At 45.3% G+C, this 144,179-nt stretch overlaps 2 protein-coding genes across 4 annotated transcripts; one reads left to right on the top strand and one right to left on the bottom strand.

The window, feature by feature from the left end:
- The first annotated feature begins 25,792 nt into the window (after positions 1–25,792).
- On the top strand, positions 25,793–50,088 carry FNTB (farnesyltransferase, CAAX box, subunit beta). The gene is made up of 11 exons (XM_069949662.1): positions 25,793–25,884; positions 27,683–27,755; positions 28,416–28,507; positions 29,300–29,446; positions 38,031–38,114; positions 39,261–39,347; positions 40,229–40,358; positions 41,603–41,735; positions 47,043–47,154; positions 47,944–48,058; positions 49,722–50,088. Exons 1-11 carry the CDS (start codon positions 25,793–25,795, stop codon positions 49,827–49,829), a joined length of 1,173 nt encoding a protein of 390 aa, XP_069805763.1. The 3' UTR covers positions 49,830–50,088.
- A 2,709-nt stretch (positions 50,089–52,797) lies between these two features.
- EIF2AK4 (eukaryotic translation initiation factor 2 alpha kinase 4) lies at positions 52,798–122,682 on the bottom strand. Of its 3 annotated transcripts, XR_011359466.1 has the most exons (41): positions 122,396–122,682; positions 118,575–118,607; positions 118,389–118,493; positions 117,539–117,641; positions 115,639–115,812; positions 112,450–112,530; positions 111,814–111,947; positions 111,515–111,627; positions 111,252–111,409; positions 109,312–109,847; positions 108,467–108,576; positions 107,641–107,798; positions 105,671–106,101; positions 101,883–101,946; positions 100,630–100,704; positions 100,324–100,446; positions 97,146–97,250; positions 96,375–96,435; positions 90,542–90,621; positions 90,243–90,344; positions 89,177–89,227; positions 88,823–89,059; positions 88,620–88,695; positions 83,468–83,589; positions 81,512–81,561; positions 80,934–81,102; positions 79,749–79,865; positions 78,993–79,058; positions 76,796–76,972; positions 75,436–75,570; positions 69,321–69,431; positions 68,488–68,610; positions 67,970–68,056; positions 60,910–61,022; positions 60,477–60,535; positions 59,094–59,191; positions 57,421–57,489; positions 56,576–56,620; positions 54,091–54,206; positions 53,581–53,702; positions 52,798–53,438 (listed from the first exon to the last, which is right to left on the bottom strand). XR_011359466.1 is itself a non-coding variant. In XM_069949435.1 (40 exons), exons 1-40 carry the CDS (start codon positions 122,575–122,577, stop codon positions 53,645–53,647), a joined length of 5,007 nt encoding a protein of 1,668 aa, XP_069805536.1. In that variant the 5' UTR covers positions 122,578–122,682; the 3' UTR covers positions 53,457–53,644. The 3 variants fall into 3 exon arrangements, 2 of the variants coding, with proteins under 2 accessions (XP_069805536.1, XP_069805538.1); XM_069949435.1 differs by lacking the exon at positions 52,798–53,438 and having other exon boundaries at positions 53,457–53,702; XM_069949437.1 differs by lacking the exons at positions 52,798–53,438; positions 118,575–118,607 and having other exon boundaries at positions 53,457–53,702; positions 118,389–118,492.
- Positions 122,683–144,179: the final 21,497 nt, after the last annotated feature.

Below are 144,179 nucleotides of genomic sequence, written 5' to 3'. Positions count from 1 at the left end.
GGATCATCCACATTTATTATTTATTTACTCTTCCTTTTTTTGCTCTTTCCTACCTCTGTGGGTCAATGGATATACCATCAATGGTTTAATATATAGCTAGTACAGTATTTATTATCTTTTTTTCTGCCCTGTATACCATCTGATGTATGTATTGTATGGGGTTCTGCTCCCTTTTTAACATATGTTTTTAAATAAGACGAAATTTTTGTTGTTTGTATTTAATAAAGTATCTTTTTGATATATGTAGAATACTGTCCAGCATTGTTTATTTATAGGTAGTATGCATTATTCTTGATGCTTATGGGCATAGAACTATTGGTAGTTCAAACTTGTCGGTTAATTCATTCTGAATAAGCGCAGTGCAGCAGGAGAAGAAGCTGCTGTACTACGCCTGCGCAGCGTAGTACAGCAGTGGCTTCCCCCGCTGTATTGCGCTTATGCAGCTTAGTAAAGATGTAGGCTTGGTTGACGTGCAATGTCGGCCCTCGGGTGACGTCAGCATGCAGTGCTTTCCAACACACCCAGAGGGGCGTGATTACAGTGCCGGAACCCGCCCAGAACCGGGACTAGCTGACCAGCCACACGCCCAGATGACTACTTAGCTGGTAATTGAAATACAGCGCGGGAGATTGTTTGCGGTTTATATGTACATGGGAACCAGGCTACAAGGGTGTGTTTGGGAAGCGTGCTGGGTGATGTACCGGCACATTTCCTTAGCTTTATGGCCGTTTTAGAGTGATTGGTTCCCTTTAAAAGACTGATCCTAGAAACCATTTCTCTAGTCTTCATACTCAGAACTTTCTTTTTTTGTCTCAAGATAGATATGAAATAGTCTCTGTATAGGAGATGACACATAGCCAGTCGCTGTCTTGGGTGGGTCACGGCTGTGATTAGTGATTGACAGAACTGCCTCAATTCTTCGTGGCATAGATACAACAAGGTGCTGGAAGCTTCCTCAGAGATTTTGGTCCATATTGACATGATGGCATCACACAGTTGAGCAGATTTGTCGGCTGCACATCCATGATGCGAATCTCCCGTTTCACCACATCCCAAAGATGCTCTATTGGATTGAGATCTGGTGACTGTGGAGGCCATTTGAGTACAGTGAACTCATTGTCATGTTCAAGAAACCAGTCTGAGATGATTGTAGCTTTATGATATGGCGCATTATCCTGCTGAAAGTAGCCATCAGATGTTGGGTACATTGTGGTCATAAAGGGATGGACATGGTCAGCAACAATACTCAGGTAGGCTGTGGCGTTGCAACGATGCTCAATTGGTACCAAGGGGCCCAAAGAGTGCCAAGAAAATATTCCCCACACCATGACACCACCACCACCAGCCTGAACCGTTGATACAAGGCAGGATGGATCCATGCTTTCATGTTGTTGACGCCAAATTCTGACCCTACTATCCGAATGTCGCAGCAGAAATCGAGACTCATCAGACCAGGCAACGTTTTTCCAATCTTCTACTGTCCAATTTCGATGAGCTTGTGCAAATTGTAGCCTCAGTTTCCTGTTCTAAGCTGAAAGGAGTGGCACCCGGTGTGGTCTTCTGCTGCTGTAGCCCATCTGCCTCAAAGTTGGACGTACTGTGCGTTCAGAGATGCTCTTCTGCCTACCTTGGTTGTAACGGTTGGCTATTTGAGTCACTGTTTCTATCAGCTCGAACCAGTCTGCCCATTCTCCTCTGGCATCAACAAGGCATTTCCGCCCACAGAACTGCCGCTCACTGGATGTTTTTTCTTTTTCGGACCATTCTCTGTAAACCCTAGAGATGGTTGTGCGTGAAAATCCCAGTAGATCAGCAGTTTCTGAAATACTCAGACCAGCCCTTCTGGCACCAACAACCATGCCACGTTCAAAGGCACTCAAATCACCTTTCTTCCCCATACTGATGCTCGGTTTGAACTGCAGGAGATTGTCTTGACCATGTCTACATGCCTAAATGCACTGAGTTGCCGCCATGTGATTGGCTGATTAGAAATTAAGTGGTAACGTGCAGTTGGACAGGTGTACCTAATAAAGTGGCCGGTGAGTGTATATACTGTGTGTCAGGATGGAGAACAGGAGTCTATACGGCCACTTTCTGCTATCACTCGGATCGGGTACAGTCGCAGTAGAGTCTTTTTCTACTCTTTGTACTGTTTGGCTGCTTTAAACATGCTCTCATTTGATCATTATTATAGTGCTTGAAAAGAACTATATTGTAATCCGTATTTTTCTTCTTCTTCTTCCGTTTCTTCTTCCAGCCATTTTTCTGCGCGTAATACAGCCCGAACCGCTTTGCGCACAGACTCAGTTCAAACTGCATTTCGAAGCCCTCGGCGGTGTGTGGTGTGCTATCTATTTTTCGTTTCGATCGGATTTGTCGTTTTTAAGAAATTTACGGGTCCCTTTAAAAAGCGACCCGGGTCCCTTTAAAGAGGGACCCGGGTCGCTCTTTAAAGGGACCCGGGTCGCTCTTTAAAGGGACCCGGGTCGCTCTTTAAAGGGACCCGGGTCGCTCTTTAACCTCTTAAGGACATAGGACGTACCGGTACGTCCTATGTCCTCACTTGCACTTCAAAGCGGGGCCGCGTGGCGGCCCCGCTTTGAAGTGCCGCGATCCCGGGTGCCGCGTGTAGCCCGGGACCGCCGCTATTAGCGGGCACGGTCTGATCGCCGTGCCCGCTAATTAGCTAATCGGAGGCAGCTGTCAAAGTTGACAGCTGCCTCCGATTACCGGAGGCAACGTTTCCCTGGTGTCTAGTGGGGGAGATCGCTCCTCCGGGACCTTGTCCCGGAGGAGCGATCTCCGTTACTGATGCCGGCCGGGGACGCGTCCAAGATGGCGCCGTCCTCGGCTCGGCACTCGTTTACTTCCGGCTGCAGCAGCCGAAAGTAAACGAGTGCCGATCTCATGGATCTCTGCAGCATATCTATGCTGCAGAGATCTCAATGAGAGATCCAAGTGTATATACTAGAAGTCCCCCAGGGGGGCTTCTAGTATATGTGTAAAAAAAAAAAAAAAAGTGTTGTTAATAGTAAAAAGCCCCCTCCCCTAATAAAAGTCTGAATCACCCCCCTTTTCCCAGGTTTTAAATAAAAGTAAACAAATAAATAAATAAATAAACATGTTTGCTATCGCCGCGTGCGTAATCGCCCGAACTATTAATTAATCACATTCCTGATCTCGTACGGTAAACGGCGTCAGCGCAAAAAAATCCCAAAGTGCAAAATTGTGCATTTTTGGTCGCATCAAATCCAGAAAAAATGTAATAAAAAACGATCAAAAAGACGTATATGGGCAATCAAGGTACCGATAGAAAGATCACATCATGGCGCAAAAAATGACACCTCGCACAGCCCCATAGACCAAAGGATAAAAGCGCTATAAGCCTGGGAATGGAGCGATTTTAAGGAACGTATATTGGTTAACAACGGTTTGAATTTTTTACAGGCCATCAGATACAATATAAGTTATACATGTTATATATCGTTTTAATCGTAACGACTTGAGGAACATGCATAACAAGTCAGTTTTACCCCAGGGTGAATGGCGTAAAAACACATTTCCCCCAAATAAAAGAAATGCGTTTTTTTTTTTCAATTTCACCACACTTCGAATTTTTTTCTGGTTTCGCAGTGTACTTTATGCAAAAATTCAGCCTGTAATTGCAAAGTACAATTAGTGACGCAAAAAATAAGGGGTCATGTGGGTTTCTAGGTGGAAAAATGCAAGTGCTATAACCTTTTAAACACAAGGAGGAAAAACCGAAAACGTAAAAACGAAAATGGACCATGTCCTTAAAGGGTTAAAGGGACCCGGGTCGCTCTTTAAAGGGACCCGGGTCGCTCTTTAAAGGGACCCGGGTCGCTCTTTAAAGGGACCCGGGTCGCTCTTTAAAGGGACCCAAGTCGCTCTTTAAAGGGACCCAGGTCGCTCTTTAAAGGGACCCAGGTCGCTCTTAAAGGGACCCAGGTCGCTCTTAAAGGGACCCAAGTCGCTCTTAAAGGGACCCAAGTCGCTCTGGAAGTCACTGGTAAAGGGGCGCTCTGGAAGTCACTGGTAAAGGGGCGCTCTGGAAGTCACTGGTAAAGGGGCGCTCTGGAAGTCACTGGTAAAGGGGCGCTCTGGAAGTCACTGGTAAAGGGGCGCTCTGGAAGTCACTGGTAAAGGGGCGCTCTGGAAGTCACTGGTAAAGGGGCGCTCTGGAAGTCACTGGTAAAGGGGCGCTCTGGAAGTCACTGGTAAAGGGGCGCTCTGGAAGTCACTGGTAAAGGGGCGCTCTGGAAGTCACTGGTAAAGGGGCGCTCTGGAAGTCACTGGTAAAGGGGCGCTCTGGAAGTCACTGGTAAAGGGGCGCTCTGGAAGTCACTGGTAAAGGGGCGCTCTGGAAGTCACTGGTAAAGGGGCGCTCTGGAAGTCACTGGTAAAGGGGCGCTCTGGAAGTCACTGGTAAAGGGGCGCTCTGGAAGTCACTGGTAAAGGGGCGCTCTGGAAGTCACTGGTAAAGGGGCGCTCTGGAAGTCACTGGTAAAGGGGCGCTCTGGAAGTCACTGGTAAAGGGGCGCTCTGGAAGTCACTGGTAAAGGGGCGCTCTGGAAGTCACTGGTAAAGGGGCGCTCTGGAAGTCACTGGTAAAGGGGCGCTCTGGAAGTCACTGGTAAAGGGGCGCTCTGGAAGTCACTGGTAAAGGGGCGCTCTGGAAGTCACTGGTAAAGGGGCGCTCTGGAAGTCACTGGTAAAGGGGCGCTCTGGAAGTCACTGGTAAAGGGGCGCTCTGGAAGTCACTGGTAAAGGGGCGCTCTGGAAGTCACTGGTAAAGGGGCGCTCTGGAAGTCACTGGTAAAGGGGCGCTCTGGAAGTCACTGGTAAAGGGGCGCTCTGGAAGTCACTGGTAAAGGGGCGCTCTGGAAGTCACTGGTAAAGGGGCGCTCTGGAAGTCACTGGTAAAGGGGCGCTCTGGAAGTCACTGGTAAAGGGGCGCTCTGGAAGTCACTGGTAAAGGGGCGCTCTGGAAGTCACTGGTAAAGGGGCGCTCTGGAAGTCACTGGTAAAGGGGCGCTCTGGAAGTCACTGGTAAAGGGGCGCTCTGGAAGTCACTGGTAAAGGGGCGCTCTGGAAGTCACTGGTAAAGGGGCGCTCTGGAAGTCACTGGTAAAGGGGCGCTCTGGAAGTCACTGGTAAAGGGGCGCTCTGGAAGTCACTGGTAAAGGGGCGCTCTGGAAGTCACTGGTAAAGGGGCGCTCTGGAAGTCACTGGTAAAGGGGCGCTCTGGAAGTCACTGGTAAAGGGGCGCTCTGGAAGTCACTGGTAAAGGGGCGCTCTGGAAGTCACTGGTAAAGGGGCGCTCTGGAAGTCACTGGTAAAGGGGCGCTCTGGAAGTCACTGGTAAAGGGGCGCTCTGGAAGTCACTGGTAAAGGGGCGCTCTGGAAGTCACTGGTAAAGGGGCGCTCTGGAAGTCACTGGTAAAGGGGCGCTCTGGAAGTCACTGGTAAAGGGGCGCTCTGGAAGTCACTGGTAAAGGGGCGCTCTGGAAGTCACTGGTAAAGGGGCGCTCTGGAAGTCACTGGTAAAGGGGCGCTCTGGAAGTCACTGGTAAAGGGGCGCTCTGGAAGTCACTGGTAAAGGGGCGCTCTGGAAGTCACTGGTAAAGGGGCGCTCTGGAAGTCACTGGTAAAGGGGCGCTCTGGAAGTCACTGGTAAAGGGGCGCTCTGGAAGTCACTGGTAAAGGGGCGCTCTGGAAGTCACTGGTAAAGGGGCGCTCTGGAAGTCACTGGTAAAGGGGCGCTCTGGAAGTCACTGGTAAAGGGGCGCTCTGGAAGTCACTGGTAAAGGGGCGCTCTGGAAGTCACTGGTAAAGGGGCGCTCTGGAAGTCACTGGTAAAGGGGCGCTCTGGAAGTCACTGGTAAAGGGGCGCTCTGGAAGTCACTGGTAAAGGGGCGCTCTGGAAGTCACTGGTAAAGGGGCGCTCTGGAAGTCACTGGTAAAGGGGCGCTCTGGAAGTCACTGGTAAAGGGGCGCTCTGGAAGTCACTGGTAAAGGGGCGCTCTGGAAGTCACTGGTAAAGGGGCGCTCTGGAAGTCACTGGTAAAGGGGCGCTCTGGAAGTCACTGGTAAAGGGGCGCTCTGGAAGTCACTGGTAAAGGGGCGCTCTGGAAGTCACTGGTAAAGGGGCGCTCTGGAAGTCACTGGTAAAGGGGCGCTCTGGAAGTCACTGGTAAAGGGGCGCTCTGGAAGTCACTGGTAAAGGGGCGCTCTGGAAGTCACTGGTAAAGGGGCGCTCTGGAAGTCACTGGTAAAGGGGCGCTCTGGAAGTCACTGGTAAAGGGGCGCTCTGGAAGTCACTGGTAAAGGGGCGCTCTGGAAGTCACTGGTAAAGGGGCGCTCTGGAAGTCACTGGTAAAGGGGCGCTCTGGAAGTCACTGGTAAAGGGGCGCTCTGGAAGTCACTGGTAAAGGGGCGCTCTGGAAGTCACTGGTAAAGGGGCGCTCTGGAAGTCACTGGTAAAGGGGCGCTCTGGAAGTCACTGGTAAAGGGGCGCTCTGGAAGTCACTGGTAAAGGGGCGCTCTGGAAGTCACTGGTAAAGGGGCGCTCTGGAAGTCACTGGTAAAGGGGCGCTCTGGAAGTCACTGGTAAAGGGGCGCTCTGGAAGTCACTGGTAAAGGGGCGCTCTGGAAGTCACTATGTATATGGGCGCTCTGGAAGTCACTATGTATATGGGCGCTCTGGAAGTCACTATGTATATGGGGGTTTTGTGCCTGCCCTAGATGATGGGGGTTTTGTGCCTGCCCTAGATGATGGGGGTTTTGTGCCTGCCCTAGATGATGGGGGTTTTGTGCCTGCCCTAGATGATGGGGGTTTTGTGCCTGCCCTAGATGATGGGGGTTTTGTGCCTGCCCTAGATGATGGGGGTTTTGTGCCTGCCCTAGATGATGGGGGTTTTGTGCCTGCCCTAGATGATGGGGGTTTTGTGCCTGCCCTAGATGATGGGGGTTTTGTGCCTGCCCTAGATGATGGGGGTTCTGTGCCTGCCCTAGATGATGGGGGTTCTGTGCCTGCCCTAGATGATGGGGGTTTTGTGCCTGCCCTAGATGATGGGGGTTTTGTGCCTGCCCTAGATGATGGGGGTTTTGTGCCTGCCCTAGATGATGGGGGGGGGGTTCTGTGCCTGCCCTAGATGATGGGGGTTCTGTGCCTGCCCTAGATGATGGGGGTTCTGTGCCTGCCCTAGATGATGGGGGAGCAGAGATGGCTGCACGCATACTAGAGAAGCTGAGGGTTCCAGACACAGAGGCGCTGTCTATAGCAGTAATCCTTATTAGCACTTTCTTGAATTGGAGACTGTATTTAGCCGTTCTGTAACCTTGGTTTTTCTCAGCGTTCCCACCCCACTTCTTTTCTCTCTGTAACACTGAGTGTGGGTGTAGGTATTTCTGTGGCAGGCATTCCCTGCATTCAGCTCATACATTGGCTTCTGTTTGGTGCGTTTATTAATCTATAGTTTTCTATAGAGATGAGCCAATCAGATTTGTTTTGGTTCGTACGAAGCAAAACTGATCTGCGCTCATGTCGCAGTTAGGCTGCCGTCTCTATGCAGAGGGGGGGGTTCTGCAGTATCCTCCCTCTGCACGGAGCCGGCAGCCTGAGGGAGATGAGCGCAGATCAGTTTTGCTTTGTACGAACCAACTATTAAAAATTATTTACTACTATTTAAAATCTCAAGTCTTCAAGTACTTATCAGCTGCTGTATGTCCTGTGGGAAATGGTGATTTCTTTTCAGTCTGACACAGTGCTCTGTGCTGCCACCTCTGTCCAAGACAGGAACTGTCCATAGCAGGAGAGGTTTTCTATGGGGATTTGCTGCTGCTCTGCACAGTTCCTGTCTCTGACAGAGATGTCAGCAGAGAGCACTGTGTCATACTTGAAAGAAAACAACATTTCCTGCAAGACATACAGCAGCTGATAAGTATGAGAAGACTTGAGGTTTTTTTTTTTAAATATAAGTAAATTACTAATCTATATAATTTTCTGACACCAGTTGATTTGAAAGAATGATATTTTTGCTGGATAACCCCTTTCAAAGTGAGTTTGGTTACTTTACTAGAGGATTCTACCGCTGCAGTTTGCTGTATGTCCTTGAAACACGTCTGGATTCTGTGGGGTCACCGCACTAAGGTGTTTTTGTATTTACCGCATACTTGCAAATAAAGCATTCTTCTTTGCAAGTGGCGGATTACCAGTTTTTCTTGTGCAGTTTATGTATGTCTGTACTTGGCAGGTTATGAGGGTTGTGCAATAATTCTTTACATCTTATAAAGTGATAGTTTCTCTCTATTGTACAGTCATGGCCAAAAGTTTTGAGAATTACACAAATATATTTTTACATGATCTGCCGCCCTCTGGTTTTTATGTGTGTTTGTCAGATGTTTTATCACATACAGAAATATAATTGCAATCATATTATGAGTAACAAAAGATTATATTGACAGTTAGAATGAGTTAATGCAGCAAGTCAATATTTGCAGTGTTGTCCCTTCTTCTTCAGGACCTCTGCAATTCTCCCTGGCTGCTCTCAATCAACTTCTGGATCAAATCCTGACGGATAGCCGTCCATTCTTGCACAATCAATGCTTGCATTTTGTCAGAATTTGTTGGTTTTTGTTTGTCCATCCGTCTCTCGATGATTGACCACAAGTTCTCAATGGGATTAAGATCTGGGGAGTTTCCAGGCCATTGACCCAAAATCTCTGTTTTGTTCCCTGAGCCATTTACTTATCACCTTTGCTTTATGGCAAGGTGCTTCATCATGTTGGAAAAGGCATTGTTGATCGCCAAACTGCTCTTGGACGGTTAGTAAAGTTGCTCTTGGAGGACATTCTGGTACCATTCTTTATCCATGGCTGTGTTTTTAGGCAAGACTGTGAGAGAGCCGATTCCCTTGGCTGAGAAGCAACCCCACACATGAATGGTTTTAGGATGCTTTACAGTTGGCATGAGACAAGACTGGTGGTAGCGCTCACCTCGTCTTCTCCGAATAAGCTGTTTTCCAGATGTCCCAAACAATCAGAAAGGGGATTCATCAGAGAAAATGACTTTATCCCAGTCCTCAGCAGTCCACTCCCTGTACCTTTTGCAGAATATCAGTCTGTCCCTGATGTTTTTTCTGGAGAGAAGCGGCTTCTTTGCTGCCCTCCTTGAGACCAGGCCTTGCTCCAAGAGTCTCCGCCTCACAGTGCATAGAGATGCACTCACACCTGCCTGCTGCCATTCCTGAGCAAGCTCTGCACTGCTGGTAGCCCGATCCCGCAGCTGAAACACTTTTAAGAGACGGTCCTGGCGCTTGCTGGTCTTTCTTGGGCGCCCTGGAGTCTTTTTGGCAACAATGGAACCTCTCTTCTTGAAGTTCTTGATGATGCGATGGATTGTTGACTGAGGTGGTATCTTTCTAGCTGCAATACTCTTCCCTGTTAGGCCATTTTTGTGCAGTGCAATGATGACTGCGCGTGTTTCTTTAGAGATAACCATGGTTAACAGAAGAGAAACAATGATGCCAAGCACCAGCCTCCTTTTAAAGTGTCCAGTAGTGTCATTCTTTCTTAATCATGACAGATTGATCTCCAGCCCTTCTCCATCACCCACACCTGTGTTAATGGAGCAATCACTGAAACGATGTTAGCTGGTCCTTTTATGGCAGGGCTGCAATGATGTTGAAATGTGATTTGGCGGCTAAGTTAATTTTCTAGGCAAATATTGACTTGGCAAGTAATTGCTGTTAAGCTGATTACTCTCTATAACATTCTGGAGTATATGCAAATTGCCATTTTAAAAACTGAAGCAGTAGACTTTGTAAAAATTTATATTTGTATCATTCTCAAAACTTTTGGCCATGACTGTATGCCAGGGCAGTTTCTAGGTAATTTTAACTACAGGGCGAATCTTTCTAAAGGCGCCCCCCCCCCCCCCAGGTGGTGCCGGGGGGCGTTTGTTACTAGGGAGAAGCAGTGTGTGTATTATGGCATAGAGCAGTGTTATTCAACCCTTTTCAATTTGAAGGAAAAAAGGCATTCAGTAGCTGACAGGTGACGTCTTCTATGGTCTGAGGCGTCACTTTCCTTTTCATCCTCCATCCGACCCGGACCACCATGATTTCTTGCAGCTACGATCCATCTCCTCTGAACCTGCGAGACAAATATCTTAGGCTCCGCACTTTTTCAACAACTTCCACTTTTTTTGTGTCATCTGCAGTAAAGTCAGTAGGTATGTGGGTTTCCCCCTGTATGTAGGATCCCCTGCTGTGCCCCCATATAGTAATAGTGTCCACAGGCCCCCCTGTGTGCATCTGTATAGAAGTTAGACCTCCCTGTGCAGGTTGCCCCCCCCCTCCCCCAATAGATGGTGTCCGCAGTGTAGCAAATCTCCACAGCACGTAGCAGGTAGAGATCCCCCCAATAGTAAGGCCACCAGTATGTAGTATTCCCTCTTTAGGTAATCCCCCGTTAGTTAGCCCCCACCCCCTTACGCATTTAGCCATAACCCCTGTAAGTAATCTCTCTGATAGTTAAACATCCCCCCTATATATAGTAGCCCCCAATGTGGGAGACATGGCAGTTTAGGTAGTTAGTTAGCCCCCCAGCAGATAGCATCCCCATGGTAGGCACTCTCCCTGGTAGTTAGCCCCCTGCCTCTTTTAGACATCTTCTCTGTTAGTTAGCCCTACTCACCTGCTATGTAGGCATCCCCCATCTACCCTATGTAGGACCCCCCCCCCCCTTACCCCCTCTCATGCAGCCATCTCCCCTGTTATTCAGATCCCCCCATGCAGCCATATCCCCTATTATTTCGATCCCCCCCTATGCAGCCATCTCCCTGTTAGATCCCCCCAATATGCAGCCATCTCCCCTGTTAGATTCCCCCCCCATATGCAGCCCTCTCCCTGTTAGATTCCCCCCCCCCATATGCAGCCCTCTCCCTGTTAGATCCCCCCCCATATGCAGCCATCTCCCTGGTAGATTCCCCCCCAATATGCAGCCATCTCCCTGTTAGATTCCCCCCCCCATATGCAGCCCTCTCCCTGTTAGATCCCCCCCCCCATATGCAGCCCTCTCCCTGTTAGATCCCCCCCCATATGCAGCCATCTCCGTTAGATTCCCCCCCCCCATATGCAGCCATCTCCCTGTTAGATTCCCCCCCCATATGAAACCATCTCCCCTGTTAGATCCCCCCATATGAAGCCATCTCCCCTGTGAGATCCCCCCATATGCAGCCATATCCCCTGTTAGATGCCCCCCCCAATATGCAGCCATCTCCCGTTAGATCCCCCCTATTCAGCCACCTCCCTGTTAGATGCCCCCCCCAATATGCAGCCATCTCTCGTTATATCCCCCCCAATATGCAGCCATCTCTCGTTATATCCCCCCCAATATGCAGCCATCTCTCGTTATATCCCCCCCAATATGCAGCCATCTCCCCTGTTAGATCCCCCCAATATGCAGCCATCTCCCATGTTAGATCCCCCCAATATGCAGCCATCTCCCCTGTTGGATCCCCCCCCCCCCATCCCATGTAGGCATCTCCCCAGGCTCTCTGTATAAAACAACAAACCGTTATACTCACCTTAATGCAGCACAGCAGGTCCTGTGTCCCGCGTCCTCTCTCCCGACTCTGAGCACAAGCACAGGAGTGACGTCACTCCTGTGCTGGAGCTCTGGGGGGAGAGAGCGGCCTGTTGTGGCCGGAGGCAGAATGCAGCCGCCGGCCACAAGCTGAGCAGAGCTGCGGGCGGGAGGCGCCTCGGCAGCTGCAGAGCAGATGATGGGGTAGGCGGAGGGGCGACCAGAGGGGTAGATGATGGGGCGGGCGGGGGTGACAGCAGCGCCCCCTAGCTGTTGGCGCCCCGTGCGGTCGCCCGGCCCGCCCGCCTATAGAAACGGCCCTGCTGTATGCCATCTCTTTATAATTGGTAGGGGTCTGACCTCTTGAACCTGTGCCCATTGTGAAAGCCCATGTATTCTCAGGATGGTGTGGACCCCATAGGTCAGACCAGGGCTGGACTGGGACTGAAAATCAGCCCTGGCATTTTAGAGCACACAGGCCCACTCGCCGCGCGGTGATAAGTCATGAGACAATGTTGTTGGTTATGGACAGCGGATGTCACTTACCTCCCCGATTCCAGCGTCGGTGCCTGGATCGCTCCGCACCGCCCTGCGGCCGCTTCCTGGTATAAGATGCGGCATGAGACGTGACATCTCAAGGCATCTCAGCCATTCAGCAACATAGCGGAGTCCCGCTTAAAGGCCGAGCTGCCTTAAGACGTCACGTCTCATGCCGCAGCTCAGACCAGGAAGCAATCCGGGCATCGGCGCTGGAACCGGGGAGGTAAGTGACCTCCGCCGTCCATAACCACCCCCTCCACGGCCATAGCTTAAAAATACCCCAGGGCCAGAGTACCCCTTTTAACAATGCCACCACATACGGACTAATGCCACCACATACGGACTAATGCCACCACATACGGACTAATGCCACCACATACGGACTAATGCCACCGCAAACGGACTAATGTCGCTGCTGCTACTCAATAAAATCCACTTTAAATAGACCAATATCCCCTTATACAGTCACCATATAGAGGTGGACACAGCTCCACACAGGCTCTGTACACCATATACATTACAGTGCATTTACATCAGGTGACTCACAGGGGACGTCTTCTCTGATCAGAGTTTTTCCCTTTTCATTTTCTTCTCCATCTGTCCTGGGTCATTATGAGAACTTCTCCGAGCCACGATCCACAGAATCTGCCAGACAAACATATTAGGCTGTCACCATCCTCCTCCTTTCTCTACAAACTGCACATCTGTACACCCTCATTTAGTGGGTAGGCTTACTCTATGTGACCCCGTTATAGTATATGCCCCCGCCCTCTATGTAGCTTCCTTATAGATGGTCCCGCTTTGTGTATCCCCTATGATATATGCCCCACATCTATGTAGCGACCTTATAGGTGGCTCCTTATTTAGTCTTCCATATAGATGGCCCCATGTGCATCTACATAAGAGCCCCCCCCCTCCTCTGTGTAGTCCCCCTTATAGATGACCCCCTTATGTTGTCCCTCTTATGGATGGCTCCCTCTGTATTGCCCCCCCGTATTGTTCCCCTTATAGATGGCCACCCTGTGTTGTCACCCTTATAGATGGCTTATGCTATGTTGTCGCCCTTATAGATGGCTCATCCTATGTTGTCCCCTTATATATATCCCCCCCCCTCTCCCCCTATGTTGTTCCCCTCTCCCCCTATAGGCCCACTCTCGCCCTATATTGTCCCCTTATAGATGGCCCCCCTCTCCCCTCTGTGAAAAGCAGATTTTTTTAAAAACACAACTCCCGTCCAGCCTCTCTCCACCTGCAGGCTCCGTCTGGCCCCCGAATGATGCACGGCTGCCTGGAGTGTCCTGTCCTATGCCCAAGCAGCGCATCAGAGAACTCCTTGTGCGTCGGGCTGGGACTTCTGGCAGAGGGAGTGGCTCTAACGCGTGCTCCCTGTTCCGGAAGTCACGGCCACAGGCGCACAGAGAGTTTTCTGATGCGCGTGCTGCCCGGGGATAGGATGGGACACCCCAGGCAGCTGCACAGTCTTTCTCCTGGCCCAGTGACTCCTTTTCCCTACATTAGGGGAAAGGAGTCGCCGGGTCAGGAGGAGCACAGGACCGGAGGCCCCCATGTACCACATTTTTATTTGTGACTTTTTTTTTTAACCCTTTTTTTTTGTTACGTTTTATAGTTTGCACAGTTACGCATGCAATAATGCCAAATGTTTATTTATTTTTTACTTTTTATGCTTTTTGAACAAAAGGAAAAGGCGGGGATTATTAGAACTTGTATTGTGATTTTTTTTTTTTTATATAAATTTTTAACCTCTTAAGGACGGAGCCAATTTTTGTTTTTGCGTTTTTGTTTTTTCTACCTTGTGTTTAAAAGGCCCACATGAGCCCTTATTTTTTGTGTCACTAATTGTATTTGCAATGATAGGCTGAATTTTTGCATAAAGTATACTACGAAACCAGAAAAAAAATTGTGTGGTAAAATTGAACAAAAATATTTTTTTTTAATTTAGGTTTTTTTTGTTTGTACGCCATTCGCCCTGGGGTAAAACTGACTTGTTGTGCATGTTCCTCAAGTCCTCAAGATTAAAACGATATATAACATGTATAACTTATATTTGTTAACAATGGTTTGAATTTTTTACAGGCCATCAGATACAATATATGTTCCTTAAAATCGCTCCATTCCCAGGCTTATAGCGCTTTTATCCTTTGGACTATGGGGCTGTGTCAGGTGTAATTTTTTGCGCCATGATGTGCACTTTCTATCGGTACCTTGATTGCGCATATACGACTTTTTGATCACTTTTATTACATTTTTTCTGGATTTGATTTGACCAAAAATTAGCAATTTAGCACTTTGGGATTTTTTTTGCGCTTACGCCGTTTACCATGCGAGATCAGGAATGTGATTAATTAATAGTTCGGGCGATTACACATGCGGCAATACCAAACATGTTTGTTTATTTACTTTTATTTAAAGCCTGGGAAAAGGGGGGTGATTCAGACTTTTATTAGAGGAGGGGGCTTTTTACTAATACTTTTTTTTTTTTTTTTTTATACACTTATACTAGAAGCTCCCCCCCCCTAGGGTTAGGGTTCTTCCCCCTAGGGGACTTCTAGTATAAGTATACTGATCTCTCATTGAGATCTTTGCTGTATAGTTATACAGCAAAGATCAATGAGATCGGCACTCGGATGCTTTCGGCTGCTGCAGCCGAAAGCATCCGAGTGCCGAGACGGGATCAGCGCCATTTTGGCGGAGACCCCGGCTGTCACCAGTAACTGAGATCGCTTCTCCGGGACAACGTCCCGGAGAAGCGATCTCCGCCACTAGACACCAGGGAAGCGCTGCTTTCGGTAATCTGATGCAGCTGTCATCTTTGACAGCTGCATCTGATTACTGTATTAGCGGGCACGGCGATCAGACCGTGATCAGCGATCAGCGATGTTTACTTTCTATCGGTACCTTGATTGCGCATATACGACTTTTTGATTACTTTTATTAAATTTTTTCTGGATTTGATGCAACCAAAAATGAGCAATTTAGTCCCTAGGGGACTTCAAGTATATGCACACTGATCTCTCATTGAGATCTTTGCTGTATAGTTAGACAGCATAGATCAATGAGATCGGCACTCGGATGCTTTCGGCTGCTGCAGCCGAAAGCATTTGAGTGCCGAGCCGGGATCAGCGCCATTTTGGCGGAGACCCCGGCTGTCACCAGTAATGGAGATCTCTTCTCCGGGACAACGTCCCGGCGGAGTGATCTCCGCCACTAGACACCAGGGAAGCGCTGCTTTCGGTAATCTGATGCAGCTGTCATCTTTAACAGCTGCATCTGATTACTGTACGCACGGGCTACAAGCGGCACCCAGACCGAGGCGGCGACCCCGCTCTGAACACCTCTACCGTACACCCGCATACGTCATGCGTCCTTAAGAGGTTGAACACTTTTTTTTTTTTTTTTTTACCGTTTTTAATTCCCCTGTACCTCCTTGTGCACTACAACTCTCAGCATACCTCCTTGTGCACTACAACTCCCAGAATACCTCCTTGTGCACAAGGAAGTATGCTTAGAGTTGTAGTGCACAAGAAAATATGCTGGGAGTTGCAGTTGTGCAGTAGCAGCCTCCCGACACACTAAATAAAAAAATAAAAAAAAAATATGTATGTATGTATATATGTATGTGTGTGTGTAATATAGAGTGGGCTACAGTGTAGGGGCATACTGTGTGGACAATAACACCTGTCTCCAAAAAAAAAAAGCCCTAGCCTTTTTTTTTTTTTACAGAAAAAAAACTATATAAGACCTGTAGAAGAAACAAAGTTTAAAAAAAGAAAACTTGGTATAAAAATATATATTTATTAATAATTGAATAAATTGCAAAAGTTTTGTGAGGATGAGTGGTCAGCTACTGATGGTCTGCTAAACTGGGGTCTTCTCTCTGGATGAGTCTTCATGAGAGTCTCAGCAGTTTGACACCTGTGTTATAGATGGTCTCCTCTCTGGGTGAGTCTTCAGCAGCCTCAGATATTATAGATGGTCTCCTCTCTGGAGTCTTCAGGAGCCTCAGATATTATAGATGGTCTCCTCTCTGTTGGAGTCTTCAGGAGCCTCAGATAATATAGATGGTCTCCTCTCTGGAATCTTCAGGAGCCTCAGATATTATAGATGGTCTCCTCTCTGTTGGAGTCTTCAGGAGCCTCAGATGTTATAGAGGTTATTGGGAAACTGCAAAGAAATAAGAGAAATAAATGAGTGAGAAAATGAACATTTTGTCTTTTCACAGTCGTAGAACAGTCAGAGATGAGAGGGTTGTCACTGTCAGGCTCTTACCTCTAGATGAGTCCCAATAGATGTTGCATGTAGGCAGATCCTCAATCTGCAGCCTTCAGTCCACCTCCATGTCCTCCACCGCCGGCAAGCGAGATGTGGAAATCTTCCTCCTCTTCTTCTTTGATACATCCACCATCTCCACATCATCGGGAAATTGGCGTCCGCCAACCTCCATGGGCTCGCAGATACTCTTGTATGCCCTCTTGAGCATGCGAGCCGGTCTTGCTGGTGGGGCAGGGTAGGATGGGGCGGGGCGGGGTGGTGGGGCAGGGTAGGATGGGGTGGGGCGGGGTGGTGGGGCAGGGTAGGATGGGGCGGGGCGGGGTGGTGGGGCAGGGTAGGATGGGGCGGGGCGGGGTGGTGGGGCAGGGTTGGATGGGGCGGGGCGGGGTGGTGGGGCAGGGTGGGATGGGGCGGGGCGTGGTGGTGGGGCAGGGTTTGGTGGCTGGGCCACAGTCGAAATCTTTCTCTTCCTGATAGTCATCCTGAGAGACTCTCCAACACTCCAACTCCAACAAAAGTTAGCCTGGACTAACACTGCTGTCAGGGTGCAGCTTGGTTTTATTGCCACAATCAGGTTCTATTGTGACATCATACTCATACGTGTCATGATGACATCACAAGCAGTGGGTGTGGCCAGAGCACTCAGAGATGAATACTATGGGGGAGATTTATCAGACATGGTGTAAAGTATAACTGGCTCAGTTGCCCCTAGCAACCAATCAGATTCCACCTTTCATTTTCCATAGAGTCTGTGAGCAATGAAACCTGTAATCTGATTGGTTGCTAGGGGCAACTGAGCCAGTTTCACTTTACACCATGTTTGATAAATCTCCCCCTATATGTACCTGCACTGGACTTCTACATTATAAGATTACAGGATTTGTTCTCTGCTCCACTTTTAGTCCCATTAGTAAATAAAAGTAATAACCAGTGTTTTCTCTGCCTGGTAGTGCAGGACGGGGTCTATAGAGGGGCTTTATTTATGGTGATAATCAGGAATACACCCCCTCCCAGGCTGACATGATGCTTTATGGTAGATGCTGAGGGTTGTACAACCTGACGGCTCCATCATGAATGAGCTCCCAATATATCTGTTAGATGGCTCCTATGTTCTGGATGGTAGATGCCGCTGTTAGGCGTCTCACAACCTCCCCATCATAATTTATATGGAAGCTATAACATAGTGTTATAGTGTAACTGTCATTTATAACCTATGGAGGGGGGGGGGGGCAGCTTTATGAGGACAGAAAGAGACTTTTTTGCCTCCCAAAACCAGTCAGTTTCCTATCACTTATACTATTTGCTTTCTGTACAGTTGTGTGACATGACAGTTACACCTAAACCCGTCATTACTCTGCTTCCTGCTCTGAGGCCACGTTCACACAGGGTATTTTTTCATTAAAGGGGTTATCCAGCGCTACAAAAGCATGGCCACTTTCCCCCCCACTGTTGTCTCCATAATGGGTGGGCTTTTGAAACTCCGTTCTATTGAGATAAATGGAGCTTAATTGCAAACCGCACCTGAACTGGAGACAACAGTTGGGGGGAAAGTGGCCATGTTTTTGTAGCTCTGGATAACCCCCTTTTATGGTTCAAAATATTTGTATGAAGAAACATACAGTCATATTGGCAATGAACAAAGGATGGAGCCATACAGCGATGTGTGCACATCATCAAGTGCAGTAAGAACGCGATCCATAGTGTTAAACAATATTACCAATGAAAGCACGATGAAAACAGAACGCGCAACACTCTGATGTAGGCCGTACCCAGTGCACTCCCCCCAATCTGAGGAGTTCATCACACATTAAAGATAGAATTAAAAGGAGAAAGCAAGGAAAATGGGAGGCCGCGCTTATATTCTGCAACACATCATTGTGCCTAAATGTTATGAATAATAATACCTTTGCCCTAACCAAAAGGCAAGAGAAATAGTAAAAACCAATAACTCAAAAAAAAGGGAGGGGAAAACCCCAACCAACCACATATAACAAGACAAACATATATACAAGGGGGAAGGGGGAGAGGGAAACACAAAGGGGATAAGAAAGGGAAGGAAAGGAGGGGTGAGGGAAATGCTCTCACCGTACCCGGTCAGTCAGGTCCCAGGTATCCATAGGAAGTCACAGCCTACCCCCTCAGAGCGTAGACCCCGCCAGCCATGTGGCAAGCTCCGGAGAGGCTTTAAAGAGAATCCATGATCTCCATTTACTATTAAATTTGGCCCCTGTATTGTGTTCTTCTGATCTCAACTCCTCCACACGCATGATCAGGTTAAAGGCCTCCACCCAGTTGCTTCGGGAGGGGGGAGCCTGTGACTTCCACAATCTCGGTATAATCTGCCTGGTCGCCACCAAGAAATACCCCAGAAGGTCCCTCTTGATTTTGGAGAGAGGGCCAGGCAGCACCGAGAGAAGAGCCATTTCTGGGGTAAAGGTTATGGATGCCCCTGTGACCTTGTTGTATAGGTCCTGAACCCCTTTCCACAATGAGGCTACCGGTGCGCAGGACCACCATATATGCTTCATGGAACCCACCGCCGAGGCACATCTCCAGCACTGGTGTGATACTGAGGGATACATTTTATGTGATTTTTCTGGTGTCCTATACCATTGGGTCAGGATTTTATAGTTAAGTTCCTAAAGTCTACTGGACACTGATGATTTATGTGTCAAGATAAAAGATTTTGACCATTCTTCTTCGGTAAGCTCTCTACCAAGTTCTCCGTGCCAGGCGGTCTGGAACCCCAAGGGCAGGTCCCCTGTCCCTTCAGAAATAAGAATGCCATATATCAATGAAATGGTATGCGTAGGGGCCTTAGTGGCCACACAGAGATGTTCGAATGATGTCAAGGAAGCCGTCAACACCGCCCAGGAAGCCAAGGACCTAGTTTTCCCCTTCAGCTGGAGATAATGGAGCCACATGTCCCCCCGCATGGGTCCGTCGCCCATGATATCATTCAAGGGTCGAACCCCCGTCTGACACATCACATCTCGTATCCTCGGCGTGACAGATTCACCTCCGGGGAATAGGGGAGAGCCACTTAAAAACTGAGAGAAGTGTGGGTTCCCTAGCAGTGGGGTGAGTGGGCCAGGGATAGTGGCAAAGCCATTTTTAACTGCAAAGCGTCTCCAGGCCCTAAGAAGGGTGGACAGCATAGGCGACAGCCCCAAGTCCCCCACCGCCACCGTACCAGGGATCCAAAAAACTCCCCTAGCTTTATGTGCATTGAGCGAGTGTTCAATCTCCACCCATAGTTTAGAATGACCATGATGTTGGAGATCCAATACACAAGTGGCTATAGCCGCTCTATGATAGAGAGTGAAATCCGGTATGGCAGCTCCACCCCTAAGTTTTGTTCTAACCAGTAGGGCATGGCCAAGTCTAGCCCTGGAGTTCCCCCATATAAATTTAGAAGCGAGTCGTCGGAGCCTCCTCAGGAAGGATCCTGGGACACTCAGAGGAACCGTCTGGAAGACGTATAAAAACTTAGGTAGCGAGTCCATTTTCAGTACACTCATTTTACCAAACCATGATAATGGGAGGGAGCCCCAGTTGTGAAGATCCTTCTCCAGTTGGGCTAATAAAGGTTTGTAATTTAATTCAAAGAGAAGGTTCGGATCGGCCGGTATTGTCACCCCCAAGTATTTTATATGATCAGACTTCCACCTGAATGGGAAGCTATCCCGCAAGGACTCAACCTCCTCGGCTGGGACTGTGATGTTTAGGATATCCGACTTCTGCAGATTTACTGTAAAATTACTTAGCACCCCGAAGGTCTCAAACTCCTTCAATACACTAGGGAGACTGAGTCGCGGTGAGGACAGGTAGAGCAGTAAGTCATCAGCGAACAGGGAAAGCTTATGCTCCCGCTGTCCCACCTGCACTCCCCGCACCGAGCCATTCCCCCTGAGAGCATTGGCCAATGATTCCATTACCAGTATGTACAAGGAAGGAGATAAAGGACATCCCTGTCTGGTGCCATTCGAAACCCCAAATGGACCAGACAGGGAGCGGTTAACTCTGACCTGTGCAGAGGGACCCTTGTATAAGGCCATGATACGTTCAATGAATTTAGGGCCCAACCCTATAGCTCGCATTGTCGCTTCCAGGAAGCCCCAGTGGACTCTATCAAATGCCTTCTCGGCGTCAATGGACAAGAGGCACAAGGGGCCTCCTGAAAGGCGAGCTCTGGAGATCAGGGAGATTGTTTTGATGGTATTCTCTTGCCTCCCGGCAAGGAACAAAACCCACTTGTTCCAAGTGAATCATGCCCGGAATATGGGGTTGTAAGCGTAAGGCTAGCATTTTAGAGTAAATCTTCAGATCGATATTGATCAAGGATATGGGTCGGAAGTTCCCACACAGCGTGGGATCCTTGCCAGGTTTTGGCAGCACTGTTATGTGTGCCCTAAGGGCCTGAGCAGGGAAAGGACAGTCCCCCGAAATAGCGTTGAAGGCAGACAACATCAAGGGAGCTAAGGACTCCCCAAGAACTTTATAAAATCTAGGAGAAAGCCCGTCAGGGCCCGGGCTCTTGCCCGCCTTCAACGCCTTCAGAACAACCGCCATCTCCTCTGCTGTGAAGTCCCCCTCCATGGTGGAGGCCTCAGGTGCAGCAATCTGCACAGGCGCGTGTTCCGCTAAGTAAGCATCTCTGTCCGCAATCATGTCTGGAGACTTGCAACTCCCTGTCTGCAGGTTATATAGGGAAGAATAATACTTCCGGAATTCCTCCAAGATATCAGAGGTGGAGTGCACTAAACCCTTAGAGGGGGAGTTAATAGAGAACAGGTATGATTGGGATGCTCTGAGATGTAATGTTCGTGCTAGAAGCCTGCCACTCTTATCCCCATATTCGAAGTAATTGCATCTCATTTTATCTCGAAAGCATAGGGATCTCTTATCTAAGATGGATAAAATGGCTTGTCGAAGAGAAAGGATCTCTGCAATTAGTGCAGGTGTAGGTGCAGACTTATTTGACACCTCTCTGTGGTCCAGATCCGCCAGCAGTTTCTTTAGCTTGGCAGCATTCTCCCTCTTGAGACGTGCGCCATGGGAGATAAATATGCCCCAGAGGACACATTTAAGTGCTTCCCATTTGATGGGCGGACTAGTAGGATCCTCTGCATGAACTCTCTCAAATTCGGCTATGGCCTTTTTGAGGTCAGAGAGGCACAAAATGTCATTTAGGAGATTATCATTAAGGCGCCAATTATAACCTCTCGAGCGGGGGCATGCCTGTCCAAAAGATCCCAGAACTGGGGCGTGATCAGACCACAGAAAGATGTCAATGGAGACCTTAGGACCATAATCCAGAAGGACATGGGAAATAAAAAGGTGATCCAGCCTACAGTAGCTGTTATGAGCCTGGGAATGATGACTAAAATCCTTGACTCCCGGGTGCAACAACCTCCAAAGGTCAACCAGGTGCATGCGGGACAGCTCCTTTTTAAGTCTACGGATGGCATTCTTAGGGACAGAGGACCTACCTGTCGAGGAATCCAGGGCCGGGTCAAAACAGAGGTTGAAGTCCCCACCTAGGGCAATGTTGGAACCATCCGCAAAGTTTGCCAGCTCCTGCAAAACTTTGAGGCCAAAGGCCACTTGTCCCTGGTTTGGGAAATAAACATTGGCAAGTGTCAACACAGTAGAAGATAACTTAATTTTAGCAAATAAAAACCTGCCCTCATCATCCCGTTTCGTATCTATGATCTCGTGCTGCAACGCCTTATGCAAGGCAATGGAGACACCACAGACCTTCCTGTCAGGGTGAGTCCCATGAAGCCAAGTGGTGTAGTATTTAGAGGAGCATTTCGGGGTACCCTGGGCTGTAAAATGTGTCTCCTGAAACATGGCCACCATTACCCTTTTCTTGTGCATGCGGTATAAGACTTGTCCTCGTTTGGAGGGATTGTTGAGGCCCCTGACATTATATGTACAAATCGTCACACTAGCCATAAGGATGAGCTAAGGAGCAACATAGCATGAGACCTCCTTCTGATATGGCAATAAGGGGAAAGGAAAAAAGGAATGGAAGGAGTGGAGGGAGAAAGAGGGGGGAGGAGGGGGAGGGGGGGAGGGGGGGACGTGGAGACGGACCATACATAGACAGAACAACACAAGACAGACATAACAAACACACGAACATTACAATACACCGAATACGAATGAACAAACAAGCAAAGTTGAGACTGAGACGTCTCTAAGGCGCACTAGTAGACTAATGTCTCCGACAGCCTACACTGTCTACCCTACGTGGGGAAGAGGAAGGTCAGACGGGAAGCAACGTATCCCCCTCCACCACAATATAGTAACATGACATAAACCATAAATTCAGCAGAATATGAACTCAAGACTAATTTCGCAACACCCTGTAAAATAGGTATAGAAATGCAAACAAATACACAGCAGAAAATGCTCATGGCGTCTTCTCCCTTTGACGGCGTGCCTTCCGCTGGGATCTAGATTCCACCCGTTGCCAACTCTCTCCTGGTGGTGGGATTGGCAAACTGCAGACCGATGGCCAATCAGGGAGTGACAACATAGGGATTTCAAACGTTCCTAGAAAGTGAGGAAGGTCCCCCAGGGACCGGAACACCGCCGATTTTCCATCCTTCTTAGCATGCAATTGGAACGGGTAACCCCATCTATAAGAGATATCTTTCTCGCGGAGGGCCGTCAGGGTAGGCCGTACTGCCTTGCGCAATAACAAAGTACGTCTCGCCAAATCCGGTTGCAGAATCACCGGGCAACCCTTAAAAGTCAGATCCTTGATCTCTCGCGCCCTGTTAAGGATAGCCTCCTTTTCTTTATAGAAGTGGATCCTGCATATTATATCACGTGGGCGCTGTGGATCCGTAGGTTTAGGGCCCAGGGTGCGATGTATGCGGTCAATCTCTATCTTGTGTTCTGGGGGACTGCGCAACAGATCAGAGAAGAACTCCATAGCCCATTCCTCTAATTGAGCTGGGCCTATCTCCTCAGTCAGGCCTCTGATGTGGCGATTCTCCAAATCATCAAGATGGAGCTGTATCTCCGCTATCTGAGTGGCATTATGGAGAATCGCTTGTCTGTGCTGGTCAAGAACAGTATATGTCTGTCCCTGGGCCTCTTCGGCCTCCACAAGCCTGTGCCCCAGTGAATGCAAATCTTTATGAATGGCGGCCAAGTCCTGTTTATGGGAAGCTTCCAAATTGGCAAAAAGAGAGTTCATCTCAGATCTGGTGGGCATAGCCTTAAGATGCGCCTTCCAGTCCCAGGCGTCGTCCTCTATCTCTCCCCTCTGCCTTCCCGGACTGACCTGTGCTGGTGTAGTCTCCTGTGAGGCCGCAACATGTGCCCAAGATGGCGCCCGTGGCGCAGCTGAATATGGCGGGCCGCGCGGTGAGACGGCCGTGTCTGAGGGTCCAGCCGCTGGCGGAGAGCGGGCCCCCTCCGCTCCCCCAGGGTGGTCATCTGCCAGGCTAGATACGTCTGTCCCCGCTGGGGACGATGCTGAGCAGGAAGGAGAAGATGGCGCCCTCCCCGCCTGCGGGCCCGCCATCTCGTCCGGCTCAGGGTTCGTGCGGGTGCTGCGGAGATAACGCTCCATAGAGCCCAAACTGTCAGCTGGATTGAGGCTGCGGGTGTTCCTACGCCTCCTCCGTTGCATTCGGGTGTTGCTGCGGGAGATAGTTATTGCTGAAAGCAGGTATTTTAGTGGAGAGGGACCGGAGCTCAAGCTCTGTGCTGCCTACTCTGCCATGTCCAAGCCACGCCCCCCAATAACCCCCTTTTAAACAACGTCCGTTTTTGCAGTTTGCAGACACAGCAGTAGTTTATTGCCACTGCGGCATTACATTAGATTGCATAGAATCACAGCCATAGTGTATACACTGGGAACTGGGTGCTGGTTAAAAAAAAAGGGCCACGGCATCGGCATTCCCTCGCTGGTCTGTTAATATAAAAAACAAAGCGATGTACCTAGTGATACATTCGCTTTAAGTATATCCTGTCTCGTTATGTGATACACCCAGAAAGATGACATTAGGCAGGGGCAATTTTATCTTTTCAGTTGATTTAAAGGGGATGTTCACCCAAAATATTTTTTTTTTATTTCAAATCAACTGGTGCCAGAGATTGGTAATTTACTTCTATAAAAAAAAAAAAAAAATCAAGTCCTCCAGTACTTATCAGCTGCTGTATGTCCTGCAGGAAGTGCTGTATTCTTTCTAGTCTGGAGGGCAGGAGAGGATTTGCTGCTGCTCTGGACCGTTCCTGTCATGGACAGAGGTGGCAGCAGAGAGCACTTATATACCTTTATGATCTACAACTTGGTTACTGGTTAGCTGTGGTTATTTAGTCTTAACATGTCTGGTATGCCTCTAAAGTTACATGGATCTGCCGATTCAGCAGATCATTGCTCCATGTAATAAAGACAATGATTGGCTGGTCATGTCTTCCGATGCTGACCTAAAATCATTGGCTGCCGGATGCGCATCGCTACATGTAATAGTGATGCGCGATCGACGGCTGATGAATCTGTAAAGAAAATAATAAACTCTGTACGTTACCTCTCCACGCTCCTCTGTGTTCTCTTCGCTTCTCCATGCTTCCCCGCAGCCGCCGGTACAAGTTCAGAGCCGGTCTCTGAAGTGATAGGCTGCTCACCGTAACAGTACCACCGCAGCCAGTGATTGGCTGAGCAGCCTGAGGCTTCAGAGACCGGCTCTGAACTTGTACCGATGGCTGGTGAGAAGCCAGGAAGATACCAGGGAGCACGAGAGGTAATGTATACAGCTTATTATTTACTATATACAGCAAGGGCTGCAAGGACATTGCTAACTATATATATATATATATATAATATACACACAGCCCTTGCTGTGTGATAATTGAGATGTGTAATAGGCTCAGTAGATGAGCGGCAACCCAGCAGATCAGCGTTCCTTTACTAAAGTGATCAGGCCGTGTGATACGGACATGTCAGTTCTTTGGGCGGAGTGCGTGTGAGACGTCTTATTGGATCAATGAGACAGGTGGAACTTCAAGCGGAGTCTGCAGGGATATTCTGCCCAAACTCCGTAGTGTGGATGGACCCTTAGGGTCCATTTACACAGAAAGAGATTATCTGCCAAAGATTTGAAGCCAAAGCCAGAAACCGACTATAAACAGAAATCAGATCATAAAGGAAAGCCTGAGATTTTTGCTCTTTTCAAATCCATTCCTCGCTTTGGCTTCAAATCTTTGGCAGATAATCTTTCTGTGTAAATGGACCCATAAGCTGCTTAACAACATAGCATGTTCTTCAGGAGGAAATAAGCACTGATAATATGTAAGCTGTTATTGTTTATGTATTTATATATTGTTTATGCTTTATTTACTTATTGTTTTACAGAAAAAAGTGGAGAGTTCGGTGGGCGCCATATTCACTGCTGTCCGAAGCAGTCAAGGAGCCATCCAGTGAGTAATGAAGTTTTACTTTACATTTGTAATCTTTTTTTATTTTTTTTCTGTACTGGTCATGTATGCATGGGGTCCAGGACGGTGCAGAGTGTTGCAGTGGAGGGAGTTTATGGCTTTTTTTGTCATATGCCCCTCCATCTACAGTCATTTTTGAGACAGTAGATATTTTTTTGCAACACTCTGGTATAAAGTTTGCTGAACTGTAACTGGCACAACTAAAACATAGGCCTGACATGGTGCCCTCTGCTGCCACCTCTGTCTGTATCAGGAGCTTTTCAGATCCGTTGCAAATCCCCATAGAAAACCTCTCCTGCTTTAGACAGTTCCTGACATGGACAGAGGTGGCAGCATGGAGCATTGTGTTAGGCCCGTATTAGACGGCCCGATCAGTAATGTAAATGAACATGGATCTGTTAGATCAGCACTTACTAAAGCCCCTATTACACAGGCTACCGCTCGTTTGCTCCTCGTTCCCTGCTCTCTGCCGCCGCTATTACAAACGGCGGCAGCAAGCGGCTGAGTGCGGGAGGGGCCGCGGGGGCTGCCAGGGTGATCGTTAGATCGTCCGTGCAGCCCGTAGAGCATAGTGGCGGTCTGCTGCCACCACTCCTATTCCACGGAGCGATGGCAGCAGATTGCTGCTATCACAGTCGCAAACAACTGCAACGATCAGCCGACATGAATGATGTCGGCTGACAGTTTCCTTCTATTCCACGGGACGATCGTTCCATGGAATAGGGCCTTTACTGAGCCTATTACACAACTCAATAATCGTGCAGTCCTTGCTTTAAAAGTGTAAAATAATACAGTTTATGCATACCTCTCTGTGCTCCTGGTGTTCTCCTCACTTCTGCCTGCTGTCTGCAGCCACCACTGCAACTTCAGAGTCTGTTTCTGAAGTGACAGGCCTCTTAGCCAATCACTGTCCGTGCTGGTCCCATTTTGGCCAGTGATTGGCTGAGCGGTTTGTCACTACAGAGACCAGCTCTGAAGTTTCAGCGGCGGCTGCGAGGAGCACGCAGGGAGCGTGGGCAGGTATGTATAAAGTTTACAATTTTTTTTTTTTACACTATCATCAGCTGTTGGCCACACATCGCTATTACACTTAGCCATGCGTGTCCGGCAGCCGATAATTTTTAGATCGTTGTCTTTAATACACTGGGTGATAATCTGCCGAATCTGCCTGATTTGGCAGAGTATCACTCCATGTAATAGGAACGCCAATTCCTGTAGGACATACAGCAGCAGATAAGTTCTTAAAGGGGTTGGCCACTTTATAATAAAATAGTCCATGTAAGTAAGTGTACTCATAGAGCTAAAATCGCGCTCCCCTCCTCAAGGCTGGGCTGCCCTGCTCCGGGTCCGGTTTGGTAAGGCGTGCACTTTAAATACTTCAGTACCTTTCCTGTGCTGCTGATATGGCATTGTGTTGTGTCTGTCCATAAGATGGCTGACACAGAGGAGCATGTGACCATGCCCTGCCCTCTATGTCCTCCATAGACACATACAGGCTTAGTGGTGGACCTTGGGGTTGGGGCATGGTCACATGCTTCTCCATCTTGGCCATTTTATAAACAGACTCACCACAGGGCAGGACAGCACAGCCTGGAGGAGGAGAATTGATCTTAGCTCCATGAGATACACAGGGTACGATTAACAATTTTACTAAAAAGTTACAAACCCCTTTTGAGTTTTTTCTTTGTAAATTAAAGTAATTTATGGTGTTTGGAAATGTAATAGTAACGCATTGGTTTATTGCGTGTTTGTACCAGTTTATCTTACATTTTCTTCTTAGACTTGTTCTGGAGAGAGAGCTCCATTCACACTACCTGCGGAAAGGCTTACAGCAGCTATCCGAATCATATGAGGTACAAAGAAACTCAGGAAATATCAGATGGAAACTTCTGTATTAAAGTTTATTTGTAGACGCACACCTGACTTTGCATATATAATGCAGCCATAGGCTTTTTTAAAATAATATAGTAGAGGCCCTCATGTATACCTATTTTATTGGATTTAGCATGCATGGGTTGTCTGCCGTCTTAGTTTCTGTTTTTCCTAATGCAGCCTGCATTGCTCCCTCTATCTGTCAAAAACCACAGGCATCATGGGAAATATCGCTGCACTTATATACGTTCAGTAAGTGATCTATCCCTCCCCACTCACAGTGTAGAGTATTTTATATGACACTTCTGCAATCTGTCTTCTTGTCTGCGAGCTAACACGGAGGGGAGATGTCTACCTCCATCTCATAAGAGACACTAATGTTAATTGGGAGTTCCAAGTTAAAAGCCATGGAAAATTGCTTTCAAGGTAAAACTGCTCAGTTCTCGCCCATGTGAACAAGCCTGTATACTTACATTGATAGATGGAAATGTCAGCAACACTGGGAGTGACTGTTTGCAATACCTGTCCCAGCCTATGGACAAGGGTGGTGCAGTTTTTGTGAGTTATTTGAAATCATATGCTTTTACTCAGCTCTTTTTTTGTATTTATTTATTTATTTATTTTTTTTTTTAACCTTCTAGTGCCTAGATGCCAGCCGTCCCTGGTTATGTTATTGGATTGTCCATAGTCTAACATTGCTAGATGAACCCATCCCTGAATCTGTGGCGTCGAGGTGAGTATCTTATTCTGCTTTTAAATTGAGGATATGCTCTATTCACATTACCCTTTATTTTGTGGTACACTGGCTGATGTATAAGAGAAGTGCAAGTCTGTTATATATCTGTAGCAGAACTGCTCCTTCCCTGTGCAGAAGTGTTCTAGGCTGCTAGTAAGGTATATACACATAATTGTAAAGTCGCTTGGTCTAATATGAGCCTAACATAACAAAGTGGAGTTCCCAAAATGCAGTGCAGCAATTAGTTTTTGTCCGTTGGATTACTGTAAAGTTCTTATGCTGCCCACAATGCGCCTGAGCAAGCCCTGTGCAAAGAGAGTTTCGCTGTGATATATATAGAAATGTAAATGGAGTACTGGGTCATAATACAGGCTGTGACTCTAAATCACTTGGTATACAGATTGAATTTTAAGGGGAACCATCAGGTATGTGTCTTACCTTCCTCCTCAGCACCGTTCACATGCTGTTAGCAGTGTAATCCTCAACCGGGAGCACCATTAGGAGCACTGCCCTACCCCCAGAGCGCTAATCCAGCCCGCTCCATTAGAAGCAGCAGAGCTCCAAACCGGGCATTACACTGCTAACAGCACAGGAACGGTGCAGAGGAGGAAAGTGAGAGACACACGTTCATCCTCAGCGCCCCGTGCGCAATAGGGGGCTATCAGCAGGTTAGATTGGTCTAACCTGCTGATAGTTCCCCTTTAACATGTTACATTATTCTCTATGTAAACTGTAATTTTATTATTGTATTATTTATTATTGTAATTTTATTTGTTATTCTTTTGCCAGTGTTTGCCAATTCCTTGCCAGATGCCAGGCTCCTAGTGGTGGTTTTGGTGGTGGCCCCGGTCAGCAGCCTCATCTTGCACCCACCTATGCATCAGTCAATGCTCTGTGCACCATCGGAACAGAGGAAGCCTATGACGTCATTAATAGGTAGGTGCAATGTTAATGGAGTGATAGTAGCTAGACTATATTATGGAATTCTCAGAGGTAATGTATTTACCAGAAATAGATCCTTTTGTAAGCAGGAGATTTTATATATATATATATATATATATATATATATATATATATATATATATATATATAATATATAATATATATATATATATATATATATATATATATATATAATATATAATATATATATATAATTATAATAATTACTTACTATTTCCCTTGAACTGTGGTTTCATTCTGCATAGCAAAAGCCGGTAATCTCTCATTGTTAGCAATTGCCACTCATAGGCCCTAATCTGCTACACGGCTATTAGTGTGTGCAGTGCCTTGAGAGACTTGTACGATGCTGACAAATAGACCTGTTAGCAGATTTTTCTAATGTTGCGGCACATGTGCATTGATTCTCACTTCGTCACTGTGTATTTGGCTTGTCTTGGCATCAAGGAGCTGCGGCTGTGTGATTTGTACAGCGCCATACTTGCCCATTGTTGTATTTGGTATTGCAGCTCCATCTAAGTACAGCTGCAATACCTAACTGGTCCTAATGACAAGTGTGGCGCCATTTTTAGAAAACAGCAACCATGTTTTTCTGGCTTCCTATAACCCCTTTATAAGGAGAAGCCTGACGTTTTCTAAAAGCCGAATATGCAAAAAAAGAGCCCATGGAGCCTCATTTAAGAGTCTCAAAACACAGGACTAGCCAGATATCCCACCAGGAAGGACTCAGCCAAGGGGTAGCTCCTGTAGGGAAACCACCATATTAAGTGGCCCTATAAGTCAATGTAATGACAAGGGAAAAACCAAGGCCAGGTATCCATCCACATACAGCTGTTTCGGGGTGTTGTCCCTCATCAGTGTGGAGCAGGATTCTGGCTAGGTTTTGCTGGTTTCCTAACAGGAGCTGCCCCTTGGCTGGGTCCTTCCCGGAGGGATATCTGGCTAGTCCTGTGTTTGAGACTCTTAAATGAGGCTCCACAGGTTTTTTTTTTTGCATATTCATGTTTCCCAGGGAGCAATGCACCTAGGATTTCACTGCATTGTGCACTTTAACCAGCAGTGTTATTTTTGGCTGGTCTCCCTGAGATCAGTGATCTGTTTCTCTTGTGGCTCTGCTAGCCATTGCTCCCACCTAGCCAGAATCCTGCTCCACACTGATGTGGGGCAACACCCTGAAACAGCTGTATTTGGATGGATACATGGCCTTGGTTTTTCCCTTGTCATTACATTGACTTCTAGTGCCACTTAATATGGTGGTTTTGGTTGTTTCCCTACAGGAGCCACATCTGGCTAGTCCTGTATTTTGAGACTCTTAAATGACGCTCTATGGGCTCTTTTTTTTTTTTTTTTCCATATTCATGTTTCCTAGGGAGCAATGCACTTTGGATTTCACTGCATTGGGCGCTAGCAGCCGGCAGCTAGCAGTGTTATTTTTGGCTGGTCTCCCTGTTCTGTTTTCTAAAATCTGGCAGTCTGCAGGGGGAGGGGGGAAACTAATTCCAAGTAACAACTTACCTCTCCCCGTGCCCACGGGGAGTGGCCGTAGGACTTCCACGGGCTCCGGGATCTCTGGGGTGCCCACATCACAACCCAGCTGATGGACTGGATGCTCAGCCAGTCAGTGACTGGGGTGGCACGCTGCTTCTGTCATTGATTTGCTGAGTGGGCAGTCCATCAGATAAAACAGGCACACAACTCACAACTGGGGAGAATGACTCCAGCGGGGGTCCCGGCGGCTGCTCACCGTGGGCACAGGGAGAGGTAAGTTGTTACTTGAAATAAATTTCCCCCTCCCCCTGCAAACTGTCGAATTTTATAAGAAACCGGACTTCTCCTTTAAACACTCTGCAGCTAAATGCAATAGGTTATTATTCGGTGTCTTCCTAAAACATGAATACTTTCCCCATCGACATGACAGCACCACCAGAGAGAGGGACTCCGCCCCCCAGGGACAGGAAACCTAGAGAATAAAAGGAAAGGCCCTCCTCTCCACCCTCAGTGGTTTCCTGTCCCTGCAGGGAGCCTGGAGATGTAGCATGCTGGAGCTCCCTCTAATCCCTGGTGGCTCGGTGCGGCCGAGGGGGAGTCTCAAACGGGCCCTAGTTGGGTTCATAAGCCCACACTCACAGTCCTGGAGGCCGGCCGGACGCTCGTGCGCCTCATCGCAGGGCTGTGGAGCTTGATCCGGCCGGCGGGAGAATACCCGGAAGTGACGCGCGGTGACGCGTCACGGGATTCTCGGAGCGCGCGGCGGATGTGACGTCAGACGCCGGGCACCAGGAAGCGAGGCGGGGAATTCAAAAGCTGCACATCGTGCCGGAGTGAGTGGTGGCCAGCATCTCACAGTGTTTGTTGTGTGCCAGCCAGCATGAGCGAGAGGAAGAAGGATGCTGCTGGGCCAGCAGAGAAATCCAGGGTAACAGACGGAGGCACAGAGTGGTGAGCAGTATCTGTCTGTATTTTTTTGTTACATTACTGAATGAAATGTGTTTTGATAGGAGTCTAGGCCTGCAAAGAAGGAGTGTAGAATTTGCAAGGGGAGACTGCCTACAGATTATGACAGACCAACATGCGAATCCTGCATTGATAAGATGGTGGCTGCAGAAACACCTAATATATCCTCTATTCTATCATCCATGAAGTGAGACGGTTTCTTTTTTCCTGTTTTTCTCCTCTCTGTTTCTCTATTATGTTAAGTAATATAATAAGGGCAGCTCTCTCAGGAATTATTTTTTTCTATTTTTAGGGATTTAATTAAAGAGGAAATCCAAAAATCCCTTGTGCAGGTATCTCCTGCGGTTGCACCTGTTTCTGCTCCTAACCCCGCTACTCCAAGTACCTCTCAGGAAGCAGTAGCCCTTGCAGACAATGAGTTTGAAGAGGGGGTTATTGATGAGATAGAGGCGGAGTATTTAGATGATGAACTTTCCGGGAAGCCTTTATTCTCAGTGGAGGATGTGGATACTCTAGTTAAGGAGGTACGCTCCACTATGGAGATTGAGGAGCAGAAGGAACAGAGATCCGTGCAGGATATCATGTTCAGTGGCTTAGAATCCAAGAAAAGAAGGGTGTTCCCGGTGCACAGAACCATATCAGCACTGATTAATAGAGAATGGGCAAAACCTGACCGTAAAGGCTTTATTCCTCGTGCCGTAAAACGGAAGTATCCGTTTGACGAAAAGGAGGTCCCATCTTGGGAAGGGCCCCCCAAGATAGACGCAGCTATTGCAAAGGTTTCAAAAAGGTCTCAGCTGCCTTTTGAAGACCTAGGCACGTTAAAAGACCCCATGGACAAAAAAGCGGATGGTTACCTTAAAAAAGCCTGGGAGTCTTCTACGGCTACGTTTAAACCTAATGTAGCTGGTACCTGTGTTGCCCGGTCAATGTTAGTCTGGTTAACACAACTGGAGGATGCAATTAAGGCCAAGGAGTCAGAAGAGACTATTCTATCCTCCTTGGCTCAACTTAAGAAGTCTACCTCTTTTTTGGCAGATGCCTCAGCCGATGCGCTCAGATTCTCAGCCAGGTCAGCAGCATCATCAAACTCAGCCAGAAGAGCTATTTGGCTTAAGAACTGGTCTGGCGATGCAGTTGCAAAAGCAAAAATTTGCAGTTTTCCGTGTGAAGGAGAATTTTTGTTTGGGTCAGAACTGGACAAATTATTGGAGAAGGCAGGAGATAAAAAGAAGGGGTTTCCCTCCTCCTTTCAACCAAACGCCTATAGATTTTTTCGTCCCCAAAGTAGGGGTGGATTCAGTAGAAGAGGATCGGACAGAGGAGGAAGAGGTAGAGGATACGGTAAATCTAGGGGCTACCTCTTCAACCAAAAATCCGATACCTATAAGAAGCCATCTACCCAGTAATACTGGGATCAGGGTGGGGGGTAGATTAAAATTTTTTGCCCAGGAGTGGAAGAAGATCTGTGGCAGCTCCTGGGTCCTGAGATACATTCAGGAAGGTGTGGACTTTGACTTTATCTCCCGACCCCCCACACGATTCGTAATAACGAAGAGCCAAATGGGAGAAGTAGGGGCTAAGACTCTAGAGAAAGAAGTTATTTCTCTTATTGATAAGGACGTGCTTGTCCCGGTGCCACACGATGAAATAGAACAGGGGTTTTACTCTACACTCTTTTTAGTTCAAAAACCCGATTTATCCTTTAGGGTCATTATTAATTTAAAACCCCTTAACAGATTCCTAAAGTATCAGAGATTTAAAATGGAATCCATTAAGTCCACAATAAATTTATTACAGAAAAATTGCTTTATGGCCTCCATTGATTTAAAAGATGCCTACCTGCATGTACCCATACACAAACAATATCAAAAATACTTGAGGATTGCTATACGGATTAATAATAACCTGTGTCACCTTCAATTCCAGGCCCTTCCCTTTGGAATTGCAATAGCCCCGAGAGTTTTCACCAAAATAATCGCAGAGATGGCAGCGCACATTCGGGAAGGTCCAGGTTTGTTCATTCCATACCTGGATGATTTTTTGCTGGTAGCTGAGTCAGAGCAGAAACTAAATACTCAAATAGTGAGAACCCTAGATATTCTAGATAAGCTAGGATGGATTGTAAATAATGAAAAATCCTTTCTATCCCCAGCCCAGCAGAAAAGATTCCTAGGAATAGACTTAGACTCATCTTCTCAAAAATCCTACCTACCAGAAGACAAAATTCGCAAACTAAGGGATACAGTAACCGCAGTACTACAAAACCCCAGAATAACCATAAGGAAGGGTATGTCTCTATTAGGTCTATTCACTGCAACCATCCCAGCAGTACCTTGGGCCCTAATCCACAGTAGACCCTTACAAAGACGCCTTTTGGAGGTGTGGGATGGGTCTCCCAAAGGGTTAGACAAAAAGACAGTCATTCCCCATGAAGTCACGGATAGTCCTTCCTGGTGGTTAGTAGAGAAAAATCTCACAATAGGTTTAGGTTGGAATATGTATTCTCCAATTTTGGTCACAACTGATGCTAGCCCTAGGGGGTGGGGAGCACACTTAGGGGAGTTGGACTTCCAGGGTAGTTGGGATGGATCTTTCAGGGATAGATCCTCAAACTATCGTGAGTTAGCAGCAATATTAGAAGCCCTAAAATCGGCAAAACATTATGTTAAAAACTCTAACGTGAAAATATTATCAGACAATTCCACCTCAGTGGCACTTGTAAACAAGCAAGGAACCACAAAAAGTACGGCTTTGCTGGACCTCTGTTACAAAATATTCTCCTTTGCAGAAAAAAATCTACTATCCTTATCAGCGGTTCACCTAAAAGGAACACAAAACATCAGGGCAGATTACCTCAGCCGGAATTCACTGCACCAGGGAGAATGGCAACTAAACCCGGAAGTTTTTCACATGATCACGGACTTATGGGGAATACCGGAAGTGGACCTATTCGCCACAAGAGCCAACCGGCAGGTGACAAAGTTCTGTTCGCTGTCTCCCCGGGACCAGCCTCTAGCAATAGACGCATTGTCACAGACTTGGAGGTGGAGGCTAATGTATGCCTTTCCGCCGTTACCTCTTCTTCCAAGGGTACTGAGGAAGATAAGGCAGGACAGGGCCAGGGTGATTCTAGTGGCTCCCTTTTGGCCCAGAAGAGCGTGGTTTTCCTGCCTAACTCAGATGTCCATATCAGACCCATGGGTTCTCCCGGACCGTCCGGATCTTCTTCTTCAGGGGCCAGTGCAGCATCCACAAGTGGACAAGCTCCACTTGACGGCCTGGCTCTTGAAAGGTTAATCCTGAAAGGTAAAGGGTTGTCGGATGCAGTCATCACGACATTGCAAAAAAGTAGAAAGCCTATAACATGTAAAATTTATTTTAGGATTTGGCAGGCATATTTTACTTTTATAGGCACCACGACAATAGACCTTGACAAACCGAACCTGGCTGCGATTCTGGACTTCCTGCAAAAAGGACTTGAGAAAGGACTAAAAGCAGCTACTCTTAAGGTACAGGTCTCGGCTCTAGGAGCATTATACAATCACCCGTTAGCAAAACACCCTTGGATTGTTAGATTCTTTAGGGCCTTAACTAGACTCTGTCCTAAGATTACTAATAGAGTGGCCCCTTGGGATCTTAATATAGTTCTCTCAGCCCTAATAAAAACCCCTTTTGAGCCGCTAGCAGAGACGTCTCTAAAATTGCTAACTCTAAAAACTGTCCTGTTGGTAGCAATTACGTCGGCCAGGAGGGTAAGTGAGATGATTCACTTCTCGGCCTCGGAACCCTATACAAAGGTTCTAGAGGATAGAATTATACTTACCCCAGATCCAGCTTTCCTGCCGAAGGTTGCTTCAAGTTTTCACAGGTCCCAAGTAGTGGTTTTGCCTTCCTTTTTTGATAAGCCCACAAATGAGGAAGAGAGAGAGTATCATTGTCTAGATGTTAGGAGGGCAGTCCTTGCCTATTTAGACATCACTAGACCATTTAGGAAGTCAAAAAATTTATTTGTACAATTTTCTGGTCCCAATAAAGGGAACAAGGTGGCTAGAGGTACGCTAGCAAACTGGATCAGACAGGCCATAAGTTTATGTTATGTTTCCACTGGTCTTTCGCCTCCTCTCTCTCTTAAGGCTCACTCCACGCGTGCAGTGTCAACATCTTGGGCAGAGAAGGGAGATGTCTCTCTAGAGCAGATCTGTAAGGCTGCCACTTGGTCTTCTCCTCACACTTTTTTTCGTCACTACCGTTTGGATCTGTCTTCTACTTCTGATATTTCCTTTGGTAGAAGGGTCTTGCAAGCTGTAGTCCCACCCTGAATTCCTCTCTGGTATTCTCTCTGGTGGTGCTGTCATGTCGATGGGGAAAGCCGGAGTTACTCACCGGTAATGTAGTTTCCCCGAGTACATGACAGCACCATTACATTCCCACCCCTTAATACTCTATTTCTCACTGGGTGAACACCTAGGGGGTTCTGTTAACAGTTCATAGGTAAGGAGGTGTTTCCTATTCTAAAAGCAAGATGGATAAATTTATGTTATGATTATATGTTTGTACACCGTGTATATGCATGATTAAAAATTATAAGGCTCTCTTCAGTCTCGGATATTCACTGAGGGTGGAGAGGAGGGCCTTTCCTTTTATTCTCTAGGTTTCCTGTCCCTGGGGGGCGGAGTCCCTCTCTCTGGTGGTGCTGTCATGTACTCGGGGAAACTACATTACCGGTGAGTAACTCCGGCTTTCTGATATCCGCTTAGGAAATTGACTCCTGACATTTGCAAAACCTGCTCAGTATCATAGGAAGTCTCACTTCCTTGTGGCTCTGGTGGCCTCAGTCACATTATTACTCTCCTAGCCTGCAGCCTTATGCAGAGACAAGTGATTTCTCTGTATCTAGGTCGCTGTCCAAGAGGTGTGACCCTTGTTCTCATTCTAATACTTTCCCTGTAATGCTGATAATTTGCTGCCTATCTGTACAGAGATGACTGCCAAGCCGAGACTGCTGATATTATTAGGGGCTCTGTAAGTAGGATACTGATTGGCAGACACATCAAAGACCCCCATCTTGTAGCCTGCTGGACCTTCTCATGCTCAGCAGGGGTTCATGAAGCCCCTTGACGGACGGACATTTGCTGTTGTAGCTTATCCATGCAAAGGAACGACAGATTGGTCATTCAGACAAGTTAGTTGGACCCCAGAGTTGCATTCTCAGTATACTCTCAACACTTAATAGATGTGACCTGATCATCCATTTATATGTCTACTTAGAGTCCAGGGGACAGCTGTAGTAAACATTTGTGTGTCTTCATGTTAGAAATTTAAAGAAAAAAAAACACCAATGTGTTCCAATTTTTCAGTTTGGAAAGTGTTTGATTTTTTTTTTTTTTTTATAAATTTTTTAATGTGAAGTAACAAAAGTATTGTTTTTTTATCGTTTTATACTTAAATGCACTTTTAAGCTTGGCAGTTGGCTGCAGTCCCTATGTGGCAAAGGTACCTGGGGTCCTGCATCCTTGGCTCCTAGTCACTTCAATAGCAGCTGAGGCTTCTGTACACTGGTGCCGCCGCTACACAGGGAATGGAGCCAACTGTTTCTGAATCAGTGTTGTTTGGACACAGAGTAGTTAATCGGCAGGGGTGAAAACTGCCTTACCAGACAGAGGACTACATTATAACTCGGGGATGGGGAACCTTCAGCCCTCCAGCTGTTGCAAAACTACAACTCCCATCATGCCTGGACAGCCGAAGCTTTAGCTTTGGCTGTCCAGGCATGATGGGGATTGTAGTTTTTCAACAGCTGCAGGGCTGAAGGTTCCTCATCCCTGTTATAACTGCATGGTTACGGCACCGAGGATGAAGGCAAGAGACATACCTTCATCCTCAGCGCCCTGTGCACTATATGTAACTATAAGCAGGTTAGATTTGACTAAAATGCTGATAGTTCCGATTTGAACATGAAATACAGCCAAAAAACATCTGCGAACATGGCTTTAGCCTGGGTCTCTCTGCGGGATGGTAGACTGTACTGTCACACTAAGTTTCTTGCTTTTCAGGATGCTCATTTTGTTCCCTGTTGTCAGTATTTTTTTTTTTTTTTTGACAGAGAAAAACTTTTGGAATTTTTGTGCGCCTTAAAACAACCAGATGGATCATTCAACATGCACATTGGTGGAGAAGTGGATGTCAGGTCAGATATGATACAGTGCTCTTCACCTAGTATATAGATAGTGGGTTTTCTCTGGATTACTCGGGTTTTCTGTTTTAGGGTACAAACACACATAATGTATCTGCAGCGGATTTCTTGTTGCGAATTCGCAGCCAAATCCGCTGCGGATACTTGCCCATTGACTTTAATGAGCTGACATACGTGAGTATGTCAAACTAAGAGCCATTAACCCCCCCCTGGCCCAGGAAGATACATTAACGGGTCCGGGCTCCTGCATGCTTCAGGGCCTCCTGGTGGCCAGCCAATCAGTGCGCTGCGGGCACTGAAGGCCCTGAAGCAAGCGGGAGTCCGGTCTTTGTAGCTAATGCGAGAGTGCATGTGTAGAGGGGAAAGAGAAACTGTGCAGTGTAACAAACATAACTTTGCATACCTGTGGTTATACGAGTCCTGCTTGTGACAACATCCACTGCTCATAGATTCATTCAAAGCAATTCAGGAACTCCCTGAGCCAACATATAGTAAAAAGGGATAAACACAGATAAATAGGATAGGCAAGGTTGACATCACGACTTTGCTATCTGTTTAATGTATCTGTTCTATGGGGGGGGGGGGAACGGATGGTAGAAATGGCTGCTGTTGTATGCTATACGTTTTAATCCATTTTCTATTGACATTATAAAAAATTTTTTTAAAGTTTTTGGTTGAGAATGTTTTTTGTTTTTTTTTTGTATTTTTTTCCAAAATGGATAGAGTGAGACGGATTGCAAAATCGTGATGGGAACCTAGCCTAAGCAGGATCTACTATGAATTGGGTCTCTATAAGGGCTCATTCACACAGCTGCAGTACTGTCAGTGTGTTATGGAGCCTTAATATAGCATATTATGGGCTCATACTGTTCTGTATTAACCATGTAACATGCTCTGTTGCATGCAGTATTATGGAGAGATTTACCTCCAGTAGCGGGTGGTTCTTTACACGGGTAGCAGACTGTGGCTTACGGGGTATTTGTATGACCCAGATCTAGTCTGCATAAAGCCATGTGCACATCTGTGACTCTACAGCTATTGCAAAACTGCAATCACGAATAACCAAAGCAGTGTATAATACTGTTTGTCAAGTAAGATTATATTAGTGCTGACATGTCATTTGCATTATTTCTACATTAGGAGTGCTTATTGTGCCGCCTCTGTGGCTTCTCTCACCAATATCATTACTCCTAAGCTGTTTGATGGCACTGCTGAATGGATTGCCAGGTATGGAAAGAAAATTACCTTTAAACTAATACCTTGTTTTAGTGATTTTAAATTTTTTACCCTTATCTATATGATGATGATGATAAGTTAAAAGGGTACTCTGGAGACTAAAAGTCTAGTTTTAATAATGTTATATTACTTTCTAATATAACTTTATTATCTTTTTTTTAAAAGTAGTTCTTCATTTACATATTATATTTTTGACTGGCAGCTGTAAATGATGCCATGGCCCTTTCTGCTGCCACCAACTTTAGGTGTCTAAGCCCTGCATTTCCCGATCCCCTGCTCTGCACAAGCAGGATCCTGTTTTCCATGTGTACAGTATATCCTTATATACAGTACATCGGGGGAGGCTGTCCGACGCAATCATTGTGTCCGGCAGCCTCTGCAGAGCGAGTGGTGATTGCTATGCATAGGCTGACATACACAGTGATCGTGTCACTCAGCTACTTCCAGGTATACTGGATATAAGAATATACAGTACACTGGATAAACAGCTGTGCGGCAGCACTAGAACAGAGTAGGGTATCTGCAACTGCAGGGCTTAGCTAGCAAGCGAGGCAGCAGAGGGGGCCACATCGCCCCTTTCTGCTGTCAGTCAGCAGTAGTGTATATGTAAATGAAAAACTATATACAACGTAATATAACTTTTGCTAAAGCAATGTAATAAATAAATAGATATATTTTTGGTCTCTGGATTGGCCCTTTAATGACCTAGTACACAAATGGCATCTGTTTACGATTATTCAAAGATGCCAGGGAATTTTTTCCTGGTTCTAGCAGGTAGACCTGTGTAATGAGAATTGGGTATTGCTAATTTCGTACTGTCTTATATCTTTACTGGATATTGTATGTTTTTTTTTTTTCCCTTTAATTTGTAGATGCCAGTTCTGGGAAGGTGGCATCGGTGGTGTCCCAGGCATGGAAGCACATGGCGGCTATACCTTCTGTGGTTTGGCTGCTCTGGTCATATTGAAGAGAGTCCACCTGTTGGATATGAAGAGTCTATTGGTAAGTATTGGCTTTGTTCCAGTTTTGCCATGGAAGATTGATCCATGTGTGTTTCTAAGCTGCATTTTATACCCGTTCATGCAGAACTTATTATCCCAAACTGTTGATGCTCCCTTCGACTAAAAGTTAGGGCCCTATTCCAACGGACGATTATCGTTTGCATAATCATTAACGATTAACAATCTCAAACGACCGCTATTGCGAAAGACCTGAAAACGTTCGGTCATTTCCATGGAACGGTAATCGTTACTTATGAGCGTAATTGCGATAGTTTTTTCTTCGCTATTTATTCGCTATTGCGAACGACCGAACGATGTCTTATTCAATGCGAACGAGCAACGATAAAAATAGGTCCAGGTCTTATAAAGCGATCAACAATTTCTCGTTCGGTCGTTAATCGTTAACTGTATTTCAACCGAACGATTATCGTTTAGATTCGAACGATTTAACGATAATCTGAATGATAATCGTCCGGTGGAATAGGGCCCTTAGATGTATCTTAAAGTATCTAATCCTGGGGAAGATTATAAATCCTGTGGATAACTCTGTTAGAACTAGTTTTTAAGAGATCAAAGTTTGATGTTTAAAAAATAAAGAAAAAAAAACTTTGACCTTTCAGAGCCCTGTCAAATCAATGTAAGTGTTCAGATCCCCCCCTCTGACCTCTAGATATAGCCAGGAAAAGCACACAGTTATGCTTTTTAATATATAAAAAAAAATCATATTTTAGTTAGCGTTATAGCAATAATGGGGTGCAACAAACAGTATTTCTGAGAAGAACACCATAAAGATAATCAGTATCTTCTATGGCCACATACAGCCATGTACACTGTGGGATTTATCTCACAGGCTGACACTTTGGCGATATTGGTAACCTGTTCTCTTAAAGGTGTGACGTTCCCGCCCAGCATAAATCATCATCTCTTGACAGCATTCATAAAATATTCATATAACATAATTGTATTGGCCTGAGAGGATGGTACCATGATCATCTATCACACCCAGAGACTTGTTAGCATTTATAAGTTCTATTACTGCAGCTTGTAATCCAAGGATAGAAGTGACCTCTGGCCATCTGTGCCCTGTTATATAACCTGCAGTTATACATGACGGGCTAGATCTTAGTCATAATGCAGTTAAGGGCAGATGCATTGTACAACAAAGAAAAATAGAACAGTGGTGACCTTTTTGTTCTGTTGAATTGTACAAATGTGACTAACTGAAGTGTCTTTTCTTTCTATCAGCGATGGGTTGCATTCAGACAGATGAGATTTGAAGGGGGATTTCAGGGCCGATGCAACAAGCTGGTGGATGGCTGCTACTCCTTCTGGCAAGCTGGCTTAATGCCGCTCATCCATAGAACATTACATGCAGAAGGTGAGATGGCTACCTGTATCTTTTTACTGGGCCCGATAATCGTTTAGCGAGGGCTGCAGGGACATCGTTACCGATGTCCTTGCAGCCCTTGTTTAAACACCATACTTTACTTAAAGGGGTATTCCCCCCAAAATTATTTTTGCATTAATATGTTGCCCACACGTAGCTTTCCATCTTTCCAATATAAACTTATTATGGATTCTGCACAGTTTTGCTGCTATCTAGATGCATTCACCCCCCCCCCACCAAATGCAGAGAATCATCAGCTCTCAGTCCAACCCTGACACGCTCCCTGCTCCTGGCCCGCACCCTCCGAGACGGCATCACGTGTCCTCAGTCTCTTCAATGGGCTGGGTTAGAGCTTGTACCCCAGTCCACTGAAGAGAGGGAGGATAGTGAGAGTCACAGCTGCTGCTGCTGTTCACTGTCTGCCTCACTAAGAGCACCCAGAGCTCACCTGCCCCGCACCCTGTATCCCCCCCACCCCCCGCAGCTCACCCGTTGGCCTGTGAGTGCAGCCCCCCCTCCCCACCCCCCAAAGCGATCTCCCGGCGACCCCCGCCCCCCTCCCTACAGCCCGATCTCCAGGTGCGCCCCCAGTATAGCCCGCAGCCACCCTCCATCACCGATCCCTCCCCCCTGCGTCTCACCCGGCAGAAGCTGTGGCTTTCCCAGTTCTTGCAGAACTACAGCTCCCAGCATGCTCAGCCTTCTCTCCGTGCATGCAGGGAGTTGTAGTTCTGCCCGAGCCGGGAGAGCCGGCCTGTAAGTGCATGTGATCCCAACCATGTAATGCCACCTGCCCCCAGCGTGTAATGCCGCCTGCCCCAACCATGTAACCCGGCCGCCCGCATCGCCACCTCCACACTGGCGTCTCACCCGGCCGCCCGCATCGCCACCTCCGCACTGGCGTCTCACCGGGCCGCCCGCATCGCCACCTCCGCACTGGCGTCTCACCCGGCCGCCCGCATTAGCAACCAGGTGAGATCAGTGGCCGGGTGAGACGCCAGTGCGGAGGTGGCAATGCGGGCGGCCGGGTGAGACGCCAGTGCGGAGGTGGCGATGCGGGCGGCCGGGTGAGACTCCAGTGCGGAGGTGGCGATGCGGGCGGCCGGGTGAGACGCCAGTGCGGAGGTGGCGATGCGGGCGGCCGGGTGAGACGCCAGTGCGGAGGTGGCGATGCGGGCGGCCGGGTGAGACGCCAGTGCGGAGGTGGCGATGCGGGCGGCTGGGTTACATGGTTGGGGCAGGTGGCATTACACGGTGGGGGCAGTCGGCATTACATGGTTGTGATCACATGCACTTACAAGCCTGGCTCTCCAGGCTCGGGCAGAACTACAACTCCCTGCATGCACGGAGAGAAGGCTGAGCATGCTGGGAGCTGTAGTTCTGCAAGAACTGGGAAAGCCACAGCTTCTGCCGGGTGAGACACAGGGGGGAGGGATCGGTGATGGAGGGTGGCTGCGGGCTATACTGGGGGGGGGGGGGGGGGGCGCACCTGGAGATCGGGCTGTAGGGAGGGGGACAGGGGTCGCCGGGAGATTGCTGTGGGGAGGGGGGGGGGCTGCACTCACAGGCCAACGGGTGAGCTGCGGGGGGTGGGGGGATACAGGGTGCGGGGCGGGTGAGCTCTGGGTGCTCTTAGTGAGGCAGACAGTCAACAGCAGCAGCAGCAGCTGTGACTGTCTCACTATCCTCCCTCTCTTCAGTGGACTGGGGTACAAGCGCTAACCCAGCCCATTGAAGAGACTGAGGACACGTGATGCCGTCTCGGAGGGTGCGGGCCAGGAGCAGGGAGCGTGTCAGAGTTGGACTGAGAGCTGATGATTCTCTGCATTTGGTGGGGGGGGGGGGGTGAATGCATCTAGATAGCAGCAAAACTGCAGAATCCATAATAAGTTTATATTGGAAAGATGGAAAGCTACGGGTGGGCAACATATTAATGCAAAAATAATTTTGGGGGGAATCTGTCAGCACCTGTTCTGGTTCTGAGGTGCTAGTGGTGAGGCGGGCCAAAGTGCGGCACAAACGGATCAAAACTCCTCCTCTTTGACAGTTGTGGAGAAAGTTATGGCACAGATTGGGGACAAAGTACAGCACCCATCTGAAAAAGAAAGGTGACACACACCTTCATCACACTGTCAGCACGTCAGAACCCAGAACAGGTGCTGACAGATTCCCTTTAAACATGTTGCAGGTCTTCTCCTGAGCGCAGCAGCAGCTTTGGTGCGGCCTGCCTGAGCTGACAGACCGCTCAGCCAATCACTGGCCACGGCGGTCCTGGCCAGTGATTGGCTGAGCGGTCTGTCAGCTAAGACAGGCCGCACCAAAGCTGCTGCTGCACTCTGAACGGGAGGAAGGAGGAGCGCAGGAGAAGACCTGCAAATGGTAAAGCATGGTGCTTGTGAATTTGTCAGTCGCACACCGCTATTCCATGCATCGATGTGCGATCGGTGCCAGATGATTGTAGGTAAATAAACGATAATCGGCATAATGTTGTCTCTATTCCATGGAGCGATAATCGCCCGAATCGGGCCGATTATCACTCAGTGGAATATAAACCTTAGAGTTGAGAGTTGCTGCAGAGGGCCCCAACTCTGACATCCATATATCTTGAAAAGAGCACCCCCTTTTAGAACAGCTGTAACTACTTTGGTATTTCAGCATGATTACAATCATTTTGGGCAATAGGGAAGCCAGATGGAACAGATGTTCTAATTTTCCATTTTACGATTTATATTATAAACCAGTCCTGAAATTTGTCTTTTTTTTTTTTTTTTTTATTCTCACTACAAAGCCTAAAACTAAGCTGAGACGACTTGCTCTCTGTGTGATAAGGAAGAGACTGTTTGCCAGTAGTATACAGAGGACTTAATTTTTCTTTTTTCTCTAGCCAATCACAGCACAACACCTATTCCTCTCTGCTATGCCATTGACATAGTGCTGGTGAAAGTGCACTGGACCAAACAGGCTGCACTGTGCTGGGGGATGACTTACACAGTTCCATGCTATAGACAGCATATAAGCAGTAACCCTGACAGCTAATACTGCTGCTGGGAAGCCAAAAGGTAGGGGGGATTGCACTGCAGTACTGTCCTGCAGCAACAGGATAGATGGCTGCCTAAAACTTGGGTGTGAGAGATGAGATTGAATTTTTGATTTACCTGATTTACCTTTCAGGAACAGTATGGATCCCATGGAGCAGGCAGAGTGGCTGCTCTTGCAGATAAACAACCCAGATCTTTATACTTAGCTGTAGCTAAGCCCCACCCCAATTTCCTGTGTTCTCTCCTGATCATTCTGTTACAAGAGATATACTTTGCCTAACAGGTAGCAAACAAAAATGAGATGCCTAGTGACCTGCTCTAAGACTGTAGAGCCATTATACATCACCTCACCATGACAGCACCACCAGAGAGATTGCCCTTTGCCCCTGCATAGGAACAGGTTAAAAAGGTCCCACTCCCTTCCCCGTAGTCCCTGGGGCCTCTGTGAGGGCTTCTTCTGGTAATGAGACTTTTTGGTAAATGAAGTGATTTACAGAAGTTTTACAGATCACATGGAGGGAAGTTGTTTAAAACAACAGTAACCATGTAAGTGAAACCATGGTCCTCTGCCATGTGGCCCATACACAATCACCCGAAACCCAGACTAAACTGTGTGACTATGTCATAGGAACAGCCCTGGTTCTTAGGGCTGCTATTCAGCTCATAGTTCTTGTCTAAATATTACATGAGTTACAGAGGATGTCGGGCAGTGGGCATGATCTTAAAATAGTCACTGCTTGGGATCTGGGTAAATCTCCATATAATTGCTACTGAATAAAATATGCTTAGCTTCTATAAGTAGATGCATTGCTATAGAAGCTCATGGTTATTCAGCCAGGTCTAGAACTGCCGTTGATGTAAATGATACTATAAGTGTTATCCAATGAAAAACATCTATCACTTATCTATAGGATAGGTGCTAAATATCTGCATGCTTTTATAGTAACAGACCCTTATCCATCTAGGAGGCACTAGTGTTATACAACTAGGGGATAGAACCCCCACTTGATGCCTAAATCTCTCCAGAAGGTAAAAATGACCTTTTATTTAAACTAGGGTTGGGCAATATGGCCCAAAAAAAATAAAAATAAAAATGTGTGTATATAATTTTTTTTTTGGGGGCGATTCTCTATTTAAATCTCGATATATTTTTTTTTCTTTTTTGCTTAACAGAACATTTTTCTCCTTGCAGCGTCAGATACTATTTTAATGACGTTTAAGACAACAACTGTATTGCTCCCCAGTGTAACAGTGCTCTCCCTGTAATAGACAAGCCGCCTCTGTGCCCCATATAAGTAGTTTTCCCAAATATGTGCCACTCTGTGCTCCCATATAGTATAGGAGATTGTCTTTGTGCCTCCATCTAGGTAGGGTGTAGTAGTGGAGGTATGGTTGATAAAGGGTCTTTGTGCCTCCATCTAGGTAGGGTGTAGTAGTGGAGATATGGTTGATAAAGGGTGTAGTAGTAGTACAGGTATAGACAAGGGGTGTAGTAGTGGACGTATAGTGGATATGGGGTTTAGTGGTACAGGTACAGATGAGGGGTGACTAAGGGGAACTGGGGCAACTTGGGGTGACTGAACCAACCCCCCCCCCCCCCCCCCCCCCCACGCTGCCGCCCTCTTCGTACTGCCCGCCGCCATTGCGCACTTCACATTTAGCCCTATTGAGGGAGATTTATCAAACATAGTGTAAAGTGAAAGTGACTCAGTTGCCCCCAGCAACCAATCAGATTCCACCTTTCATTTTTTACAGTCTCTGAGCCAGTTTCACTTTACACCATGTTTGATAGATCTCCCCCATTGACTCTAAATGGAGCAGCAAAGAGCATAAGTGACCACTAGAGATGAGCAAACCTGGAGCATGCTTGAGTCGATCCGAACCCGAACTTTCGGCATTTGATTAGCGGTGGCTGCTGAAGTTGGATAAAGCCCTGAGGCTATGTGGAAATCATGGGTATAGTCATTGGAAAACATGGATACAGCCAGACAACCTTAGAGCTTTATCCAAGTTCAGCAGCCCCAGCTAATCAAATGCCGAACGTTCGGGTTCAGATCGACTCGAAACCGAACCCAAATCAATCACTCATCCTGCTTCTACACTATAAATGTTTTGTGGAATAACCCTTTTAGTGCTGTTGTGTAGGTTATTAACAAAGAATTAACAAACAAAAGTATAGTATATTTACTGGCTAGGAGGAGGGGGGGGGGGGGGTCACATAACATGCATTGCTTCTAACACTATTACACTGATCTTACAGGAGATCCTGCTCTCAGTCTCTCCAACTGGATGTTTGACCAGAAAGCTCTGCAAGAATACATCCTATTGTGCTGTCAGTGTCCTAGTGGTGGCTTACTTGATAAACCTGGCAAGTAGGTGCTGCTGCTACCATGTTTCCCCATTATATATAGGTGAAGTGTCGCTATTATGACATTTGTATTACAGGAATTAATGACAGTCTGCGGCTTAATACTATATATCAGCTTGGTGGCTCAGTGGCTAGCATTGTTGCCTTGTAGCGCTGCAGTAGTTGTGTATGTAAAAACATATGAACTGGTTAATTTGGACTTCAAATGGTGAATTTCAGTGGTGGCAGGGAACAATGTGAGAGATGTACAGCGCTGCAGAATATGTTGGTGCTATATAAAGGGTTAAAAATAAACTGTTTAGTTTCTACCCCGCAGTGGCAGCCTTGTGTAGCTATATGTGGGGGGAGGGGAGCTTGGTGTATTTAAAAAAAAAAAGTTTGACACTTTGCACCAAGCTTTACTTTTTACAGCAGCTCAAAGGTAATGTAAATTTCAGTTAGGGTGCACAGGCAGCCTCAAATGCACCAGGATTTACGTATAGGATTAGTATATATGTACAGGATTTAATGCACCAGGATTTATGTATAGAAAAAAAAAAAATCCAGCAGGTGTGTGGTCATCCTTTGTTGCAGCCAGATGAATAACTGGAAGTGCTGTAGACTGCATTGTAAGTGTATTACAATGCAGTCAATGTCACTTCTCCTTGAAGGACCACCCACCTGTAAGTTGTTTTTTTTTTTGTGTGTGTGTCCTGAATTGATAGGTGCCCTTTAAGACAGGTGTGTGAGATGTCTGTCTTGGCAAATTATTTAAGAGTCTTAATTTTATAATATTATGCATTCTATTTTGTAGATCTAGAGACTTCTATCATACCTGCTACTGTCTGAGTGGACTGTCTATAGCACAGCATTTTGGTAGCGGTGAAATGCTCCATGAAAGTATTGTAGGCATACTAGAGAACTCCTTGGTAAGTACAACTGGCCTCTGCTTGTACAATAAGGTAAGAAGGGATATAATAGGAAATAATTTGTAATGCTTCGTGCATTTTGAGGAAATAAGAGACATAAAGGGAATAAGATCAGTATTAGCATTGTGTTTTAGTATAGTCTGGTTATATATTACCACATAGAATTATGTCCAATGACACTGTTTCCCCCTTCTACTAGATGTATGAGGGAAGTACTACCAGCGCCATTCTTACCAATGACTGACAGGCCGCAGGGTATCTGCATCCATACACACAGTCTTCCAGAGGAGGTTGGGAAGCATAACTCAAGACAATGTTCTACTTCAAGACCTATTAGATAAATGGGAAAGGATCTTTTGTGCCATATAGGTTAATAAGAGAGCAGACCCAACTCTTAAAGGGGTTGTTTACCAAATTTTTTTTTCTTTCAAATCAACTGGTGCCATAAATTGCCAGAGATTTGTAATTCACTTCTATTAAAAACTCTTAAGTCTTTCAGTACTTATCAGCTGCTGTGTGTCCTACAGGAAGTGGTGTTTTCTTTCCTGTCTGACACAGTGCTCTCTGTTGCTTCCTCTGTCCATGTCAGGAACTGTCCAGAGCAGCAGCAAATCCTCATAGAAAACCTCTCCTGCTCTCCAGACTGGAAATAATACAACTTCCTGCTGGGCATACAGCAGCTGATAAGTACTGGAAGGTTTGAGATTTTTTTAATAGAAGTAAATTACAAATCTCTGGCACTTTATGGCAGCAGTTGATTTGAAAGAAAAAAATTTTGCTGTACAAGTAGCATAGTACGTGGCCAAATCCATGTTAATGTATAAAGTGACCACCAGAATTTTGGTGCAAGTACTTATGCTCCTTGTCTAACAAAGGGATGTAATCTAAATACGACAGGACCCCAATAATGCTCCAAATGTTTTTTTGCATGATTCTGGTATAAAGTAAGCCATATAATAGTTTCTCTACACTTAGCCTTAATCCGTGTGAACAATCCGTGTGAATGGAGCCTATGTTCACACTACGTATATTTGATGCTGTATAGCAACCAAAACAAGGAGTGGATTAAAAACACAGAAAGGCTCTTCACATAATGTTGTAATTGAGTGGATGGCCGCCATATAACGGTAAATAACTTCCATTATTTCAATACAACAGCTGTTGTTTTAAAATAACGGCTGTTGTATTGAAATAATGGAAGTTATTTACCGTTATATGGCGACCATTAACTCAATTACAACATTGTGTGGACAGAGCCTTTCTGTGCTTTCAATCCACTCCTGGTTTTGGTTGCTATGAGGACCTGACATGAGGACCAAATACAGCCTCAAATATATTGTGTGTGAACCCAACCTAAAACTGGAGGAATCCCGCCAGCCTCCGTGTCATAATGGCAGTCTATCGGAGGTTCATTCTTCAGCGCAGAGAGAGGAGGCGCGCAAGCCTCCCATAGACTGCCATTATGACACGGAGGCTGGCGGGATTCAGCAGCGAAGTCCACCGCGGAAATCTCCCAGTTTTACTCTGTAGGAAAGGAACCTTACACTGTAATAAATCCGGCCTGTTTGCACACTAAGGTTCCCTCCATTATCTGTATTCTAGCTGACATGTTTCTTCATTCCCACTTTACAGAATGACAGTGTTCTCTCCTTTTCTATGACAGAAACCTACACACCCGGTGTACAACATTGCGCCTGATAAGGTGGCCTGCGCTGTCATGTATTTCATTCAAAAACAGATTCCAGACATAAAAGATTTCAAGACGAGCTAGATTATTACAGGACAAGTAACCCTGCTCTTACTTGTGATCCTGTTTATGCTCTAAGACCCAACCTTGAGGAAGCCATCTTGTATCCTTAAAGGGCTGTGAGGCGTTTCCTGGCATACCAAGGCATATTAATTACACCGCTTGCAAAGGAGCAGTCATCTGGTGGAGAAGAGAGCCATTCATTGGCAGATCCATGGTAATTCTACAAGAGACTTTTTTTTTTCTATTAACATGTATTAAACCTTAGCCATTGTGAATCTTTCTTTCTGGTCTATGATTAATTCTGGGGGGATTGCAGAACCGACATTCATTGGATAATCAGGTTGTTTTAACCACATAAAAAAGAAAAAAAAAAGTCACTAGCTGCACATCTCCCTGAGTAATAGGTGATGAGGATGCTTTTATTTGTATAGCGCATACAGATTCCGCAGCACTTTCATAGTTTTGCCAATTATTGCTCCCTGTCCCCAATAGGGCACCTATTTGTATGTTTTGGGTGAGATATAGCTGATTGCAGCAAAGGGCAGGCAAACAATTCAGGAATCATTTGTGTGGCCCTTCCTTACTGACGCTTAAACCAGTCTATGATATTGGTGACTGTTTACTTGCAGGGTGAAGCCATGTAATAAGGGCACTTACACTGACCATAGAGGGAATCTGTCCACACCCGAGGTGCTGACAGTGCGCATTAAGTGGCAGCTCACTAGTTAGCAGGTTACCTGTGCCTTAGGCATGAGTGAAGGGGATGCTGCACAACCTTATTTCTTGTACTGTAATAAAGTGTGAAAGAAGAGTTGTGGTGAAGTCCTAGGAAACTTCTCCCTGTTTCCCAGGACTAGATCCATCTTTTCCCAGCACCTGGAGTGGAGCAGACTTCAAAGCCTGCAGCCTGATGAGCAAATCTACATTAGGAACGAAGCAGATCAATTCATTCCTATCTGCATTCTGCTCATCTCTACTCGGGAACCCCACATCCCCTGCTTTTTGAAGGTGGCACAGCAGCCATGTCAGCTTACAGTTACTATAATTTAAGTGGTAGTTCAAAACAGAGGTTCTCTTCTTTTTTTTTTTTTTCCCCCAAACCAACTGGTTTCAGAAAGTTTTATATAGATGAAATTTTTAAATAGAAGTAAATTACACAAGTCTTTCCATACTTATCAGCTGCTGTATGTCCTGCTGGAAATTGTGTTTTCTGTTCAGTCTGACACAGTGCTCTCTGCTGCCACCTCTATCCAAGACAGGAACTGTCCAAAGCGGGAACGGTTTTCTATGGGGATTTGCTGCAGCTCTGGGCAATTCCTGTCTTGGACAGAGATGTCGGCAGAGAGCAATGTGTCAGACTGAAAAGAAAACATTCCCTGCAGGACATACAGGAGCTGATAAGTACTGGAAGACTTGAAATTTTTAGATAGAAGTAAATTACAAATCTATATAACTTTCTGATATCAGTTGATTTGAAAGAATAAGATTTTTGCTGGACAACCCCTTTAAAGTGCCACCCAGTTCACACTGCAGTTCCTTGCATTGCTGCTACAAATAGAACAGTGAGGCAAGTACAAGTAAATGTTGAAGAGGCTGTGTGGCTTGTCTGATATGTGGATATTTCACATAACTGGTAACGGTTTCTCTCCTCCTCTTATTTGGTATTCATGACTGTTCTCACATTTGCGTGTATGACCTGCAGTTAAAACAGATGCATTGTAGACTGTGTGATTTTTACAGCAGTCTACATTAACCCCTTCCCGTCAGTAATATGTATATATACACGTTCCTACTCCACATACCCCATGCAGTAGGAATGTGTATATATATACGTTCCTGACTTCAGGGGGTTTGATGTGTGTGGGACCACTCCAGCGAGAGTTGTCCCGCATGCATCAAAGTCCAGGAAGCCTAAGGTAATGACAAGCAGCTGTGATCCCGCAGTATATGCAATCTAATTATTGCATGTTTAAAGCGACTTTGTACCCACAATCGGACCGCCCCAAACCACTTTTACCTTCGGATAGCTGCTTTTAATCCAAGATCTGTCCTGGGGTCCGTTCGGCAGGTGATGCAGTTATTCTAAAAAAAACAACTTTTAAACTTGAAGCCCGTGCCAAACAGAAGTATCCGTGCCCTAACTTTGCACCACCCCTCCGTCCCTTCTCCCCACCCTCTATTTTTTATTAGATTGCATGTACTGATCTATGCTATGCCAGTGTTATCGGTGATCTATGCACAGATCGCCGAACGGGCAGGATCGCAGCTGCCTCTCATTACCTCCTGACACACTGATGTATGCAGGACCGCTCTCACTGCAGCGCTCCCGCACACATCAGTAATCCCCCGAAGTCAGGAACATATATATACATTCCTACTGCACTGGGTATGTAAAGTAGCACCGTGTATATATACGTATTACTGACGGGAAGGAGTTAAGGTGCATAGGTATATCCCATTCACAGGTATATCCCATTCACAAGTGTTATCGACTCTCTCCAGACAGTAGGTGCTGAAAACAAATTGTGAAATGACAGAATTCCTAAATATGGCACTTAAAGGTGTTTATTACTTGTATACTGTGCAGTATTGTATAAATGCAATAGATTTATATTCCTCATCCATAATATTTTGTTTTTGTACCACTTCATGTTTTAGCAGTACACCACTGGTATATGTTGGGATGCCAGCGTATACTGCAGCGTACTTAGGGTTCAATACACCCAATGTAGCCTACCTTTTGATCTCTTTTATTTTGGTATATGTTTTATTTGCAGGACACAAATACAGTCTTCTGTGCTACATACTGGTGTAAAAGAGACCAGAAGGAGGCCTTATTCCCAAACAGTTTAAATCTTTGAAGTACTGTACTGACACAGCACTGCAAAGGATTAAACCAGGGATGTCAAACTCAGGCCCTCCAGCTATTGCGAAACTACAAGTCCCATTATGCCTGGACAGCCAAAACTTTAGCTTTGGCTGTCCAGGTATGATGGGAATTGTAGTTTTAAAACAGCTTGAGGGCCTGAGTTTGACACGTCTGGATTAAACTGTTTTGGAGATTCCAGCATCATAATGATGTATGAAGCCAGGAGTTCCTATAATATGTTTCATTGCACACAGTCCATACATAGGGACCGTACAAGGAACATGGGAATAAGTAGAGTACTGTGCGTTTGGTCTACTAAACCCTGTGGGATATGATGGCAGTATCCTGATGTATACCCAAAATTTGATGCTAAAAGTCCCCATCAGAAACCATAGAATCATTGGTGCAATAGTTGACCACTGTTCCTAATTTATAACCAAAAATCTATATTTATACCAGCTTATTTCCTAATAGGAATGTATACAAAACAATAAAAACAAAAGCATTCCTGGGTCTTTCTGTAAGTGAAAAGAAATGGCAGCTCCTGCGAGTGTAAAATACTCGGCGCTGCCATGTTGTTCCTGGATGAGCGTTCACAGTTTCAGTAGAGTAGAGCCCACACTAGGCCCTTGTTACAGTCATTGGGGTTCGGGGTTCAGCGAGTCAGTAATACGGCTGGTCCCATGAGTTCAGAAATTCCTGCTAACGTAAAAAATGGCATTCACCCGGTAACGGCACAAGGATCCTCAGGTGTGAGAATACTATAAAGGTAAGATTGCACATCCATGTAAGGGCCCTATAACACCAACAGGTTATCTGACAGATTTTTTTTTTTTTTTTTTTTAAAGCCAAAGCCAGGAATGGATTTGAAAAGAGGACAAATCTCAGTCTGTCCTATATTACCTGTTCTCTGTGTAATCTGTCAGATAATCTGTTGGTGTAATAGGGCCCTAAGGCCGAAGATGACTTAGAAGAGAATCTTGTAGTAATCATCTCGATAACTGTACAGCATAAGTATCGGCACCCTGAGAAGAGAGAAGATGGGGGTGGTAAGTACAAGCACTCACCCTGCACACATGTATATATTATCAGCAGTTTCACATTGATTTTCATTAAAGAGTACCTGACTTGACATTTCAAAACCTATTTTTGATGACAAAGTTATTGATCACAGCAGGTCTTACTGCCAAGGTCCAATCCCTGACCAGCTTCATAAACGTACGTTGTTGGAATTGGCCAGGGAGTGAATGACACGGCTACAGCGCTCTCTCCTTGGCTATATCTTCCGATCAAAGCAGTGGAACCTGCTGTGATCGATAACCTTTGACATGCCTGATCACGTCAAGAGCTATTTTTGTTGATGGGTACTCTTTAATGTCCTGGTAAGGATATGTACAGCAGAGTGACGCTTACCGCTTCTCAATCTTTATAGTGTAAATTTCATCAAAAATTTGCTTCAGATATCTCTGCTTTGGTAGTTTGCACATGAGCTGTTTCACTGATGCATTGAAAGCTGCTTCATCACTGAACTATAAAGGAGGCAGAAGAAATTTTTATTATTGCAGTCAGTTCTATATTATGACACAGATACAGTTGATAGGCTAAGCTATTCTTTTAGCAATTGGAATCTTTGTTATTTATGTTATATTTAAACAAATGTCAAAATCCATTAGAACTAGCACCTACAGCTCTCATCAGATAGTACAATGTGGGCTGCACGCTGTGTTAATATCAATATACAAATTAAGACACTTTTTTTTGACTAGGTAGTCATTAATTTAAAGGATTTTCACAACTTTTGTTTTTAAGGGGTTATCTAGCGTTAGAAAAACATGGCCCCTTTCTTTCAGAGACATCACCACTCTGTCTGGTTTGCAGTTAAGCTCGATTCACTTCAATGGAAGAGTTTGAAACCCTACCCAAACTGGAGACAAGAGTGGTGCTGTCTCTGCAAGAAAGTGGCCATGTTTTTCTAACACTGTATGTGTGTATACCCTCAAAGGAATTACCCAGTGTTAGAAAACATGGTCACTTTCTTTCAGAGACTGCACCACTCTTGTCTCCAGTTTAGGTGGGGTTTCAAACTCTGTTCCATTGAAGTGAATGGAGCTTAACTGCAAACCATATCTGAACTGGAGACAAGTGGTGCTGTCTCTGCAAGAAAGTGGCCATGTTTTTCTAACACTAGATAATCCCTTTGAGGGTATGCACACACACATACAATGTTTGCAGCAGGAGGCTGGGAGTCAGACCTGAAATAATTAGGTTGTGAGGCCATTAAAAGGTTACTGTCCCTTAAAAAAGATTTCCTGTCACACATTTGATTCAGTTGGGGTCTAGCCCTACAGAACAGGATATTATTAGAGATGGGAGAAACGTACAGCTTGTTTGAAGAGACTTTAGTTCTATAGTAAGAGTACCTTTACACAGAGAGATTTATCTGACAGATTTTTGAAACCAAAGCCAGGAACAGACTATAGGTCATACAGTAAAGACAAAGATTTCTCCTCTTCTCAGATCCATTCCTGGCTTTGGCTTCAAAAATTTGTCAGATAAATCTCTGTGTAAAGGCACCCTTAGTTGATCAATCACATCTCATGCAAGTAGTTGAAAAGAGCAGCAAGCTTTGTGGATTAAAGTTCTTAGCTGTGCTCTAACAATCTTAGTCCAACCACCACTGATCAAAATTTCTGACTTGACTGTGTGACACATCAAGTTTTAAAAAGTGACAGTAACCCTATAAGTCCCAGGAACCATTACGCTAGTTGATGATTAAAGGGGTAGTGCAGCGGTAAAGAATTATTAACAGACTAACATATACAACTTTGTAATGTATGTTATGTCTGTGAATGGCCCCCTTCCCCATGTCTCACCACCCCCACCCGTGTACCCGGAAGTGTGTTGCGCTATACTCACCTGTCACGTGCCGACACCAGTCTCCGATCTTCAGCGAGTGACGTCTTCTTCGGGCGGACGGCGAACAGCTCCGACTGTCCCGAATACCGGCCGCCCTCTGCAGCATCATCCAATGCTCAGCCGCAATTGGCTGAGCATAACTGTGCTCAGCCAATCGCGGCTGAGCACAGTTGTGACGCGACGGAGGGGGGACGGGCGGCAGTGACTCGGCCGTCCGTCAGAAGATGACGTTTGGCACAAGATGGCGGACAGCCCTCAACACTGATCAGGTAATGTATAATGCACCACACTTCCGGGTACACGGGTGGGGGTGGTGGGACACGGGGAACGGGGCAATTCACAGACATAACATACATAACAAAGTTGTATAACTGTAATGTGTGTTATTCTGTGAATAATTTCTGAGCGCCGCACTACCCCTTTAACCTTCTCCCACCGCTGCACTATAAATTAACGTCACTGCAGCCTTTGCCCAATGCAGCACCGATGTTAATTTACGATCGACCCGCGGCGGGTCTCGGCTATCAGTGACCCGCAACTGAGTGTTAACGCTATAGATGCTGCGGTCAGCATGACCGCAACATCTACAGGGCTCCAGACAGAGAATTCTCCCTCTACAGAGGGAGAATTCTCTGTCCGGTGTTCATCGGGGCTCTGCGAAGTGATCGCAGAGCCCAGATGGTAGACATGGAAACCGGAAGCCTCAGGCTACGGAGGCCGTCGGGGGGAGGGAAGGCAGGGTGCAAGCCGGGCCCTCTCTCCCCTGCCACAAGATTGTGGCAGGGGCAGACATAGAGACATCAGTTTATGGGATCATTATGAATAAGCGGATGTCCAAAAACGACCTGGGCATTGATGCATCAATGACCCCAGGTCATGAAAGGGTTAACCACCACTCATTATGATATAGCGATAATTCTAATGTTTTGCATTTCTTGCACATTTATCGATTTTTTTAAAAGGTAACAATGCTAACACTTACCTCCAATGATAATAAACTTTGGACTGCTTCTTTTGCTAAATCAACCTAGAAAAAGAAATTATAAATGCTTAGTGCCTTAAAATAGAAAAAAGTTATTAAAAAAAACAGATACATCCCCTGTTTAGGTTGACTGGCTGAAACCTATCTATACACTTCCATATACCAGAGTAGGTGTTAACATGTAGGTGTTAGGAGAGAAGGGGTTGAATTTTGCTGAGCTTCTACAGCACAGGGAAACAACCCTTGGGCTTTAGCTCCTAATTAGTATAAAACTTCTAAATCCTATTTCAATCTGCCACTCCAGGGCTGAGCTATAAGAGTTAGGTCTCCTAATTCATGGTTAACTTTATTCTACACTGCCTTTACTCTAGTCAGAAAAAAAAGGTGCAGACAGGTCCGCTTTAAAGAGGTATTTCCATTATCAAAAGTAATCCCTTATTCTAACTTGTGATTCTTAATAATGTTTGAACGTTTCATAGAAGGAATGGAGTGCTAGCAAAATAGCCACTCTATTCATTTAAGGGATGATTGACCTCCTTTCTTCTTGTTATTGCCTATCTTGTAGGTGTTGGGGATACCCCTTCAGAGACTTGGCTTGTCCATTTTAAAGGATTTGTGTTGTATAGATCGATAGTACTCAATGTAGCAACGAGCCAATCTGTAACTTTCATTACATACAGAGGGATAACCGTTTTATTTCTGGTGAACCTGAGAGGCCCCAATAACAATATGTCTATTGCAGAAATCCCAACCATACCCTAGTCTATAATAGTCCCAGACAAGCATATAATCCAGTGTCCAGCTAACTGAGGTGTGAGAAGTGATATACCGCAGTGGTAACTTACAGCCAAAATTTCAATTTCTGTATTTCTTTGTTGGAAATTTGTGATAGATGCTTGAAGTTTTGCAAGAACCTGTAAAATAGAATGTGAAAGGATTTAAGAGTTGGTTTTTTTTTAGGTGCTGCACCCACAAAAATAGTATGTAATGGTGTGGTTCTCTCTCTCCTATTGTACGGCTGAAAGGCTTTAAAGAAAGCCACTCTCTCCATGATTCATGGTCATAACCATTAATCCAATATTTGTCCCAGTAGTCCATCAAACCAGGGCTAATACATTGCCTCACAGAATACTATATTCCTGGAATAGGTGGGCTCTAATATTTCAAATTTATTTAAAAAAGCCCCTATGCATATAAAACAAAGCTACCTTGTAAATAGACTTAAATGTTCATCTTGATTATAAAGCAAAACTTATTATTTTATTAGCCAACATTCAGCTTCTAAACCTTATGCACTGGCTGCAGTCCATGCATAATGGACATAATGTAATCGCGCTGGCTCCTGTACTGGAGACTTCAGGATGTTCTGTCTCCTTTTGCAGTTATGAGCAGCCTGCAGCATGGAATGTGGCCAGTCTTTGCTGATAGTTAGAAGCTATGGAGGTTTATAAAGATAAACAGATAATTATTGTTAATCCTGCACCATCATTGTTTCTCTGTATATAACTAGATATAGACTTTGAAATATCACACCATGTTGACAGCCCCAGACTACAAACAGACCACATGTAGTCAGATTCAGCCTATTCTCTCCTACTGGCTGCAAGGGGTAAGAACTGCCCTCATACATATCCTCCAAGTCCTGCAGGGAAAGGTAGGTGGTGATGGGGACTCTGTGGCACCATTTGGGGTCATCCAGGGTTAGGATGAAGGAATTATTTTTTTTAAGTAGCCATAGCATTGAAATATAAATCTTTTCATTGTTTTTTCTACATCTATTTTCTAAATCTTGTCCTGAAAATAAGGATGCAAAATACCGACTTAGCTTCTCACATACCGTATTGCAGTGATTTGATGGTACGGATCTGCATCAAATCTGCTGCTGATTGGTGCTTTCACAGAATCCGCAGCAGATTTGATGCTGTGTTCAGTTATTTAGATCAAATCCGTTGTGATACAGTATGTGTGAAGCTACCCTATACCTGAATATAAGTGAATATGTCCATAATATCCCACAATTCATTATACCTTCTAGGAGTCTGGTTATGGAATATTGTATAACACTAGGACTAACAAGGCAGGCCTTTAAAAAGCATCTGCTTCCTGGTTTCAGAGAGGACCTGTGACCTTTCAGGCCTGCTTAGCCAGTCAGCGGCTGTAGTGGGATCCCGTCTTTGCCACTGACTGGCTAAGCAGGCCTAGAACATTATGTCCCAGGTTCCCTCTCAAACCAGGAAGTGGACAGGGACCGGAGGATCTGTGAGCGACACCAGCCGGGGAGGTAAGTGCATGTTTTTTTTTTTTTCTTCCAGTCACTTGTGAAGAAAAAATCCATCCCCAGATTTCTTTTTTTAAAACCATAAAATTTACATTTGTCTTTGCACATGGGTCCATTGTTAACATTCTGAACCCACTGTTTCCACCATAATCCTTGTAAAAGCAAGATGTTGCACTGCTTCTAATGCATTAGCAAAGTTAATCAATGTAAATCGAGGAAAAACATTAAAAGTCAAGTTACCTGAGCTTCATAACGCCTTCTTACACTGGCAGATAACCTTTCTGGAGCAACGACACTGACGCTTGGGATTACAGAACTGCTGTGTGGCTCAAACTGACCTGTCAAAACAGAGTATCCTGAGAATGAGCACACGTTATCATACCCACACGGCCCACATTCTGTTCAGAATAGCAAAGAAAATAAAAAAAAAAATCCTGTAAAACCTGAAATGAACTCCCCTAATGCTTCAGGATAAGATGTATGTCAAGAGAAAATGTCACTGGTGAACAACTTTACTGTCTCAGGGGCATTGACTCCTAAAATTATGCTACCAATCGAATAAAGCAGCTTCATCATCTTCTACACTTGCTGGATCACTATTGTGTAACCTACGGAGGGGGAGGAGGGAGATTAGTCGCCAGCAGAGAACAAAGGATTACACAGTGGGACCTGTGTGAAAGCCGGTATTCAGAGGTCAGTGCTGACTTCAGAGGAGATAGCCCGGTGATGTAGCTGTAAATTAACTCTTTGTCCTGTTGGTGCCTCATCTCCCTCCCCTCTCCATAAGAAAACCATGAAGACAGGGGGGGAGAGCTTCAAACTGCTTTTTCATGATAAAAATGCATTTTTCGGCCAATAAACCCAATTACAAAGTTTCTTAAAATCACCTGTACTATTGATTTCTACAAAGGAAATTAAACAGTGACACTTTTGGTACAGTCATCACTTGTTTGGGTAATTTATTTGCAGCGAGTTGAAGAAATATATGTAAAAACTGTCACCTGCCCACGTACAGGTGTGTTCAGGATTAGAAGAACATACATGGCCTCTCCAAAAAAAAAACGATGCCACATCTGTCCTCAGGTTGTGTGTGGTATTGCAAATCTGTTCCATTCACTTTAAAGGAAACTGAGCGGCAACACTAGACACAATCCATGTTCCCACCCTAATTATGTGTGCATCCATACACGGCTGGTTTGCATTAGTGTAGATGCCAGAAAACATCTAAGCAAAGGCGCAATATGGACAGAAGGACCATAAATAAAATGCTATTACCATTCTTCTACATGGCATACAAAATAAAAATTATACAATAGTTTGGTACAATAATAAAATCTCATCTATGTTGAACTGGACCAGGAACTAAAGGGTTAGATTTTATCCCAATAAACCTCCTTAAGGGCTGAGGACAGCGATTTTTACTGATAAAACAATGGACAAGCAAGAAACCAGCATGTGACCTAAATGTAATCACACTGAATCATAAGGGTGAATGAGCCACATTGTCTGCAACAGTGTTAGTACCAGGAGACAGCAGTCACCAGACAGACTAATGTAATCGTGGCCCTACGCTGCATGTCCTTCCAATATGATTTACTCGCATAACAGCAGCTCAGTACTTACTCTGTGTGCTTAGGAAAGATCCCTTCAGATTCTGTCCAGACAGAGTATCCAGCATTTCCCTGTAAGGAAAGAAAAGTCATTACATATAACAGAAAATATGTAAATTACTTCTATAAAAAAAAACTCAAGTCTACCAGTACTTAACAGCTGCTGTATGTCCTGCAGGAAGTGGTATTCATTCCAGTCAGGAAAGGTTTTCTGCAGGGATTTGCTACTGCTCTGGACAGTTCCTGACATGGACAAAGGTGGCAGCATAGAGCATTTTAGACCAGATAGAATACACCACTTTCCGCAGGACATACAGGAACTGATAAGTACTGGAGGACTTGAGATTTGTAAATTACAAATCTCTGGCATGATTTGATTTGAAAGAAAAACATTTTTGGTAAACAACCCCTTGAAGCACCAGGTCTGAACATTCAAACAAGTGCACCTGTTATTTCTCTCTTCCTGCCCTCTGAGTCGGAGCTTCTGTAACAGGTGATCCACAAGATCAGACTCCAGGATCCTCTTCTCCGTCTGACGCTCCTTCTCAAATGCTTTCAGCTGTCGGGAGCCAAAGAAACCAGATGTGTTAATAGGTCTTTAGCGGAGCCAGTGTGCGAGAATAATTACCAAGAAGCACTCAAACTTTCCGTATAGTCGTCATATTCCAGACATAAATTTAACCCCAAACCATTCTCACATTAGGGGGACAAACACACACACACAACGTATACGCAGCAGATTTGGTCGTGCAGATTTGATGCTGTGTTCAGTTATTTAGATCTAATCTGCTGCGTATTGCAGCAGTAAATACGCTGCGTATACGATGTGTGTGTTTGTTCCCTAAAGAAAACTTTCCATCACTTCCCTCAATCCTACTCTGGACTTTTTGTACTCACTTCCCTGCATCTCAGCCTCCTGTCTGCTTCTGATCACACATACTGTACATTTCATTCCTGCTTTCTTTTTCGCTATGCATGAAAGTGCACACTGGGGAGTTATACAGTCATGGCCAAAAGTTTTGAGAATGATACAAATATAAATTTTTACAAAGTCTACTGCTTCAGTTTTTAAAATGGCAATTTGCATATACTCCAGAATGTTATAAAGAGTGATCAGCTTAACAGCAATTACTTGCAATATTTGCCTAGAAATCTAACTTTATCCCCCAAAACACATTTCAACATCATTGCAGCCCTGCCTTAAAAGGACCAGCTAACATTGTTTCAGTGATTGCCCCATTAACACAGGTGTGGGTGTTGATGAGGACAGGGCTAGAGATCAATCTGTCATGATTAGGTAAGAATGACACCACTGGACACTTTAAAAGGAGGCTGGTGCTTGGCATCATTGTTTCTCTTCTGTTAACCATGGTTATCTCTAAAGCAACACGTGCTGTCATCATTGCACTGCACAAAAATGGCCTAACAGGGTAGAGTATTGCAGCTAGAAAGATACCACCTCAGTCAACAATCCATCGCATCATCAAGAAGAGAGAGAGGTTCCATTGTTGCCAAAAAGGCTCCAGGGCCCCAAGAAAGACTTCACACATACACCGTATCTTATCGCTGCATGTTTTTCATGTGAAATACAAAACTTGCATGTAAAAATCGCACCAAACACGCAGCGATTAAAACGCAGCGATAAATATGCAGCGTTAAATACGCAGCCATACAGTACGTGTGAAGCTAGCCTTAAAAGTGTTTCAGCTGCGGGATCGGGCTACCAGCAGTGCAGAGCTTGCTCAGGAATGGCAGCAGGCAGGTGTGAGTGCATCTGCACACACTGTGAGGCGGAGACTCTAGGAGCAAGGCCTGGTCTCAGGGAGGGCAGCAAAGAAGCCGCTTCTCTCCAGAAAAAACATCAGGGAGACTGATATTCTGCAAAAGGTACAGGGAGTGGACTGCTGAGGACTGGGGTAAAGTCATTTTCTCTGATAAATCCCCTTTCCGATTGGGACATCTGGAAAACAGCTTATTCGGAGAAGACGAGGTGAGCGCTACCACCAGTCTTGTCTCATGCCAACCGTAAAGCATCCTGAAACCATTCATGTGTGGGGTTGCTTCTCAGCCAAGGGAATCGGCTCTCTCACAGTCTTGCCTAAAAACACAGCCATGGATAAAGAATGGTACCAGAATGTCCTCCATGAGCAGTTTGGCGATCAACAATGCCTTTTCCAGCATGATGGAGCACCTTGCCATAAAGAAAAGGTGATAACTAAATGGCTCAGGGAACAAAACAGAGATTTTGGGTCCATGGCCTGGAAACTCCCCAGATCTTAAAGGACAACTCCGGCGGAAATTTTTTTTGGCTTATTTAACACACATTACAAAGTTATATAACTTTGTAATGTGGTTAAATACCCAGTCTGGCCCCCTTCCCCCACGGTCCTCTTCTCCCGGGCGGCATCTGGTGACTGGTGACGTCAGAGCTGGGGGGCGGTCCGGGTCTTCTTCCTCTTCGGCGTCTTCATTGAGAGTGAATGGGAGAGAAAAGGCTGCTGGTGCACATGCGCACCAGCAGCCTTTTCATTGGCTGGGGCGCATCACATGGCTTCCAGCTTGCTCAGCCCTGATTGGCTTGATTTTCTCTCTCATGGACCCGGAAGCAAGAGACATCGCTGGACGGCGGACGCAGGTGACGGTGAGGCGGACGGCGGGCGAATGGAGTGGCGATCGTCACCGGAGGGATGGTGAGTATGGTGTCTGTTTTTTTTTGGGGGGGGGGTCCGATTGGGACATCTGGAAAACAGCTTATTCGGAGAAGACGAGGTGAGCGCTACCACCAGTCTTGTCTCATGCCAACCGTAAAGCATCCTGAAACCATTCATGTGTGGGGTTGCTTCTCAGCCAAGGGAATCGGCTCTCTCACAGTCTTGCCTAAAAACACAGCCATGGATAAAGAATGGTACCAGAATGTCCTCCATGAGCAGTTTGGCGATCAACAATGCCTTTTCCAGCATGATGGAGCACCTTGCCATAAAGAAAAGGTGATAACTAAATGGCTCAGGGAACAAAACAGAGATTTTGGGTCCATGGCCTGGAAACTCCCCAGATCTTAAAGGACAACTCCGGCGGAAATTTTTTTTGGCTTATTTAACACACATTACAAAGTTATATAACTTTGTAATGTGGTTAAATACCCGGTCTGGCCCCCTTCCCCCACGGTCCTCTTCTCCCGGCCGGCATCTGGTGACTGGTGACGTCAGAGCTGGGGGGCGGTCCGGGTCTTCTTCCTCTTCGGCGTCTTCATTGAGAGTGAATGGGAGAGAAAAGGCTGCTGGTGCACATGCGCACCAGCAGCCTTTTCATTGGCTGGGGCGCATCACATGGCTTCCAGCTTGCTCAGCCCTGATTGGCTTGATTTTCTCTCTCATGGACCCGGAAGCAAGAGACATCGCTGGACGGCGGACGCAGGTGACGGTGAGGCGGACGGCGGGCGAATGGAGTGGCGATCGTCACCGGAGGGATGGTGAGTATGGTGTCTGTTTTTTTTTGGGGGGGGGGGGGGGGGTCCCGCCGGAGTTGTCCTTTAATCCCATTGAGAACTTGTGGTCAATCATCAAGAGACGGGTGGACAAGCAAAATCCAACAAATTCTGACAAAATGCAAGCATTGATTGTACAAGAATGGACTGTCAGTCAGGATTTGGTCCAGAGCCAGGGAGAATAGCAGAGGTCCTAAAGAAGAAGGGACAACACTGCAAATATTGACTTACTGCATTAAAGGAGAAGTCCGGCCAAAATTAATTTTTGATATGTTGTTACTTATGAAAAGTTATACAAAGTTCTAATGTACATTAATTATGGGAAATGCACATATAGAGCTATTTCCCTTAATTTAGTAGATCAGGAAGTGTTAGAAATATCTCTGAAGAAGTGACGTCACGACCCAGGGTGTAATTCCTATGGAGTGTCCAGCAGGGGGCGCTCTCTATATAGAAGTCTATGGGACTTTATTGTTTCTATGGGTTTCTATGTAATGTAATGTAATGTAATGTAGTGTACAGTGCTTTATTGAATGAATACATCTATGGAATACTTTGGGGAGCAAGTGTCCTTGCTCCCCAAAGTATTGCATAAATGTATTCATTCAATACATTCAATACACAGTAAGCCCGCCGATCCGCCGCATTTCCGCCGATCCGCCACACGCTGATCCGCCGCATTCCCGCCGATCCGGACCATATACATTGAACTACAGCTCCCATCATCTGCTTCTAGTATGAACAGGTGATGGGAGCTGTAGCTGGGTAAGGGATATGACATGCCGCCGGGCGCAGGGGGGAGCCGCTCAGTACACAGCAGCTCTCCCCCCTCCTCCTCCTCCTTCCGTGATAACTTCCGCCTATAGCACTGCTGACTCCCTGCCTGGTCGCCGCTCTCCGCTCTCCCCCCCATACATACCGGCTCCCGATGCATCCTGGTGTCCGCGCTGATGCCGGGAGCCGGTATATGTGAGCGGAGAGCGGCGGCCAGGCAGGGAGTCAGCATTGGTATAGGCGGAAGTTATCACGGAAGGAGGAGGAGGAGGAGGGGGGAGCGCTCCTGTGTACTGAGCGGCTCCCCCCTGCGCCCGGCGGCATGTCATATCCATTACCCAGCTACAGCTCCCATCACCTGTTCATACTAGAAGCAGATGATGGGAGCTGTAGTTCAATGTATATGGTCCGGATCGGCGGGAATGCGGCGGATCAGCGTGTGGCGGATAGGCGGGAATGCGGCGGATCGGCGGGCTTACTGTGTATTGAATGTATTGAATGAATACATTTATGCAATACTTTGGGGAGCAAGGACACTTGCTCCCCAAAGTATTCCATAGATGTATTCATTCAATAAAGCACACTGTACATAACATTGCATTACATTAGATAGAAACCCATAGAAACAATAAAGTCCCATAGACTTCTATATAGAGAGCGCCCCCTGCTGGACACTCCATAGGAATTACACCCTGGGTCGTGACGTCACTTCTTCAGAGATATTTCTAACACTTCCTGATCTACTAAATTAAGGGAAATAGCAGTATATGTGCATTTCCCATAATTAATGTACATTAGAAATTTGTATAACTTTTCATAAGTAACAACATATCAAAAATTAATTTTGGCCGGACTTCTCCTTTAACTCATTCTAACTGTCAATATAAGCTTCTGTTACTCATAATATAATTGCAATTATATTTCTGTATGTGATAAAAAACATCTGACAAACACACAAAAACCAGAGGGCAGCAGATCATGTGAAAATATAATATTAGTGTAAAGCTCAAAACTTTTGGCCATGACTGTAGTTTTCCAAAAGTCACGGGTTGAAGATTGCTGCTTCGTGCTACACTATATATTCTAAAAAGCCCCGGCACAGCATCGCATTGGGCCACCAAGAAGTGTACAATAAATACTAGAGCCTGTGAGTGACATCAGGGCTGTGGAGTCGGTAAGCCGCAGCTCCGACTCAGACTCGAGAATTTTATCAGGATCGACTCAGACTCCTTCATAAATGGCCAGTCATATACCAGGGGAGTTATCTATCACACTGGCTCAGCAGCTTCTCCCTAATGTCCTACATGATCCTGGGGCGACTTCTGAGTGAATAAAGGAATACTGTATATAAAGAAGATTCTGCCTTATGTGCAGAGGATTCAGCCAACTCAGAACTAGACTAGATGGAGCAGGTGGTCTTTTCCTGCTGACAGTCTTCTATGTTTCTAACTAAATATTCACCATACACAAAGAAACACTGCTAACACTGCCAAATCCCTGTGAGACAGAGGTGTCAGCCATACTGATAGAGAGGGGTCACACATAGTGATGTTGAGGGTCACTGTGGGGGCAAGCAATAGCACACACACACACACACACACACACTGCTGCAGCCATAGCACACTGAAGAAAAACACACAATCTTCTCCCAGAGAGGAAACACCACACTGAGGACAGAGGTTACTGCTGCACTACTTATGTCTCCTCCTCCTCTATATTACACAGGATATCCTCATAGTACACTGCTGCTCATATACAGTCATCAGGCATCCAGGAAGAGACCAGCACAGATCTCCCCCCACACAAGTGGCTTACAACTTTTCCCCGACCATACCTATCTAATAGGGACAGTGTACACACATACATACATATATATACGGATTATCGGAACTTCGGCATCTTCATTATGCACTGTGACCTCCAAAACGGTTAAATCACTGTGCTACTGTACAGCTGTATTAATATAGTAGCGCAAAGATTTATCTATTTTTGATCTCACAGCATCATAATGAATGATGATGTCTGGAGTTCAGTACAGTGTGTCAGTATGGTAGCCAGGAAATTTTACTGCTTCGGAGCAGTCCCTTCTGCAGCATAGAGTCCATGCATGGACCATGTGAATGTAGCCTCAGGCCTCATTCACACCTTCGTACAATCCCATAGGCTTCTATGGCCCTATTCACACATCTGTAATTTTACAAAACCTTGTCTGGCCCCTGACACCCCAATATTCCATAGGATCGTCTATAATCTGTGGGCATTAGGAGTAACATCCGCAAAAAAATATGATTCCGTAATTCTAGCAAGTATTATTTTGACCATTTCTCCTGCTTTACAAGTACTTTCTGCTTTTACGCATCTGCAAAAAATATGGACAAATACGGATGCATTTTTGCGGATCTCTGACTAAAAATTGCGGACATAATAAACAGTCTGGAAAAAAAGGAATGTGTAAATGTAGCCTAATTCCTTAATGGATTGGGAGTTTACCTTTGAAGAGTTTGTCAATTAAAAAAAATTTCAAAGGGGTTATCTACAAAAACATGGCCACTTTTCCCCCTCTCTTTTGTCCAAACTATGTTCCCTTGAAGTAAAAGAAGCTTAATTGCAAACCACACCTGAACTGGAGACAAGAGAGGGGCAAAAAAGGCCATGTTTTTGTAGCGATGGATAACCCCTTTAAACATTTCAACAATTTTGATTGGTCAGTATCTCTGGACCAAGACTCCCACCAATCTGTTGATCTAGCCCTGAACACTGTGTGACTGTGCTGCTCAATCTTTCCTGTTGCAAAAAAACTTCTAACATGTCATAGCAGCAGCAACAAGAGGGGTCTGGGTTCTGAAACCCCCTCAGAGCTAGAATGAACAATGTTCCCTTTATCTTCACACTGCTCGGCTATAACAGTCTACAAAATTGTACTGGAATTCTATTACTTCCAGCAGTACCTGAAGTCCCATAGCCCTCCCATTCAAACAGATAGAAGGCAGGATTCGGCACCAAGTCCGCACGGTTCTGCGCGGAATTTCGGTGCCGTTTCCGTAGTGTGAACGCTCTAAGGTTTAAATCTGACAGATTTTAGAACTTGAATGCCCTGATGTGTATCCTGGATGATGGTCAAATACTGCTAACAGATTAAGCTGCAATATCATGCCAGCATGCCCAGAATGTTTTTCCAGGACTGGCAATGACTCAAAACAACTGCTCATACATGTACATACAGTGTGCATCTCTTTAGCTTGAGTTACCTTGACGTGACTTCCTTCTTTATCAGACACAATAGCAGCAAAAGGAATCCCAGACAATCTGCAATGTTCCTGCAGCTCATCCTGCGACTGGGTAAGAAAGAGGAGTAAGGAATTATCCATAATAACAATATGCCATAACAGGCACTCATTTGCAATGCCTTTACCCAGCACGAAAAATTGAGGGCCCCAGGCTGCACGAACGATCCTTGCATTACTTGTGCAGCCCGGAAAAGTGACAGCACAGATATGCAAATATCTGTGCTGTCAGTTTCAAGATTACAAGCAGCAGTGTATGCTTACCATCTACACTGCTTTGATCCAAAATACAGGTCTCCTGTCTTCCAGCCACTGGCTGTATTTCACAGCCGGTGGCCAGAGGATGGGAGACCTGGATCCCAGATCACAAGCAGAGTGGCTGGTAAGTATACACTTCTGCTTGTGATGTTTAAACTGACAGGTATACCCCTCATCGGTACCATGGTCACTCACAGTGGGATAACACAATGGCTGCTACTTACCTCAGACCAGTCGTACATTATTTCAGCTGTAATGCCAGCAGTCCAAAGCTTCTGAATGATGCCGACAGCCCTGTTGACAGACATCTGGCCCGCACTCACAACCAGCAGGTCGCAGCTGCTCACCTGGAATAACATAGGCAAATAAATGCATGTAGGAGTCACCTGCTGTATACTTGTAGAGAATAAAAGCATATATTAAAACCTTACAGTGTATGCAGGGGGACATGGGATGAAGAGGAAAAGTGGCAAGATGAATTATTTGGCCGAGATGACAACCAGTGTCCACTGCGAAGGAGGGTTTGCTTGTTAACTATCCCCCATATCCTCTATGAGTCAGATTGGAAGTCACTAACAGTATCCCCCGCTCTTACAGATCCAGCCATGTATCAGCAGAGAAGGAGCTGTTGTCTCAAGAATAGTCCTTAACCAATTGTACTATGCTGCAGACCCTCCAGCCCTCAATATCATCTTGGCAGCATCTTATGTACAGAACATCCTTGTACTGGTTGTGATGCACCTTCACACTAAGGCTTTATTCACTCCTTGATATTACAGCTATACACAAAGCACAAGAATATGTATTATACCAGGAGGCAGCTTTCAAGAAACATCTCCTCTCTGCAATTGCCTGTTTGGTTGCTAGATATATAGGGCTCTAATAAGGATATGTAATACAGTACTGTGAACAGAGATCATGCACACAGTATGTATCACCATATGGCACTGTATTACAGAGGTGTTCTCTCCTACAAACACTTCTAGGTGAGAACAAGTTGAATTTATGTCTCTTTATCATGTTATTTACAGTGAATACAAAGCTTAACATTACTTACATTTTCATCCTCGCTGGAGAGTGCAGCAGAGATCTTGTCTATAGCTATGCTAACGCCGACAGCACAGGGCAGGGCAAAGGATCCGGCCTGAGGTCCTCGGAACTGTGAAATCTGAACACAGACATAAGTATCAGCTATTACACATTGTCAACAGAACAGAGAATTCATACAGGGATAGTAATGGATGGATGCATATGAAACAAGCTTACGCACATTGTAAACTGATGTACCATGCAGAAAACGGAATAGCAATGCAGAGCTATACAGGAGACCACAATACCATCAGCCCCTGTTCTCAGCGATACCTCAAGGACTCACATACTATAGCCAATGAAGTGCGATTAGACACCAGAATATCTTTAGAGTACACTAATTCCGGGAATCTCGCTAACGCAGAATGCAACTTAACTCCGCGCCAAACTACATCCCACTGTCTTACACCAAAGTTTACAAAGTGGATTTGTACATTTGTTAAAAAATTGACTTGTTTCTGCATGGACTCCTGGGGGTTGGGGGTGCCAGGAGTCCAGGACACAGGTTAGCCCTGGACATGCCCATGTCCAAACCAACAGCAACATCCATGTCTAAAATCCAGTGCTATGCCCTTAGACTTACAGATAACTGATGGATTTTTCCAATGCGACCTTACACAATTTGAGGGAGAGGGCAAATTCCACAAGACAGAAATAAAAATGGTAAAGGCTGATGGGACTCCCGAAAGAGCATTGTCTAAAACAGGGGTGGGGAACCTTTTCCATGTCGAGGGCCGGTCGGGCATTAATAAAATCATTCGAGGGCCGCATACCGTGCGCGGCAGTTAGTAGCGGGGGTTTGCAGCACCCAGGACAAGGCATAGTATTGTTCCCCTAGTGCCCCTGCTATTGTAGTTAACCCCCAGTGATGCCCCTTGTAGTCTAGTTAACCCCCAAGTCATGTCCCTGGTAGCCTAGTTAACCCCCATCAGTCATGTCCCTGGTAGCCTAGTTATTCCCCCCCCATCAGTCATGTCTCTGGTAGCCTAGTTGTCCCCCCCATCAGTCATGTCCCTGGTAGCCTAGTTATTCCCCCCCCATCAGTCATGTCCCTGGTAGCCTAGTTATTCTCCCCCCCCCCCATCAGTCATGTCCCTGGTAGCCTAGTTATTCCCCCCCCCATCAGTCATGTCTCTGGTAGCCTAGTTATCCCCCCCCCCATCAGTCATGTCCCTGGTAGCCTAGTTGTCCCCCCCCATCAGTCATGTCCCTGGTAGCCTAGTTGTCCCCCCCCATCAGTCATGTCCCTGGTAGCCTAGTTGTCCCCCCCCCCCCATCAGTCATGTCCCTGGTAGCCTAGTTGTCCCCCCCATCAGTCATGTCCCTGGTAGCCTAGTTGTCCCCCCCCCATCAGTCATGTCCCTGGTAGCCTAGTTGTCCCCCCCCCATCAGTCATGTCCCTGGTAGCCTAGTTGTCCCCCCCATCAGTCATGTCCCCGGTAGCCTAGTTATTCCCCCCCCATCAGTCATGTCCCTGGTAGCCTCGTTGTCCCCCCCCTCAGTCATGTCCCTGGTAGCCTAGTTATTCCCCCCCCCCCATCAGTCATGTCCCTGGTAGCCTAGTTATTCCCCCCCCCCCCATCAGGCATGTCCCTGGTAGCCTAGTTGTCCCCCCCCATCAGTCATGTCTCTGGTAGCCTAGTTATTCCCCCCCCCCCCCATCAGGCATGTCCCTGGTAGCCTAGTTATTCCTCCCCCCCCCCCCATCAGTCATGTCCCTGGTAGCCTAGTTGTCCCCCCCCCATCAGTCATGTCCCTGGTAGCCTAGTTGTCCCCCCCCCCCCCATCAGTCATGTCCCTGGTAGCCTAGTTGTCCCCCCCCCATCAGTCATGTCCCTGGTAGCCTAGTTGTCCCCCCCCCATCAGTCATGTCCCTGTTAGCCTAGTTGTCCCCCCCCATCAGTCATGTCTCTGGTAGCCTAGTTATTCCCCCCCCCCCCATCAGGCATGTCCCTGGTAGCCTAGTTATTCCCCCCCCCCCATCAGTCATGTCCCTGGTAGCCTAGTTGTCCCCCCCCCCCCCCCATCAGTCATGTCCCTGGTAGCCTAGTTGTCCCCCCCATCAGTCATGTCCCTGGTAGCCTAGTTGTCCCCCCCCCATCAGTCATGTCCCTGGTAGCCTAGTTGTCCCCCCCCCATCAGTCATGTCCCTGGTAGCCTAGTTGTCCCCCCCATCAGTCATGTCCCCGGTAGCCTAGTTATTCCCCCCCCATCAGTCATGTCCCTGGTAGCCTAGTTGTCCCCCCCATCAGTCATGTCCCTGGTAGCCTAGTTATTCCCCCCCCCCCATCAGTCATGTCCCTGGTAGCCTAGTTATTCCCCCCCCCCCATCAGGCATGTCCCTGGTAGCCTAGTTGTCCCCCCCCATCAGTCATGTCTCTGGTAGCCTAGTTATTCCCCCCCCCCCATCAGGCATGTCCCTGGTAGCCTAGTTATTCCTCCCCCCCCCCCATCAGTCATGTCCCTGGTAGCCTAGTTGTCCCCCCCCCCATCAGTCATGTCCCTGGTAGCCTAGTTGCCCCCCCCCCCCCCATCAGTCATGTCCCTGGTAGCCTAGTTGTCCCCCCCCCATCAGTCATGTCCCTGGTAGCCTAGTTGTCCCCCCCCCATCAGTCATGTCCCTGTTAGCCTAGTTGTCCCCCCCCATCAGTCATGTCTCTGGTAGCCTAGTTATTCCCCCCCCCATCAGGCATGTCCCTGGTAGCCTAGTTATTCCCCCCCCCCCATCAGTCATGTCCCTGGTAGCCTAGTTGTCCCCCCCCCCCATCAGTCATGTCCCTGGTAGCCTAGTTGTCCCCCCCCCCATCAGTCATGTCCCTGGTAGCCTAGTTGTCCCCCCCCCATCAGTCATGTCCCTGGTAGCCTAGTTGTCCCCCCCCATCAGTCATGTCCCTGGTAGCCTAGTTGTCCCCCCCCATCAGTCATGTCCCTGGTAGCCTAGTTATTCCCCCCCCCCCCATCAGTCATGTCTCTGGTAGCCTAGTTGTCCCCCCCCCATCAGTCATGTCCCTGGTAGCCTAGTTGTCCCCCCCCCCATCAGTCATGTCCCTGGTAGCCTAGTTGTCCCCCCATCAGTCATGTCCCTGGTAGCCTAGTTGTCCCCCCCCCATCAGTCATGTCCCTGGTAGCCTAGTTGTCCCCCCCCCCATCAGTCATGTCCCTGGTAGCCTAGTTGTCCCCCCCCATCAGTCATGTCCCTGGTAGCCTAGTTATTCCCCCCCCCCCCCATCAGGCATGTCCCTGGTAGCCTAGTTATTCCCCCCCCATCAGTCATGTCCCTGGTAGCCTAGTTGTCCCCCCCCCCCATCAGTCATGTCCCTGGGATCCTAGTTAACCCCCAAATAAAAAAATAAACATCCCACTCACCTTACCTCCGCTCCCACGCAGTCCAAGTCCTCTTCTCTCCCAGGTCCTCTGTGCCGGTCTTCTCCTGCAGGCGGCGCGCGATGAAATGACGTCATCGCGCGCGGCCCGCAAGAGAGTAAAGACACGCGCCGCTCTGCTGGGGAAGGAGCCGGCACAGACAGCATCCTCCGGTGTCCGCCAGCTGTCACAGACACCGGAGGATGCGGTGTATGCCGGCTTCTTCCCCAGCAGAGCGGCGCGCATCACAGGGGAGCTGCGGGCCGCATCGGGAGGTCTCAGGGGCCGGATGCGGCCCGCGGGCCGGAGGTTCCCCACCCCTGGTCTAAAACATGTACAAAAACTATGGATACTGGTTAAGGCTATGTTCATACAACGTAAGAGACAGGACATTCCGGTGCGGCTGGTCTCTGAAAAGATCATCCCGGCCAGTACTGCTGTACTGGCCGCATGATCTTTAGGGCCGCAAAAGTTCTGATGCAGACGCATCTGTGCAAGCCCGCATCAGAACTCCCCACAGCACACTATGGAGCATGTGGCCGGAGCCACACGTTCCATAGTGTGCACTGACAGGGTTTTTTGCAGCTGCTATTTAATTCATTGTTTGCGGTGCCACAAGGGATCCCGGCCAGAGCGTATACCATGTGTATACGCTCCGGACGGAATCCCATAGACGGCAAGGTAACGTATATTTTCGTAATAATCACGACCGTTCTTGCAGTGTGCAACAACGGCCGTAGTTTTATGAAAATATACGTAGTATGAACATGGCCTACAACTGCATGAAGAGGACTTCTAAAGCATGTCTCTCCCTAACGACATATGGTCATTATAAGTACAAGCAATGTCTCTATTCCCTATCTTCTTCTGGTGGATCATTGTCATTTCTACAGGACATGGATGACAAGTGAAAGCAGGTGGATGATGGATAGATAACATGGAGATTACACAAATGTCATTCCCTTAAAGGAGAAGTCCGGCCAAAATTATTTTTTTATATGTTATTACTTATGGAAAGTTATACAATTTTCTAATGTACATTAATTATGGGAAATGCTCCTATACTGCTATTTCCCTTAATTTAGTGTATCAGGAAGTGTTAGAATTATCTCTGAAGCAGTGACGTCACGACGAAAGGTGTAATTCCTATGGAGTGTCCAGCAGGGGGCGCTCTATATATAGAAGTCAATGAGTACCCTTGACTTCTATATATAGTGCGCCCCTGCTGGACACTCCATAGGAATTACAGTGTATGTAATGTAATGTTATGCACTGTACTTTTGTGACTTCATGAATACATTTATGGAATACTTTGGGGAGCAGGTGTCCTTGCTCCCCAAAGTATCCCATGAATGTATTCAATGAATACATTTGCTGGGCACCGAGCAGGGAGGGAGAGAAGTGCTATCTACCTCCCTCCTCCCTCCCTGCTCGGTGCTGGGAACATATACAAAGTACTACTCCCCCATTATCTTCAGATGTGCTATCCCTATCAGACCTGTGCTATCCCTATCACCGCCCGCGCCGCCGCTCACACAGGGGCTGCTTTTCATGCCCCCCGCCGCACCGCTGATTCCCCGCCGCCCGCGTCACTCCTCACTACCCGCCCGCTCGCCCCGTTCCTCACACTATCTGGCCGCCGCTCTCTGCTCTTGCATGCCGGCCGCGTCAGCCCGCAATCACCCCGGCCAGGGACACCAGGAAGCGCCGTGCTCCCGGCCAGGGTGGGGGCGGGCTGACGCGGCCGGCATGCAAGAGCAGAGAACGGCGGCCAGATAGTGTGAGGAACGGGGCGTGCGAACGGGCGAGCGAACGAGCGGGAGGGCAGTGAGGAGCGACGCGGGCGGCGGGGAATCAGCGGCGCGATAGTAAGTTTGAAGCCGGGAGGAGGAGGGGGAGCAGCGGGGGGCATGAAAAGCAGCCCCTGTGTGAGCGGCGGTGATAGGGATAGCAAAAGGTACTACTCCCCCATTATCTCCAGATAATGGGGGAGTAGTACTTTGTATATGTTCCCAGCACCGAGCAGGGAGGGAGGGGGGAGGTAGATAGCACCTCTCTCCCTCCCTGCTCGGTGCCCAGCAAATGTATTCATTGAATACATTTATGGGATACTTTGGGGAGCAAGGACACTTGCTCCCCAAAGTATTCCATAAATGTATTCATGAAGTCACAAAAGTACAGTGCATAACATTACATACACTGTAATTCCTATGGAGTGTCGTGTCCAGCAGGGGCGCACTATATATATAGAAGTCAATGGTACTCATTGACTTCTATATATAGAGCGCCACCTGCTGGACACTCCATAGGAATTACACCGTTGGTCGTGACGTCACTGCTTCAGAGATAATTCTAACACTTCCTGATACACTAAATTAAGGGAAATAACAGTATATGAGCATTTCCCATAATTAATGTACATTAGAAAATTGTATAACTTTCCATAAGTAATAACATATGAAAAAATAATTTTGGCCGGACTTCTCCTTTAAATATAGAGTATATAGAGACAATTTAACAAAACTTTGTATAATAAATAGATTTGTTCCTCTTTCCTGTGGCGTCCGATATGACACAAGGGAAGTGAGCGTATGGCAGATAATAAGCACATGCTCTTACAACGTGTACGGCAATGCTCAGTACAAGACAAGGGATTATTTCCTCCACAGCTGTACACTGCCCAGTCCTGCTGTAAACCCTCCATTATACTCCAGGCTTACCAGATGGTCATATCGGCCCCCAGCTGCCAGGATCTCAGGAACCGTTCTCTGTCGGCGTTTGATGAATGCGACAAACTGAAAAACAATCCCGTTGTGCTGCTGCATCTTATAGACCAGACCGAAATTCACAACAATCTAAATAAAATGAAGTGGATAATGTAAGAAACATCAGACAAGCAGCTGCTGACACTCTAGATCTATGTGGATGTTTTACATTCTGATCATCATGTTCACATGTCCTTACAGATATAGGACTCTGAAGAGGAGGGGGCTCTCATCTCTCCATATAGTATAGTGGTTTTCTGTAACTAGAAATAAGCAGAACCCCAAAGAAGAAGAGAATGCATTTTCAGCAGACTTTCCAAGATTGCACAAAAAGACCTGATTATAGGCGTCCATACACATTAGATGAATGTGAGCCAAACCCGACTTGAGCAGGAGCAGCCAATCTAATGTTAAAAGGGAACGTCCAGACGCTGTCAATCCAATCCAACTATTTCACTTCATTATAGTGAAAGTATATAAAGTGAATGACGTTTAGATGCCGGGGGGAGTGAATCTTACCGCAGTGCCCTCGCTCTGGCTGTACAATGTAATTTTGCCACCATAGACACTTAAGCCAAATCCACACGTTCCGTACACAAATCGGAACTCCCAGCATCATCTTCATAATGATGCTGTAAGCTCTGAAACTCTAAGCACTCGTAATCTCTTAATTATGGCCTATCCTGTGGAATAGCAATTCCCCTTTAAGAATGAGACACTTAAGGCTCCTGTCTGAATGGAGTAGCAGTACACATATAGACAAGAAACAGAGCGACAGTCAAATAAGAATACTAAAGATAGCCGAATGCAGCACTGTAAATATGAAGTGTCCAATGTGACTAAATCCGATTGCAGTCTTCCCCAACCAGTGGTCTCCCTCCTGTCACAAGTGAATTATTGTTTAGTAAAGTTTTGAGGAGAAAAGATACGGAGGATAAATGCAATAAAATTACCAATAATCTTGAAATAATAAAAGTTTGCATTGGGCAATGCACTAGACCAGGGGTTTCAAACTTAGGCCCTCCAGCTGTTGCAAAACAACAATTCCCATCATGCTTGGGCAGCCAAAGCTTTAGCTTTGGCTGTCCAGGCATGATGGGAATTGTGGTTTTGTAACAGCTGGAGGGCCGCAGGTTTGACAAGTGTGCACTAGACCATCTAAAATCCAACAGTAACTCTGCACCTAATAATGCCCTCTAAAACCATAGACTACATTGAGGTCAATAGACATTCAGATTTCCTTACCTACAATGTCACAGAAAGGAAATGCCCAATGACATGGTAAAGGACAGATGTCTAAAATCTTATCTCTAACCTGAAGCTTTATGTTCATCTTTTTGACCAATCCAATAATTTCCTCCAGGTCTTTTAGGCCTTGCTTGGCCAACACGCCAACTGCTGACTTCTGCTTGGTCAGTGAAGCCATCATGGCCGCCATCTCCTGAAGCTCTCCTTTCTGCTCAATATACTTATAAAGGCGATTCAGCTGAAACTGAAAAGATTACAAAATGGAATGATTTGAAATTCTGACACTAACACATATATACAGAATTTACAAAAAAAAATATATGTTATCACACATATACATTATAATTTTATATACATATATATACACACACACACACACATACACAAACACTGATATAGGTGTCTAATAAATCATTCAAATTAGCGTGTCATCACTACGAGGGTAAATGTAAGGACTACCAATGTTTTATCTGACAATTTGCCACTATGGTTTGCAGGAATGACTCCTCACCAACATGCATGATCTGATCAGATGGGCGAACAAATTTAGGTCAATTTTACTTAAAGGAGAAGTCCGGCCAAAATTAATTTTTTATATGTTATTACTGATGGAAAGCTATACAATTTTCTAATGTACATTAATTATGGGAAATGCTCCTATACTGCTATTTCCCTTAATTTAGTGTATCAGGAAGTGTTAGAATTCTCTCTGAAGCAGTGACGTCGCGACGAATGGTGTAATTCCTATGGAGTGTCCAGCAGGGGGCGCTCTATATATAGAAGTCAATGAGTACCATTGACTTCTATATATAGTGCGCCCCTGCTGGACACTCCATTGGAATTACAATGGATGTGTGTATGTAATGTAATGTCCTGTACTTTGATATTGAATACATTTATGGAATTCTTTGGGGAGTAAGTGTCCTTGCTCCCCAAAGTATCCCATAAATGTATTCAATGAATACATTTGCAGGGCACCGAGCAGGGAGGGAGAGAGGTGCCATCTACCTCCCCCCTCCTTGCTCGGTGCTGGGAACATATACACAGTACTACTCCCCCATTATCTGCAGATAATGGGGGAGTAGTACCTGTGCTATCTATCGCCGCCCGCGCCGCCGCCGCTCATAGAGGTGCCGCTCTGCCGCCGCCGCTTACAGAAGTGCCGCCCGCTCCGCCGCCGCTCACAGAAGTGCCCCCTCCTCCTCCGCTCCCCCCCTCCTCCCGCCATGAAACACTATGGCCGCGCTGACTCCCCGCCGCTGACTCCCGGCCGCCACTCACATTATCCGGCCAGCCGCTGCTCTGTACCTGCAGGCCGGCCGCGTCAGCCCTCACCCACCCCGGCCGGGAGCACCAGGAGCGCCGTGCTCCCAGCCGGGGTGGGTGAGGGCTGACGCGGCACTTCTGTGAGCGGCGGCGGAGCGGGCGGCACTTTTGTGAGCGGCGGCGGAGCGGGTGCCACTTCTGTAAGCGGCAGCGCGGCACCTCTATGAGCGGCGGCAGCGCGGGCGGCGATAGATAGCACAGGTACTACTCCCCCATTATCTGCAGATAATGGGGGAGTAGTACTGTGTATATGTTCCCAGCACCGAGCAAGGAAGGGGGAGATAGATGGCACTTCTCTCCCTCCCTGCTCGGTGCCCTGCAAATGTATTCATTGAATACATTTATGGGATACTTTGGGGAGCAAGTACACTTACTCCCCAACGTATTCCATAAATGTATTCAATATCAAAGTACAGTACATTACATACACACATCCATTGTAATTCCAATGGAAAGTCCAGCAGGGGAGCACTATATATAGAAGTCAATGGTACTCATTGACTTCTATATATAGAGCGCCCCCTGCTGGACACTCCATAGGAATTACACATTTCATCGTGACGTCACTGCTTCAGAGATAATTCTAACACTTCCTGATACACTAAATTAAGTGAAATAGCAGTATAGGAGCATTTCCCATAATAAATGTACATTAGAAAATTGTATAACTTTACATCAGTAATAACATATAAAAAATAAATTTTGGCCGGACTTCTCCTTTAAGCATAAAGCAGAAGAAATGCACCCATATTATGCTTATGTGAGTTGGCCTTACTGGCATAGAAAGCTTCCAATTAGTGGAACAAAGGATTGAACATATTGAAAACCAACAAAGTCTGATCCTTGGTGTTCAGTTATATCCCTGAACATAAGATATGTGTATCCTGGGGAGCTTACAGCAGCAGCGTACAGCATTTACTTGGAGGTGTTGTACTTACATTGTTCTGTGACAGCGAGAGGTTACAAAACTTGGCTTCCACTTCCCTTTTAGTAAGTTTATCAATCTGAAGAAGTTAATGAAGCTATGGTGAGTATCAGATGTACACATTGACATTATATTATATAGTGGTGCCTTGGATTACGAGCACAATTCGTTCCGGGACCGTGCATGAAGGAATGAGCAGGGCAGATGTGGGCACAGTATAGCAGCACTCTCTGTCCGGGGAGAGAGGAGTTAAAGCTATGGAGAGATTACCCCCACAGTCCTGTCCCCTGATGTAAGCCCCAGCCTGAAGTGGATCTGCTATGATTTGGAAGGTGAGGGAGACTTCCTGGGTCAGAGTACAGTGATGTAGACCCCGCTATGCAGACCATGCCCCTCCTCCACTCGCGCTCCCACCCAGAACATGGAGCTCTTAAACCAAAGCAATGCTCTTAAACCAAGTCACAATTTTGAAAAACTGTGAGCTCTTAAACCAAAATGCTCTTAAACCAAGTTACTCTTAAACCAAGGTACCACTGTATGTGTATATATATATATATATATATATATATATATATATATATATATGCCATTATTAATAATAATATTCTATATACACACACGTACATACATATATACAAGAGCTACAGAGAAATACAAATTTAGGTGGACACTGCCCCCTGCTGGACTTTATTTTTGAATACTTATCAGATCTTGCATACAGTGTTTTATGGGTAAACCCATACTATAAATAAACATGACAAATACATACCATGGCGTCATATAAAATGTTGTACACTTGCATAAGTTTGTCTTCAGGCACGCCGCAATGGAGTAAAATGGCTTTTAATAAAGAAGTGTGGTTTATGTAAATACTGTAATTTCTCTCCTATAAAATAAATGATATTGTCAGAATTAGCCCAATGAGCGGGAATAAACCACCACATAAAAAAAAAACAAAAAACAACAACTTAAAAGCAATTGATCTCGGCTTCTGGGCCGCCTGAATGACGCCAGCGAGAGGCGATCAGTAAGGGAATAATCCCCGGGAGGATTACAGCTTCATGCACTGCAATAAATTCTAATGGAACACAGATCTAGTAAGAGACCCTTTTACTACACGCGGAGATACTAATAAGAAAGACATCTGTTGTAAATTGGTAATGGAGTCTTGTACCAATTTTCACCATTAACCCCTTCAAAACAAAACTTACATTTTGGCGCTTAGGACCACATTGTTTGTAATTTTTAAATCCATATAGTTGTATATGGGCTTGTCTTTCTGAGCAACAGTGGTATTACAGCTCAGTTGAAGTGAATGGAGCAGAGTTGTTATACCACACACCGCCTGAGGATTAGCGTGATGCTTTTCTCATCCTGGACAACCACTTTTAAAGACTGCACAGCAAGGAAGGGGTTGTATTAAGCACTGAACTTCGGCTGAGATGAGAAGGAAGCCTTGATGATTTATCTTTTATGGACAGTGCAAATCCTTTGATAAAGTCTCGGTCACTTTCATACTGTTGAAGCTCCAATATATTATATATCAAGCCATCAATAAAACCAGCTTTATACTGCACTTAAGACCTCAAGGTGATTAAAAATATCTTTGCCATCAGGCATGTCTAAAGTTATTGAGAGTAGCAGGTTTTACTGCTAAGACCCGCTGCGATCTAGAGATATAGCCAGGGAGAGAGCGCGGTGGCTGTGCAATCCCCTCCCCGGCCGCTTGCTAATTCCTGCAGTCTAGTTTCATTATAGTACACAACTGTTGTAATAAGTGAGCAGCCGGGGAGTGGATCACACATCAGCTGCACTCTCTCCCCAGCTATATCTCCTGATCGCAGTGGGTCTTAGCAGTAAAACTCACTGCAATCAATAACACTTGTCATGCCAGATGACAGGTCAAACACTATTAGTAATGCTAAGTATTCTTTCAAATTATTATAAAACATACCTGTAAAACTGGAAACTCCTGGATAATCTCGTATATAGTGTACATTGTCTCTGTGACCGGCAAGTAGCTGTTGACAGATGATGTGATCACATCAAATGCGCATTCTGTAAGTTCCTTTGGGTGACAGCGGTTCAGTTTCCGAGGCCTAAATACTCGTTCAATACAGTATCTGAAATAAAAAAAATAAAAATAAAAAACACCAATAAGCCATAGTTCAGTACATAATACAATAATCTGTACAGTGCAGTAATATATATTCTGATATATTCTAGAAAATGAACCTGAAAGAAACTACTGCCTGAATCTACACTGGCATCCAATATGTCACTGATACAACAAATTACCAACAAACTAGTGAACTGCTGTCTCTGTGGTTTTAGATATAAAAAATTGCAATTCTATAGTAACAAATCCAAGTAAACTTTGACATATATAGCAGCTTTACACCTCATACACCATGGAATCATTACTGCTGCACAAGTATTTCTTATACAAGCAGCATGAGCAGATACACAATGAAATCCCTCAGTATGTGGTTTGTTAGGAGCATGCTGCTAATGTACAGTATATTGCCTTACCTTTTTAAGTTGGTTACATTGTTTCGTGCAACAAATCGTGCAAATGGAATCTAGTAGAAAAAGTTAGAGGGAACGTGTCATCAGAAGATTTCTTATTCTTTAAATAAAAGTTTTACGTTAAATATATTTTGTAAGAATTTTTGGTGACATTTTTTCTAATCTTCCATTTTTCTATCTATATCATAAAATCATCTTGAAATCCTGCAGTTCTCATTCTCACCACTAGGTTTAAAACTAAGCTTAAAGCGGCACTATCAGCAGGTTCTGCCAAGAGAACCTGCTGATATGCCGCAAGAGCCCTTTACCTTAGAAGTTGATAGCAGTTAGAACCGCTCCTCTTCACCTCTGCAATCTTCCTAAATTTGCTAATTGCCCCTATGCAAATTAGGGGCTGAAGAGCATTTCGGGCGTCGCCTGGGTCCGGGATCACCACTCCATCCCGCCCAGTCTGCCCCCTCCTGTGCCTCCCACTCCAGTTCAGTTCACCCAGCACAGCTTTCTCCCGTCCCGCCACCATCTGTACCGCGCCCCCTCCCCTCCAGTTCACACAGCACAGCCAGCATCCCTTCGTCCCTCTCAGCCCGCCCCCCTCCCATGCCGTATGACAGCCATTCAGGACCCCAGGACAGTAGGGTGCTCACTGCTATAGTTTGCATATAGCAGGAGTGTGATTAGCGCTGGAAGCCTGGGTTGAGCTGGATGGTAAAGCTCAGCCCAGGCTCCCAGCGCCGATTGCGTTCTTGCTATTTGCAAACTATAGCAGTGAGCAGCATACTTTCCTGGGCTCCTGAACGGCAGAAGAGTGTGCCCCGCACTGTCCCGGGCTGGGAGCAGGCTGTCAGCTCAGCTGCATGGGAGGGGGCAGGATGAGCTGGTGGGACAGTGCGAGGGACACTCTACTGCTGTTCAGGAGCCCAGGAAAGTATGCTGCTCACTGCTATAGTTTGCAAATAGGAAGAATGCGATCGGCACTGGAAGCCTGGGCTGAGCTTTACCATCCAGCTCACCCCAGTCTCCCAGCACTGATCACACTCCTGCTATATGCCAACTATAGCAGTGAGCACCACACAGTCCTGGGGTCCTGAAAGGCGGTCATACGGCATAAGAGGGGGCGAGCTGAGCTGGTTTTGCTGTGTGAACTGGACTGGAGGGGAGGCGGTGCGGTACAGATGGGGGCGGACTGGGCGGGACGGGAGGAGGCTGTGCTGGGTGAATTGAACTGGAGGTGGTGGCACAACAGGTTCTCTCGGCAAAACCTGCTGATAGTGCCGCTTTCATAGAAAAGCACACCTGAACTCGAGACAAGAGTGGTGCTGTACATGGAAGAAAGTGGCCATGTTTTTCTAATGCTGGACAATCCCTTTAAAACCATGCTTTCCTTTCCTACACTTAGGGAGGCATTTATTAAGTCCGGCGTTTTTTACGCCGGACGTAAAAATGCCCCCGCAGCTCCGGCGCTACGGAGATTTATGTAGAGGCGGACTGCCTCTACATAAATCCCGTGCGCGCCGTTGCGCACCGCCGAAAACCTACGCCAGCTGAGGACTGGAGTAGGTTTTCGGCGTACATTTTGGCGGAACGGATGATAAATCGCGCGGACTCTGAGTCCGCGCCCTCCGTTCCGCCCACTCTCCGCCCCTTTTCCGCCCCCTGGCGTACTCGGCGGAAAGTGCCGATTTGAGAATATTTTATTTGCAAATCCGCCATTTTTGCTTAAAAAAAGACGCAAATCGGCACTTTCCGCCAAAAATCATCCATTCGCCGGATGATACATGTGGCCCTAAGTCTTAATAGGCAAAAGAAGCAGAAAACATGACCACTTGATAGGACTACAAATGGTTTTGGAATAAGATTGTAGGGACCTTGGTTACTTTATACCTGTGCCCAAACATACACATACATACACTTAGACTAGTAGTAAATTTTAAGTCCTTTAAGTGCTGACACACTACTTACCCTGAGATTGTACGGCAGAGTCACAAGCATACCACTGTGGTCCATGAAACACGCAGATTCACCACTTTCTGACATCATCTTGCTTCGAGGCATTAACAGTGGTGTGTGTAACTTTACAGCTCCTAAACCAGAGTAACATAAGTGCAAGGTGACTTATTCCAGTTCACACTTTGTGCAATTCTTCTCACCACCAGCCCCAGTAAGGGTACTATTACACGGAACGATAATCGGCCCTATCTGGCCGATTATCGTTCCGTGTAATAAAGACAACGATCAGCCGATAATCGTTGTCATCGGCTGATCGTTCATATAGGTTCTGACCTATAATCACCAGGCGCCGACCGCGCACCTCTACGTGTAATAGCGGGGCGCGGCCGGCGCTGAAAATATGCAAAGAAGAATACATACCTATCCAGGTTGCAGGGCTCCTCTTCCTCTGTGCTTCTCACCGGGTCCCGCGCGCTCCGGCTTCACAGCAGCCTGTCTCAGCTGACAGGCCGCTAGGCAAATCACAGGCCAGGACCGCCGCGGCCAGTGATTCGCTGAGTGGCCTGTCAGCTGAGACAAGCCGCTGTGAAGCTGGAGCGAGCGGGACTCGGGGAGAAGCACAGAGGAAGAGGAGTCTTGCAGCCTGGATAGGTAATGTATACAGTTTAAACAAAGGTTGCAAGGACATCGGTAACAATGTCCATGCAGCCCTTGTTAAACGATTATCGGCCTGTGTAATAGGCCCAGCATACGAGCACCGATCTAGCAGATCTAGCAGGTATTATCGGGCCTCCATCGGCCCGTGTAATACCACCCTTAGTCATTCATTTTATAAAGTTTTGTAACTTTGTTTCTTTCTAAAACCAAATGTCAGGGTTCTTAAAGGGGTACTCCGGCTGGGGGGCTATTTTGGGATCTAGCTGGGGAGGAGGTGGCTGAGGGAAATGACGTCCACACACCTCCCCGGTTCCAGCGGCGGGTCCCATATCGGGGCTCTCCGGTGCACGGCTGCTTCCTGGTGTCTGACGCGGGCTCGAGATGTGACGTCATAAGTCCGCTCAGCCAGTCAGTGACAGAGGCGGGGCAAGGTGAGTGGACGTCGTTTCCCTCAGCCACCTCCTCTTCGGGTAGATCCCAAAATACCCCCCCTCCCCGCCGGAGTACCCCTTTAATGTGGTACTTCAAACAAATGGACATGGACAGAGGTGTCAGCAGAGAGCACTGTGTTTGACTGGAAAGAATACACCACATCCTGCAGGACATACAGCAGCTGATAAGTACTAGAAGCATGTAGTTTTCTTTAATTAGAAGTAATTTACAAATTGGTATAACTTTATTGTACCAGTAAATTGTGGTCAGATATTGACCTATTAGCGGCAGTAGTGAGACCATTTTCCCTCTTCTGGGGAGAGCCAATTTGTACAATTTTTCTCAGACAGCATTGCCTCTTAGACTTCATATACCAGCTGGATCTCCACACAGAGAACCATTGGCACCCAAGACTTTGAAACTGCAATATAACTAAATGGCAGGTAAACATTGGCTTATAAAGCAAATGCAAATATGCCGCCACATACTAAGCCTAAGCTCAGAGAACTAGATCTATTTCAACTTGTTATCCCCTTATCCTGGTCAGTGTGTGTGACTGTTGGGATCCTGAGACACAACCGATCTGTCTACAAATGAATACTGCTTGTGTGTTTGGCCAGCAGTCCATTCATTCTGTATACAGAAACTAAACATGCACTCAGAAATGCTTGGTGGCCCCATAGGGAATGAGTGGTGCGCAGTATCATTTCTGGGGTTGTATGGGGAAAGATATGACAGTAACGGACTGTGATTGGTAATAGGTAGGATAACATGAAGAAAGTTCCCATATTTACCACAGGGGTCCCTGAAGGCTGTATGGGGGAACTGATGGCAGGCTGTGATCACTCTCTCACCAATCCCTTTTAGTAACACAGAACCAAGTAGTAAAAGTATTCATGCTACTCCACATCTAACAAGCTCTACACCTACAATATTGAGGCTCATATAATTTGAAAGAAAAGCTCTAGTCCTAATATTCTAGATGCAATGGGGGAGATTTATCAAACATGGTGTGAAGTGAAACTGGCTCAGTGGCCCCTAGTAACCAATCAGATTCCACGTTGATGTAAAGCTTTATGCTAGGGTATTGGCCAATAGATTAAAAGGAGCTTTACAGGAATTGGTACACTCTGATCAGAAAGGTTTTGTCCCGGGTGCTCAGATAAAACATAGCATTAATATACTCTTCCATAATATGCAGGTGGGATCTGGGGGGGCTCCCACTTCATCCTGTCCTTGGATGCTGAGAAAGCTTTCGACAGGGTGGAGTGGGAATTCCTCTGGGCAGTATTGGGGAAAATGGGGATGGGAGATAAATTTGTGAAAATGGTTAAGTTGTTATATACAGAACCGGAGGCGGTGGTGACTGTGGACGGCCTTGTATCAGAAAAATTTAAGTTGGAAAGAGGTACAAGACAGGGATGTCCACTGTCCCCAATGCTGTTTATTCTGGCAATGGAGCCTTTAGCGGCAATGATTCGGGAGGATCCGGGGATAAGTGGATTTGGAGGTAAAGAGGTAAAGAGGATAAGATCAGTCTTTTTGTCGACGACATGCTGCTGTTCCTTGAAAAACCTGAATCTTCCTTAAATAAAATAATGAATATAATGACAGAATATGGGAACCTAGCAGGATTGAGAATAAATTGTGAAAAGACTATATTGATGCCTCTCTCGGGACCATGGGTAGATTACCCTGGGCCTCAGTATCTTAAGATTAGAGTATTGAAGAAGAATGAAGGCTTTAGATATTTGGGGGTTCAGGTGACAAAGAAAGTAGAACAATTTATAGAAAATAACTTAGTGCCAGTTATGAAAAGCTTAAGAGAAAAGACCTCCATATGGATAAAACTCATTAGGGCTAAATCTGATAGGATTATGTTGATCAAGTCGGTAATATTACCTAAACTGCTGCACCTCTTTAACGCCACTCCAGTATGGTTTGACGAACGCTCGTTAAAAAAAAATGGAACAATTATTAAATAATTTAATATGGGGAAGGAAAAGAATACAACTCCGACTTCAGAATTTTTGTTTGCCACGAGATAAGGGAGGATTTGGGGTTCCAGAACTGAGGTTATATTTTTTTAGCCGCACAACTACAGATATGGTGGGAAGGGAATGAAATATCCTTTATTCAATGGATACTAAAAACTAGGGGGAAGGAAGGTAGCATAATTAGAGAATTAGAGTCCGGGCATTTAGAAAAAGGAAAGTGGGATAGTTATCCAACAGTTAGGATGTGGACTAAAAGCTGGAGATATCTAAAAAAAGGTACTTAAAATAACGGGGGCAATTCATCAAACCCCACTGTGGGATAATAGCAATCTAGAGGAGATAGTTAAACTAAAGGATATTAGGCTTCTGAGAAAAGGGGGTATAGAGTATGTTCAAGATGCCTTCCGAGGAGGGGAAATTAGATCCTGGGCGGAGTTGCAGAAAGAATATTCCCTACAGGGCTCAGCGTGGTTGGAATATGGAAGGTTAAAATATGCCTATTTATCCTCTGGGAAAAACTATCTTTTTCTCGTGCAGGATCCCCCTGGAGTACTGACTTTGTTGGAGATGAATGATAAGAGGAAGGGACTAGCTAGACTATATGGGAAGTTGAGGGAGGAGATTTGTCAGGATATTTCTATAAAAAGTAGGGTAGTTGGGAAAGAGATTTGGGGAAATTTACAGAAGAATCCTGGCAAAGAATGTTGCAAAATATTAGATATGTATCCAAAACTAGTAATCATCAAATGATACACTCCCTCCTTCAAGATAAAGAAGAGAGATTCCCCTACCTGTGTTAGGTGTGGTGGAACCCCAGGGGATTGGTTACATATACTATGGAACTGCCCCCAGATAAGGGATTACTGGAGTGGAGTGGTGGAGGACATAGTAAAAAAAAAAACAACTTTCCTTTACCCCGGTTTTGGTAGAGGATTATATTCAAGTGGAAAAAAGAAATGACAGACTAAATTTATATAGGATGTTATTCTTAGCCAGATTACAAATAATTAGGAATTGGATGTCCCCTGGACCCCCAAGTGTTGTTGCCTGGAGGGAGGCTTGTAAATTATATGAAAGATATCAAAGTTAAATAGAGAAGTTCTGGATGAGATAAGTGGATAATGAGATGTGGAAGGACCCTATCTATGATAATGTGGAGACCTTTGCTCGGTGTAGATGGGGGGGAAAGGGGGGCGGGTTGTTTTGATTATTATGTATGTACTAATTTACTTGTTATTTTTTATTGAGGGGGGTTCTATATGTTAAAGGTTGGAGGAAATTTAGGATATGTGCTATTTGACTGGAAAAATTTGTTTATTTGCAAATAAAGATTATAAAAAAAAAAAAAAAAAAAACTAATCAGATTCCACCTTCCATTTTACAAAGAGTCTTTGAGAAATGTAAAGTGGAATCTGATTGGTTGCTAGGGGCCACTGAGCCAGTTTCACTTTACACCATGTTTGATAAATCTCCCCCAATGTATTATACTTCTGTATGGTGCGTTTACACATACAGGATTCACAGCAGATCTGAAGTTGCAGATTTGATTTGACTCTAATCTGGGCCATCAAATCTGCTGCAGTTCTGCTGTGGATCCTGTACGTGTGAACGCACCCTTAAAAGGGAAAAAAAAAAAAAAAAAAAAGAACGGGCAGGGAGTGGGAACATAATAAACAACCTGTACTTACCTGTGCCGGTCCCTGTGCCGCATCCTGCTCCTGGACCCCCACCGGGATTCTCCATCTCTATATTCCAGCTAATGGATGCCTCGCTCCGCCAGTCAGTGACTGGGGCAGGACATCCTCCCACATGGTGACATAATAGGAAATAGAGAGAAGATGACATCCGGTGGGGTCCAGGAGCTCCGTGATGCATGAGGACTGGTAAGTATAGGTTGTTTATTATGTCCCCCCACCCCCTGCCAGCCCTGTAGTTGAATTTGAACAGACTTCTTCTTTAAAACTTTGACAGTGAAAAAGGTTATAACATGCAAATTGATGTCTTTCATCTAAAATATCATCAATTGTCTAATGCCTTTAAGGTCCCCAATGAATGGGAAAGGAACAACCTGAACTTACCATGTCTTTTAAATACACGGCACACTGTCTCACAGACATGATGATGTATCCTGGCTGATCGGACAGAGAAACTACCCTGAAAAATAAAGAGATAAGTTCAAGCGAACTCATGGTCAGCATTTTGTGAAGTAGAAAACAAGTCAGTTTACAGGAAGGCATCGCTGACACTGAAGTGTCTATCATAGACAGTATACAAACTGTACCTTAAAAATGTCACTATCGTATGTGTAATCCATAGCGGGTGTAATACGCTGGGAAAATATCTGACTGATCATTGTACGGTATGCTTTTCCATCGATATTAGCCAATGTGTGATGGAGAACCTCATGGAGCTCAGACTCTTCTAGTTGTGGTGGTGGCAGGAGGTCACACTTCAGAAGCTCCATTGCTGTGGGCCGGGTTGCAGGATCATGGTTTAAGAGCCAGGTGATGACTTTTCTCTGCAAAGTATATAATGTCCCATTGATTAAAATAAAAGTGAAATTAAACACTGAAAAGGCATGACCACAATATACTATGTCTGTAAGCTGTACATGTAACATGTCTCAATACTGCACCTGCTTCTCAGTCTCTGGCGTCTCAAAGTCATTCGGAAAAATTATGGAAGGCTGGAAGAAAAGAAATAGTTATTTTTGCTTTCCCTAGAACCACATGCACAAAATCTATATTTAAAAAAAATAGTCACCTCGTACGTGTTTTGCTTTCCTAATCCTGATCGGTGGTTCAGTTTTGGGCCTAAAATCGTCGGGCGCCGGCTGCGCATCCATATGTTTAACAGTGATGCACGGCTTATGATTGCCCAAACACCTGATACCTTACCTCTCCCCACTCCCGGTCTTCTCTCCTGTGCTCCGTAGCTTCCCAGCCCAGGCGGCTGCAGCATCTGAGCATATTGTCAGCTGACAGGCCTCTCAGCCAATCACAAGCCACAGCGATCCTGTCCCGTTACTGGCTAAACGGCCTGTCAGCCGACAGGCTGGTCAGATGCTGCTGCTGCAGTCGCCGGGTCCGGGAAGCGTCGGAGCACAGGAGATAAGATCGAGAGCGGGGAGAGGTAAGGTATCAGATGTTTGTGCAAGGGCTGCATGAACATCGCTAACAATGTCCATGCAGCCCTTGCTGCCTGATTATCTAATAGGTCCAGTAAACAAGCACCGATCTGCCCATGTAAAAGGACCCTTCTAAATGAGCCTGTCTCCTGCAAGTCAAATCAAACAGGGAGCTAGGGAGTGAAGCGCACATCAGTATACTTTCTCCTGGCTATATCTACCCATCATTAAAGGTCTCATCTGTAAGACATGTCAAAAGTTTTCTTTACAGTGTCGCATAAATGGAAAATCCTGGCAAAAGCTGAAGAGGCTACTGCTCGGTAAACATGTTTTGTAACCCACCTCCCAAGATCCTCCATCATCCACTAGCAGATCTTACACTTGCACTCCAGAATAAGTGCAGGCATCAGGAGAGGCCTACAACCGTGAGCTGTAAAGAACCTAACTAGTTGGCTTGGAGCTAGAACTAAAAGGCTGCCAAAGTATAAGGAAAATGTTAGCAACCACAACATACATAACATACACTGTATACAATAACATACATAATACACACTGTATACACAATTTAGGATACCTGTCTCAGCATGCTCAATACTGAAATCCTTTCAGAGCTCGTGTCCATAGGTCTATAAGACATCTCAAACAGTATTATTCCCAAGCTGAACAGGTCAACTTTCTGGACAAAGAAGAAAATACTAGAATCAGTACTAGACAATAGCCGAATGCCATGCAGAGGTTTAGTGACAAAAAGTCAAATGTATAGTGCTGTATATATTGATAGAAGAGTGATCCCACAGTAACCCTACTATAGTAACTACTATACATCCACTATTGCATTCTATGAGATTAAACAAACCTTGTCATCTGCATTACCTGATTATAGGAAGCTTTGGTGTTCCCCTGGACTTCTGGACTCACATACAAGGCTGTGCCCACCATGCCTGTGAGTTTTCCTGGAACAAAAAACAAATAAATTATAATGCAACTATAGAATACATTGTGTTACATAAAACTATAAAACACTTTAAAAAGAAACAGTTTTGCTGGTCAGTCACTGGTCAGTGTAGACATGAAATATTGTGTCTGGGGAACCTGAATATAAGGATACAGCTGAACTGGAGAGGGTGCAAAGAAGGGCGGACAAGGGTGATAGAGGGGTATTCCACTCAAACATAACTTTTCATATACTATAGTACCTCTTTTCTCGAACTTAATTGGTTCAGGAGGGCAGTTTGAGAACCTAGCAGTGTCTTCCCATAGGAAATAATGTAAATGTGTTTAATTGGTTCCAGGACCCACTAATAATTACCTACAGTAACCATGTATTACATTGTACAGTGCCCAGTGTAATCTCTACAGTACAGTACAGAACAGCCCTATATATTGTACAGGACATTATACACAAGAAACATTCAACAAAACCAGGAATTATAGTACAGTAGTCACTAACTCCCCACTTATCCTTTAGAGTCCCCCCACCATATCTCAGCATTGTAACAGATGGGAGATGGTGGTGCACGAACTGTACTACTACTGTACTGTATATGCTCTCCAGCAGTCTTATACAGTACAGGATGGGAGATGGTGGTGCACTGACTGTACTACTACTGGGCTGTATATGCTCTCCAGCAGTCTTATACAGTACAGGATGGGAGATGGTGGTGCACTGACTGTACTACTACTGGGCTGTATATGCTCTCCAGCAGTCTTATACAGTACAGGATGGGAGATGGTGGTGCACTGATTGTACTCAGTGGCGGTCTTTGCCATCAAGCACCCCAAGCGATCGCTTGGGGCCCCCAACATCCAGGGGGGCCCCCACGCCCCGCTCTTGTGCTCAAGACAGCTGGACAGGGCCGCTGCCCAGCTCGCTGCTGCCATCTGAACTGTAACTATGAGCACTCGTAATGAGCGCTCATAGTTACATGCAGCAGCACTGACAGGGCAGGAGACATTGGCTCCCTTCCTGTCAGTCACTCTTGTGGCCGCAGGAAGGGTTTTCCCTGCGGTCACAAGTGGCAGCTTTGTCCTTGTGGTGCTGGCGCTCCAGTGACATCGGCGCCAGGACAAGGGGAGTGCGGTCTCTTGTGATCGCATGGAAAACCCTTCCTGCGGCCACAAGAGTGAAGAGAAGAGGAGACGCCCGGAGCCAGGTGAGTATAAGTGTTTGTTTTATTGTGTTATATACTATATGGGAGGGGAGCACACAGGGGTCTGTTTAACTGGGGGAGCGCACATCAGGGATCTGTATAAATGGGGGAGCACACAGGGGGGATATATAACAGGGGGGGCACACAGAGGGGCTATAGACTACTGGGGCTTCACAGAGGGGTCTATATACTACTGGGGGCAGCACACAGGGGGTCTATATACTACTGGAGGAGCACACAGAGGTCTATATCCAAGTGGGGAAGCACAAAGAGGGGCTAAATACACCTGAGGGAGCACACAGGGGGCCTATATACAGTGGGGGAGCACACAGGGGGTATATACTTCTGGGGGAGCACACAGGGGGTATATACTTCTGGGGGAGCACACGGGGGCTATATATAACTGAGGGAACACACAGGGGTCTATATATTACTGGGGGAAGCAAACAAGGGGTATATACTACTGGGGGCAGGACAGAAGGGGTATATACTATTGGGGGCAGCACACAAGGAGTATATATTACTGGCAGTAGCGCACAAGGGGTATATACTACTGGGGGCAACACACAGCGGTCTATTGTTTTGGAACGCGTGTGGGGGGGGGGGGGCCCAGACATAACTTCGCTTGGGGCCCCAGAAATGCCAACACCGCCCCTGATTGTACTACTACTGGGCTGTACATGCACTCCAGAAACGAATGGTGGTGGGTGCACATGATCACATACGCCTGAGAAAGGGTTAATCCCGAAACGTCGCGTGAGTCATCACTTCCGGCCATCTGGAGGGTGAGAGCCTCTATGGACTTGAGGATATGAAGAGCGCCGCAGCCGCGGCGTGAAGACCAGCCTCGCGTCTACAGCACTATGGTGAATTTATTTACTTTTTAAAGTTGTACTGTTATGTACTATGAAGTTTCAATAATAAGAAAAAACCTTTGCAAAGTTCTGTCTCTGTCCTATTTCGTTTCTTGAGTCCGTGATTGCTGGGACTAGCGACCCAGAACGGGACAGTGTTCACACAGTGCGTCATATGGCACAGGACTGTATATACTAGAACCTGTACATGCACTCCAGCAATATTATACAGTACTGTACTGTATGTAAAGCCTCACCAGTGCTGAACTCACCAGGTACAATGCACCATCCAAGCTCGCAAAAACATTTGGATATCGAGCAAAGTTCAAATTCATATGTGTTCTAATACTGAGGTATTACTGTACTTCAAGACTGGGTGCCAAAAAAGTGTTTGAGAACTGAAGCAAACTTTCCATGAAAATATTGTTTGAGAACTGAACTGTTCAGAGCACTTTGAGAACTGAGGTACCACTGCATTCCTTCTTATTATCTATTCAGTCTCCTTCCCCCAGTTCTGAGCTGCTGCTTTCTGCTGCTGCTTCAACCTTATTAACCCCTTTCCACAAAATGACGTTCCTGGAACGTCACGTAAAGCAGCTAGTTCCTGCAACATGACTTTCCAGGAATGTCGTGCTTTCCCTGCCTCCCCCGCTGTCCCTAACAATGATCGAGCAGCAGGAGAACGATCAGGCCCCAGCACTGCACTGCAGGGACCTGATCGTATGAATGAGCTGTCAGCTTCTGACAGCTCATTCATTCTATAATACATTATAGCACAGATCATGTGCTGTAATGTATAAAAGATGGACCTGCAAAAGTGAAAGTTTAAACATACACAAATACATAAACAAACAAATAAGTTAAATCAATAAATAAATTATAATATAAATAAAAAAATATATATATATATACCCCCCCCTTTATAAATTATCCCCTATGAATAAGATACACATTTGGTATCGCAGCGTCCGTAATGACCCCGTCTATTAACCTGTTACACTAATTATCCCGCCCGATTAACGCTGTAAAAAAAAAAAAAAAAAAAAAAAAAAGCTAACCAAAATTAAATTTTTTGTTAATTCTGCCCCCCTAAAAAATATATATAAAAGCTATCAAAAAGTCACATGTACCCAAAAGGTACACTACTAAGAGTCAGCTTATGTCGCATGAAAAATAAAAAAAGCCCTCACATAACTCCATTGGTGGAAAAAAAATATTACTGTTCTTACAATATGCAAGACACAAACTATTACAAAAGCTATATAAAATTGATATCGCTGTAATCGTACAGACCTGACGAATAACGATAACTTGTCATATGTGATATATAGTAAACGTACAAAAAAAATGATAAAAACCAGCTGCTAAATTGTTAAAAAAAAAATGTTATAAAAAATGTTCAGGGTGTCACATGTCCCCCAGAATGGTACCGATGGAAACGTTAACTTGTCTTATACAAATATTTTGGCACCTTAAGGCCTCTCTGACATAGTATAATTGTTAAAAATAAAAATAGGCCCCAAAATTCCCCAGGTCTCTGTCATGTCTGCGGCCTGTGGTTAAATCAGGTGACACACTGCGGCCACATATGGGGGATTTCTAGAATCACTGGAATAAGGGGAATAAATAGTGAGTTCCATTTCTCAGTTATTATTTGCTGTGTAAGAGGGAAAATGGAATATCTGCCAAAAAAATGAAAATTTAAAATTTCTCCTCCAACTTGATTAAATTCCTGCGAAACACCTAAAGGGTTAATAAACTTATGAAATGTTACTTTGAGGGGTGCAGTTTTTACAGTGGAGGGATTTATGGGGTAACATACAGGCCCCACAAATCCACTTCAGAACTGAACTGGTCCCTAATAAAATCAGAATTTGAAATTTTTCAGAAAATTTGAAAAAAAAAAAAAAAAAAATCACTGCAAAATTTCGAAGCCCTTTAACATCCTAACAAGTAAAAGGACGTTCACCAAATGACGTCACCCTAAAGCAGACATGTTGTAGATGTTGCAGTAATAATTAGTTCATGTGGCATGACTCTTTCTTAGAACAAAAGAATTTTGAAGTTTTTTTTACAAGAAACTACTGAATGTACCAACCAAAGTATACCACAAACATAAAGAGGAATATGTCACGAAAAAAAAACAAATAACCTCAAAATAACAGTGATATAATAAAGCATCGCAGAGTTATCACTACATAAAGAGAGACAAGTCAGATTTAAAAATTAGACCCTGGGCATTAAAGGGAACCAATCAGCCCATTTGAGCTGATATGGTTCCCTTGAGCATTGTATAAAGCACCTGGAGCAGCCCCGGCACGTACCGGCCACAGCCGCAGCAGGTGCTTTATAACGGAGAAAATGACTTATTCCCCGGCTTGTGACTAGATCCGAGCGGGGAAGTAGTCACGGTGGGCGGCTCCCCGCTCGTATCTAGTCACTGCGCTCTGCCTGTCAGCGTGCTCAGAGGGGATGATTGACAGGCAGAGAGGTCCGTTACTGGCCTCTCTGCCTGTCAATCATCCCGCCGAGCACGCTGACAGGCAGAGCGCAGTGCCTAGATATGAGCGGGGAGTAACTACTTCCCCGCTCGGATCTAGTCACGAGCCGGGGAATAAAAGTCATTTTCTCCGTTATAAAGCACCTGCTGCGGCCGTGGCCGGTACGTGCCGGGGCCGCTCCAGGTGCTTTATACAATGCTCAAGGGAACCATATCAGCTCAAACGGGCTGATTGGTTCCCTTTAAAGAGTCACTGTCGTTTAAATTTTTATTTTTTTTTCCAGAAATCAATAGTACAGGCGATTTTAAGAAACGTTGTAATTGGGTTTATTAGCCGAAAAATGCATTTTTATCATGAAAAAAACAGTTTAAAGCTCTCACCCCTGTCTTTATGGCTTGCTTATGGAGAGGGGAGGGGTGGAGGGAGATGAGGTTCAAAAACAGGACAACACAGAGTTTATCTACAGTTAATCACCTGGCTTTCTTCTCTGACAGTCAGCACTGACCTCTCTGACCTCTGAATACAGCTGTCACCCACCTCCAGGTTGTGTAATCCTTTGTTCTCTGCTCTCTGTTGCCAACTAACACCCTCCTCCCCCCTCCATAGAACAGACAGGGTTGTGTCTGATGCAACAAGTCACAATTTCTTGATATTTTGCAGTGAATGGAAAAGAGGAGGGAGGGGGGGGGACCTGGGGAAAGTCTTTCTGAATGCAAAAAATGGCATATTCGCCTAATAAACCCATTTTCAAAGTTTTTTAAAATCACCTGGACTATTGATTTCTGCAAAAATAAATAAATAAATACGACAGTGACTCTTTAAGGCCAAAAACGGCTGAAGGACAAGGGGTTAACTATGTAACTATATGTATCATAAACTTGCATTACGATTTACTGGCATTACAGAGCATGAGGAGCTGAGCAGACTGATACACCATATACAGAATCTTTTCCCACAAATATGTATATTTTATTGTTTTACATCTCCGCTTATTCTGGGTGTAGGAGTCCCTGATCAGTGACACACCCAAATCGCTCATACAGGAGAGGCTCCCAGTCGCTGATCAGAACCACCCACTAGACTCCTAATGATTTACTCAGCTCCTATTCCTCTGAAACATGATTCCTGCAGTTCGGACTGCATTTTAAGGTGAACGAAGAAGGAAATGTACAAAAGCTGCCCATGGGAACCATAGAATTACCTTCCGGGTCAACCTTAGCAAAATCACAACGACCTTGGTCCTCATCTTGTGTTGATTCAGTCTACAAAAGAGGGGAAAAAATGGGAAGATTTATTAAAGGGAACCTGTCACAGTTGTATAGCAGGCTAAGAGCCGCAGACATGGGCAGATAGTTGATAAGAGACAAAACAAATACCACCTGGCTTTTAGCTGATGGCTGTTTACATAGTGATAAAATCATGTTTTTCTTTTAAGCGCAAAAGTCATAGAGGCTATGCTGAGCTGCAGCATGCACTCCTCCTCCCTTCCCCACTCTTACCTGCATATCTAATTTACAGGATGTGGATTTCAGCATTGAGCCTTGTACCTCAATCATGCAGGGAGCAGTGATAGAGGGGAGGAGGAGGAGGAGGAGTGCATGCTGCAGTTCAACACAACCTCTATGACAATTGTGCTTAGAAGGAAAGCAGGATTTTATAACTTTGTAAACAGCCATCAGCTTAGAGAAGGTATCTAAAATTAGGAACCATAAAATTCATAAATCTTCCTAAGCCGTTCGAGTGACTCCAATTATTAAAATAAAATAATATTTTTTTGCTATAGATCCAACATTTTTCCCGCACTCTCTTTCCAACTACCTCCAGCAGTCAGAAGCAGACCAGAAGGTGCCAAGTTGGCCAAATTTTGCAAAGGAATAACCCATTACTGTTTTTTTACTCATGTGTCAATGGACTGTAATTGCATGTGAATTATAATGTTCATGATCAGAGCTGCGCACATGTAGGCACTTACTTTATAGGCTGGATGATCTGTTGCCAGACCAAAATCTCCAATTTTTACATGATCTTCGGAATCCAAAAAAATGTTCACCGGCTTTAAGTCTCTGTGTATCATTCCCTGCAAGTCAAAAAAAGTACATATACTGAGCATTTCTACCAACTCTGGTACCAGCATACAACAGTAACAGCAGATCCTGCACAACACATTCACTGGTCCTGTTTTATCATAATGATAAAAGCTCGGCCATGTGAAAGCTTCTCCTGGAAACCACGGCCAGCGGCATACAATATCTCCCCACTGGAACAGAGGTCTGGAGGGCTAAAATTTAGTTTGGGAAAGGCTCCATATTTACTAATCCAATGATGTACTGGCAGGATCGCTGACTTTTGTCCTAGGTGTATGGTCAGCTTAACAACTTACATTGCATGTGTTCATTTTTTTACCCTTCAAAATGTAGCAATATTCTAAATGCAGTATAGAAAACAAAAGCCTGAAAGCAGATTGTTTGCAGCATTTTTGAGGCTGGGTTTACATCAGGTTACATTTTGCATCAGCAAATTCTGAAAATGGTTTTAATGCTTGAATTAGAATGGGCCCTATTCAATTCAATGACCGTTCACTAGTGCCTGCGCTTGGTTTTGGCGTGGACATAAAGGAGAAATCTGGCGAAAATTTTTATTAAACTATTGTATTGCCCCCCAAAGAGTTATACATATCACCAATATACACTTATTACAGGAAATGCTTAAAACGGCTTTTTTCCCTGCACTTACTACTGCATTAAAGCCCCTATTCCACGGGTCGTTAAGAGGAGCAAACGAGCGCTCGTTTGCTCCTCGTTCCCCGGTCGCTGCCACCGTTATTCAACGCGGCTGCAGCGAGCGGGTGAGTGCGGGAAAGGCGGTGGGGAGCTGCGGGGGGGCTGCCCGGGGGATCGCTGATCGTCCGGGCAGCCCATAGGATATAGCAGCGTCTGCTGCCAACGCTCCTATTCAACAGAGCGACGGCAGCAGATCGCTGCTATATCAGTCACTTGTTTTTCAACATGTTGAAAAACAAGCGACTGCAACGATTAGCCGACATGAACGATGTCGGCTGATCGCTGCACTCTATTCCACGGGACAATTATCGTCCGTAGCGGCCGATATCGGCCGAATACGGACGATAATCGTTCCGTGGAATAGGGCCTTAAGGCTTCACTTCCTGGATAACATGGTGATGTCACTTCCTGGATAACATGGTGATGTCACTTCCTGGATAAAATGGTAATGTAATAACCCGACTCCTAGAGCTGTGGCTGCTGGAGAGGATGATGGCAGGGGGACACTGAGGGACACAGGGCACTGGGGGGACACTGAGCATCCCCCTGCCATCATCCTCTCCAGCAGCCACAGCCCACACAGCTCTGGGAGTCGGGTTGTGACATCACCATGTTATCCAGGAAGTGACATCACCATGGTATCCAGGAAGTGAAGCCTTGATGTAGTAGTAAGTGCAGGGAAAAAAGCCCTTTATAAGCATTTCCCGTAATAAGTGTATATTGCTGATTTGTATAACTTTTAGGGGGCAATACGATACTTTAATAAAAAATATTACCAGACGTCTTCTTTAACCCTTTAAGGACGGGGCCAATTTTCGTTTTTGCATTTTTGTTTTTTCCTCCTTGTGTTTAAAAGGCCATAGGACTTGCATTTTTCCACCTAGAAACCCACATGAGCCCTTATTTTTTGCGCCACTAATTGTACTTTGCAATGACAGGCTGAATTTTTGCATGAAGTATGCTGCAAAATCAGAAAAAAAAATTCAAAGTGTGGTGAAATTGAAAAAAAAACAAAAAACGCATTTCTTTTATTTGGGGGGATTGTGTTCTTATGCCATTCGCCCTGGGGTAAAACTGACTTGTTATGCATGTTCCTCAAGTCGTTACGATTAAAACGATATATAACATGCATAACTTATATTGTATCTGATGGCCTGTAAAAAATTCAAACCATTGTTAACAAATATACGTTCCTTAAAAATCGCTCCATTCCCAGGCTTATAGCGCTTTTATCCTTTGGTCTAAGTGGCTGTGTGAGGTGTCATTTTTTACCCCATGATGTTTACTTTCTATCGGAATTTTGATTGCGCATATACGACTTTTTGATCGCTTTTTATTAAATTTTTTCTGGATTTGATGCGACCAAAAATGCGCAATTTTGCACTTTGGGATTTTTTTGCACTTACGCCGTTTACCGTATGAGATCAGGAATGTGATTAATTAATAGTTCGGGCGATTACGCACGCGGCGATAACAAACATGTTTATTTATTTATTTACTTTTAATCAAAACATGGGGAAAGGGGGGTTATTCAGACTTATTACGGGAGGGGGCTTTTTACTAATAACACTTTTTTTTTTTTTTTTTTTACACACATATACTAGAAGCCCCCCTGGGGGACTTCTAGTATATACACTTTGATCTCTCATTGAGATCTTTGCTGTATACTTATACAGCAAAGATCAATGAGATTGGCACTCGTTTGCTTTTGGCTGCTGCAGCCGAAAACAAATGAGTGCCGAGCCGGAGCCGGCGCCATCTTGGAGCGGACCCTGGCCAGCTGCAGACACGGAGATTGCTCCTCCGAGACGACGCCCCGGAGGAGCGATCTCCCCCACTAGACACCAGGGAACGGCACAACAACTCCCAGCATACCTTCTTGTGCACCTTCTTGAGGCTGGAATAACACATGGATTTTTTCAGCCAAAGTTAGGCTATGAATACATTCAACAGGAATGAAAAATATAGAGGAAAGAAAAATACTATTGGATCCACTTAAAAAAAGATTGCATCAAAATTGCATCTCAATTGGCATGATAAGGCCGGGGTGTTTTCAGTCTGAGGCCACGTTCACACAGGCGGTGTTTACAGAGTGTATACAGTGCTGCCGCTGTTCCATAGAAACAAATGCAGCTGGCCGCTGTGAAAAAACAACGGCCCTTGCTGCAATCTGGAACAACGGCTGTTTATTGATTTTTTTTTTACGTTGTGTGAACGTGGCCTAAAATTGTAAAATGTTAAAAGATGACCTGAAAACCTCATACAATCTAGCAACAAAACTACAAGTGTCCAGTGGTTCAGAAAATTGGGATATCAGGGGCCACAATCATTAGCAGCGGGGGCTTTATAGTACAATAGAATTACACACACCTGTTCGTGAATGTATGCCAGTCCATCCAATATCTCTCTAAACAGTCTCCAAAGACGACTGTTGTCCAGATATAATCCTTGATCTATGGTGTCTCGTAACGTGCTTTTCTCGCAGTATTCCATCTTAAAACAATAGAATACATAAGAAATGTTATCAATAAAATAGGAAGTTTAGTAAAAAGTAAGTATTGGAGTCTAGCAGGAAACAAGTTAGGGCTACATGATGCCTGTGTAACACGGCTGCAAAATGTCATTGTCTTTTTCCATTAGATTTCAAGATACTGACATTAAACAGTACGAACATACCTGGATATACAGATAATGCACGGTCTGAACAGACATTTCCTTCAGCCCTAGTTTTTGCACAGCACACTCTTCTTCCTATTAGGATTCACATTGATTAACCAAAATGCACATTACAGGCTAGAATAATCATGGTGGATAAGGATAGCATTGATGCTTGATATAATACATCACCAGTGCTACCCACTAAAGCAGATCTGGCAAACTGACTAGTCTATCTATTGCAGTGTCAGGCAACAATTACCCGAAACTGGTCATGTTCTGAGGAATACCCATAGTGACAGCCATGTAATAAATGCTGTGTAATAGCACCGACCAGACAAAACTGCAATATCAAACCAAATAGTACTATGCACTAAGCACAAAACAGTAGGATACTAATAAATATCTTCTGCAAAGTTGCTGCATTGGTTGAAGATTCCCTTTAAAACTAATGTAAACGTTAACGTGTACCTGTCATTATAAAAAACGTTTGACATGTCATAGAGACATGTCAAAAGTTTTCATCGGTCCGAGTCTGAGTGTTCAAACCAGTACTGATCGGGATATAGAGTGTGGAGAAGATGCACTGCAGCATGCCCACTCTCAGCTCAGATTAATAATAATTAAAAAAAAAAAAAAAAAAAAAAAAAAAAGGAGTTGGACTTTGGAGGCCATAGGAGCCAGATTTTTTTTTTCTAACTCAGAACAGGGAGCAGACACATTGCAGCTGCAGTCCTGTCCCCACTCTATCTCCTGAACGGTACATGTAAAAAGTTTTGATTAGTTCGGGTCTGAACCCGGTCTTCATCATTAGGAATGCTCCAGGCAGGTATTCTCCTATTCATCACCTGTGTGAACACTGCACATGGGCTGGATCGCTAAGGTACCTGTGTAGTGTTCACTGCAGAGGAGTAGGAAAAATCCTGCTAGTGGCATTCCTAATGATGAGGAGGGTGGGGAGGAGGGACAGAGGGGTGGTGCAAGGTTACGGCACAGATACTCTAGGCCACGTCAGTTTGACACAGGGCTGCAAGTTTAAAAATAGTTTTTTAGGACATAACTGCATCACCTGCCGAACAGACCCCAGGACAGATCTTGGATTAAAAGCAGCTATCCGAAGGTACAAGTGTTTTGGGGTGGGCAGATTGTGGGTACAGAGTCACTTTGAGGTACGTGAGCAGCACCAGGGAATATTCCCCATTTATTATGCTCTCCAGTTGATAATATAAGAAAATCTTCATGTAAATATGAAATTAAAGAATGAAATAGATTACCTGATCAGGACTGTTCTCATCTTCATTCTCAAAAACAATCTCACTATCAGAGTCTGTTCCTGGCCTGTCCAAAAACAAGAATATTAAGACCATTATTCACACATGTTTAATAGTTACCAGCTACACACTATGAAGCACGCTTAATAGAAATCACAACCTGGGTTGGTTTTGGAAGGTGCGGCTATGGTAAGAGGGAGTGAACTTTGGAAAGATTTGGCTTCAACCTCTTGTGCGAGAACATAAAGGCCTGTTCTGGACCTTTAAAGCCCATGGAAAGGTTTGGACACAATTTATTTTAGGGTATAAACCCACACACCGTATATGCAGCAGATATGCAACAAATACGCAGCAGATTTGTTGGTACAGATTTGATGCTGTGTTCAGTTATTTAGATCTAATCTGCTGCGATTTTGCTGCGAGTTTGCTGCGTATCGCAGCAGTAAATACGCTGCATATACGGTGTGTGGGTTTATACCCTCAATCTTTCTTTCAAAATGAACTGGTGGCAGAAAGTGCCAGAGAATTTGTAATTTACTTCTATTAAAAACTCTCAGGTCTTCTAGTACTTATCAGCTGCTGTATGTCTTGCAGGAAGTGGCATTCTTTCCAGTCTGGAGAGCAGGAGAGGTGTTTTCTATGAGAATTTTCTACTGCTCTGGACAGTTCCTGACAAAGACAGAGGGGGCAGCAGAGAGCACTGTGTCAGACTGGAAAGAATACAGTCTAGGGCTGGGCGATATTGGCCTAAATCAATATCGCGGTTTATCGCACATGTAGCCGCGGTAACGATAATTCAACGATAATTATGACACGCCCCTTTTAGCAAACCACACCCACTAGCCATGCCAAACTGGCGATATTTTGATTACAAAAAGTAAAAAAAGAACTGAACAGCAACCCATGGTTAGTCTATTATCATTATTACTATTTGTCATTATTAGGGGTCTCAGCAGAGACCTAGATGTGTATATACAGGTATACAGCCTCTACAGGATGTGTATACACAGGGGGTCATATAGGAATACATGTGTATAACTATATGGGGGGGTGGATAGGTGTATATGACTATATGGGGGGATGGATTGGGGTGCATTACTATACAGGAGGTACATAGGGATGGGGGTACAGAACTATACATGGGAGTACATAGGGATAGGGGTGTATGACTATACGGGGGGGGGACAGGGGTGTATGACTATACGGGGGGGGGACAGGGGTGTATGACTATACGGGGGGCAAATAAAGGTAGGGGCGGATAGGGGTGTATGACTATACAGGGGGCACATAGGGATAGGGGTGTATGGCTATACAGGGGGCACATAGGGGTAGGGTGGATAGGGGTGTATGACTATACAGGGGGGCGGACAGGGGTGTATGACTATACGGGGGGGACAGGGGTGTATGACTATACGGGGGGGACAGGGGTGTATGACTATACGGGGGGCAAATAGGGGTAGGGGCGGATAGGGGTGTATGACTGTACAGGGGGGGGATAGGGGTGTATGACTGTACAGGGGGGGCGAACAGGGGTGTATGACTATACAGGGGGGGATAGGGGTGTATGACTATACAGGGGGGGGCGGCCAGGGTTGTATGACTGTATAGGGGGGCGGACAGGGGTGTATGACTATACAGGGGGGGAGCAGGCAGAGTTGTATGACTGTATAGGGGGGCGGACAGGAGTGTATGACTATAGGGGGGCGGACAGAGGTGTATGACTATAGGGGGGCGGACAGAGGTGTATGACTATAGGGGGGCGGACAGAGGTGTATGACTATAGGGGGGCGGACAGAGGTGTATGACTGTATAGGGGGGGAGACAGGGGTTTATGACTGTATAGGGGGGAGACAGGGGTGTATGACTGTATAGGGGGGGGGAGACAGGGGTGTATGACTGTATAGGGGGGGAGACAGGGGTGTATGACTGTATAGGGGGGGAGACAGGGGTGTATGACTGTATAGGGGGGGAGACAGGGGTGTATGACTGTATAGGGGGGGAGACAGGGGTGTATGACTGTATAGGGGGGGGAGACAGGGGTGTATGACTGTATAGGGGGGAGACAGGTGGGGGTGGGGGGGAAGTTCGCTTGGACCAGACGGGGGGCGGTGCGGGCGGTCACCTGGGCCCTGCTGCTCCTTCAGCTCCCGGGCCGCTTGTGTGTGTGTGCGCGCGTGGGGCTCTGACAGGACGGGCGCAGGGACATAAAAATACCGCAATTACCGTCCTGGCTAAGTTGAAGTCGGTTAACCGACGCCAGTGACGGTATCGGTATTTTTGCGGTATACCGCCCAGCCCTAGAATACACCACTTCCTGCAGGACATAAAGCAGCAGGTAAGAACTGGAAGATTTTTTTTAATAGAAGTAAATTACAAATCTCTGGCACCAGTTGATCTGAAAGAAAAAGAAATTGGTGAAAAATCCTTTTGGTAATGAATATAATGCACATAAAAGGTGGTAGGTTTCTATAGATACCTCACCTATTGGTTCAGAGCCTGAACAAATTACAGATAGTCACTCAAGAGCAGAATGTTCCAGGCAGGTAACAGGGAAATAAAGCTGAAAAGTCAGTTTCATCAGTAGGTTAATAAATTGTATCTAACCTCTACACAGAGTGTAATTTGGGTTCTAATACCGTGTAATTTGGGTTCTAATACCTATCAGTTACGTATCCTGCAGTCACCAGTCCTAAAGGGGTTATCCAGCAAAAAACTTTTTCTTTCCAATCAACTGGTGTCAGAAAGTTATATAGATTTGTAATTTACTTCTTTTAAAAATTCTCAAGTCTTCTCATACTTATCAGCTGCTGTATGTTATGCAGGAAATGTTGTTTTATTTTCAGTCTGACACAGTGCTCTCTGCTGACATCTCTGGCCGAGACAGGAACTGTCCAGAGCAGGAGAGTTTTTTATGGGGATAAGTATGGGAAGACTTGAGAATTTTTAAATAGAAGTAAATTACAAATCTATATAACTTTCTGACACCAGTTGATTTGAAAGAAAAAGTTTTCCGCTGGACAACCCCTTTAATAAAGCTGACATCAAGGCTAGTCCAGAACGGCCCATCATTCTAGTGCAGTGTTGCTGCTCTGGCTTTTAGGGAGTCAAAGTTGAGAAAAGAGTGGACATATAAAACGAGGTGAAACAGCTTGGATAAGCAATCATAGGTTATCCTAAGGGCCCTATTACACGGGACGATTATCGTGCAAAAAATCGTTATATTGTTCGAATTTAAACTATAATCGTTCTGTGTAATTGCAGGCAACGATCGAAAAATCGTTCGTATGTCGTTGATTTAGATCTAAACCTAAAATTATCGTTAATCATTTAATTCCACATTCGTTTGCTCAAGTTCCGCATTTGTTTACTCACCGTTCAGTGTAATTGCACATTGTTCATTGTTTCGCTGGGATCAGAAGGAATAAACGATCATAGTAACGATCACAATAAGGATCGCAGTAACGATCGTAACTAATGACCATCGTCCTGTGTAATATGGTGAACGATTTCAGGTTAACGATAAACAATCTCATTTGCGATCGTTTATCGTTAGTCATTAAAAATCGCTCCGTGTAATAGGACCCTAAGGTAACAGACATGTGGGACTGGAGAAAGTGCTGTTGGGAAACCTATGCCTGAAAATGCTGTTGTCCGAAGTGCATTTAGGATCTTAGGGTTTGTCTCTTGAAGGGATCTAATGCCATTGTTTCACCTACAGGGTGGGTGTTGCAATTCATTGCACTCCTAGTAATAAAGACAATATGAGCTAAATATCTAAACAACGAACTTACAAGAATGATGGAGAAAAGACCCCCTCCTCATCGTCATCGTCTTCATCCTCATCTTCATCACTTGAATCTTGATCAGAATTCTTGCAGTGTGCACTAGAGGACCGCTCACAAGATGTGCTCCACTCCACCGAGCTAGACATTATGGGAGCCGGAGCATTGGCCTCTATGTCATCAGCGAGGCCAAACTCATTCTTCACAGCCTGCTCCGGCTTCACTACCACTTTCTTATCCACCGGAGTTTCAGGTTTTGGAGTATTGGAAGCTGGAATTTCATGCTTTTCAATCCAGGCATTGTAGTACCTGACTATATTTTCATGGTTGAGTCGAGACAACAGCGTCACTTCACCTTTAATTCTCCTGAACTGTTTGCTGGCAGGGTTGATCTGAACTCTTTTTACAGCATAATAGCAGCCATCCAGCTTGTTCTGTACCTAGAAGAAAATATGAAAGAAATATGGATGTAAATTTAAAATCACAATTCAATATTCTGAGGACATTCTCTAGAAACCTTAAAAACTGATACGGATTACTGTTATCAATGTGATGTCACTAGAGCAGTATGTCCTCTACAAAGAGCATCCCTCTTTGGGGCCTGGTCTGGTAACTGCAGCCTAGCTCCTATTCACTTCAATGGGAAGAGGGAGGTAGTAACCTGACGCAACCACTGTACACTGAAGGGAGCCAAATGCTTCTGCTCATTGTGAATGTGCTAAAGCCGCAACTCTGCTGAACAGTCCCACTATGCCACTACACTCCGCCAACATTGGTGTGTAGGGCCCGTCCCCTCCTCGGCGGCCATTGGAATAGGGTGGCCTAGAGGTCAAGATTCTAATTACATAACATGAAGACTACAATGTCAAACTGCAAAGTTATATGCAATGTTGGTAAATGGAAGGGGTGTCTGGCAGTGACTTATTGCCTTCTCAATCTCTGATGGATTTTTGGTCACAAGTAGGGATGGTCCGAACTCTTCGAGGTTCGGGTTCGTATGAACCCGAGCGCTCGGCATCAGATTCCCGCTGTCTGCCCGCTCCGTGGAGGGGGTGGATACAGCGGGAGGACCGCCTGGAAAACTGGGATACAGCCTATGGCTATGGCTGTATTCCAGTTTTCCAGGCATTCCTCCCGCTGGATCCGCCCGCTGCACGGAGCGGGCAGACAGCGGGAATCATTACCAAGAGTTCGGGTTCGTACGAACCCGAACCAAACTCGGTTCGGACCATCCCTAGTCACAAGTAACGTGATTTTTTTTGCAACTGTAATGAAACTGACAGCATGACAGTTATTCCAATTGAGATTTAGTAACACCTTGTTCACCCTTGCGTTGCTTGGTGGCCGCCTTCTCCGCCGGCGGCGCCCGTGGGGTGTGCGGGGGCCTATGAGGTTTGGTCCTGTGAAAGTGGGGTTGCAGGGCCATTCTATGGCCCCACCTCCCCTGTTGGTGCTTGCTTTGCGGGGTTGGTGGTCGCTGACCGGCACAGTGTTGTTTTAGAGTAGGAATTCATGTGTGCCAGAAGACTTGCACGTGGTACATAAGGCAATATGGTTTGATCAAATTATATACCAATATTCTGGCTTTGGTTTTTAAATGTAGCCGAAAGGCATTGATGTAAACCATGAGTGTGAGGTGCAGACAATCCTCTTTCGTTAGGCCTGATTGTGATTTGCTATTGTGCAGCATGCATTGCCATGTGGTTTTAAGTATACCTCCTTGGACAAGAAATGAGGTGGCCCATTCTGCTTCCCCATGATATCTCTCTCAACAGGGAAACGTCTGGACACCCCATACACATGAGATGGTCAGCAAATGCTGTTGAAACTGGTGGGTTTCCTCTGGCATTCATCTAAAGTGCTACATATAAGATTTTATAGGTGGAACACAGATTATTCTGTGGAAATCTTTAGGAAGTTACGCATAATCAGCCCAATACTGGAAAATGTTGTTTTACTCAACAAAAAGGGGGTATTACCTTAATAACTGCTCCAAATGCCCCTCTACCAAGCATCTGTAATTCTTCAAACTCATTGAAGTAGCGAGAAAGTTGCCTTTGTGATTCTATATGGAATGCTGCATTTGATAAGGAAGCGCTGGGTATCACAGTCTCTGTGCAATCCACACCAGTGTAATCTGGAGGGGAAAAAAAACGTCGGTTATTAAAGGGGTCATCCGACACTTTGTTATTTTACATACATCTGCAGCACAATATCAAAAATTTTAGAGTCTATGCTTACCTCTCCACGCTCCCTCTGCGTTCTTTTGTGGTGTTATCGGTGTCCTCTGCTGGATGCAGTCAATGCCATTTTTGAAACAAACATGCCTCAGGATTGACAGCCAGCTCAGCCAATCAGTGGCCGTGGCGCTGTCCCATCTTGGTCAGTGACTGACTGAGCGGGCTGTTTATCTCAGAAGTGAAAACAACTGTGACAAGCAGGGACACTGCAGAAGAATTCCGGGAGCGCAGAGAGGTGAGTATAGGTGCTTTGTTATTTTCCATATGTCTGCAGCACAATGTCAAATTTTTAAGTGGCAGATAATCCCTTTAACTTCAGAACCATAGTCCAGTTAAAGGGGTTATCAAGCGCTACAAAAAAATGCCTACTTTCTGGAGACAGAATTACTCGTCTCGAGTTTGGCAGCAGATGTAAAAGGTGGGGCCATCAAAACAGCAGGTAAGTGGGAATAGGGAAGGTGAGTATGGTTTCTTCTATACCATGTCCACTCAAAAAAACCTTGTATTCTGGACCGAAAAAAAACAAAAACAAAACGATTTTAGACAGAATAATCTATGTGCTCACTGTCTGGGCTGTCTTCACTTGAGGGACATTTCTGTAGAGGAGGATTGATGAAGCTGTGACCCAGTAGCTGCTGAGCAGTCCAGCGCTCTTTGTCCTCCAGGCACACGCACCTGATCAGAGAATATGAAAAGTGTTGTTGAGATTTAATTAAAATATAATTTAAAGGGTTGAGATTTCAGTGAAAACCACACCCAGATTTACTTCCATAATTTTCTTAAATTATTTAAGTAAGGGCCGTATTACACAGCTCAATCACTTTATGTAAGCAAACATTGATCAGCATTTATTGAGCCCATATACAGCTTGATAATCATGATGTAAGGGCTGTGTTTTTGTGTGTGTGTATATGTATGTATACATATATTATATATACACACACACAGAATATATATATATATATATATATATATATATATATATATATATATATATATATATATATATATATATATATGTTATCGATGTCCATGCAGCCCTTGCTTAATAAGTGTATAATAAACATACATACCTCTCCGCACTCCCTGATGTCCTGCTAGCTTCGGCCCACTCCTAGCAGGGTCTGAAGTGACAGGCCGCTTAGCCAATCACCAGGACAGTGCCGCAACCAGTGATTGTCTAAGCGGCCTGTCACTTCAGACACTGCAGGAAAGGGCCGAAGCTAGCAAGACAAAAAGGAATGCGGAGAGGTATGTATAAGTAAAAATTTATTTTTTTTTTACACGGACATCAGCCGTGCACTGCTATTACGCGTAGCTGCGTGATTAGTCAGATTATCGTTCCATGTAATAGGGCCCTAAGCCAAGCGTCAATGACCTAATGTTCTCATATATATAACACTCACTTACTTTTTCAAAAAATCCTGAAAATCTCCAGGCAGCTCACTTGGTACTTTGACCGGATATTCTTTGACTATCTTCCCCTGACTAAGTGAGAGCAGCAAGAGGCCAAGCTTCCATATGTCTCCTTTCTTGCCAGTTTTACTTGGCAGGGCATCATCGCTGAAACGGACCTTGGTTTGTTCAAAAACATCCTCTCTGCAGATTTCAGCGAGCCGCTTGGAAAGACTATAGTCTGTTACCTTGACTCGCCCATCACTGGTTACCAGTACACTAGAAGCACATAACACTTTGTGTACCACTGAATTACTATGCAAATAGTCCAGAGCGGACAGAAGCTGACTCGTATAATGTCTGAGCTGGTCCACGGGGACTGGAATTTCCTGCTCAAGGAAGCTAGAGAGCTCAGAACCATTCACATGTTCAGCTACGATTCCGACAGAAATGGAATCTTCATTTTCTTTAACTCGCATGGCGAGATAATGCACGATATTCGGATGACTGAGTTTGATGAGGGAATTAAACTCGGCTTCTGTACCTTGAACCTATTAGAAACAAAAAAGATTATTATTAATATTATTAGATGAAATAAAACATGTACAGTGGTACCTTGGATTACGAGCGAGCATAATTTGTTCCGGGCCGTAGTTGTAATCCAAATCCACTCTTAAACCAAAGCAAATTTTCCCATAAGAAATTATAGAAATGCAGACAATTGGTTCCACACCAAAAAATAATGATTTATTATTCTGGATAACCTGTAAAACAGATGAAACAAACATTTAGAAACAGCAGAATATGTGATATTATAAGTTACTGTACAGTAATGGAGAGGATGGGAAACACAAGGGCTGACAGAGACTGCAGGGAGCTGGAAGGAATGAGCAGGTTATATGTGGGCACAGTATAGCAGCACTCTCTGTCCGGGGAGAGAGGGAGAGAGGGGTTACTGTCTTGTCCCCTGATGGAAGCCCCAGCCTGAAGTGGATCTGCTATGATTTGGAAGGTGAGGGAGACTTCCCGGGTCAGAGTACAGTGCTGTAGACCCAGCTATGCAGACCATGCCCCTCCTCCACTCGCCCTCCCACCCAGTACAGGGAGCTCTTACACCAAGTCACAATTTTGAAAAACTGTAAGCTCTTAAACCAAAACACTATTAAACCAAGTTACCACTGTATTCTAAAAGTGATACTCTGTACTCTTCAATTTGCACTAAACAAGGGCTGCAATAGGCAGCCAGGACATTCCAGTTGTAGAGGTATACGTCACCCCAAGCTACTTGTGAAGGGCAGATCTGGGTAAAGTATGAATGCCCCTGTAACTCAATTGGCCTGTTTGCAATGCAATGCCTATTGACTGCAAATTGTGCAGGGACAGCAACTTCAACCACATAATTCTACAGAATGCACAGCATTACATATACGGTACACTACCTAAGTACATCAGACATAAGACATTGATCCAGCACTGTGGGCTGCTGGAAAATGGAACATACTTTACAAAAAAAAAAATTTAAATCAAAGACTGGCTAAAAAAAAATGGTTGAGGGTGTCAGGCAAAAAAAAACAAATCAGAAAAGACAAAGTGCACCCGTTCTGGAAAAAAAAAAAAAAACTTGACATATCAGAGAGGCATGTCAAAAGTTTTTATAAGTCAGTTAGTTTTCAAACGCATACCAAGAAATGAGCGACCTTCTCCGCTTGTTCTACCGATCAAAACTTCCCACTAAAATATACCATGTGGCCATACCCCTGTCTTTTTCAGGCCGATCGGATGTTCGTCATATTATTTGTCAGTGCCACATGACCACTAGCTGGCCCAAAAACTACAAGGGAATTTTACAGAGTATATATTGCCTGGTAATCTTTTGCTAGCATCAAATAACTTTGACTTTGCACAGATGCAGGTTACATAATTACATAACATGGTATAGATGCCCAACAACTTACCTGTTTTTTACACTTCTCAACTTTTTCTAATTCCTGACTAGTAAGAAACTTGCCCATCTTCTTTTGCCACTGTAGGATCCATTCATAGATCATAACAAAATGACCAGATGCAATTTCCAAACCATTATAAATGAATTTGCCTAGTTGCTCATCCTTTCCTGGAATGTACAGAGTGCATATATAAGTACGGTATAAGTAATGCCATAGCCTACTCTTAACAAAAGTACATAAAAGACAGATTGCAGTAGTTCATTGTAACGCACCTAGACACTTTCCCCTGTGTACAACTAACTGCCCGCTGCAGCCAATGTCAAATGTCAGCACCTCGTAGCTTGATGCATTGTCATCGCTGCAGACAGAATACTGACGGTCGCGCCTATAAAAGAGAAAAAGACTATCACTGTCTGTCTTATATTGCTACACTGGATTACAAACCTACTGTACTTAAAGGGAACCTGTAACAACTCCTGACCTGTCCGTTTAAGCAAATACTTGTATTCCTCATGAAATAACAAAGTTCATCTTACACGTTAAACTATTCTAAAGTAGGTAAAAGTATTACTTGGACCGGCCAATGGAAGTAGTACGAGTCCTGTTGTTTTCTCTATATTCAGCAAGCCCGCCATTGGTTCCTGCATTATTAACAGTCTTGGCGGAATTTTCCTGGCAGGTTAGGTTAGCATTTTCAAGCCGCTCCTACAAAGCAAAAAAATATATAAATTAAATTTAAGAAGCAATGCAGTTTGTTTGTCCATCATTATTCCTGCAGTGCTACATCTATACATGTCAATATTACAGCTGTGTCATGTGAACACTACTCAGAGCACCAGAAAAATAATGCGTAACAAAAGCTGCCTGCACTGTTAAACTGATTTCCTGTAAACTACAGGATTACATCTCCACTTATCGGATGCCTTCTGGCCGCTCATACCCTTCTCCACCCATCTCAATTAAACAAGGAAAATGTAAAGGGTAGTAAACAGGAGAAAACCCATGCAAACACAGACAAACACAGAGGAAACATACAAACTCTTTGCAGATGTTGCCCTTGGTGGGATCGACAACTCTACTAACAGTCATCTCTAACATACCTATGAAGTGTGTTTTTTTAGAATTTGACGTTCATGCAGCTTTCCTGTTTTGGCCACAGAAGTAAGCTATGAATTTCTTACTTTGATTTTATGTTCAATATAGTTACCTGCTTTTCAATCTCTTTCCTCCTTTTCTCCTCTTTTTTCTCTTCTTCCCGCCTTTTGATTTCATCAAGGATTTCAAGTCTCTGTGAGAAAAAAAAAAGGGGGTAAAAATTAAAGTTTCACTGTTGTTTTATTTTATTTTTTTGCAGAAAACAATAGTACAGGCGATTTTAAGAAACTTTGTAATTGGGTTTATAAGGCAAATATGCCTTATTATTATCATCAGAGAACAAAGGATTAAACAGCAGGAGCTGTGTGAAAGCCGGTATTGAGAGGTGAAAGAGGTCAGTGCTGACTTCAGAGGAGATAGCCCAGTGATGTAGCTGTAAATTTACTCGTTTGTCCTGTTTTGGTGCCTTATCTCCCTCCACCCCTCCCCTCTCCATAGAAAATCATGAAGACGGGGGGAGAGCTTCAAACTGCTTTTTCATGATAAAAATGCATTTTTCGGCTAATAAACCCAATTACAAAGTTTCTTAAAATCGCATTTACTATTGATTTCTGCAAAAAAAAAAAAAAAAAATTAAACAGTGACACTTTAAACATCAGAATAACAAAAGACGAGCAAAGGAAATACTTGTCTGAGATGTGATACAACAGCATTGGACAGTTCAATTATTATAAGTAGTAGATCAAAGTAAAGGAGAGATCCCAAAAATGTTAATGTAACCCCTTATCCACCACGACCCAGAGAACAGAGGTCAATTATTCCCCAAATGAATGGAGGAGCAGCGGCATGCATGCTTGGGCACTGCTCTTTTTATTCTCCATGGGGCTTCCAAACTATGCCAAGCACGAAACTTGAATATGCAAAAGAGGAGCCCGTGGAGCCTCATTGAAGAGTCTCAAAACACAGGACTAGCCAGATATCCCTCCGGGAAGGACCCAGCCAAGGGGCAGCTCCTGTTAGGAAACCACCAAAACCACCATATTAAGTGGCCCTATAAGTCAGTGTAATGACAAGGGATAAACCAAGGCTAGGTAACCATCCACATACAGCTGTTTCAGGGTGTTGCCCCTCATCAGTGTGGCGCAGGATTCTGGCTAGGTGGGAGCAATGCCTAGTAGAGTCATAAGAGAAACAGATTGCTGAACTCAGGGAGACCAGCCAAATGACAACACTGCCGGCTGCTAGTGAAAGCGCTCAATGCAGTGAAGTCCTAGGTGCATTGCCCCCTGGGAAACATGAATATGCAAAAGAGGAGCCCGTGGAGCCTCATTGAAGAGTCTCAAAACACAGGACTAGCCATACACTCACCGGCCACTTTATTAGGTACACCTGTCCAACCGCACGTTACCACTTAATTTCTAATCAGCCAATCACATGGCAGCAACTCAGTGCATTTAGGCATGTAGACATGGTCAAGACAATCTCCTGCAGTTCAAACCGAGCATCAGTATGGGGAAGAAAGGTGATTTGAGTGCCTTTGAACGTGGCATGGTTGTTGGTGCCAGAAGGGCTGGTCTGAGTATTTCAGAAACTGCTGATCTACTGGGATTTTCACGCACAACCATCTCTAGGGTTTACAGAGAATGGTCCGAAAAAGAAAAAACATCCAGTGAGCGGCAGTTCTGTGGGCGGAAATGCCTTGTTGATGCCAGAGGTCAGAGGAGAATGGGCAGACTGGTTCGAGCTGATAGAAAGGCAACAGTGACTCAAATAGCCAACCGTTACAACCAATGTAGGCAGAAGAGTATCTCGGAACGCACAGTACGTCCAACTTTGAGGCAGATGGGCTACAGCAGCAGAAGACCACACCGGGTGCCACTCCTTTCAGCTAAGAACAGGAAACTGAGGCTACAATTTGCACAAGCTCATCGAAATTGGACAGTAGAAGATTGGAAAAACGTTGCCTGGTCTGATGAGTCTCGATTTCTGCTTGAACATGACAATGACTTCACTGTACTCAAATGGCCTCCACAGTCACCAGATCTCAATCCAATAGAGCATCTTTGGGATGTGGTGGAACGAGAGATTCGCATCATGGATGTGCAACCGACAAATCTGCGGCAACTGTGTGATGCCATCATGTCAATATGGACCAAAATCTCTGAGGAATGCTTCCAGCACCTTGTTGAATCTATGCCACGAAGAATTGAGGCAGTTCTGAAGACAAAAGGGGGTCCAACCCGTTACTAGCATGGTGTACCTAATAAAGTGGCCGGTGAGTGTATATCCCTCCAGGAAGGACCCAGCCAAGGGGCAGCTCCTGTTAGGAAACCACCAAATCCACCATATTAAGTGGCCCTATAAGTCAGTGTAATGACAAGGGATAAACCAAGGCTAGGTAACCATCCACATACAGCTGTTTCGGGGTGTTGCCCCTCATCAGTGTGGAGCAGGATTCTGGCTAGGTGGGAGCAATGCCTAGTAGAACCATAAGAGAAACAGATTGCTGAACTCAGGGAGACCAGCCAAACAACAACACTGCCGGCTGCTAGTGAAAGCACGAAACTTAGCAATGTTTGGAAGTCCATAAAGAATGGACTGAGAAGTGACTTGAGAGTTGGGTTTCGGGTTGGCGATTCTCTTGACAATAAGCGCCCTATTACATAAAGCGATAATTGACCGGATCAAGACGATTCGGACGATTATATCGCTCCGTGTAATAGAGACAACACTCAGCTGATGAAACGATCATCATTTCTTTAGGTCCAGACCTAAAATCATCAGCCACCAACCGCGCATCACTGCGTGTAATAGCCATGCACGGCCAACAGCTGATGATTGAACAAACAGTTTACATCATCTCTCCAAGTTTCTGGTGTTCTCTCTGAGCTCAGAAAGGCCGCTTTAAAAGTTACAGCCGTGGGAATGGGGAGGAAGCAGAAAGCAGAAGACCAAGAACATGGAGAGGTGATGTAAACTTGTTTGGGCACTGACATTGCTAATGCTGTCTGTGCAGCCCTTGCTAAACAATTAGTAATAGGCCGAGTAAACTAGCGCCGATCTAGCAGATCGGCCATCATTTATAGTATTGATCAGGCGTTATCGGCCCGTGTAATAGGACCCCAAGTCAGCACTTACCACTGGCCCCCCTTAGAGAACCAATGTAAACTACTACTACAGAAAACCCAAACAGCTTCTTTTAAAATGCTTGATCTATAGTACTTGTAAAGGCAACCAGTGATTTAGTAACATCTCCTAACATTGCATGAAGGACACATTTTTACATATAGGGTCCACTTACAGTTTGCTCCTCTCTTCTTTTTTGCTCTTGAATTCTTTTTTCTTCTTCCAATGCAATTTTCTCCTGTTGTCTCTGCAGATTCTTTAGCATCTCCTCATGAAATGATTTGGGTGGTGGGTGGTTATGTTCAGTTAAAAAAGACTGTATGTGGTCTGCAAGCTGATATATCATCACCTGAAATAAAGAGAAGAACAGAAGTCAGTATACGATCAGCAGCAAAGTATTTAACATAAAAAATAAAAAATGAAAGATAGTGCTTCTATCAATTAAAGAGGGTCTAAACACCCCCGAGAACCTGACTGATCAAAGCTAACAATTAGAGATGAGCGAATTTACAGTACAAACAAAGCAAATCGCTTAGTTAGCTCGACAATCTGCTTATCAGCCTGCTGCCTTTAAAATCTATGCTGCTCCGCCTCGGGTGCCTGGAAAAGCTGGATCCAGTCCCTGGGAAACTGGTAGAAGTTTGCTAGGACTAGATCCAGCTTTTCCAGGCACACACAGCAGAGTGGCATGGACTTTAAAAGCAGCAAGCTGATATGTAGATCTCTCTTTGACACGTCAAAAGTTGTTTGTTTTTTTTATGACAAAGACACAGCCTGACATTTGCTGTAAACGAACATCGATCTGCCAGATACCAAGCCAATCACACAGTCAGAAGATCATAAAACAAGGGCTGCATTGATGTCTGTGCAGCCCTTCCTGTATGTATATTATATATATATATATATATATTATATATATAATAAAGTTTTACCTACCCTTTCCATGTTTCCCTGTAACTTCCTGGCTTCTCAACACAGTCGCTGGTGAAGCTTCTAAACTAGAGATGAGCGAACCTCGAGCATGCGCGAGTCTATCCGAACCCGAGCATTCAGCATAGCGGGGGCTGCTGAAGTTGGATAAAGCTCTTAAGCTGTCTGGAAAACATTGATACATGGATATGTTTTCCACATAGCCTTAGGGCTTTATCCAACTTCAGCAGCCCCCATTATACCGAATGCTCGGGTTCGGATAGACTCGAGCATGCTCGAGGTTCGCTCATCTCTATTCTAAACCCATCTCTACAGGCCGCTCAGCCAATCACTGGACGAGATGGGACAGCACAGCAGCCAGTGATTGGCTGAGCGGCCTGTCACTTCATACATGGCTTTAAAAGCTTCAAAAGGCGGCTGCAGTGAGCAGGAAAGCTCACTCAGCTCAGGGAGCGAAGACACCGGGAGTGTGGAGAGGTAAGTAATAACTTCATTCATTTTTTACATACTTTCAACAGCCGCTGACTGTGGGCCTCCTCTTACAAGGAGGGATGCGTGATCGGCAGCTGATGATTTTTAAACTCTGTGATTGCTGATCATAATGTTTATTACAGGGGCCGATATATGCCCGATTCAGCCTATTTGGACAGGTAATCGTCCCATGTAATAGGACCCTATGTGAACAATTTATTGTAGTTGTAAAGGTGCATTTACATGGTGTATACACTGGGGATTTTCACAGTAAATTTGTGTTTGTAAAATCCACAGCTTATTACAGAAGCAACAACCTACACACAGCAGAAAAGCACCATTTTAATCCATGTGTAGAGTAAAGATTACTAAGACATATTGGTCTACATTCATCAACCTGAGACACAAATGTGCACAGAACAGGAGGTGTTGTCATGGGTACATAAGAACAATGAAGCTTGTAACTTCGCACCGATACCACCAATAAGCCTTATGTTTTTCAAGTCCAGTGAAAGGTCTCAGTTTGAGCAATAGGTTGTATTCATGGTTTCCCAGACTCCCTAGGGGCTGCATCCAACTTCTTCCGCCACTGACATTGAAATGCCGAGCGATTGCATCAAGCATGGTCATGAGATCTAAGCAGATAATGTATGTATCTATGAGGGGTCTCTTACCTCTCCACATAGTGTTTTGGATAGTTCTTCTAAACTGCAAGTTAAGGAATTCACATTTTCGTTGGATAAACCCTTCACATTCTTCAGCTTTATCTCAGGCGGACTGTAATACAGAAATGGAGCTTTAGCCACTATTGAATACCAAACGTAATACTTTCTTTCAGACCATGTGAAATCAGATTGTGCCTCTGCAAAGAGTCTGACTATAGACCAATACTTTTTATAACTCCTAAAAATCCCATCGACATAGAAACCACATATACCAGATATTAAAAGGATTATCCAGTTAGGTAAAATATATGTTGAATCATCCCCCCTCCTGGAGACTAACAATTCCTTTCATACATGTCATGTCCTTATATGTCTCCTTCCCTGATTTTTGAGCCTGCTGCTTTCTGCTGAAGACACAAAAGTCTGTCTCAGCTCTAAGCCCCCTCCTCCCCTCCTCCCCCCCTCCATTCTGAGACAGCGCATGTAAACAGCTGTCTCTGCACTGGTTCTTCTCCCTGTACAGCAGGAAGGGTTAATCACAGTAATGTCACAAAGTAATGACCTCAGATTACCCTTCCAGCTTAACAAAGTGTATAAACAGCCATGGATACTGTTTACATGAGCCATCTGGAAGAGAGAAGTCAAGTTGCTGATGGACTGGTCAAGTTGCAGAGAGGGACTTGTTTACATCAGTCATCTGAGAAGGAAGGGGGGAGGAGTAAAACCTCAGAACTCTGAACGTACACCTCCTATGGATACTGCAGTGTAAAAAGACTCTAGAGGTGTTATAATCACACCAAGAAGCGACCCCCACCCATTACCTATTTTCTAATTAGAAGTCTCCTGTAGAAATACTCACACATCAGGGTACATCTGGGGACATTTCACCCAAAGGTCCAGTTGGACGTAAGACTCATTACCTTGAGGGCGTAATAAGAGGGTAACTTCTGGGGGCTGCTTCACCTGCACAAAGCAAAGAAATAACAATGATACCAATAATAATACAGCCAAGATCACATACAGGGATTGTAAAATTAAACTTCCCCAATTCAGAAGACTCTGGGGGCGACCAGCTGCTCTAAACAAGAATAAAATTGGAAAACCGGCACTTCAGATGATACACAAATCAAACCTACTGATAGCTCCCTACTGTGCAGGAGACATGGAGGAAGGAAGGTCTCTTACCTTCATCCTCGGTGTGAAGCAGGCCTATGTCTGTGTGTCACATAAGTGTGGTATATGTGAGGCAGGCCTATCTATGTCTGTGTGTCACATAAGTGTGGTATATGTGAGGCAGGCCTATCTATGTCTGCGTGTCACATAAGTGTGGTATATGTGAGGCAGGCCTATCTATGTCTGCGTGTCACATAAGTGTGGTATATGTGAGGCAGGCCTATCTATGTCTGCGTGTCACATAAGTGTGGTATATGTGAGGCAGGCCTATCTATGTCTGTATGTCACATAAGTGTGTGGTATATGTGACGCGGGCCTATGTCTGCGAGTCACATAAGTGTGGTGTATTGTGAAGCAGGCCTATCTATGTCTGCGTGTCACATAAGTGTGGTATATGTGAAGCAGGCCTATGCCTGTATGTCACATAAGTGTGGTATATGTGAAGCAGGCCTATGTCTGTGTGTCACATAAGTGTGGTATATGTGAGGCAGGCCTATGTCTGTATGTCACATAAGTGTGGTATATGTGAGGCAGGCCTATGTCTGTATGTCACATAAGTGTGGTATACATGAAGTAGTGAGTCTGTGACCACAACAATCATGAAAAACTAAAAAAAAAGAAATAAATGTAAAAGCAAAGTACACAGCACACTTGGTTGCTTGCAAATCACAACTGCATCAGTCTCCATGTCATGGTATAGGCCATGGTAATTCTCATACTATTTATGTCATTAAATATTATACATGGCTGCGGTAGTACCACAAGTTTACTGTCAGTCCCTTGTAGACTCTCCTGACAGGAATGTGTGAGGGAAATGTTAACACGCACCTGACATACTTCCTACCTGATCGCTTAGGGGCTGTCATGACACTGAATAGCAAAGAAAAACAAACTTTTCTTACCTGCATACCAAACATGTCCTGTTAATAGTATTCTGCTTTTATTTTACAATGTGTGTGAATATAGCCTTTCCAAGAGTATAATAAAAGTACCCATAGCAAATGTAAAAAAAATAAATAAATAAATTAAATAAATAAATACATACACACATTGTTATATATATATAACACAATCTAGTAGCAATGTTCACATCAGGAATGATCTGCTGTACATCATACACAAAACCACAGCAGTAAATCCCTGGCCTCAGCAGTGATGCTGGCATGTCCGGCACGCAACTGCTAAGACCTGTCATCGGATGGATGTGCACAACATCACAGTAAAATTAGTATAAATCATCAGGATCAGAGATGAGCGAATTTACAGTAACAAAGTGAAGCGCACTCTGCACTTCGCTCATCAGCCGGCTGTCTCTTAACTCACTGTGGATCCCAGTTTACCTGGACTGGGGGAGGAGCGGCAAGGAGTAGCAGTGAGTTAAATTGTAACTATCATTTGTAAAAACTTCTGACATGTCATAGCCACATGTCAGAAGAAGTGAGACCCCTGCCGATCGCTAGAATGAAGGGGCAGAAGTGCTCAGCAGCTTGGGCTCTGCCCTTTCATCTCCATTATACAGAGATAAAGTTTATAGACTGCTAATACGAACAGTCTAAGAAATTATAATGGCAGCCTATGGAACATAGATACGGAAGTTCCATAGGCTCCATTATAATTGAATAGATTGCAGTTATAGCGGAGATGAAGGGGCAGGGCTGAGCACTTCCGCCCCTTCACTCTAGAGACTGGCGGGTGTCTCAGCTCCTGAATCCCCACCAATACACACTTCTGACATATATACACTATGACATGCCAGAAGTTTTTACAAATTATAGTTATACTGCCAGCTGATAAGCAGATTGCAGAGATAACAAAGCGCCTCGCTATTACTGTAAATTCGATCATCTATAATCAGGATTACCAAACCATCAGATCTGACTGGTGAACATTGGTTGGTTGTTATAAGTAGACATGAGCGAACTTACAGTGTGAATCAGCGGCAATTTTTTTTGGTTGAGGAAAAGTAGTTCCTCTTTCCAGGTGCTCAGATTCCCTTGAAAAGTCCAAAGTGGCGACACTATGAAAGCAAAACTACTTTTTCTAGACAAAATAAATTGTCCAATCCACGGCTGCAGCAGCAACCCTCCTTTATGTACAGTGTGAATGATACCCGACCCTGATCCTAGTCAAAGTCACGTGTCACAATAAAGTGTCAGGTTGCGTGGTTTCCTACTTAGGGCTATAATAATGATAGTTTGATAATGACGGCCATAAAAAATGATCATGAACATTATAGGTGGCCGTCATTGTAAAATAACGGACGTTGTTTCCCCCGAAAGTGGGGGAAGGGGGCAGAACGGGTATTTAACCACATTACAAAGTTATATAACTTTGTAATGTGTGTTAAATAAGCAAAAAAAAAATTTCGTGGGAGTTGTCCTTTAAAGCGAATGTTCCATCAGGTACATTCGCTTTAAATATTGCCCATGTATAGAATGGCGCCAGCGCGGGGAAGCCGGTGTCGGTGTCCTTTTTTTTTTTTGAACCGCGGCCCGGTTCCCATGTACGGCACCATTCTATTCACAGGCAATACTGATGGTAACCCCATGGTACATTCGCTTTAAGCAGTATTACAGTAGGAATGTAGATAATTCCTACTGTAAGACTGCTTGCTAATTCTGCCCAATTGTCTTAAAGGGGTAATTGACTCAAACATAACTTTCCACATGAATGTGGAGTCGTTGAATCGTTAGTCTCACCATGGGCAGCAATATATGAGAAGTTATGTTTGAGTAAAATTCCCCTTTAATGATTTATCTGTTCTGCAGCAATGGCGTCACGTACATCCATATGACCGCTGCAACCAGTCATTGGCGTTAGTGTTTGTGTATCATACATGGCAGCATCAATGCTGAGACCAGGGACTAACTGCAATGGTTACATGCCTGTGACATTTCCATCCATTTGGTGCACAGTCAACATCATCTGCCCCATGGGTCTCCAAACTGCGGCCCTCCAGCTGTTGCAAAACCACATTTCCCATCATGCCTGGACAGCCAAATCCAAAGCTTTAGCTGTCCAGGCATGATGGGAGTTGTAGTTTTGCAACAGCTGGAGGGCCACAGTTTGGAGACCCATGATTCTGCCCCATGAAAAAACTAACGTCTGTAAATATCATTGCTGCTGTACCAGCTTTACACATGTCTACAGTAGTACAGCCATTTGCCTCTGCTTGTGTGACATCTTATACAGCACAGAAACCTAGTACTCAGGTAAGGTGAAGCCAGGAATGGGGAACCTCCAGCTGTGGCAAAACTACAATTCCCATCATGCTTTGGCTGTCCAGGCCTAATGGGAATTGTAGTTTTGCAACAGCTGAAGGGGCAAAGGTTTCCCCTCCCTGTGTTAAGCAGTTGCCCATAGCAACCAATCAGGCTCGTCCTTTCATTTTCTTATCTGCATTTGAAGAAGAAAGCTGCAATCTGATTGGCTGCTGCTGCCCTCAGGCCCTGCACTAGTCTGACAACTGCACACCTGTGTTTCACAAGTTCAGCGTCTTCAGCTGTTGCAGAACTACGACTCCCAACATGCCCTCATGATGGGAAATGTAATTTTGCAACAGCTGGGGAGCTGCTGGTTGGAGGTGAAGATTTCAGCCGCTTCTGCAGCTTTATCCTGCTGGAGGAAGCGGCGTGGACGGTCTGTGGATCCCACGTGACCGCGTCCACGTCTCCGTCCCGGTGTCGTCCCTACCTTCCACGCAGAAGTTTTCCGGAGATCGTTGAAGTCCTCCCCGTAGATGGCCTCCAGGACCTGCAGCTCGTTCTCCTGCCGCTGGGAGTGTGTTTCCGCGGAGTCTGCCTGCAGGGGGCGCCGCTGATCTCCAGGACCGGGCAGGCTCCCCGTGCAGGCGAGCTCGGCGGGAAGTGGGGCATTCCCCCGGCTACCTGCCATGCTACACCGGACACATCGCGCTCCTCATCACCACCGACTGTGACCAACCCACCCCGCAGGGCACAGCCCACGAGTTCACGGCCGCATATCCGCCATGTTTGTATTGGGCAGTATAGTGGTGAAGCGGAGGAGCTGTGTCTGCTATAGGAGCGAGGCGGCATCCGCCATATTGGAAACTGGCGTCGGTTTAAAGGGGACGTACACCATAGAAATGTGGACAGGGACTGTGTGCTATTCTCACATGGAGCTGCCCTATGGGAATTATTCACATATATTGTGCTACTAGTTCACTTACACAAATGGTTAAAATATATCAATTTTCAAAGCAATTTTTATTGCTTTGTTGGCTGTTCTTTTTTACATTTTTCTGAACCTTTAGAGGGTGTTTTTCCCACTAATTTCATGCAGATCAGGTCTCTGTCATTCAAAAGTGTTTTGATTCATGTATACAAGGCCATAGCACACAGTGTGTATACAAGGCCATAGCACACAGTGTGTATACAAGGCCATAGCACTTGCATTTTTCCACCTAGAAACCCACATGAGCCCTTATTTTTTGCGCCACTAATTGTACTTTGCAATGGCAGATGTAATTTTTGCCTAAAATATGCCGGGAAACCAGAAAAAAATTATATGTGTGGTGAAATTGAAAAAAATACATGAAATTTTTAAGTTTGGGGCGGTTTGTTTTTACGCCATTCGCCCTAGTGTAAAACTGGCTTGTTATAAATGTTCTTCAAGTTGTTACGATTACAACGATATGAAACTTGTGTAACTTTTATTTTATTTGACGGCTTTAAAAAAATTAAAACCTTTAAAAAATATATATATGTTCCTTAACCCCTTAACGACATCGGGCGTAAATGTACGCCCCCGCGCCCTGGTACTTGGTGCAAACGGACGTACATTTGCTCCCGATGTTTCCCCGATCGCTGCGGCATAAGTGCAGCATTTATCAGCAGCTCCTTTCTTGGCGTTGGGATATTTTTTCTTACTGTCAAAAGAACGTAAAAAAACCACTACATTACACCAAACTACATGGAATAAAGTTTTACACTACACCACTACATACCCCATATACCAATCCTCGAATAAAGATGGCCCCCAGTTCGCCGGCGGGTGCCAGCTGCGGAATGCACAAAGGGTTATCCTTCGCCATTCCGCAGTGTGCACGTACGCTTAGAGTGTATGAAGGAAGGGACACCCGAATCCAGCCCCCAGATGAATTAGTGGGAAGATCTTTCGGGAACTGATCTTCCCACTGCTGGATAAAGGTTACCACCTGTACGGGGATAACTTTTATACCAGCACCCCCTCTTCCGGTCCCTCGCTGCCCGAGCTACTGTAGCTTGCGGCACGATCCGTAAATATCAGAAGTAGTAATAGGGCCCTAATATTTAGCAGCCATGGAGCGGACCCAGCGCTTCTGGATATGAGGGACCCCGTATCGCACCAGGGCAACATTTTCCAGGTGACGTCCCCCACACTGGAGAACGGGAGACCCCAGAAGAAGTGCAGAGTGTGGTGTAACAGGGGGATCAGGAAGGACACCATTTTCCAGTGTGACTCTGCATACTGGATCGCTCCAAGGCGCACCACACGTCATTGGAGTTCTACATTATCTAAATTCTGTCCCTTATTCCTATTTCAGGGGTCACGTTGATCCGGGGAATATTCTGATCGCCATTATGGAGTCAGGAAGGAATTTTTTCCCTGTGATGAGGCTACTGTCGTCTGCCTCACAAGGGTTTTTTGCCTTCCTCTGGATCAACACAGGTTGAATTTGATGGACACCTGTCCTTTTCAACCTTATAAACTAATAATTGGCCTAATACCCCCAAATAAATTAGAACGGTCCCTTTTCCCCAGCTAAATACGTATGGCCACCATTCCCATTAGAGGATGCCATGATGCAATTACAAAGCCTCTGTGCGGCCAGGACAGTAGAAACCCCCCACAAGTGACCCCATTCTGGAAACTACACCCCATAAGGAATCTAACAAGGGGGGCTGTGGGGATATGGCCCCCTGGTGACAGAATGGGGTCACATGTGGGGGGTTTCTACTGTCCTGGCAGCACAGGAGCTTTGTAATTGCGACATGGCCTCCATCCTCCATTCCAGCCTCTAAATGGTGCTCTGTCCATTTGGTAGCTTGCCCTGTGCCCATATGGCACATTATGCCCACATGTGGGGTATTTTCGTACTCAGGGGAAATTACTCTACAAATTTTGCATTCATTTTCTTTTTTAACCCCTTGTGGAAATGGAAAAAATCAAGGCTTGACCAACATTTAGTGTAAAAAATGTTTAATTTTTACACTAAATCATTGATCTTGTCTTGATTTTCACAAGGGGTTAAAAGATAAAAAAAAAACACTAAATGTGTAGAGCAATTTCCCCTGAGTACGGAAATACCCCACATGTGAACATAAAGCGCCATGCGGGTGCAGGGTAAGCCTCCAAAGGGAAGGAGCGCCATTTGGCTTTTGGAGGCTGGATTTGGCTGGAATGGATTTCGAGGGCCTTGTTGCATTTGAAAGGCCTCTGTGTTGCCAAGACAGTTGAACCCCCCCACAAGTGACCCCATTATGGAAACTACACCCCTCAGGGAATCTAACAAGGGGTGTAGTGAGGATATGGACCCCACTGGTGACGGGCACATTTGGGCCGTGAAAGCGAAAAAATTTAAGTTTTCACTTTTACGTCACATTGCTCCACATTTGTGCCCATCACCAGTGGGGTCCATATGCTCACTGCACCCCTTGTTAGATTCCTTGAGGGGTGTAGTTTCCAGAATGGGGTCACTTGTGGGGGGTTTCCAGTGTTTTGGCAGCACGAAGGCTTTGTAAATGCGACATTTGAAATCCATTCCAGTGAAATCCAGCTTCCAAAAGCCAATTGGCACTCCTTCCCTTTGGAGGCTCGTGCTGCGCCCGCTTGGCACTTTATGTCCACATGTGGGGTATTTCCGTACTCGGGAGAAACTGCGCTACACGTTTTTATATTTTTCCTTTTTTTTATCCCCTTGCAAAAATGAAAAATAAAGGCTAAAACAACGTTTTAGTGTAAAAAATAGAATTTTTCCTTTTTTACACCACATTGTTCTGAAAATCTGTGAAGCACCTGTGGGGTCCAAATGCTCACCGCACCCCTTGTTACATTCCTTGAGGGGTGTAGTTTTCTAAATGGTGTCCCTTTAGGGGTGTTTTTTAGGTTTTGGCACCCCAAAGCCTCTGCCAACCTGAAGTGGTACAGTCAAAAATGACCAAATAAAACAGAGGAGTTGAAATTCACTAGGCGCTCCTTTGTATCTGAGGCTTGTGGTTGTGTCAAATAGCGCAATAGGGCCACATGTGGGGTATTTCTATAAACTGCAGAAATGGGGCAATCAATATTGGGGTGCATTTCTCTGGTAATAGGTTTATCATTATGAAAGATATTGGATTACAATAAAATCTCTGCACAGAAAATTTAAATTTTCAAATTTCTTACACACTTAGCTTTTATTTCTGTGACTCCCCTAAAGGGTTAAAAACTTTCTGGATATGCTTTTGCAGAGTTATGGGGGTGCAGTTTCTGAAATGGGGTGCTTCGTGGGGCTTTATAACATACAGTCCATTTAAATACACTTTAGGCTGCGTTCACACTATGTATATATTTCAGAAAAAAAGGGATTTCCAACAGCATCCGCAGTGACATACGTGTGTTTTATTCACACATCAGGGTACAAAAAAATGCAACGTTTCGGCCTAATGGCCTTTCTCAAGCATACAGACACAGTCTACACTGTTTTCTGCTTACGCGTGATAATTTATTAGTTCAGGCGATTACGCATGGGGCGATACCAAATATGTTTATTTATTTATCTACTTATTTTTATTTATAACATGGGGAAATGGGAGTGATTCTGACTTATTAGGGGAGGGGATTTTGTATTAATAAAGAAAACTTTTTTTTTTTTTTTTTTACACAAATACTAGAAGTATAGTTATACTGCATAGATCCAAGAGATCTGTTGCTGTTGATGCTGATGCTGGTGATGTTGGTTGTATAGTAGAGCACTCTACTGATGATAGTTGGTTTATGCGGCCCTCTGCTGGTGATATTGGTTATATGGGGCACTCTGCTGGTGATATGGTTATATGGGGCCATCTGCTGGTGATATTGGTTATATGATGCCCTCTGCTGGTGATATGGTTATATGGGGCACTCTGCTGGTGATATGGTTATATGGTACCCTCTGCTGGTGATATTGGTTATATGATGCCCTCTGCTGGTGATATTGGTTATATGGTACCCTCTGCTGGTGATATGGTTATATGGGGCCATCTGCTGGTGATATTGGTTATATGATGCCCTCTGCTGGTGATATTGGTTATATGGGGCACTCTGCTGTTACCATGAACAGCTTTTAACCCTTTGAGGACCAGGCCCAAAATGACCCAGTGGACCGCGCAAATTTTGATCTTAGTGTTTCCGTTTTTCCCTCCTCCCCTCCTAAGAGCTCTAGCACTCTCAGTTTTTTATCTACAGGCCATGTAAGGGCTTATTTGTTACAGGAATAGTTGTACTTTGTAATGGCGTCATTCATTTTCCCATAACATGTATGATGGAATCCCAAATATATTATTTATGAAGATATAAATTGATGAAATCGCAAAAAAGAATGCAATATGGTAACGTTTGGGGGGTTCCTGTGTCTACGTTATGCACTATATGGTAACAGCGACATGATACAATTATTCTATAGGTCAGCCCGAACACAACCATATGCAGGTTACACAGATTCTGTAATGTTATATATTTTTTTTAAATGAAATCCTTTTTTTTGGCAATTAATTATAAATAAAATGGGACTATTGTGACGCTTATAACGGTTTTATTTTTTCACCTACGGGGCTGTATGGGGTGTCATTTTTTCCGCCATGATCTCTAGTTTTTATTAATACCATATTTGTGAAGATCGGAAGTTTTGATCACTTTTTATTAATTTTTTTATATATATAATGTAACATAAAATCGGTAATCTGCGCACTTTTTCCCCTCTTTTCGTGTACGCCGTTTACCGGTCACAATGACGCTTGTTATATTTTAATAGATCGGACAATTACGCACGCTACGGTATATTATATGTTTATCTATTTATTCATTTTTATATGTTTTATTTATATAATGGGAAAGGGGGGTGATTTCAACTTTTATTGGGGGAGGGGTTTTGGGGTAGTGTATTAGTGTTTTTAACTTTTTTTTTTTTACACATTTGAAGTCCCTTTGGGGGACTTGTACATAGATTAGTTTGATTTTTACACTGATGAATGCTATGCCATAGGCACAGCATTGATCAGTGTTATCGGCGCTCTGCTCATTGAGCCTGCCTGTGCAGGCTTAGAGTAGCAGAGCGCCGATCGGACCGCATGGAGACAGGTAAGAGACCTCCAGCAGTCCGTTATACCGATCGGGACCCCCGCAGTCACACTGCGGGGGTCCCGATCGGTAAGTGACAGGGGTCTCCCCCTGTCACTTACACTTAAACGCCGCGGTCGCGCCGTGATCGCGGCGTTTAAGGGGTTAATGACACGCGGCAGCGCGATCGCTGCAGCGTGTCATTGCCGGTGAGGTCCCGGCTGCTCACTGCAGCCGGCCCCCACCTCCTATGAAGCGCGCTCCGCTCCGGAGCGCGCTTCATAGCGGGAATAACACCCGTGACGTAAGGTTACGTCATGGGTCGTCTGGGGACAGACTTCCATGACGTAACCCTACGTCCAGGGTCGTCTAGGGGTTAATATAATAATATTATTTAATGATATTAGCACAAGTAGAAATAACACGATAATACTGTAGTCATTTTTAGGTTATAAAATAATGTAATGGTAAATAACCAATAATATATAGTAACGATAGTATAAGAGCAGCTACAGTAGTATTAGTAATAGAGTATAAGAGAAGTAACCACAATGAATGATAGGTAGAAAATCATAGATAATGGTATAATTATATAACACTTATAGCTTAGGCTAAATGATGTATCAGGCTAAGTGTCGCTATGGTCACATGCCCCTCCATAGGCCACCATGATATAGAAGGAATCTGTCTGGCAGCATCAGAAGAATGGAGGATAGGGAGGGGCACAGCTTCTACAGAGTAAGGACTGAGTAAGGTCCTTCTACATGGGCCGATTATTGTCCAGAAGTGGTGCTAGAGACGCTCCTGCAGCCGATAATTGGCCCATGTAAAAGGGGCAGAGGTCAGCCGAAGAGCTGGCAAATGCCTGATTATCGGCTAATCGCATCTTTTGTGCCTGCTCAAAAATCTTTATTGACCGCACATCTCTCTGTAGAAACAGGGGTTTGTGCAGCCAAGCAAGATAAAGAGAAACTGACGGCACAGATATGTATAAATCAGTGCTGTCAGTTTCCAGATAACAGACAGCAATCTATACTTACCAGCCACACTGCTTGTTATCTGGTATCTGGCTCTCCGGTCCTCAGGCACCAGCTTTATCTTTAGACTGCCCCCTCCTCAAGAATGATTGACAGCCAGAGGAGGCGGGGTCTGAAGATACTTCCGATGTAAGGACCGGAGAGGCAGATACCAGATAACAAGCATCGTGGCTGGTAAGTATAGATTTCTGCTTGTAATCTGGAAACGTATCGAGGGCTGCATGAGCAGTACAAAGATCATTCATGCAGCCCATCTGCTAGGTTTCTCATGCCGTGTAAAGGCTCAGCAAATGAGCTGCCAATCTCGCTGATCAGCACTCGTTTGAAGTCTCTTGGTCTAAAAGGGGCATAAGAGTCCCAGGAGCTGTAAGCAAGTTATCAGTATCTGTGGCTATTTATAAAAGTGGCCAACCCCTTGGAATGTATTGTAAATTAATTAACTCTCATAGCAGAAATTTTGTTCCTGAGCTCTGTTATATTTCAACTTGATTTAAAAAAAAAAATTAAAAAATTTCTAATTGAACTTTGACTTTATGGCAATGGCCTACCCTAGTTTTGTATGTATTGAGATGTAACACAATATTTTTACTTGTGTCTGTGTTTTATCATTTCACTGCAATCATGCGACTTTATGAAATCTAATAATAGCTGTGTATAAGAGCTCGAAAATGAGTGTATTTCACGAATAAGCCTCCAAATATAGTCGCCCATCATGTTCTCCATATACTTTCCTTGGTAACGGGGTTCGTCTTCCTCCTCTAAGTAAAGAGACAGTGCGGTGTAAAGCATTATTTCAGTAAATAACACACATTACAATGTTATACAACATTGTAATGTGTGTTATTTAAGTGAATGGCCCCCTTCCCCATGTTCCCACACACACACACACACACGCTAGACCCGGTAGTGTGATGCTGTATGCTTACCGAATCAATGTTGACCCCGGCCGCCATCTTGGGACGATCACATCATCTTCAGGAGGCCAGCCGGACCGCTCCAGACCTCCCTCATGCCGGCCCCCCTCCAGCACGTCATCAGCTGCTCAGCCACGATTGGCTGAGCCTAACAGTGATTCCGTAAGTATACAGCATCACACTTCCGGGTCTAGCATGGGGGGGGGGCCATGGGGAAGGGGGCCATTCACTTAAATAACACACATTACAATGTTGTATCATTTTGGAATGTGTGTGATTTAGTGAAATAATGCTTTACACCACACTACCCCTTTAAGCTCTGTTTGAATTAATCAAAATGGGCATCAAGGATATGACTTTGACTACATACATTTATGTCATATGTCAGGAAGGGGTAAAAGTAATAATAAAGTAATATTACAAAGTAATGTTACTTTATTAAAGGAAATATTTTTGCAAATTGGTATTCTCCGGAGTACCCCTTTAAGTGCTAATTTAGAAAAGCCCATTTTTGGGCTATATGTTTAGCTAGAGCCCTATAGGAAGCTTAAATACATCCCAAACAGCCATGCTTTATGGCTCAAAAAAGTAATAGCATATTAGTAGTGAAGCAGTTGCTTTATTTGCACCAACATTGCCACTTTTGTGAATAATAGGGTGTATGGTAATTACTTGCATGGAGCTGAGCTGCAATACCTGAGGGAGGACATGGATCTAAGGCGATGTTTCCGAACTCGTAGTCAACCTCTTCAATTTCAGTCTATTCATTTAACTCCTAACACCTTACACATTTTATTCTGAGTTTTATTACTTTAGGAACAAGATTTTCAAAAATCCCATTTACACTTTGCAGCACACACCTATACTGCCATTGATTTTAATCATTGTAAAGAAAAAAGAAAACGCATATTTGTAATCTTTATCCTTCTAAACTTTTTTTGCGAATTGCAATTTTTAATAAAATACAGACAAAAAGAAAAAGGAGCTGCTGCACCTCACACCTATTGTTGACACTAATGCCTCTCGCTTACATTTAAAACCCAAAGATTTGGTATATAATAAACCAGGATGTTGGCATATAGTTTGATCAAACCATATTGCCTCATGTACCATGTGCAGGTCCCCTGGTTCTCATGAATTCCTACACTAACTCCATGCTGTGTCCATTCTACCTGCAGGAGCAATTGTGAGTAGTTAGACCTTGTTCACACTTGTGTTGCTTGGTGGCGTCTGTTGCGTTTGGGGTTTGGTCCTATGACATTGGGGTTGCAGGGCCATTCTATGGCCTCCCTTCCCTGCTTGCGCTCAAAACAGTGTGGAGTAAGTTTAGGGACTCATGTGAACCAGGGGACCTGCAAGTGGTACATGAGGCAATATGGTTTGATCAAATTATACACCAACATCCTGGCGTTGGTTTTTAAATGTAGCCGAGAGGCATTAGTGTCAGCCATAGGTGTGAGGTGCAGCAGCTCCTTTCTCTTTTTGTTCGCAATTTTTAATAAAAAAAAAAACTAAAAAATGTGGGGAAAAAACAACTATTTTTTTTTATGCCTCTGAACATATAAAGCCCTTTGACATCATTAGCACCACTTTGAGATCAGTAAAAGGCAACAATACTGTAAATGTATATATATAAACTGCAGGTCTTATACTTGAACCCTAAAAATATACATGTACAGACAATAGTGCTGTATGTACGAACGCATGGATTATCTACACCATAGTGTGTAAATTTCTATTGACAGGACGTGCCAAGTGTCAAATAGGAGGGAATAAGGGCATTGGATGAAATTAAGTAGATAGTTTCCTCTGTATATGTATAATAGTCTGGACCTGGATATGGACCTCTTCACTCTTCTGACATTTCTGTTTCAGTAAATAAAGTTTTATATTATGGCCCCTGACTGGAAAGCTACATCTCCCAGGGTGCACTGCATCTCAGAGCCAACTACAGGGTACCTGCCCTTTCTTGTAGTATCCACCCACCACTGGCTGGATCGGCTTCTACTTTTCACTGTAAGCACAGTATCTATCTTTCTGTCTCGCTATCTATTCATCTACATGTATAGAAAAAGAGAGAGATGAAACAACAGTGTCTCTTTTGCCCTATACTACTCAGGAGAGGCTGTTGTTTCCCTGCCCTAGGCCAGGTTTTCACTGTGTGATGTCAGTGGTGAGCGGTGTTACAGATAAGTTGTTACAGCTTGCCTGGACACAGAAGAGACAGAGATCATGTGACCTCTGTCTCTGAGGCCCCATTCACACGTCAGTGTCAGTTTTTACTGTCAGGAAGTCCTGATCAGGAGGCCTCAAATGTCATCAGGATAGTATCAGGATTTCCTGACAGTAATCCGTTTTTACCTTCAGGAAACCATCAGGAAAAACCTTCAGGATTTCCTGATGAGAAAAAAAAAAGTGTTCTCAATATGGTCTAGTATGCCAACATCACAGGTACCCACATCGCCCCTCGTGTACCCTGCCACTGCCTCCCCCTCGTGTACCCTGCCACTGCCTCCCCCTCGTTTACCCTTCCACTGCCTCCCCCTCGTGTACCCTGCCACTGCCTCCCCTTCGTGTACCCTGCCACTGCCTCCCCCTCGTGTACCCTGCCACTGCCTCCCCCTCGTGTACCCTGCCACCCTGTCCCCCTCGTGTACCCTGCCACTGCCTCCCCCTCGTGTACCCTGCCACTGCCTCCCCCTCGTGTACCCTGCCACTGCCTCCCCCTCGTGTACCCTGCCACTGCCTCCCCCTCGTGTACCCTGCCACTGCCTCCCCTTCGTGTACCCTGCCACTGCCTCCCCCTCGTGTACCCTGCCACTGCCTCCCCTTCGTGTACCCTGCCACTGCCTCCTCCTCGTGTACCCTGCCACTGCCTCCTCCTCGTGTACCCTGCCACTGCCTCCTCCTCCTCGTGTACCCTGCCACTGCCTCCTCCTCCTCGTGTACCCTGCCACTGCCTCCTCCTCCTCGTGTACCCTGCCACTGCCTCCTCCTCGTGTAACCTGTCACCGTCTACCCCTCGTGTTCCCTGCCACTGCGTCCCCCTCATACCATGTGTCATCCTCTAATCTGTTGCATAACTACAACTCCCATTTGTGATGTAGTCCTGCATATTTCTACACAAACCACGATGGGAGATGTAGTTCTACTGTGCCACTGCCTCCTCACCTCCTATACTGTGTCATCCTCTAATCTGTTGCAGAACTGCAACTCCCATTATTACCTGCCAATAGGGCATGATGTGAGTTGTAGTTCTGTAACAGGGAGAGCAACATGTTGCAAAACTACAATTCCCATCATGGACTTGTCAGCAGGACATGATGGGAGGTGTAGTTCTGCAACCTGAATGGGCACATGTTGCAAAATTACAACTCCCATCATGGGCTGTCAGTGGGACATGATGTGAGTAGTAGTTTTAAGGGGATAATCTCACCTGTCCTGGATCCTGCTTTGGTCCTCTTTCCTGCGGTGATGGTCCCCGAGGTGACGCTTCTGGCAGTTGATGGGGGGATGCCGCTGAAGTCCGGGGGGGGGGCTTGGGGGGGATGCCGCTGAAGTCCGGGGGGGGGGGAGGTTAGTGGTGCCGCTGAGGTTCGGGGGGGGGCGTTGGGGGGGTAGAGTGCTGCTGAGCTCCGGGGGGGGGCATGGGGGAACCGCTGAGGGCCTGGGGGGGGGGGGGGGCGCAGGGGTGCCGCTGAGCTCCGGGGGGCGCGAGGGGGGGGGTTGTGGAAGCGCCGGGGCAGTGGAGGTGTGTGCCGCTAAGGTCCGGGGGCGGTGCAGCAGCGATCAGCGGGCGCAGGGGTCTGGAGTGGGGCGGGCGCTTAAGTCCTGTCTTGGGGGGAGAGGTCGGGGTTAGGGGTGGCCGGGTGTCGGGCGCTGCGGTCCGGGGAGAGATCGGCGGGCGCTGTGGTCCAGGGGTGTCAGCAGGAGACAGCGGCAGCGTCGGGCGGCCGGGGACTTCGGAGGGTACCAATCCGGAACTCCGGACACTTTTTTCCGGAACGGACACCCTTCCGGAAAAATCCGGAAGGGTGTCCGTGTCTAATGTAAGTCTATGGGTCCGGAAATCCGTCCGGATTTCCTGATAGGAAATCCGGGCAGATTTTCCGGACGTGTGAAGGGGGCCTGAAAGGATGGGTAGGACAGAGGAATGGAGACAGAGTGGACCAAAATGTAAAGATTTTCAGCAGCTTCAGGGTGTTTATTAGGGTGTTTAGTAATAATAAAATGAAATCATTTCATTTTATTGTAAAATGAAGGATGTCCTTAAAAAGTACAATTTGTCCCACAAAAAAACAATCCATCCTACGTCTGTTGATGGAAAAATAAAATAATTTTAGAAGGACAGAGAGGTCCCAACACCAATAACATTGGGGCTAGGCTCACACTATGTAACTGTGCAGCTGTATTTTTTATGCGGCTGTAAATGTGCGGATGAAACTACGGCCGTGGGAAAAAATAGACATGCGGCTTAAGACATACGGTCATTTACTTGGAAATCTGGTTCAACTAAAAATAACAAATAAAATCTTAAGAAAGTGATGCAAACACCTCTGGATGCATCTGGGAAAGCAGGGAAACAGTTTACATGAATCGCTATTACCGGGGTTTGCGATCTTCTGCAGTAATGCCGATGTCTCTCATGGTTAATCTATTAAAATAATAAAACACATTTTCGTTGTAATAAAGTCCCTTTCGTTGTTCAATAATTAAATTTAAACTAATCCATCATTTTGCAATTAAATATACTGTTAAAATAAATATATATATAAATAAATGTATATTTATATATATATTTATTTTTTGACAGTATATTTAATTGCAAAATGATGGATTCGTTAGAATTAAATTATTGAACAACGAAACTGAATTTATTTCATCGAAAATGTGTTTTATTAATTAAATATTAATTAGTACAGGAAGCTCCATAAGCCGTTAATTCATATTGCCGGCAAAAGAGCTTTCTGTACTAATCATCACTTTACTTTAATGAAAACATCAAATGTTTCTTCTAATTATGTTATCACAATAGCATTATTAGAAGAAACATTTAGAATTATATGTGCGCTCAGCTGATTGGCTGATCGGCTGAGCGCACATATAAAGAGCCGGTCCGCAGTACAGTGACTTCATTGTGCTGCGGACCAGCGAAGAGGACACATCGGGGTGAGTATACAGCTCTCCCCACCCCCTCCCCAACACTGCACCCCTCCCAGCAAGGAAGGGGGGGTCAGTTAACCCCTTCCTTGCTGGGATGGGTGCAGTCTGACATCAGTCTGGCCCCCAAGGGGTTAAGGGGGATGCAATACATCCTCCCTTAACCCCTTGGGGGCCAGACTGTAAGCAGCGATCTGTAAAGATGCTGCATACTGTAAGGTGCACAACACCGCTCACAATGATGGGTGTTGTGCTCCTGTTTGTGTGTTTTTTGTGTGTTTCTCCCTTTTTGTTTTTCAGATATCAGTATCCTGGGGATTACGTCGGATTCCGTGGACTGGTCAATGAGGGGTGTGGGGGTGTTTTTATTTGAATAAAAAAATTTTTAACTTGTGTCTTGTCTTTATTTCTTTACTTTATAGACTTAGTAGTGGAAGCCGTCTAATAGACGGAATCCATTACTAAGTTGGGGCCTAGTGTTAGCCGGTATAAAATGGCTAACACTAACCCCCTATTATTACCCCAGTACCCAATGCCACCAGGGGTACTGGGAAGAGCCGGGTGCCAGTGGTCCCGGAGCGTCAAAATTGGCGCTCCAGGAACGGGCGGCAGCAGGCTGGTAAGATTTAGGCTGGGGAGGGCCTAAACCAATGGCTCTTCCCACCCTGGTGTTACCAGGCTGCTGTCGTTTGGTTTTTAACCCGGCTGGTTATAAAAATAGAGGGGACCCTATGCAGTTTTTTTAAATTATTTATTTATTTAAAAACAAAAAAAACGCATGGGGTCCCCCCTATTTTTATTGGATATTTTTATTGGATAAAGCCCTAAAGCTATGTAAAAACATGGATATAGTCCTTGGCTGTATCCATGTTTTCCAGACATCCTTAGAGCTTTATCCAACTTCAGCAGCCCCAGCTAATCAAATGCCGAATGATCGGGTTCGGATGGACTCGAGCATGCTCGAGGTTCACTCATCTCAAGTGGCTGCTGAACTTGGATAAAGCTCTAAGGTTGTCTGGAAAACGTGAATACAGCCAATGACTATATCCATGTTTTCCACAACTTCAGCAGCCACTGCTAATCAAATGCCGAAAGTTCGGGTTCGGATCGACTCGAGCATGCTCGAGGTTCGCTCATCTCTAGAGATTACACATTTAACATAATTCTTCTAAATTTTATTTTATTATTTTTTATTTTTATTTTTCCATTTTTTCCAGATTCAACAGATTGGTTGATACATTATGAAGAGACATACAATATATACTATCCGTCAAGGATTAGATACTAGAGATGAGGGAACCTGGAGCGTGCTCGAGTCCATCCTAACCCGAACGTTCGGCATTTGATTAGCAGTGGCTGCTGAAGTTGGATAAAGCCCTAAGGCTATGTGGAAAACATGGATATAGTCATTGTCTGTATCCATGTTTTCCAGACAACCATAGAGCTTTATCCAAGTTCAGCAGCCACTGCTAATCAAATGCCGAACGTTCGGGTTTGGATGGACTCGAACCCAAACCCGATTCGCTCATCTCTAGTGCCGTGGGATGCTTAAATTGCTGCACCTTGCATTACCTTGTATTCTGTTGAGAAAGACCTTATGGTCGGAACATGTGCAGCGAAACACTTGTGTGAATAAACACACTTTCTTTATTGCAATTACGTGAGTGCCGGGATTTTATTTTTTCGCAAAACTTCAACTTCCAGCATGCCCTCATAATGGGCATTATAGTTTTGCAACAGCTGGGGAGCTACTGGTTGGAGGTTTCCTCTGTTCTACCCCCATAAGGTGAAGATAGCAGCAGCTTCTACCCCTTTACCCTGCTGGGGGTATAAAAACTGCATGACAATCTAAGGATTCCCACGTGACCGCGTCTACGTCTCTATGTCCTCAGTCTTTACCTTCCATGCAGAAGTTTTGCGGAGATCAGTGAAGTCCTCCCCGTAAATGGCCTCCAGGACCTGCAGCTCATTCTCCTGCCGCTGTGTTTTCGCGAACTCCATCTGCAGGGGGCGCCGCTGATCTCCAGGACCGGGAAGGCGAGGTCGGCGGGAAGTGGGACATTTCCCCGGCTACCTGCCATGCTACACCGGACAAATCGCGTTCCTCATCCCCACCGACTGCTCAGCACTAGGACCAACCCACTACACCCTTCAGGGTACAGCCCACGAGTTCACAGGCGGATTTCCACCATGTTAGTATTGTGCAGTGTAAAGGTGATGCGGATGACCTGTGTCTGGTATAGGTTGGTTATATGCTGCCCTCTGCTGGAGATATTTGTTATATGCTGCCCTCTGCTGGTGATATTGGTTATATGCTGCCCTCTGCTGGTGATATTGGTTATATGCTGCCCTCTGCTGGTGATATTGGTTATATGTCGCCCTCTGCTTGTGATATGGGTCATATGGTTCCCCTCTGCTAACTGGTGATATTAGTTATATGGGGCACTATGCTGGTGATATTGGTTATATGGGGCACTATGCTGGTGATATTGGTTATATGGGGCCCTCTGCTGGTGATATTGGTTATATGGGGCACTCTGCTGGTGATATTGTTTATATGGGGCACTCTACTGTTACCCTGAACAGTTTTTAAAATAATATTATTAAATGATATTAGTACTAGTAGAAATAACACGATAATACTGTAGTAATTTTTAGGTTATAAAATAAAACAATGTAATGGTAAATAACCAATAATGTATAGTAGTAATAGTATAAGAGCAGGTACCATAGTATTAGTAATTATAAAGTAACAATAATAGAAGTAATCATAATGATAGGTAGAAACTCATATGGTGCGTTTACACGGAACGATTATCGTTCAAATTTTCGCAGTAACGATCGCATTTGAGCAATAATCTGCTTGTGTAAACACAGCGAACGATCAAGCGACGAGAGAGAAATCGTTTATTTTGATCTTTCAAGATGTTCTCAAATCGTTGTTGGTCGTTCGCTAAAAATTCGCACATCGCTTTGTGTAAACAATTTTTCAAAGATTCTCCCAATGTGTGAGATGAGCTTCAGCGATCTTAAAAATGATTGCAATAACGATTTTTCTAACGAATTGTCTAACGATTTATTCGTCTAAAGACTGATCATTATAAAAAACAAATCTTTGGCCTTTCCTCTTCACCACACTCAGACATCTCGGTCTTGGACCTAATATGTTGGAGTGGATCGGCTCCTTATACTCTCATCCTACGGCCCAGGTCTCGGTCAACGGCCTTCTCTCCCTCCCGTTCCCAACGGCCTTCTCTCCCTCCCGTTCCCCATAGCGAATGGAACACGGCAAGGTTGTCCCCTTTCTCCTCTTATCTTTATTCTCACGCTCGAGCCCTTTCTTAGGCACGTGAGAAACAACGCGAACATTTCCGGGATACGAGTGGGGTCGGTGGATCACACAGTCGTGGCTTACGCGGATGACCTCCTGTTCTTCCTCACCCGACCCCTCACCTCACTTCCTAATCTTCTTTCTGAACTTTTACTTTTTACTTTTATCAAACCCTCTCTAACTACAAAATTAACTTACAAAAGTCCGAGGCACTCAATCTCTCTCTCGCCCCTTCTGTTGTCATCTCGCTGGAACCGTCATTCCCCTTCCGCTGGGCACGATCTTTTTTAACATACTTAGGAGTCCAGTTGACGCCAGCAGTCTCCGACCTTTTTAAGGCCAACTTTCCCCCGATGCTTAAGCTGATCGAAGCGGACTTGCTCCGGTGGCACAAGGGCACCTTCACCTGGTTTGGGCGTTGTTCAATTTTTAAAATGAACATTCTGCTGCGTCTGCTTTATCTTTTGCAACCCCTTCCTGTGACGGTGCCCTTGTCTTACTTCAGCTTTCCACTCTCCTCACGAACTTCATCTGGGCGCACAAACAACCCCATTTAGCCAAATCAATCCTGTACCGCCCTAAGACGAGAGGCGGTATTGGTCTCCCCAACCTTTATCATTACTATGCTGCTGCCCATCTCTCCCGGGTGTTGGACTGGCACCGCCAAGCCCCCACTAAATTATGGGTGGGCTTGGAGATGTCGCTCTCATTGCTAGCAGTCCCATGGATACCGTCCGCCTCTCGCCTTACCGGCCCTCACCCTACTATTGCTCCCACCTTGAAACTATGTCAAAAACATCTTTCCGCCGGCTTTTTGGCCCCCCACCCCTCCCCCTGTTCCCGATCCTAGATAATCCTGCTTTCCCAGCTGGTAGGGAGGACCCTATCTTCCGGGCATGGTCCCGCTCTGGTTCCTTCCGAGCTGCCATTTTTCTCCAAGGCTCCACGTGGCTGTCCCTCGCTGACCTCAAAGATCTCGTGGATCCAGCACCTATAGAATTCTGGAGGGCGCTACAACTCCATCACTTTCTCCACTCTCTCCCGAACCCTTCTGGTTTTGCCCGTCCCCCCATTTGAAACTCTCTGTCTAGGCTCTGGCCCCATCCGCCACTCTCTCTCTCTCCTGTATACTCTGCTTGGCTCCCCGCCGAGGACTCACCTCCCTCATTTCTCTCTGCATGGGAGGGAGATTTAGGTACTTCTTTCTCTGCGGCTCAAGTAGACAGAATTTTCACTTGCACTCATTCTTCTTCCATCTCGTCCCGTCTGCAGGAAGCTGGTTGTAAAGTACTTTCACGCTGGTACCGAGTTCCCACCCGGGCTTTATCGGATTTTTCCGGAGGTCTCGCCATTATGTTGAAGAAATTGCAGTGAGGAGGGCACCCTCGTACACATTTTCTGGAGTTGTCCCAAATTGGTACCCTTCTGGAAAGAAGTATGGCGTATCTCTTTACCTTTACTGACCGCCCGCTCCCCTTCTCTCCGTCGCTCTTTCTCCTACATATTTCCGACATCTCCCTGAAATCCTACCGACGCTCTGTCCTCAGACATCTGATCAATGCAGCGCGAGCGTGTATCCCGGCCCTATGGCGCCGCCCTGAACCCCCCAGTATCGCCATGTGGTTTCGCAAAATAGAGGACATCAAACACATGGAGGACCTCACTGCACAGTTACACGGACGGAACTCTGTGTTCCTTCGGACATGGTTCTATTGGGACCAATTCATCGAGATACAGGACTCTTCTGGCTCAGTGAGTCGCGGCCCCTGGGTTCCCCCTCTCCCCCCCCCCCTTTTCTTCCCCCTCCTGCTGCCCCTTTGCTTGTCCCCCCCTTTTTTTCTTTCCCCTGTTCTTTATCTCTTTCAACAACTACTCCTCGGTTATGGTCCGAGTGGTAGTCCTCTTTCTTATTTTTCATACCCTTTAAAAGGTTACCCCCCGTTGTGGGTTGTGTAATGCACTTGGTATACGTACCACAAACAACTGTTGTTGCTGTCATGTTTTTCCATGAGTGTTTTCATGGATGTACCGTTTTCTCCTTTGAGTGTGTGTGCACTGTTGTTTTTTACTAAAATTTCAAATCCTTAATAAAATTGAGAATAAAAAAAAAAATCATTAAACGATCATTGTGCAAATTATTGCTTTGTGTAAACGCACCATCAGATAATAGTATATTATCACTAATTAGAGATGAGCGAATCGTTCATCCAGGGCAGTTTCTAGGCCATTTTGACTACAGGGCGAATCTGGAGAAATTGCCCCCCCCCCCCCCCCACCCCCTTCGTGCGTTGGTACACAGAGCTATTTATCTGACAGATATTGAAGCCAAAGCAAGAATGGATTACATAAGAAGAGAAATCTCAGTCTTTCCTTTATGACCCGTTCCCTGTTTATAGTCTGTTCCTGGCTTTGGCTTCAAAAATCTGTCAGATAAATGTCTCTGTCTAAACGCACCATAAGAGATGTGTGATTATCATTAATGAGTATTTCTAAGGGCTTATGCCCACGTCCCTTAAATTACGGTCGCAATGTACAAGGACATCCCTTAATGGAGCATGACACAGAGCTGTGCGGCTGTGTCATCCAAACAGTTTCCCTGCTCCCGGCATGATGCCCGGAGCAGGGAAACGGTCCAAGACAGGGCTTCCCTGTCCATAGGGCCCGTAATTTACAGGTTGTGGGAAAAACGCACATTTACAACGCACATTTCCCTATAGCGATATAAACTTGCCAGTGATTAGCTGACAGGCAAGCACATGCTCACTTGTTTGCCAGCTGAATCTTTTGGGCGGCCATATACATTACTGTTATCAGTGACACATTGCCCTATATATAAATGGGATGTGCGGCCGATAACAATGTAGGCAAATGGCTGCAGACCGGCTGCATATGACTGCATAATGGGCCATGTAGAAGGGGCACTATTCTCATATAGGTCCTGTGCTGGGAATATCTATCACTTCTCTGCTCCTTCAGTTTCTCCTCATCAGACATTTACTGCAGCATAGAGATAGGGTTAACCCTTACATTGTCTGCACAGGTAACTGATTCATAGGGAGGCAGTGTGAGGGTTAAATTCTCTGCAATAAATACAAGTGACTGATGAGGAGAAACTAGTGAAGCTGCCCATCCTCCCCCCCCCCCTCCCCACTCACATCGGGCCCTGATACGGCTGTCTTCCTGGTGACACACATGACCCCCCCCCCCCCCCCCCCCCCCCCACACACACACACACACACACACAGCTCAGATCCGCTGTAATAGGATAAGGGAGCAGGACTTACACAGGGGCTGTCATGCTGTGGCCGGGTCGGGAAGGAGACGCTCTGAGGGCTGCTGACTGTGTGCAGGGTCATGTGCAGAGCGGCCAGATAACGTCCCTGCTCTGCTCCCTTCTCCTCTTTGAAGCAGCCACAGGTTAATCTCCCAGGACACAAAAGGGCCCCAGGATCCGGGTGCTGCATGTGGGGGCGCACTGGACACTAAGCCTGCAGCTCTGGCACAGTATGTCGGCCACTGCTGCTAAGTGAGGTGTGGGAGGGCGCCCCCTAGCTGTCAGCGCCCCGTGCGGTTGCCCCACCCGCACGGTGCTAGAAACGGCCCTGCGTTCATCTAGGCTTTATCTTCAGGTTGCCTTTCCCCCCCTCCGAGGCAGGGTTTGAAGATACCGCCAGTGTGAGGACCGGAGAGCCAGATGACAAGTGGCATGGCTGACAAGTATAGATTTCTGCTTATCTGCTTTTCTGGAAACGTTTTCAGGGCTGCATGAGCGATGCAAAGATCGTTCATACAGCCCATCTGCTAGAATTCTTGTACCAATTAACGCACAATCAAGCAAGTAAGGTACAGCAAACAAGCTGGCAATCTCGATGATCGGCGCTTATTTGCACACCCCACATACCCCTTCCCCCATGGCCGACAAGTCTCCTGTTCTAAAAGGGGCATAACAGTCCCAGGAGCTGTAGCTCATGTATAAACTTGATTAAAAAAAAGCACCAATATTTCTCATTGAACTTTCACTTTATGACAGTGGCCTACCCTAGTTTTGTCTTAATTGAGATGACACACAAAATTTTGGTTTATGTCTGTGTTTTATCATAGAAACAATTCAACATTTCACTACAATCATGCAATTGTTATGAAATGTAATAAATGCTGCATATAACAGGTAAAAAGTATATTTATATTATATTTCCTGGATTTACGACCATACTGCAAATCATCATGTTTTCCATATACTGTGCTTGGTAACGTTCTCAGTTCATTATGTCCTGGTGACAGCGCTCGCCTTGCTCCTCTAAATAAGCTCCCACAATCTCTTTGAATTTATCAAAATGGGCATCAAGGATATGGACTTAGACTACATATCCAGGAAGGGGTTAAAGTTTAATAGATTACAAAGTAATGTTACTTTATTAAAGTAAATATTTTTACAAATTGGTATTCTCCGGCGTACCCCTTAAAGTTCCAACTTAGAAAAGCCCATTTTTGGGCTATATCTTTAGCTAGAGCCCTCTAAGAAGCTTAAATACATCCCAAACAGCCATACCTTATGGCTCAATAAAGTAATAGTATATTAGTAGTGAAGCAGTTGCTTTATTTGCACCAACATTGCCACTTTTGTGAATAATAGGTATGGTAATTACTTGCATGGAGCTGAGCTGCAATACCTTAGGGAGGCCATGGATATTAGGCGATGTTTCCGAATTCCTAGTCAACCTCTTCAATTTCAACTTATTTGTTTGAAGGAGAAGTCGGGCAAAAAATGTTCTTAAAGCATTGTATTGCCCCCCAAAAGTTATACAAATTACCAATATACACTTAGTACGGGAAATGCTTATAAAGGGCTTTTTTCCCTGCACTTACTACTGCATCAAGGCTTCACTTCCTGGATAACATGGTGATGTCACTTCCTGGATAAAATGGTGATGTCACTTCCTGGATAAAATGGTGATGTCACGACCCGACTCCCAGAGCTGTGCGGACTGTGGCTGCTGGAGAGGATGATGGCAGGGGGATGCTTAGTGTCCCTCTAGTGCCCTGTGTCCCTCAGTGTCCCCCTGCCATCATCCTCTCCAGCAGCCACAGCCCGCAAAGCTCTGGGGGTCACCATTTTATCCAGGAAGTGACATCACCATTTTATCCAGAAAGTGACATCACCATATTATCCAGGAAGTGAAGCCTTGATACAGTAGTAAGTGCAGGGAAAAAGCCCTTTATAAGCATTTCCCGTCATAAGTGTATATTGGTAATTTGTATAACAATTGGGGGCAATACAATACATTAATAAAAAAATTTGCCCGACTTCTCCTTTAACTGACACCTTACACGCTTTATTCTATTACTTTAGGAACAAGAATTAAAAAAAAAAAAAAACATTCACACTTTGCAGCACACAGTTATACTGCCATTGATTTTAGTCATTGTAAAAAAAACAAAAAAAAACTTATACACATTTTGTAATCTTTATCCTTCAAAACTTTATTTGTGAATTGCAATTTTTAATAAACAAACTAAAAAATGTGGAAAAAAACAACTTTTTTTTATGCATCTGAACATGAAAAGCCCTTTGACATCATTAGCACCACTTTGAGATCAGTAAAAGGCAACAATACTGTAAATGTAGATTTATAAGCTGCAGGTCTTATACTGGAACCCTAAAAACATAGGCACATTTACAGACAATAGTGCTGTATGTAAGAATGCATGGATTATCTACACCATGAATTTCTATTGGC

This window comes from Dendropsophus ebraccatus, chromosome 13 (assembly GCF_027789765.1).
Source record: "Dendropsophus ebraccatus isolate aDenEbr1 chromosome 13, aDenEbr1.pat, whole genome shotgun sequence".
Classification (NCBI taxonomy): Eukaryota; Metazoa; Chordata; class Amphibia; order Anura; family Hylidae; genus Dendropsophus; species Dendropsophus ebraccatus.
Note: the sequence above shows the minus strand (reverse complement) of the source record. Positions and strands in the feature narration are given on the sequence as shown.

Bases quoted from the DNA above. Each gene is read 5' to 3' on its own strand.
- EIF2AK4 (XM_069949435.1), bottom strand. From the start codon at position 122,577: ATGCCCCACTTCCCGCCGAGCTCGCCTGCACGGGGAGCCTGCCCGGTC. The intron at 117,642-118,388 runs GTGAGTATTTCT...TCTGTATTACAG, and splicing joins CCCCAGATGTACCCTGATGT to TCCGCCTGAGATAAAGCTGA. The intron at 89,228-90,242 runs GTATCCTAAATT...CTTTTCTTCCAG, and splicing joins TATTGAGCATGCTGAGACAG to CCTTCCATAATTTTTCCGAA.
- FNTB (XM_069949662.1), top strand. From the start codon at position 25,793: ATGCTTTATTTACTTATTGTTTTACAGAAAAAAGTGGAGAGTTCGGTG. The intron at 25,885-27,682 runs GTGAGTAATGAA...TTTTCTTCTTAG, and splicing joins AGCAGTCAAGGAGCCATCCA to ACTTGTTCTGGAGAGAGAGC. The intron at 28,508-29,299 runs GTGAGTATCTTA...TTCTTTTGCCAG, and splicing joins CCTGAATCTGTGGCGTCGAG to TGTTTGCCAATTCCTTGCCA.